The sequence below is a fragment of the Liolophura sinensis genome, chromosome 11 (genome assembly GCF_032854445.1).
Source record: "Liolophura sinensis isolate JHLJ2023 chromosome 11, CUHK_Ljap_v2, whole genome shotgun sequence".
In the NCBI taxonomy this organism is placed as follows: Eukaryota; Metazoa; Mollusca; class Polyplacophora; order Chitonida; family Chitonidae; genus Liolophura; species Liolophura sinensis.
The window spans coordinates 4181372-4318535 of NC_088305.1; the positions used below are offsets into that span (position 1 = coordinate 4181372).

Here is a 137164-nt window from a genome sequence, read left to right on the forward strand (position 1 = left end):
ATGATTTAGTTCCTAAGCTTGGTACAAAGGACATTTTATGCCTAAACCATGCCACAGTCAATGAGTACTAATGTTGTTTTAACTGGAAAGATGCTGCACGTAGTTTGTTACAACAAGAATCTCCCCAAAAGTATTGGAAATTTTGGTCGAATTTTTCAGTTCAAAATGTTAAAAATGACGGATGTTTCGCCAAACTTAAGGTTGTTAGAGAAATGCTCTTTGCAACCTAGCCAAACTATATTTGATTACCAAACTTGCAGAGAAACTCCTTAAAAATGTCAATGTGTTTTACGTGAAATATGATCATCTAATTAAATCATCAAGTATTAAAATTCTTACGTTGGAAAGGACAGGGGTCCGCGGAAAACTGTGTCCTTCAACAGTTATATCAAGGCGCCAAAAATAACTTGCGCTCATGAGTCCACAAAATGTCTTTATATGTTCAAAGTCTTCCAAAACATTCCACAAAAATTCTAATTTGATTTAACGATATCGCTAACCCATAAACATTCACATTCTACAGGTAAAACCTATGTCTGCGTTATGGACAAGGCAGTAAATTAACCCCTCACCTGCCATACAATTATATGAAATAATATACTTTCTCTAGCAAAATCGCCACACTATCATAGCTAGAACCAACATGAAATATGTCGCCTCATATGCCATATGTCGATTTCAGCTGTAACTTGGCGAGCATATCGATTTGACTCGACATATTTCATGATGGTCCACATGCTCTACATAAGTGTACGTCTACTATGTAACTATGGTACACTTAACATGATTAAAATTATTATAGGTGTAAAATTGGGAGCCGTAAAAGGATATCACGGGTGTCTTCTTTTTCTTTACTGTGCGATTTTTAAGCAGACAAAAAGAAAAACTTTTCTTCATTTCCTTTTTCTGCTTAAAAAAATGCAACCGGATGCCTTTTTCTCGGAGTTTTTCCTTTTTTTGAGGGCCCGCATAAAAATGATTAACTTAGAGTGCAAAAGAGCAAAAAATAATAAACGTACAAAAAAAGAAAATGTCCCTTTTAAGCCTTAAACCCTTAGTCATTAATTTATTCAAACCTATATGGAGCCGGGTTATTTCTTTACAGCCAACGATATCCCGGTCACACTTTGAATGGCATACTTTCCAACCAAGCCGCCCGTCAACATGGTGTCAGCTGTCCGTTCAGACCCCCAGGGAACTGCCGCAGACAGAAGTACAGAACTGTTGACGGGAGCTGTAATAACATACTTAACCCGCTCTGGGGAGCAGCCTTCACGCCTTTTACTCGGACCCTGCCTGCTGTATACGGTATGACACTGTTATGTGTTTAATCAAGCTTCTCCTTTTCTTACGTATTTGGTTTCTGGGCGTCTGTTCAGACAGTCACCGATGATCATGTTTCTTTTGCTTCTCCGTAGAGAAAAACCTTTTGTAGAGTGTCAAAAGGCAAAACGTTTGCACAACAAGTGGGAGAACCTCTTGGTCAAGGGTTATTCGTCACGAGGGAGAACCTACAGGCTAAGAGTTGGTAACCTTGTGGAAGAAACTGTTCGTCAACGGGTAACCGTCTTGTCAAAGAAGATGTTGAGCTTGCTTGTCGTCTGCTCTCCATTATAACATGATAACATCTTTAAATGTCCGGCCTTAACTCTAGCTATTACTGTGTTTCAGAACAACGTAATGATCGTGACGATCTCCCACGAAGTCGCTCGGTTACTGGTCAACAGCTGCCCAACCCCCGTGTCATCAGCACTCGGTTCCACGAGGGTGCCCCGATCGGCGACGATTCCATATATTCTATGCTCGTTACTATATATGGGCAGTTTCTGGCACATGACATCACTGACAGAGCTCCCACCAAAGGTCAGTATAAAACACCACAGAATAGGGAGTCAAACCAGAGCAGTGATGACAGTGGCAAATGATCAGACCTACTGCTGGTGATTATGGCCCTATGCATATTTACCTGAGTATTTATTCTAGACGTTCATTTAAATGTAGAATTCGGTAAAAAGAAAATGCATTGATGTTTATTGTAATATATCAATATTTTTCATAAAACCACAAATATTAAAAGCTAGAAAGGTGGGACTGCAGATATCATCCACCTCAAAACATAACGAAACCAATGTTATCACCACTCCTCAGTACTGATCTTTTTCGCCGCAGTCAATTTTACATGTAGTTTCACAACTAGCATTAAATTGTTACCATACTATGGGAGGCTGAGAAAAACCGCGTAGTCGAAGGTGGAGAAGGAATCTGTTTCACCAACTCAAATAAAAGTTATACAGAAAACATTTACATCTAATGTACAGGTATTCTTAACATGACTCGGTTGTTCAGCACTTGCTTGTGACCAACAGTTCACTCTGAAGTTCTTTACTGCATATCAGGCGATGCTCAGTCAATTGAACTGGATTATTTCTAGGTGAGGTAGGCAGCCGGGGCAGTCTAATGTATCAAGAATAATGTTCACAGGTTCAAGGAATTTCTAATTTATCAAGCATAATGGTTCACAGGTTCAAGGCATTTCTAATTTATCAAGCATAATGTTCATAGGCTCAAGACATTTCCAATTTATCGAGCATAATGGTTCACGGGTTCTGGGCATTTCTAATTTACCAAGCATAATGGTTCACAGGTTCAAGGCATTTCTAATTTATCAAGCATAATGGTTCACAGGTTCAAGGCATTTCTAATTTATCAAGCATAATGGTTCACAGGCTCAAGGCATTTCCAATTTATCAAGCTTAATGATTCACAGGTTCAAGGCATTTCTAATTTATCAAGCATAATAGTTACAAAACAGGGTATTAAATATTCCTTTCTTAGGTGACTGATAACGTATGATCTGATTGTGGACTGCGTCTACAGTTCCGGACCAGTCATGCCAGCCTAGAAAACCAACATTACCTTCTTGTTTGATATGTTTGTACGGGTGTGTCTATGCGTGTGTGTGTGTCAAAATCACAAAAATTTGCCGTCTGATTTCAGGCAGTAACCAGGCAGTGTTAAAATGCTGTAATCAACGAATTAAAACGTAAGTTTAAGACTATCTGCCAGTTGTTGTTGGTGTTACCACTTTAAAACTTCCAATGTATCTTTAAATGGCTTGCAATATAAAGTTTTCAGCATGGGGTATAAAAATAGCGACAATACTTGGATAGTTGGCAGATGGTAACACGTAACAATCCATATATAGCAAAGGCTGTGGAAGATATTTACTCACCTTTACTGGATTCAGAGGAAACCACTGACTCTCCAAAATGTACATTTCATCTGGATCTATCTTTGTACTAAAACCAAAACGGTTTCCTCTCCCACAGGCTTTAGGACAAGAGGGGTAGTTTCAATTTTGGCATTGTAATTTATCTTTACTTGGACAGCAATGTACCAAAGGATCCTGCATATGACGTGTACATCTCGTAGCATTTGTGAGGTCCTGCCTCGATTGTGCGAAGATTTCAATCAACATCATAAGTTGCTAGTGCAAAAACTAGTATGTCAAGTTTGTTTGTTAAGTTTTACGATGGGTACAATTCTCTTCTAAGTAAATATGAAGAGAATATCAGTCGGTTAGCGCGCTAGCGCAGCGTAATGACCCAGGAGTCTCTCACCAATGCGGTCGCTGTTAGTTCAAGTCCAGCTCATGCTGGCTTCCTCTCCGGCTGTACGTGAGAAGGTCTGCCAGCAACCTACGGGTGGTCGTGGGTTTCCCCCGGGCTCTGCCCAGTTTCCTCCCACCATAATGCTGATCGTTGTCGTATAAGTGAAATATTCTTGAGTACGGGCGTAAAACACCAATCAAATCAAATAAATAAATCCAGAATATCTGGCGCTCTGCCTTGTAATTGTATCTGATAGCGCTTAACCAGTGGCTGGGGCATTGTATTCGTCGTGTTGAATTAGACCGCCACATTTGCGCGAATCTGTTCTATTTCCTACTTTTTGTGCATTTACTTTCTTAGTTCTTTGGTGGTGTGTGTTATACCTCACGTTTTGGGAATTGGCCTTGCGATTATTTACCTGGAACGTCCTTACTGGTTGACGGCTGCAAGACGAATGTCTGTTTCGACGAATAGACTATTCTGATTTTCCATGTATCGCTTAAAGTAAAAGAAAGATAAAATATGAAGTACGGTTCATCATGCAACATCATACTATGCAAATATATGCATTTATTTATTGATTTTAGATTTTTGTGATGAGAGTTAGAGTCGTTTATACTTTTGAATTCTAAGGTGGGCTTTATGACCATATTGTCAGAGTTAGGAACTGTGACGTCACAGGCAGCTTTTTCCAGTTTTAATCACGACACTGAATGTTGTAATAACTCTTTTAACCCATGAGTAAAAGATAACTGAATAATGTTCTGAAAAAATTGCTTCCGTATAGATGAACATCAGGAATAAACGCGATGTTTATCGCGTAAATGAAAAAAAAAAGTAAATGAAAGCATTTTTACACATAATTTTCAGTTGTCTGTATGATGAACCTTACTTTCATTTTTAGCTTTTCTTTTGAAAAATTACTTATTATTTTGGTTCATTTTGGTTGATGGCTGACATATTCAACAATTCTGTCCATTGTGCAAATTTTCTCTGAAGAAGAAAAGATTATTCTGGATTTAACACCTTTTCATTTCTGTTGACTTCCAGGCCTCCTGGAAAGTGTGCAACTTTCAAGTTCCCACACGTGACTTTTTCCGGACTTTCAATAGAAACTGTATCGAATTTCCTCGCTCGTTGGAAGTAACGGATTTACACTGCACGCAGGGTAAGAAAACATTGTTGCTTCTCTTTTGCCTTCTCGTTAAACGATACGTGGATTGATACTCTTACTGGGTCAAATGCTAGTCTCTTTCTCTGTCGATTTTGTGTGCGTGGGGGGGGGGGGGGTCACTTCCGTATTCAAACGACGAATTTGCTTAACTGACAGACGAGAGGTACGCATATAAATGTGTAATTCTGGTTTCGTCTCCAAAGATGTGTACCAGAGCTTGTTGCACTTCCACCATTATTTTGGGTCATGTCACATAGGGTTTTCTTACAGCGGATATGCACTTACACTGACAGAGACGAATGCAGCTGCACTGTTAAACAACGGGCAAGAGGACTCACCCAGTCAGATAGTACGCTGACCCTGGTCAACCACTCCTTGGGTTATCGCTCTTATTTTGAGAAAGGATCACGTCATGTACAGCGATTACTGTTTCCTCTAAGGTATATGACCCAACTGGGCGTCTCGCCAACGAAATCAAATGCTTGAATTCAGCAACCCCTGCACTGGGCGCATTATAGGTCAAGAAGTAAGGCCAGGTATGTGAAATGCGAGGGTTTCCATCACTCATAAATACACCTGTCGCCAGAGTGTTCTTGACCCTGCTTCGGTGGCCTAATACAGCTAAAGTCTCAAAGTTGGGAGACCCGGCACAAAGCAAAGATCACGTCATACCGAAGAGTTTAAAAATGGTACTTGTTGCTGCCCCGCTTGGCTCTCAGCACTGAGAGAATAAAGCAACGAAATAGGACTGGTTGGCCAGGTGTCCGTATAATGTTGCTGGATGGGATATCACGTCTCGTGACTTTCTACATGATACTTCAGTGGCGGCAACACTATGGAGACATGGACTCGCCCTGCATACATACATGTATACATTAAGTTCTTGGGCATAACGTTGGACACAAATAGATCACTGTGGATGTGCTAACTGTTAAAATAAATCTTGCATACTGTTCAATACAGGGTCACGTGAACAATTGAACCAGGCTTCATCTTTCATTGACGGCGGTGCAGTGTACGGAGCCACGAAGAACAAGTCTGACAGCCTCAGGCGATTCAAGGGAGGTAAGTACATTTCTTTTAAATCTCCTCTTTAGGTACATCAGGACCACTACTCCTTTCCAGTGTGATACAAGAACCGTGAACAAGAATAGGGCTAAAAATGTCTACTAATGTATCATCTACACTTAAATCAACTACCTCCAATCAACGCATTGTGCTGATTATTTCTTTGATTATGGGATCAAACCGAAAGTGTCAAGTATCGTGATATTCTCTGAAGCCATGTCGTGTACAATAACAGTAACTACATATTTTCCTCATCTTCAGTTTGACGGTACATTGTCCCATGCTTGTCTATTTCAGGTTTACTGATGATGTCTGTTCCCCAGCAACTACCATAATACCTCACCCCAACGCCCATGCTACCATGCAGGGCTTTGCTTTCTACGCCGCAGGTTAGCTTGGCTTTCTTTTATCTTTACGTGACGTGTAATCATGCCAAGATTACAGAAAGTAACATTTTGATCCAAGGATAACTTTACGCCACCTATAACTTTCCATCAGCTAAAACTTTCCGTCAAAAAATCCAACATCAGTTTCGGGTTATTCGTCAGTTATATACAGAAATCAGATAGAAAGAATACTGGCGATACTGGTACAGAAAAAAGTGATGTAAAGGTTTGTGCCAAATATGACTGTAACTAGTACATTTTAGTATATCGATTTTTTCTGGCATGTTTAAGGAAGCCCCTTGTTATTTACCGGCAATCGTACTCTGAACGTCTGACGCACAGCAATTTTTGACAGGTGGGCTACCACGTTATATAACACAAGATAGCGCAACCCCCTCATGTGCACCCTCTACGGTTTATTGTTATCAAGTCTCGACGACCAACGAGAAGGCTGGTCTTAATTCTGACATATCTCTAATGTAGCAGCACTGTAAAGTCATGCCCAAGACACCCGGAACAGACACCTCGGCCAGTTGTAATTTCATGACACCAGCACAACTAGTACTTCAAGTATTGCTTTATGTCGCTTTCTAAAAGTCATCGGGCTTAATCGTCACGGAGTGTATTTAATACCATTCCTGCTTATATTATACCACAGGTGATAACCGGGTAAACGAGTTCATCGGATTAATAGCCATGGAGACAGTATGGATTAGAGAACATAATCGGATTGCGAAGGTTCTGGCGAGGAGGCACCGTAACTGGGATGACGAGAGATTGTATCAAGAGACCAGGAGAATCATCATCGCGATAATACAACATATCACATTCTCCGAGTATCTGCCAGCTATCCTAGGTCCTGACCTCATCCGCAAGTACGAACTGAGACATCTTATTAGTGGCACTACACGGGCTATGATGCCAACCATGACCCCAGTCTTGCCAACTCTTTCGCACGACAGCCATGAGATTCGGTCACAGTATGCTACAAACCACCTACCGTTGTTGAACCGACAAAACAATGACAATGGTTACACGCAATAGATCTGAAAGACACGTTCTTCAGACCACAGACGTTCCTTCTTCACGAAGATCCGTTAATGCGCGGCATGGCCGCCCATCCCAGCAAGAATGTGACCGTATCTTGTCCAGCAGCGTGATAAACAATCTGTACGAGACTGATGAAGGCACTGGGTCGGATTTGGCAGCCAGTAACATTCAGAGAGAGCGGGATCACGGACTGCAGTCATACGTTGAGTGGAGAAGACATTTCGGATTATCTGTGCCCAAGAGGTTTGACACGTCTTCAGAAGGGTTCTCTGACCACACAGATGACACAGTGAGGAGGCTGAGCAGATTATACAAGTAAGATTCTATGGGGATTGAAGAGATTAATCGTGGTACAACCGATAATTTTATTTTAATCGAAACTACTACCTGCAGGAGACCGAGGAGAACGTTCTTAGACAACCTATAAAGGTTTCTGCTAAGCCACCCAACAGGAGCGAGCTAGTCGGTAAGGGAAAGTTTAGGATATGCCAGTCACCAATAATATATATTCTCCTTTCGCTCGCTTTACATCACTGCCACCACTGGCAAATCTTGATATTCAAGCTTAGCCTCACCACTGGTGTTCTGGCGCGGAACACCGAGCACTTTAAGCGCTCTGCTGTATGGTCGTGGACTTCAGACGGGGCATGTGAAATGGTACAGGCAGCTACTCTCTTCTGTTTGAGGTCGACAAAATCAGATGGCCTTATCTAAACCTATTTCATTGGCTGCATGTTTGTATAATGCATTTCAGGAAGCAAGGTGCACACACATAAAAAATAATATTATTTTTAATATTTGTTGATTTGGAGTCTAAACCAGTCACGAAGATGTCTATTAGCTTTTGAGATTTATGAAATGTAAAAAAGACTAAATTAAGAAAATTCCTTGAATGCCACCGGTTCCAGGGTTTTTAAGCAACATGAGGGCTTCCGTGGCCGAGGGGTTAGCACACCAGCATGGCGCAATGAACCAGCGCCCGGTTTAACGCATTTTCCAAAGTCCAGTAAATTGCTTGAGTCGGAGTCTAGGATGAAGTGTTTTCTCGACAGAACTTAAGTCAAAAGCTTCATAAGCATAGTAATAATGTTGCTTAAGCAAAATAACTTAAGAAGTATCGTGAAACCGGGCCCAGGATCCTCTTACTAATGCGAGTGAGTTCAAGTCCAGATCATACTGGCTTCCCTCTCCGACCATAAGTTGAAAAATCTGACAGCGATATGCGGGTGGTCGTGGGTTTCCCCCCAGGTTCTGCCCTGTTTCCTCCACCATAATGCTCTTATCGTATAAGTGAAATATTCTTGAGTATGGCGTAAAAAACGAAACAAAAAATAAATGAATCTAAGCAATATATTTCAATGATTTTCAGCTGTTGCTTCAGTACCAACAGCACTGTGCGAAAAGCAGTTTGTATTATCTTGAGCAATAACAATAGGCCTTCCAGCTTTCAGTATAAAAAAAAATTCAGGGGAGGGACTTTCCCCATACTCTGGAAAAAGTTTGAATCAACTTAATAGAAGGGCATTTGCTGACAGAAAAGCTGGGGACGAGATTAGTGCAGATGCATAGTAAAATATGTTGTTTATTTGACCCGTGGTCCTATAACCATGTTTCTCATACAAATCCTACCAATTTGGGTCGGTTTAGATCCCAATCTATAAATGTTTTCATTAATAAAACAAATATATTGAGAGCAGCCACGCTTCATATAGGGATAATGGTACCCATTACATCCAGAAGTATATACACTCAGTTTTTCATCTTTTTAACTCTTCTGTATGATATATGTGGTATGTGTCGCTATGTTAATAACCTTTTGTAACAATCTAAACAAACAACTGTCAAAAATTGTCCACAGTGTTTACTTTTTTGCTACACATAAAAATCTCAGTCGTATGAGTAAAATATTCTTGAATATGGCGTAAAACACCAATCAAGTCAATAAATAAATTCTAATAAAAAAAAATCTGTTTGGGGGACTATTGTTAATATTTCATTTATGTTTTTAACCCGTTATGAATCACCAAAAATATAACTAAAACACAATATGTTCATCAAACGTAACCATATCTGAACTTGGGGCCCAAATCTTCAGTCTTCTACTTCGCGATATTTTTTGATCATTGATCCACAAAAGATATAATCAGCTGTGTATTTGCAGGGACGTGAGAGATGTGGATCTCTTTACGGCTGGGATATCCGAAATCCCTGTACATCACGGGCAGTGGGACCCACATTCGGCAACATTATAGGGAAACAGTTCAAGGCGTTGAAGAAGGGAGACAGATATTGGTACGAAACTAACGAAAAACCACAAGCATTTACTCTAGGTGAGTAAAATGTATGCTTTGTAGTGCTAACATGGGTTTAAATATACTTCTTCCTAGGTGTCATTGGGAGCCATTTTGGTATTATAGCAAGACCTTTCTTGCACTATATTTTCAGGCCTTTCTTGAGTCACGACATTTTGGTACCATAGACGGCGTTTTTTTTTTTTGTTTTTGTTTTTTTTTTTGGTATTATCTTAAGGGCTGTATTTATCTACGCTCACGCATAAAGGCTGGCTCAGCTCGAGTCAGGGCTTATCATATATTTTATTTATATCATTATGGCTGGCGGAAAACTGCAATGACTGCAATAAACATTTTTTGCAATTTTACACTTGTGACATATGTTTTATTCGAGAAAGGCGTCTGTGCATTGATTTAATTTTATTGAATTTTAAATGTGATGACAACACAGCATTTTGGTTAATTCTAGACCAGGGACATCACATTAAATGCAACCATTGTCGCTGTAATGTTTTGCCTAATTCTGCTTAAACCTTGGTGATAGCACTATAGGCGCTTAATTTGTTATTACTTAACCATTTATGAAAATTTAGAAGAAAACCCTGATGGTGTAAACTGACAAGAGGCTGTATTTTACCGGTTACATGTGATCATTTGCCGGTTATCACCATTTGCCGGTTATCATGTTTTACTCTCTATGATGAAGAATTTTTTGTGCCATTAACATTTGAAGCCAGTTGAACAAAGCCTTTCTTTCCTTTTACTGTTTAGCCCAGCTCCGTGAGATCAAGAAAGTGACGATTGCTTATCTTCTATGTAAGACATACAACTTCGAGAGAATCCAAAGCAGAGCATTTTTCAATCCAGTTAAGAATTCGTAAGTGGCTCTTTTTGAAATCTTATTGTCGCTTAAGTCGCAGATGATAAATGTGAGGCGTGATCGCCTAACTGACGGTGTGTTCAAATAACCTATAATCTCCGGACAACAGAAAGCATGGAGGACTACAGCAGTCGAGTTCGTATCAGTGATCTGGAAGCTCATTTCATACCCCAGCTACCAATCAAACTGCGTGAGGGCAGCAAGGAAATTGGTAGACCGAAGTGGCCAAGATAGTTAAAGGGATAGTGAATCGACGCTGATTGGCTGACAGTTAAGATATGCCTTCCTGGGTTAAGTTTTGCGGCCTTGGTCAAGGTTCAGTATGTGTACCAGAACTAAAATTCAGCTTAGACAAGGCATCGTCTAGGCCTATCTCATATCAGCCAATCAAGATTGATTTTCTTGACCCGAATCGGAGTATGATTAATTTATTAACTGATTTTATGTCACACAATATTAATCTCTGTATGACAACAATCGGTTTCATTTCCTAAGACGATCAGGAGATCATTGATTAAAACAATGTATAAAATCGCATGTGCTGAGACGGAGTCGAGCCTCGGAATGTTCAACTCCAAAATAAGACATTCTCATCCATTTATATTCCGGATACGGCAAATGTCACATCTGTGTATTTCTCACTCACCCACCACACGCTGCAGTTTGTATAATTTTTAGTTCGCATTATTCTAATCTTGTCCTTTGTATTGCCTTCAGAAACGAGCAAGTTCCCTGTTCATCGATACCGTCATTGAACCTCGATGAATTTTAGACGTTAAGAACACCCCCAGAAGGTAGTGAATGTCCATCTATCCACCTGGAAACTTTCTAGACTGTGAAATTTAAACTTAATAAATAAATAAAGGTGTTGTATGTATTAATGGCCACGCTGAGATTGGAGCATATAAGAACATTAGCCAGAAACGGCCCAAATGATTTATTTATACCTCTTTTTTTAAATTAACGCTGTACTAAACACTATTTCATTTATATACCATGGAGGTGGATGGAAGAAGTTGTAGTGCCCGGAGTAAGCCATATATTTGGCAACTTACTGACCAGCTTTCGGACGTGTATGCTACACCAATGCACAGCATTTTGGTGGAAAAACACGTTGTGCCTAACGAATGTAAGACCGAAACAGCCAATCGTTTAGTGACTCGATATCGGGCTCTTACACGGAACGTCTTTGTTATGGTACTGCTCTCTCAGTCAGTCCTTACCTTATTTCTCAGTTTTCTACATCATCACAATCGAAAGCCAACAGGTGATCGGTATCATCATTGGTGTAAAAACTTTTGTGAAATGGTACATAAGGACAATATGAAATGATAAATCATCTCCACTTCTGCAGCCAAAAAGCAAGTGCTGTTGTAATTTACGAATCCAGGAGGAAAAAAACAGGACAGATTTGTTCTTAATAATTTCGAGCCGCTGTAAACAGTTATATCGAGCAGTAGATCACAGTTTTATTAATCGCCCGTCAAAAATTGGCTGCTTAATGGTCGTTAATTTGGAAACCTGCATATGATCAACTTTTCTTTCTCATTGCTTACTATTTGGCTTTCTGTGCTTAGAGCTGATAAATTACGAACACATTCAAGCTAAACAAGCAAATATTATTTTAAGGTGTTTGTATTTGCTAATCATGTGCTTGTGTCAGCTGTCATTACACCGTGGTCTGTGGAGATATTTTCTGTATATGCCTGACTTAATTAAGTAGTAAGCAGTTTGTAAACGGGAAATGTGAAAAATTATGTTGTTAGACTTACTATGATTGAGGACAAAGAAAACAAAAAGTTAATAATGTTGCTTAAAATTCTATCTCTTTCATGACATATATTCCACGTAAGGTGTTAAGAGGATACATTGTCTTTAATTACAACGCAACTGGCCAAGAACAATTTGAAAACAATTTGATAACAGTATTCCCTGACACAGAAAAAAAAGCACATCTATTACATTCTGTAACAGTGTGTTACATTTTTGCACAAAGGAATTCTACCTGTTGAATCCTAACCTAAATAATGAATTTTTCTATATCAAAGTTTTCTTCAGATGGCTGTTCTTGATGACAAATCCTCTTTTCACTAAGGCTTGTTTCATTGTTTTATGTTTAACTGTACAGTTAACGGGGAAATTTATAGACTTAAAACAATATGGTTTCTTCGTGGTTGGCTATTTTAAAATTGACTTGTATTATTCGCTGTAAATTTTTAGTTTAATCTGCCATTGATACCCAAATTTATAACAGCTGTGCATTTTTTGTGCTAGTATGTGTGCTGGACCATCATCCACTTCACTGCCTTGTGTGAGACTTAGATGTTTTTGTCTAGATTTAAATTTGTTTATTTGCAAATATATTCACTTTCTTTTAACTGAATACTGCTTTTTATAATTACAATATATTTGTTACTGTAAAGTCTGTTATATTGTACTTTGGACGTGTCTTATAACAGGTTTCACATTTTGTTAAGAATGAAAAAAAAATTCTGCTTTAGCTTTTTTCTTTTTGTATGTATCCGATACTGGTCACTATCAATATATATGTTCTGTCTGGTGAAAGTAAAGCAAGGCTTACCTTTTGTGTATTATATGCAAAGTTATGCATCAGCTTTTTCTTTTATCTAAATGTTCATTTGAACACATTGTATTATTACAGGCTCCTGTGAAGCCCAGAATGTGGATGTGAGGTAAAATAAACGTATTTCATTTGCTACCCAATTTTGTCTTCATCAGTCATTCTTTCGCCGAGAGAGAGTCATAACGTGTGTTTAGGAATATTCCAAAAGACAAAACATCTTGAGAAGTACAAAGTATAAAGGATCTAAGCGCGTAAAAATAAATCTGTCCTTAGTTTTACATCTAGACTCTAAACGCCGTTTTTACAGTAAAGAGTTTTAGAACATCAAGGAAACGTTATTTGACGATAATTCCAACCGCCATCAGGCTAGTATTTACAAGACTGGTGTGCTCCTGAGAACGATATTACACCGGAAAATATCCCACCGTTATATTTTCCACTACATCGACAATTACGTACAGTAATCCGTGAAACAAGAAACTCTTTACGTCTTCAGGCTATTCAGGTTGGAATCCATGTTGTAATTGCTCCAATTCTATTTGTTATAATCAATATCATGAATTTGGTAGAGCTGAGACAATAGTTTCGCAAAACTCTGTATATTTGCACGCAACTGAATCATCTATTCACTCCTTAATCAAAAGTGCACGATTGTCCTGGTGGGCAAAATAATTTTAGACTTGTCTCTTCTTGAGACTCTGTAACCGCGAAACAAAAGTAAAGTAGTTCACTGTAGTTTGCTGAAAATGGTAAAGGAATATTTGTACAAGAAATTTGCCGCATACTGCAATTTGGATTTCATTAGCGGAAAATCATCGACTTGATCTGTAGACTTTTAATGTTTTTATTATACACTTTGACAATTTTCCACTAAACCTGAAAACTTTATGTAAGAATACATGAACTATATCTCTTGATCGACCCCTTAACAATAAACAGTCACGGAAAGCATTCTTTTATAAGTAAATAAATTAACTGCTATCGACAAGAGTTAACAGTATTTCAGAACACGGAGCTGGCTTTAGGGTTCGAATCCAGTTCATGTTTTATGAGTATTTTTTTTTTCACATTTTAACCCTTATTGCAGCAAGCAGACAATATTTAGTTTATAAATATGCCACAATCAACACAAGATGTAATCTTGAACCCGGCATCGTTGTCGACGAGTGATGTAGGTACATCGGCCACGTTCATTGATAGAGGCAACAAAATATGGACAATCACAGTGAGAGCCTTGGTATCTGAGAACCATTCTGACTTAAAAGAGCAGAAATCTCCCAAATAATTATAACATTCAAAAAATCCGATTTCTTCAAGGTTTCTCTTGATCGCATTTATGCTTAATTGACGACATTTATAAACGAGTAATGGTAGCTGAAACACAATATAAATAATAATACGGGGGCCTCCGCGGCTCAGTTGATTAGCGCGCTAGCTCAGCGTAATGACCCAGGGGCGGTCGCTGTGAGTTCAAGTCCAGCTCATGATGGGAAAGTGCTCGAGCAATATGCGGATGGTCGTGGGTTTCCCCCGGGTTCTGCCCAGTTTCCACCCACCATAATGCAGGCCGCCGTCGTATAAGTGAAATATTCTTGAGTACGGCGTAAAACACCAAGTAAATCAAGTAAATAAATAAATAAATAATAATAGGGGATCACAGCGTTCGCCTGACGCACAAGTTTTTGGACGAGAAGCTCTCCAGTGCACTGAGGTAACATTGTACAGTCCTCGACAGATTCTAGGACACGTATCACCATCCATATTCACTGCCACATGTCAGCCATAAAACGGGGCTGTCTGATTTTTGTGCACAGGCAAATCGGGGATTTTCCGGAATTCTGCATTCTCATTAGCTAATTACTAGTTTACAATCTGGTTACACTGAAAGAGGTAGACTTACAACATTAGCTTGTGTTTTTTTCTATCTTTAAAGTTTCTTGTAATTTCTTGTAAACACTCGCTAAAAATTAGTATTAAGGGAATACTGTATGAAAAAGTATACTGTATAATGGAGATGATACTTCGGGGTCGCTAGATCCAGGTTCAATACTGGGTTGGGTCACAGAGACCTTAAAAGAGAAAGTTGTAGCTTCCTCGCTTGGCGTTCAGCATTAAGGGGAAGTGCAATGACTGGTCAACACGTATCAGTATAATGGCTCGGGTGGGGGGTTTACTTGCCTTCGGTAAGTCGCCTCAGTGAAGCAGCACTAGATAAAAAAGCGGTGGAAATCCATCCTGCAACAAGGAGGCACATTACATGCACTGTAAGGACCCCTTCGTCGTCACATGACTGAAAAATTGTTGAGTACGACGTTAAACCCCAATAACTCACTCACTGCCTGTAAATGATATAACTTTCTTTTACAGCATTTAGTTATTTATTTCGATGATGTTTTACGCCGCACTCAAAAATATTTCACCTATACGACCACGGCCAGCATTATGGTGGGAGGAAGCCTGGGAGAAACCCACGATAATCCGCAGATTGCTGGAAGACCTCCTCACATACGGTCGGAGAGGATCTTTTCCAGTATAACTGATCTGGGCCTAACGTTTGAGGACCACTGACGAACCATGGAGAGCTCGATGCCAGCACGCGGTCTTCATGTTCAAAGGCTGTAATGTATGAGGGGCCAAGTTAACATTTAATTGAGAATTATCGATATCGATAAATGAATTATCGATATCGATAAATAGCCATATTTATCGATATCGATAAATCAGGGCATTAGTCGCATGATGAAATAACTCCCTTTTAACATCTCGCGAGATTTGGCGTTGTTTGAATTAGTTCAAATGGCGGGTGTTTCGGATGTGGAGAATGTTTTGCGTGTCCTTAACAGCACAATAACTCGAGTTGAAAGAACACTACAACAAAATATCGGTAAATTGGATAACTTAAACAATAGATTGTCCCAGGATTTATAAAACTTGATACGAATAAGCTCAGTGTTGTCAAAAGACACACTCCGCGATCTTCAAGGCGAGGTACAGGCCCGTACACATTGACGATCTGCACCATTATAATCAAATGTAGGCATTACAGAAACGGCCGGCGTGGAGACTGACCTTACCCAGACCACGTAGAAGTAATACTAGTAAATCTAGGCCAGTCAGCACCATTGCGCCAATATACACCTTTCTCAACAAAACTTTACTGGTAAAGTACGTGTAGTCCTTCGGCTAATATAGTGTAAATTATCAGTTTCTGGTTTACCAAGCGAAAGAGAAATAAACTGGAAGTGTGTTTTTAGCAGTAGAAAAGAATTTCCTCTTCGTGTAATTGTGTAATAATCCGTTGGTCGCATATGTAAATGTGAAATATTCTTGAGCAAATAAATAAATAAATAAATAAATAATATATCGATATCAGTTGAATCATAAATAAGCCCCTGTTTTATCTAGCGTAACAAAGTAGGGTGAGCAGTCATTTCCATTAAAACTACACCGGAAACACTATTTATCGATATCGCTAATTCATTATCGATAACGCTAATTCATTTATCAATATCGCCAATTCCTTTATCGATATCGATAAATGGCACACAATTATCGATATCGATAAATGAATTACTGATATCAATCATCATTTCATCAATATTGATAAATATTTAAGGACTTTCCTGGTCAACAATCGCACAGCCAAATCCAAAGAAACGACGTATAACACAAATAAAGTACGAAAATAAAACATAACCATTGAACAAGTGATTGAGTAAACTCTGTATTTAAATCGTGTACCATGCAAGAATATCAGTTTTCGATAAGAAAATATGCATCTCAGTTGTGCTGTGATCGTCACACAACATAATTATTTGTCACACAAACATTTTGTATATATACCCTACTATACCCTGACAGTGGATTGGGTTACTTCATGTGTTTAGTTCACTAGTTGCAGAGATAAGCCTAATGCGGAATGCAAATATTATTTGTCTCATTTATAACTGAATGCCGCTTTTAATATCTTAAAAGTCTTGTATTTACCTGGGTACAGAGCGTTAGCCCTGTGCAACGCTCAGAGCTGATTTATTTATGACGGAAATGTCTGTTAACTTTTCACCCTTGCCTGAACTTCCGAAGCTTTTTGACAAATTTAACACAGGATTTCCTCGTTTTTAAAGACAGTCTAAATAAGCGTTTGATTGGCTGATTAAAAGAATACATTTTCTTTTAATCTGGGATTAAGGCAAAACCTGGACTTCATGTTATAAAAATAGTCGTATTACTTTAAGACATGTTGAGTGCGTTTAGGGTAACAGAATTTGTGCAGAAATAAGTGAAATGCATTATATTCAGGAATGAATGAGGCCATTTACATGATATGATATGATTTGGCCTCAGGTAATAATATACACCACCACATACAAGAAACAAGAGAAAGCTCAGTTTATAAACGGAAGTCAATTGGCCAGAAGCTTGTGATTTGCAACAAGAGCTATGTCGGGGCATGTGTCAGGATTTGACACTCACGTTCAGAAATGGACTCCTCAAAACCTACACAGGGATGGGCCATATTTCATGGAGGTGAATTAGATCACCACTTTGGATAACTGATATATATATCAGGAGGCCCTAGCTCTTATATATATATATATATATATATATATATATATATATATATATATATATATATATATATATATATATGTACGGCTACATTTAGGCCTGTGTTTTTCTTTATTTATCAGTTCTTTATCAGTTATCCAAAGTGGTATAATATACTATCCAAAAAAAAGAAACGCATAGGTGTTTTGTTTTATTTTAAAATGAAATAAATACATTTTGTCTTCATTTCATGAGCAAAATGTGTTTTAATATTGTTAATAGTCACAGTTAGCACACATTTTATTCCTCAAAACATTTCTTGGTTGAAAATGTTGAGTTTGGAGGCCGTTTTTGGAAGAAGTAAAAAATACAGCACCACACTGCATCACGTGCAGTCTTACACGTCGAACTTACTCATGGAAAGCATGCAGTGTGTGACTATAAAACCGCAACTTCGGGCCGGGAAATCGGCGTCTTTCAAGTGGTTGTTTTCAAGCTGATTCAGCATGCCACGTCTTGACACTGTCACAAGAAATATTGCCATTGGAAGACTTCAAGCTGGAGAGTCCCAATGGTCCATTTCTAGGCGTCTACACGTCAGCCAGAGCACGATTTCACGGCTTGCTGCCCGCTACAACAATACTGGGACAACAAATGACCGTCGGCGTTCAGGTCGACCACGTGTCACTACAGCAGCCAAGATCGCTACATAAGGTCCTCCATTTGCTTGACCGTTGTGCTACAGCTGAAAGCACAGCAGCCAGCATACCGGGACTGAGGAGGGATATCAGGTCAGACAGTGCGGAACAGGCTGAGGGAACATGGACTGAGAGCCAGGAGGCCCTATGTTGGGATCGTGCTGCGTCCTCACCATCGCGCCAATCGCCTCCGATGGTGTAATCTACGCAACTGGCGACGCATTTGGTTCAGTGATGAGTCCAGATTCCTATTGCAGAGACGTGATGGTAGAAACCGGGTTTACAGACGTGCTCACGAACGTTATGCCCCTAACTGCGTACGCCAAGTGGACAGATTTGGTGGAGGAGTGTGATGATGTGGGCAGCAATATCGTATACTGGTCGTACAAATCTTGTCCACGTTCAGGGAAATCTTACGGCCGTACGCTACCGAGACACCATCCTGCACCCCACACCTCTTACCTGTCATTGACGTTCAGCGGGAGCTGTTCAGCAGGACAACGCCAGACCGCACATGGCACGTGTCACAAGGGACTTCCTCGCGAAAACAATGTAAATGTGCTACCCTGGCCGTCCCGTTCCCCGGATCTTAACCCAATTGAGCATCTGTGGGATGAACTTGATCGACGTCTTCGCCAACGTCAACCTCAACCCCAAACGCTTCGAGAGCAGGTTGCATGTTTGCAGGAGGAGTGGCAGAACATTCCCCAGGCCTCTATCCAGCGTCTCATCCAGTCCATGACAAGGCGTGTCAGAACTGTTATTCGTGCCCGTGGTGGTCACAACAGATACTGACATTCCACTCAAGTGGGAGACTCATTGTGAGTGTCTTACCTCAAGTTGATGGCCTTGTTGTCTAGATATTGACCCTTCCTTAATCTGTGTAAAAAAATATTTGCAGAATAGCAATTCTTATTTAGTTATGCATAATTGAAAAGACTGCATCGCCTCCGCAAAAAACCGGTTATGCGTTTCTTTTTTTGGATAGTATATATATATATTATCATCGACAACTTATATTCTAGCATGGTTCACTGCTTGAACACTGATTTCATCCTGACTAAAACATACCTTGCGTCTTCATTACTTCATTGTACTTCGCCTGATTTTCTTTTCGTAGTTAATATGGTGTCTTAGTTCTTTAGCATTGTGTTACACGTGGTTTTGGGAATTGAAGTTGCGATTATTGACCAGTCACGTTCACCTTGATTGACAGCCGGTATACGATTGTCTGTTTCCATGCATAAATTTAAAAAAATAAGTAATCTGGTGGAACCACGGCTTTCTCAGGGCATTATGTAGAAAACAACAGACGTGTTCGCATGATTTTGTATGGACAGCTTGCTCGTCGCATTTTCCCCTAAATGGGGAGCATCAAGCTGAACAGTTGAAATGTCGGCTCATGTTACAGTACAACTGTGGCTGCAGTTTGCTTCAGAGACCCGATTGAGGTAATGCAAATCCGCATTGGTCTTTCCCCAGTTCTGGTCCTTTTGCATGATTTTAATGTCATCGTGGGCTAAATGTGATGACAACACGGCATTATGAGTAATTCTAGACCAGTGACGTCCAATAAATTGCCATTAACATCACAGTATTTTTTATTTACGTGTTATTCGGCTTAAGCCGCGATGATAGGGGCTGTGTAAATTGTGACTGTTAATGCACTTACATGAACAGTTAGAATAAAGCCCTGACTGAGGTAAATTGACAATAGACCTGGTTTCAGCGGTTATACATGTGACCATTTACCAGCAATCACACTGTCGTCACGGCTCTGGTTTTACTTCTCTATGCTGCAATTCTTCACCACGCACATGACCAAACTACTGACGCCGAATGATAGAGAGCCCAGTTCAAACACACGACCTCACTGGTCAAAAACTTGCGACCCCGGTGAGAGCAGAGCCTACATATATGTCACTACAAATCTCGGCTAATGTCCACATATCGCATTTAACACCTACACTTAAATGTGGACGAGCGCCATGCATGTTGTGTATGAAGAATATCATGACAGTGTGTGATCCGCGATGATGTATCAACATCGAGTTGTCTGTCGTCAGACCGATCCCAGGCAACTGGTGATCTATTTATCATATACCTCTTTATTCATAGACAACGAAATCAACGAGAATGAAACTGCAAACTTACATATGCAACCATGGCGCTGAAGTACCTGATCATATCACTGGTAAACCCACGAGCAAACATAGTTCGTAATGATTATTTACTTTTCTTTTGAAATTACTGCACGGATAGTGATTGCAGATATTAAAACTAATTGAAACTTATTAGAAAATAATCCGAAATCTTTACTCGAGGATGCCTGACGAACAACCATAGTTTTAGACTATATCACCACTTTTTCGTTCGGTATCTCTGCGCTACGCGGCATTCCCAGAATCAGTGCTGAAGTCACCGTCTAACACTAAACTAACACTGGTACGCGATTTGAATATTGATTTCATTCAGTCGGGTAAACTATTCTTTGCCTCTTTCTAACATCGTTGACTGTTTCTCTTTGTATAAATGCGTTCTAATTTCATAACTTCGGTGCTTTCTTAATTCCTTCATGGTTTGTGATGAACGCATTTATTCTCTGAGAGAAATTGTGTACAAAGTACACAAGATTTGTCAGACAGGTACACAATAATTATAACTGAAACTGCACAGGAACATCAATGTATACCTTGGGTACATCATCTTTATGTACCTACATATTTAACGTGTACCAAATTGTGTACTTGTGATACACATCTTGTTTACATCGCGGGCTACACAGACACACGTGTACACATTTACCTTTTAGGAATATTACTATTATTGACACAGAACGTTCATTCTGGTTGACGTCTGGCATACACATACAAATGTCTATTTTGAGGCAAAGTTCGACATGATTGTTCATTGGGCTTTAAACACTAGTATCAGTAAGATTTTACCGAACCATCAATCTTTAGGAACACCAGAGATAATACCCAGTTCAGTCAAATTATACAAACACCATCTCAGTGCTTGTGTTGTTTTATTATTGAAGGATTGAGACACGACTAATCACACTTTTCAAGGTATGATGAAACATAAAAAAATCAGTTCTACAAATAATGCTTTACTTTGATTAACGAAAAATTCTAGGGGTAGGGCTTAAACGAAGGGTATTTGCTTGATTTATTTCGTTAATATAACTGTGTAACGCCATGCTGAAGAAGCTGTTCACGGTGTTCAGGTTTATGGGTGGTAGATACCAGGATAACCTGAGTAAACCACCGACACTTGGCGAGTATCTGACAAACCGGACTTCACGAAGGAATTTAAAACTAATAATTGTACATCTGTTGAGTTTCGAGGAAGCAAAGGGTGTCGCCATGTGGCTTCACATTAAGAAATGGTACAGCTATTTCTGTGTGAATTACATGATATAGCTGTTCCTTTCCGAATCAGACGGGCTTATTGTCCACACATATTGTCCTGGACGCCAAATCTCGAAAATGGCACACATTGCAATTATAGGTTATTGAATAAAAATAGGCTGATTCTTGCGTGACACCACAGCGTAAACGAGCTTGACGAATGGTGAAGATCTCAGCCAGGACATATCAGTTATTAAGCCTTGTGCTGTCATCTTTGTTGTTATGGCTGTTCGAGTTCGTTTTTCCGTTGTTCACTAAACGCCTAGGATATTTCGCACACCTGGTGCCCAAAACCATGAAAGCATTAAACATCGTCCTTGTACTCAATGGTTCTGAACACTTAGAAGACGTCAAGGTTTAACGATGTTATCGATGAACAGGGCACAAGATTGTTCCTGAAAGTAACACAAAGAACAAAATCAGAACAAACACATTCAAAAAAAAAAACACTGTTAATTTTCCTACCAGTTGGCACAAAAAGAAATAACCAATCTTCCAACAATCCTTCGGACTTAAGGTCTGATCTAGCCAGGAGCTTGACAAAAACTTAGATATTCAAAACATCAAAACAAGACACCTCGTAAACTTTCAGACAATTGCTCCGGAAAACAGAAGCTGGATTCTAACTCGCGACCTTCCAGTTCAAAAGTTTAGAATGTTCCCTTTGACTCAAGGCTACTCAAAGTGAGCTGTATCAGAAAATATTTTACTTTAATTATTTTTCTAGCTTTTGGTAATTTGTAGGATTTTTTAACGTGTTTTGCATTGTCGTCAATACTTTCAATAAGACTACGGTATGCGGATTTACATTTGTCTTTGTGTATGTGGATATTTTTGTGATTAGCTAAGAAATATACTGTAAACCAGAACAGCATGATGCTGATAATACTGTAAGAAGGATATATTAAAATACACCGATGGTACGACCACTGTCTAAAAGCTATTATTTCGTAATTATTATTATATAGTTATCTTCCCTTATTTAAATCTGGTTTTATTGAATTTTAACTCAGTTTTGTTGCAGTTTATAAACGACGTAAGTAGTAAGTGCACAAGAGCCGGGTGACTTAACATATGTGTGCACGGGTTAGGGTTCCTTTAATCCCACAGTGAGTGTTCTTAAGGCAATGTTAAAGGTTCTGATTTCCTCATGGCATTCGGTTAGTTTCCACAATACCCATACACTTACATGAAATATATACTTACGTATTCTGATCTGGATTAAAAAACGCTCGTCTTTGTATTCTATCAAAATTGTATGTCTTGCACAGCAAATAAGCAATCGTCACTTTCTTGATCTCACGGAGTTGAACTACAAAGTAAAAGACATATTTCTGATTGAAGTACGTTGAAATTATTAAGATAGTACATTATACAAGGACTTGACCACAACGGTTTGCTTTTACGTCAATTTTCTGACAAGGGAGACAATTTCACTTTCTACATGGTAAGTTATCCATACTTGGATATCAATATACCGAAGTGTCCTGCACCGAAGTGTACATAGCTGGCCTTCCTGAAGAACTTTCCCTTTCCCATTTTTGGTCTTCAACAAAGGTTAGATTGAGCAAACGGTTACTCGGGCATAAACCATCGATCATTGTCACAGTGACCCCCAGGAAAATTGAGTGAGTGAGTGATGTGAATGCTTGGCACACTAGTCTTTTTGAACACTGATAATTTGCGAGCTATCGACCTGTCGTCGCGGCTCTGGTTTTGCTCTCTGTGCTGTACGCCTTTAATTATTTTGAATCAAATACTCGGGAGTTAGATTAAAATCAAGGACATAGCGTATTATTGACTCACCTAGAGTAAATGCTTGTGGTCTTTCGCTAGTTTCATACCAATATCTGTCTCCTTCTTCAACGCCTTGAACTGTTTCCCTATAATGTTGCCGAATGTGGGTCCCACTGCCCCGTGATGTACAGGGATTTCTGACACCCCAAGCCGTAAAAGAGATCCACATCTCTCACGTCCCCTGCAAATACACAGCTGATTATATCTTTTGTGGATCAATGATCAAAAAATATCGCGAAGTAGAAGACTGAAGATTTGGGCCCCAAGTTCAGATATGGTTACGTTTGATGAACATATTGTGTTTTAGTTATATTTTTGGTGATTTATAACGGGTTAAAAAACATAAATGAAATATTAACAATAGTCCCCAAACAGATTTTTTTTATTAGAATTTATTTATTGACTTGATTGGTGTTTTACGCCATATTCAAGAATATTTTACTCATACGACTGAGATTTTTATGTGTAGCAAAAAAGTAAACACTGTGGACAATTTTTGACAGTTGTTTGTTTAGATTGTTACAAAAGGTTATTAACATAGCGACACATACCACATATATCATACAGAAGAGTTAAAAAGATGAAAAACTGAGTGTATATACTTCTGGATGTAATGGGTACCATTATCCCTATATGAAGCGTGGCTGCTCTCAATATATTTGTTTTATTAATGAAAACATTTATAGATTGGGATCTAAACCGACCCAAATTGGTAGGATTTGTATGAGAAACATGGTTATAGGACACGGGTCAAATAAACAACATATTTTACTATGCATCTGCACTAATCTCGTCCCCAGCTTTTCTGTCAACAAATGCCCTTCTATGAGGTTGATTCAAACTTTTTCCAGAGTATGGGGAAAGTCCCTCCCCTGAGTTTTTTTATACCTGAAAGCTGGAAGCCTATTGTTATTGCTCAAGATAATACAAACTGCTTTTCGCACAGTGCTGTTGGTACTGAAGCAACAGCTGAAAATCATTGAAATATATTGCTTAGATTCATTTATTTTTTTGTTTCGTTTTTTACGCCATACTCAAGAATATTTCACTTATACGATACGAGCATTATGGTGGGAGGAAACAGGGCAGAACCTGGGGGGAAACCCACGACCACCCGCATATCGCTGTCAGATTTTCCAACTTACGGTCGGGGAGGAAGCCAGAATGATCTGGACTTGAACTCAGTCGCATTAGTAAGAGGATCCTGGGCCCGGTTTCACGATACTTCTTAAGTTATTTTGCTTAAGCAACATTATACTATGCTTATGAAGCTTTTGACTTAAGTTCTGTCGAGAAACACTTCATCCTAGACTCCGACTCAAGCAATTTACTGGACTTTGGAAAATGCGTTAAACCGGGCGCTGGTTCATTGCGCCATGCTGGCGTGCTAACCCCTCGGCCACGGAAGCCCTCATGTTGCTTAAAAACCGTGGAACCGGTGGCATTCAAGGAATTTTCTTAATTTTAGTCTTTTTTTACATTTCATAAATCTCAAAAGCTAATAGACATCTTCGTGACTGGTTTAGACTCCAAATCAACAAATATTAAAAATAATATTATTTTTTATGTGTGTGCACCTTGCTTCCTAAAATGCATTATACAAACATGCAGCCAATGAAATAGGTTTAGATAAGGCCAACTGATTTTGTCGACCTCAAACAGAAGAGAGTAGCTGCCTGTACCATTTCACATGCCTCGTCTGAAGTCCACGACCATACAGCAGAGCGCTTAAAGTGCTCGGTGTTCCGCGCCAGAACACCAGTGGTGAGGCTAAGCTTGAATATCAAGATTTGCCCAGTGGTGGCAGTGATGTAAAGCGAGCGAAAGGAGAATATATATTATTGGTGACTGGCATATCCTAAACTTTCCCTTACCGACTAGCTCGCTCCTGTTGGGTGGCTTAGCAGAAACCTTTATAGGTTGTCTAAGAACGTTCTCCTCGGTCTCCTGCAGGTAGTAGTTTCGATTAAAATAAAATTATCGGTTGTACCACGATTAATCTCTTCAATCCCCATAGAATCTTACTTGTATAATCTGCTCAGCCTCCTCACTGTGTCTTCTGTGTGGTCAGAGAACCCTTCTGAAGACGTGTCAAACCTCTTGGGCACAGATAATCCGAAATGTCTTCTCCACTCAACGTATGACTGCAGTCCGTGATCCCGCTCTCTCTGAATGTTACTGGCTGCCAAATCCGACCCAGTGCCTTCATCAGTCTCGTACAGATTGTTTATCACGCTGCTGGACAAGATACGGTCACATTTCTTGCTGGGATGGGCGGTCATACCGCGCATTAACGGATCTTCGTGAAGAAGGAACGTCTGTGGTCTGAAAAACGTGTCTTTCAGATCTATTGGCGTGTAACCATTGTCATTGTTTTGTCGGTTCAACAACCGGTAGGTGGTTTGTAGCATACTGTGACCGAATCTCATGGCTGTCGTTGCGAAAGAGTTGGCAAGACTGGGGTCATGGTTGGCATCATAGCCCGTGTAGTGCCCACTAATAAGATGTCTCAGTTCGTACTTGCGGATGAGGTCAGGACCTAGGATAGCTGGCAGATACTCGGAGAATGTGATATGTTGTATTATCGCGATGATGATTCTCCTGGTCTCTTGATACAATCTCTCGTCATCCCAGTTACGGTGCCTCCTCGCCAGAACCTTCGCAATCCGATTATGTTCTCTAATCCATACTGTCTCCATGGCTATTAATCCGATGAACTCGTTTACCCGGTTATCACCTGTGGTATAATATAAGCAGGAATGGTATTAAATACACTCCGTGACGATTAAGCCCGATGACTTTTAGAAAGCGACATAAAGCAATACTTGAAGTACTAGTTGTGCTGGTGTCATGAAATTACAACTGGCCGAGGTGTCTGTTCCGGGTGTCTTGGGCATGACTTTACAGTGCTGCTACATTAGAGATACGTCAGAATTAAGACCAGCCTTCTCGTTGGTCGTCGAGACTTGATAACAATAAACCGTAGAGGGTGCACATGAGGGAGTTGCGCTATCTTGTGTTATATAACGTGGTAGCCCACCTGTCAAAAATTGCTGTGCGTCAGACGTTCAGAAGTACGATTGCCGGTAAATAACAAGGGCTTCCTTAAACATGCCAGAAAAAATCGATATACTAAAATGTACTAGTTACAGTCATATTTGGCACAAACCTTTATATCACTTTTTTTCTGTACCAGTATCGCCAGTATTCTTTCTATCTGATTTCTGTATATAAACTGACGAATAACCCGAAACTGATGTTGGATTTTTTGACGGAAAGTTTTAGCTGATGGAAAGTTATAGGTGGCGTAAAGTTATCCTTGGATCAAAATGTTACTTTCTGTAATCTTGGCATGATTACACGTCATGTAAAGATAAAAGAAAGCCAAGCTAACCTGCGGCGTAGAAAGCAAAGCCCTGCATGGTAGCATGGGCGTTAGGGTGAGGTATTATGGGTAGTTGCTGGGGAACAGACATCATCAGTAAACCTGAAATAGACAAGCATGGGACAATGTACCGTCAAACTGAAGATGAGGAAAATATGTAGTTACTGTTATTGTACAGGACATGGCTTCAGAGAATATCACGATACTTGACACTTTCGGTTTGATCCCATAATCAAAGAAATAATCAGCACAATGCGTTGATTGGATGTAGTTGATTTAAGTGTAGATGATACATTAGTAGACATTTTTAGCCCTATTCTTGTTCACGGTTCTTGTGTCACACTGGAAAGGAGTAGTGGTCCTGATGTACCTAAAGAGGAGATTTAAAAGAAATGTACTTACCTCCCTTGAATCGCCTGAGGCTGTCAGACTTGTTCTTCGTGGCTCCGTACACTGCACCGCCGTCAATGAAAGAGGAAGCCTGGTTCAGCTGCTCGCGTGACCCTACAGTCAATGAAAAGATGGTTTTGCTGGACAATTCTGTATACTATATCCACATTGACACAAATATCAAGTGTGCACATGTAAAACATGTATACGAGCCCGTCATTAGCCAGGTGCTGTGTCCAGTCCTATACCTTAGACTCAAAGTGACAGTATTTGTATGACTTACTCATCACTTTGGGCGATAGGCAAGCACTAACTGGGCTGTCGTTAGTTTACAGTATATTACTAGTATGCGACTAAAAGGACCTCTGCAATCTGTGTCTGCGGCAAAAAGCACTTTTTTCTCACCATGCGCGCAGTTTAAGTCCGTCACTTCCAATGAACGGGGAAATTCCATGCATTCTCTTTTGAAAGAACGGAAAAAGTCGTTTCCAGGAACTCGGAAGTTCGCGCACATTCCCTCAGGCCTGGCAATAAATAGAAAAGAAAACGTGTTACTTCCAGAATGACATATTTGGACTGGAGGAAGCTGGGGTTATTGGAAAGAAAAAAAAAAACGCTTGGAAGTGCCCCTAATTTTGACTAAACAAATCTTCAGGAATACTAAGCCAATAACTTTAAGTTAGTATCTGCCTAGTTTTCCTCACCCTGGAATCTTACAATGTGTCCAAAAAGAGAAATATATTTGAGTACGTCGTTAAAACCCAATCAGGGCATTGGGTCTATAGACCTGTATAGCAGCTAATATGTTCATGTGCGCTATGTTTCAGCATGACCACACCTGTCATCCTTTCCACGTAATTGCACATGTGCAACGGGTTCGTGTACGTAATGGCAATCTCCAGTAGAAGCCACAAAAAATCGTTTCTGGCTCACAGTTCAAATGTTAAATCGTTATCGAACAGCTTACCTTGTGTTTATGTTTCAATGTACAAACAGTTTCAACTACAAGCCAAATTTACCTATCAAGTCGGTATCGAACAGCTTACCTATAACCCAAATCATTAAGCACAGTTTCCACTGGAGGTCACGTCAGGAAATTGATTGTTTCTGGCTCAAAATTCACATGTCTATTAGCCATCGATCAGTTTACTTTAAACCCAAATTGTTATGTATATGCGATGTCCACTAAAAGCCACATCAGAAAATCGATCTTCTCTGGCTCAAAATTCACCTCTCGAGTCGCTAGCGAACGGCTTACTTTTAATCCCAAATGTTCTCCATTAAAACCACATCAGGAAATCGATCTTCTCTGGCTCAAACCTCACCTCTCAAGTCGCTATCGAACGGTTTACTGTTAATCCCAAATGTTTTACATTAAAACCACATCAGGAAATCGATCTTCTCTGGCTCAAAATTCACCTCTCAAGTCGCTAACGAACGGCTTACTTTTAATTCCAAATGTTTTACATTAAAACCACATCAGGAAATCGATCTTCTCTGGCTCAAAATTCACCTCTCAAGTCGCTAACGAACGGCTTACTTTTAATTCCAAATGTTTTTCATTAAAACCATATCAGGAAATTGATAATCTATGGTTTAACACTATCTCCACACGCCTCTACAGAACTACTTAGCATGGACGGAAACGTGTATGTAGAGGAAATAAATGAAACATTTCAAAGGCATTGTGGTAAGAACACGTTTAAAACTTGTACTCAGATATGCATTATTAGAGGAGTATAGTGTTTAGAATCAGAGCTGTTTACAAGAAAATAAGAAGTGTAGACAAATGTAATAGAGAACAGTTCCGCTTACGTTGGAGTTCGTTGATGACAACATTTCATCACTGATTGTTTACAGCCTGAAACGAGATTGGACATTTTATCAGTTGAATTAACTGTGTTCATTGTAGTAATACTTTCCATATCGTTCATCACCAATCAAATATATATTGTTGCTATTGTTCATTCTTGCAGCAAACAAAAGTGCAGCAGGATTGTGAAGATGGTTCGCTTGGATTTAGTCCACAAACGTCCACTGGTCTAAGGCCGCTTCGGTAGTCTAAGAACCATTCGGTGGCCCAATGATTAAAGTCGGGAAACCCGGTATGAAACCCATGACGGGTAATACCAAAGACTTTAAAAATGGTACTTGTTGGTGCCTGGCTTGGTGCTCACCACTGAGAGACTGGTTAGACCGGTGTCAGTATAATGTTACTGGGTATCTATATGTCTGATGCCTTCAGCATAATAGTGGCGGTGGCGCTTTGGCGGCATGAACTCGCCCTGCCACAAGAAGACACAGTATATGTACACACATGACTCTTCGTCGTCATATGACTGAAAAGTTGACTTCTTTCAGTGGAAGCCGAGTTGCAGAACAAACCAAATTTATGGATCATAACCTCTGTTTATTCAATGAGCGACTTTCCGGTATAGTTACTAATGCCATATATGCTTGATATATCGGTATGAGTTCTTATACCGAAACGTCCCTCACTGAATAAATAAAATTTGGGAGCCCTATATTCGTTTGTTGTGACTGAAAAATTGCTAAGTACGACGATATACCCCAAACAATCATTCATTCATTCATTCTACTGCTCTAAATATGTAAAGCACCACGCTATTAGAGAATTGCGTAACGCTCTCACTGGAAAAGTGGAAGAATAGCTTGTTTGATACATTAGAATGCTAGGTTATATCTGCTATTATTACACCTCACCTAGAAATCACCAAGACGCGTTTTTCAAAAAAGGTATAACGTGATGTGCAACGTTTTTTCACAGTAAACGCTTTCGCTTAAATGCTGCAAGTCCATGCAATGGTATCAATGCACGTCCACGAGTGGTTATCTCCCATTACCCCGCATTTTTCAACACATTGTCATCTCCGCCACATATCTCTGTTCGTCAGTTCTGTAATTCTGCCTGGTAAAATCAATGTAATCTTTTCTGCCAAGATGTGGATATTATAATGGATTAAACCGATAGCATGGATACTTAGAGACATCTGAATGCAATATGCTTTAGCCAATAATTAGTAAAATGAGAGACAATGACTAATGAGTTTGCACCTTCGACAATCAGGTATTGTCGATTGGCCTCGTTAAGCAATTTGACATCTTGGCGTCACTTGCTGAATAGGTGCTCCGATCAAGTGAGTGCCAACAAGAAGTTTCAAACGGTTGAGTGCTGTTAGTATTATCTTTTTACTATCTTAACTATAAAACGAATCTTTCATAATCCTAGTATGTTTCTATACTTACAAATGCCGTTTGCAGTTTCTTTATTTATTCATAAGATATTTTTTTAAACCGGTAAAAAAAGGATAATGCATTTCTTATGTGCAGAATATCACCATTTGGAAGCTGTGTTTAGGATGCATATTGCAATGTTCCACATTTAGGGGTCAAATATGGACACCTGGCAAAATCATTGCAAATGGACATCGAAAGGGTGAAATATTGTGAACAGCTTTTAAAGGGTGATACATGTTTGAAGTGGCACTGCTGAATTCTTCGTCAGTGTTTCGAGTAGCAGAACAGACAGATGTTAGCTAGTACTAGGGGCAACGCGAGACACTGACCTTTGCTGGGAGCTCTGTCGGTGATGTCATGTGCCAGGAACTGTCCATATATTGTAATAAGCATAGAGTATATGGAGTCATCGCCGATCGGGGCACCCTCGTGGAACCGAGTGCTGATGATACGGGGGTTGGGCAGCGGCTCACCAGTAACCGAGCGACTTCGTGGAAAATCATCACGCCCATTGCGATGTTCTAAAATATATACATGGGTTGCCGAGTTATGTGATCAGGATTAACAAGAGCTTTAACAAGAAGAAAGCATCACCGAGCAAGCAGTACAACGGGCTCTTCTAAGAGACCACTAGTCTTCGACATATGTTTCGTACTTTGACAATTGAATGTCTTAATATGGCTTTCACTATCACTATCTCCCTTTCTACCAGACACCTGAGCAGACTACAGGGTGGGGAGTAAAACACGTTATGGGTTGTAACTAATCTTTCGGCTTTGGTTTGTACCAAGTTGTTCTCAGCAACTCACTGATCGAGTCCTCCTGAGAGATGTTCTGAAGGAATCTGGTCTATACTTTCTCAATATGTAACCTTCTAGTCCACGTTTATATATTTATACCATGTTGGGTGGTATGACGCCAAAAGCAACTGTAAATTTATAACCACTATTTCCTGTAGTTGGTATATTTATCTACTTCAAAACAAATCTCTCCCTTGAATTTGATGATGTGATGTCACAAGGTGAAGGTTACTCTATCAAAGTAAAGTAAACATCAGCATTTTTGGTTATCACATGCTACCATTTTTATTATGTTCTCAGGGCAGCTCAAGCCCTGAAGATCTCATTTAATCGCTTCATTAATTTATTTCTTCGTCATATACTGCCATGGGCGTTACACCAGGTGTAAAGACCGGCTAGCCTCAGTGAACTAGTCTGGACTGCCGCCCTGAACGTCAACGAAACAAACATCTGACCACACTAAGACCCTACGTATAGCAAAAACAGGGTTAAAAACAGCCAACTGTCCCTCACCGTACACAGCAGGCAGGGTACGGGTAAAAGGCGTGAAGGCCGCTCCCCAGAGCGGGTTACGTAGGTTATTGCAGCTCCCGTCAACAGTTCTGTATCTCTGTCTAGAAGCACAGTTTTGTGGGGGTCTGAACGGGCAGCTGACTCCATGCCGATGGGCAACTGGGTGGGACATCACGTGATTCAGAGTATATCCGGGATACTGCTGCCTGTAAACAAACAGTGTAGCTCAATATCAATTTGAATGGACAATGTGATGGTGATTTCAGAGTCCTTATTTTGTGGCTTAAAACATGAAATTATGTCACAAGAGCTGTTGCCCATTCGGCCCAGTATTTTAAAGCTTACTGCTTCTTACTTGGATCTCACAAGTCTTTCTCTTCTAGAAAGCAACGAAAATCGCCGGAAAAAACAATAAACCAATCTATCGAGAAGTTTTTCTGGGAGACATATTTTTCCCATGGGTGTTGATCAGTTTCTCCCTAATAACGCTACATGCCAACGAAATTCGCTGAAGTCTTACTTGATTTTTCGTGAAATCCAGTTGATGACTCTGCTCGGCCTTGAGAATCCTTCGGCATTTTCCGGACTCTCCGAGAACAGCAATGGATCGGGATTGGTGAAGTGGTGGCCATATTTGTCATCACCTGTCATTTAATCAAAACCAAACAATTAAACATTAACCGGAGATTTCCCTACCCTACAACAGCCATATAAAAGTTATAAGCACAGCAAGTATATCCAGAGCAACGACGACGGTGTGATAGTTGGCAAATGGTCACGTGTAACCAACGACTTCTTGTCAACTTGCCTGATTAGGGATTGTATTCTAACTATTAGTGCAGGTGCGGCTTAGAGAGAAGCGATCGACAAGTCTTGTAACACGGTGGTTTCCATCATGTCTTGTTCCATTGTGAGTGTCATCTTTCCCTCTTTTATCTCTTATTATACAGTGTGACTGTCTTTCCTTGATATGCGCCCCTGGTGGGACGAAACCGAGCAGAGCATATGAGAAACCCACAACCATCCGCAGGTTCCCGGAAGACCTTCCCACGAGCTGGACTCGCAGCGACTGTATTAGTGAAAGGCGTCTGGGTCATTGTGAAGTGCTGGTACATGTATCGCCATCACGGAGTATCCCCCCCCAATCCCCCTCAAAAGATATTTTAAAACATGATACAACGCAATATTTGTTTAAGTTATGCTCCCACTTGCAATCTCCTAAAATTGGGGCGATCTTCTCTCTTCAACCACAAGTTTACGTGGTCATAAGAGTTTGTTTTCCCAAAGAAGAAATTTCGATGTAGAGTAAGTTTTGTGATTTGAATAGCGCGGCGTCAAGTATCTCTGGTAGAGTGCTTCAAAATTGTGTCTGATTTAGCTTAACCCGGAGCTATATGGGCTGTACAGTCATGTTCTCGAAAATATTCACCAGGCTGGATAGCTAAAAAGATGGAATCAAATCGGAACTGAGATACACTGTCATTATCGACAACTTATGACCTAGCAGGATACACGATTTGGAAACTGATATTATTTCCATTATCATGGAGAAATGTTGATCGGTTTTCTTTGCATGAATCCGTCCTAATTTTATACTTTGTATGTTTCTTTGTCCTGTTAAAGGTTTGTGCTGGCAATTGGTGTTGCAATTATTGACCTGGATCCTCAGTTTGGGTGGAAGGGTGTTATACGATTGCTTTCACGCCTAGTTACATCTGATCTGTCAGGCTCATACAGATTTCATGGAGAGTAAAACAAACTAAAAGAGCAGGGAAGAAACTGTGCAAATGGTCACATGTAACCGGTGAAATTCGGTCACTTCACAGCTTGTTCATGCAAATGCTCACATTGTAGCAACGTTCTCACCACGTAGCACCACGGCTTAACCGGAAATAGGTAAAACAACAGTATACAGTGATGAACATGGACACCATTAATCCGTAACTAATATATTAATTAATAATACGTAAAGACAATTTACGTAATGAAATGACCGCTGGATTGATGTATCTGTCAATGCAGATGGTAAAGGGCTTGAAAGTTTCTACGACCTCAGTTATGTGATAAACCAGTAGAACATTGCCGCCAAAAGAGCTCAAGCCTAGTCAGAAATGTGTTCGAATTTTTTTCCTTTTGTTTTGTGTATTTGAATTATGTCATGGGAATCGCTCCCCTGCTAAACGCTCACCTGTGTCTAATCGCCGCCTCATGGTAGCGTCCTCATCGTCTGTTCGTTTTATAGCCTCGTGAATAACAGCGTCCCAGTTGATAGGTGGCGGAGGTGGATTTGGTGGATAATAGGGTGGTGGAGGTGGATTTGGTGGATAATAGGGTGGCGGACGTGGAACTGGTGGATAATGAGGTGGATTTGGTGGATAATAGGGTGGTACTGGTACCGGCTGATAAACTGGTTGGTGGGCTGGGCCAGGTCGGACACCAGGTGGACTCCTTGTGTTAGTTGGAGGTTCCCTACGTCTATCGTCACTAGGGTCGTACACCGACTTCTCATTGACTACACGTGTCGCAATTAACCGAGAGGCCGGTACAACCCGAGGTCGCCCAGGGACAGGAGCAATCGGGTTATAAATCTGCTGATGTGACACCGCAATCTACAACAGACAGAAGGCATAACGTAAACATACGGTGTGTATTTTGTTTTGGATAATAATCTAGTAATAATCACGGGGACAGTAGATTACAGCATCACGACATACACGTATCTTGAGGCTAAGAAGATGTCTGATACTTTTGTTTTGATTTTTTAGTTTGATTTGAATTTTGTTTAACGCCATACAGATATGCACCTGGGATCACCTAGCGTCTTAGGTCAAAACTGTTCATCATTAAACCTTTCCGTTATTTCAGCTGGCATTTGTTTCACAATACCAGTAACTTACTCAGATTTACGTTGTCAAACATTATTTTGTAACCTAAGAAATAATGATTTACAGTGATATGAAGTTTTGACTCAAGTCTAAGATCGCTTCCTAATCCTGGGACCAGAGGTCTCCAACGAAAGTAAGGCTGCACAAACTCCCATACTAGCACCATCGAGGTAATGCCACCGTGGAACAATGAAAACGGTGGAATCAACAAATTGATTGCCCAGTGTGAGAGCTGAACCTGTACTCGTCAACCACGGACAAATTTGTCTTTTGTTTTGAGGTGGATCACTGAGCTGAAAGAATTTCATTCTGGTAAAGTGAAATTGACGGCTCAGCCATTATCGAGAAAATAGTGTTGCTTTTCAATTCATTTACGTTGCACGTATGTATGATTGGGGTTTTACATCGTACTTAGCTATTTTTCAGTGATATGGCGTCCAGGATTCATTAGGTGTGTATGCATATACTGTGTCCACTTGTGACAGGGCGAGTGCATGCCGCCAAAATAATGCCGCCACTGAAATATCGTATCAATAACACCGAACATGACACCCCACCTATTCACATTATACTGACATGAGGCCAACCAGTCCTATTTTCTTGCTCTAACCTCTCAATGCTGAGGTAAAAATTACAATTTTAAGGTATTTGATATAACAGGATCCAGATTTGATCCCTGGCCTCTAGACTTCAACGCGGGCGTTTTAACTATTAGACCACCAAAGCTGTCACATTTAGGTTGAGTATCACTTTATTGTACATATGTGTACATATTGCGACACCGGCTGCGGTCTGGTCGTTGGAGGCCAATCATCGGGACACACAAGGTGTGAGTTCAAACCAGGTACTGAACAGGGAATTTACACTTTACCCCTGTTCTTGTGAAGCCTCGGTTGAAATTAGCGGTACACGGTGCCTGTGAGGCCTCTTGAGAATTTGAATGTTCGTTGAAGATCACTTATCCAAATCTAATGTAGTGTGCATATGTGCATATCACATATGGCAAATTCGTCAGTAGCTTGCCTAAAATAGATGTTTTCCCGGGCACTGTGATTTCCTCCACGGGTAAAAACGATCGTCATCTTATAAGTGAAAGGATCAAACATGACATATGAATTCAAACAACAATTAAATAAATATATTCATGATGTTATTTCTGAGATATTGGTTTTTAACAACTTACCAACTGAATAAAGATGACACATGCCAGACAACTTGTAAGAAACCTGAAGTCAAAAATATACGAAATATCAGAGACCGTTGTATGAAAAGACAATATGTTCCGGGACAAGTGCCCCATGGACTAAATCGCCTGGATATAGCGACTGGCTGCGCCAGCATAGCCGACAAGTTAGCTAACGGTGTACACACAGTACCCTGGTCCAAAAAATAATTGATCTAAATTATTAGATTTTCAGTCATTATTGCATTTGCAAGAACTTTTTTTCCTTTCTCTAACCGGAAGACAATATCTGTAATATCTGAATAAGATATCTCGTACATTTATACTTCTATTTTTTAACCCCTCCCACTTACTCGTCTCGGGCATTCATGACTGTTTTAATCAATATGTGCTGTAAAATAGAATTAAAATTTGTCCATTTGTGTCTTTTCCCCGGAGATAGTTGTAATATAGTCTTCCACTTTAGAGTATTTTCGCAATTTATTAAGAAAACCAGTGATCTGTAGTGCCTCGTTTATTTTTCTACAATTAAAAAAATTCTTTGCCAGTATTGTTAATAAATTAGGGGCAGATTGACCCTTTCGCCAGCCTGAAAATTTTTTTCTCCCGTTAAAATAACGTTTAGTTTGGAACTGTCGTTTATCCAGAGCTCATTTTTTCCCCCAAAATTCTCCATAGTCGGACATTCCAGAAAAAATATGTTCAAGTGTTTCTTTGGTGGTTTTACATATTTCACTAACATCGTCATCTTTACAATTTATTTTATGGAGATACGATCTTGTTGGTATTATCGTATGTAATAGTTTGTATTGAAAATCACTCGGTTTTGTACACTGCGTACAATGAAAAATAGAAGAAAATATAATTGCCCAATTTATTTCGTTTAGTTTAAGGTTATATTCTCATTCCATTTATCATAAATATGCTGTTTTTCATAGGTGGGGTTCATCATGCCATAAAACAACGATTTATTTATTTCTTGCTTCATCAGAAGTTGAGAAGATATCGGTAAAGCGAGTAGTAATCCCCACTGATATCCTTTTCTATAGCCCGGGACCATGATTTAGGAATGTTTGTAATTAGATTGTTATAGTCAAGATATGCACGGTTAATTATAAACATTTTCTTGGAATGTGGAAATGGTAGAAAGTTGCCCTCCTTGTCTAGTAAATATTATTTATACAGTACTTTGTTATTTAACCAATTTCTGATAAAGAAATGTGGACATTTAAGGTTCGAATTATACCACAATTGTTCTACCATACGTACTGTTGTTCTTTCCTGCAATTTCTGGTGAAAAATGTCCTAAGCTCTTATTGTGTCTTTGCAAACATACAATTGATGTAACCACTCCCCATGTTGTTCAGTATTTGATAGTTTTTATTATTAATACATATTCTCTGCCAGTTCTGTTCACTAAAATTAATTTTCTAATCCGTTTTATATCTAGTTATGGTAAACGTGAATCATTTGTATACCTCGACTAGCATAATCATTTGTATACCTCGACTAGCATAATCATTTGTATACCTCAACTAGCATAATCATTAGCATAGTCAAAATCTGCCTTTTGACTCTGTAGCGCCCATCATTCAATAAAAATTTATAAAGTATCGATTTCATTTCGTTCAATGTGTAAATAGTGGGTTTGAGAGAGAAATAAATGTATCATCTTAGATAGGGCAAGGGTTTTAATCACAGTAATCTTTCCTAGTAAGGTTAAGTTCCAGATTTTCCACTTCCTTAATTCTATTTTAAGCTGTTCTGTTCTGTTCTTACTAAATAATTTATTTTCCACATGGTATTAAAGTAGACTGATGAATAATTAATATCTGATATATTTATTGGTGTTGCCCAGTTTAAATTCACTTTTATACATAATTTTAGATCAGCTCCAGACACACAGCCTATCCAGAATGCATAAGTTTTTGGTACATTTAGTTTTAGGTCAGAGTATTTATAAAACAATTAAAGACAGTTTAATGCTTCAGCAAGAGAATCTCCTGTACCACCGACAATCATATAGCCTAGTATTTCAGCACATAGAAGAAATATGTAGGGTGAAATAGAAATATGTAGGGTGAAATAGAAAAGTGTAGGGTGAAATTTATAAGAACATCTAAAGTAACTTTTACACTACATGTACATCATATAACATGGCGTTAACTTTAAAGCTTTAACTACCAGTCCAACACCCTACGATGAACTCGGGCTTTGTCTGTTTGAATCTCACAGTTGGAGGCTTTAGTAAGACATTCTTTACTCAAGTAAACAAATATTACAGTGTAGCTAACGTCGTATCAAACGCTGATTATGATTTGAATACGTTGTTTAAAACATGTACTTTTTTACCTATACCTTGGCGGTCAGAACGGTGGGTGGAAGAAGACCGGGTATGTATGCATACATCTGGATGGATAGTTAGATTTATAGATGGATAGTTTGTGGATAATATATATATATATCAACAGTGTAAGCGTGCATTTATAATGTATATGGACGTGTATGTTTAATGTGTGTGTGTATATGGACAATGTGTCTTCACAGGTATAATGTGTGAGTATGTAAACAATGCGTGTGTACAGTTATAATGTCGGTGTATGTGGACAATGTGTCTGTACAGGTATAATGTGTGTGTACAGGTATAATGTGGGTGTATGTGGACAATGTGTGTGTACAGGTATAATGTGTGTGTATATGGACAATGTGTATGTACAGGTATAATGTGTGTATATGGACATTGTGTGTGTACATGTATAATGTGTGTATTTGGACAATGTGTATGTACATGTATAATGTGTGTGTATATGGACAATGTATATGTACAGGTATAATGTGTGAGTATATGGACAATGTGTACGTACAAAAATAACGTGTGTATATATACACACAATGAGTGTGTACAGGTATAATGTGTGTGTATATGGACAGTGTGTATGTACAGGTATAATGTGTGTATATGGATAATGTGTGTGTACAGGTATAATGTGTGTATATGGACATTGTGTGTGTACAGGTATAATGTGTGTGTTTGGACAATGTGTATGTACAGGTATAATGTGTGTGTATATGGACAATGTATATGTACAGGTATAATGTGTGAGTATATGGACAATGTGTGTGTACAGGCACAATGTGTGTGTATATGGACAATATGTGTATGTACAGGCATAATGTGTGTGTATATGGACATTGTGTGTGTACAGGTATAATGTGTGTATATGGATAATGTGTACGTACATTTATAGTGAATGTATATAGAGAAGTCACGACTTTTAATGTTCCCTTTAGATGTATTCATATCGAGTGCAAAATCTTTATGCTTATACTGTAAACATTGCTTTTTACGGCGAGGATTTATGTGCTCAAAACACCGTCATGCATGTAATAGCTGCCTCAGGTAAATCAAAATGTCTGTAAGAATTAAAAAAGTAATATCTAGAGAAAAAGTAAAAACGCATTTGATCGCCTTAATGAGTGTTTATTCTGATGTACACTGGCAGCTGTCTCTGAAAATTTCAAAGCATGGCATGTATGTAAGACCTTGTTTCCCTTGGAATGCAAAGACCCTGACGTTGAGGCTTGCCTTAAATAAATGTATCAAATACTCAATCAACGAAACATTCTGTTTGGAATTTGTAACCATCAAAATTTTGTGCTGAACATTGTAGGTATAAGAACAGTTGCCAATGATTATGGCGCTGACTTAGACCGGAAACTAACTTGTAATTAGCATATTACCAAAATATGTATTAAAGCAGATATCTGCCCTCAAAAGGTTCTCCAGATGTTTGTTTTTACAAGCGGTTTGTCCAGTTAGAAATGTTTTATCCTATTAAATTTTTGTTTCTGTACATCTATTTGGACGACATGCTCTAAGGGTTACTCTCACGAACTCAACGAAAGAGCAATGTGCTTTGTTTTTTAAGATTATGAAACGAACTATAGCATATTACATTCTCAATCAAGAGTTGGAAGGTCTGTCAGCACTTCCGGATGGGTGTGGTTTATCCCGGAACCTGCCCAGTTTTCGCCCACCATAATGCCGTCGCCGCCGTGCAAATTAAACAATCTTAAATATGGTGTAAAATGCCAATGAAATAAATCAAATGAAAATGCCAAAACTCAGAAAATCGAAGCATTCAGTTTCATCAAATCAAATGAAAGTTATTTCCACTGTCACTTCACGCGAGTCTTTCTGCCATGTCATAGGGGGTAAGGTACGAGTGGGGTAACCTCGTGTTTCCGCTTTTTGGGGGAGTGACGCTACGTTTATAGGTACCGATTGTGGAAAAAGCGCAGTAAGTGATGGTTTATGGAGATCAAAAGTTTGTTTTAAATTATTTCATTGAAGAATACAGATAAGTTGTTGAAAAAGTTTTTTTTCACTCTTTAGACTTATTGGGAAAAAGACTTCTAATATTTATTTATATTCCATATACGCTGACATTATCAGCTAGCATAGTGTCCACAATACGGACTGTTAGAAGTCAGTCTCATAGACGATGTTATTGTTTTATGCATGTACAAACCGCGTTTACACAGTGGAATTGTGCAGTCTGTATGTCGAAATCGACTAGAACGGCAAGCCCTATCCCATACTGTAACATGTAACAAATAGCATCCTTTCAGTGGTTAATTTAAGAGTCGTGTTGCATATGACATTTACACCTTTGGCTGGTTGATAGAAGCGTTCTATTACATCAGGCATTTTTACCATGTGACATTTACACCTTTGCTGGTTGATAGAACAGTTGTATTGCATGTGACATTTTCAATTTTTACTGGTTGTTAGTAGAGTTCTATTGGATCTGACATTTTCACCTTCGACTGGTTGACAAATAAGGCGTATTGCATCTGGCATTTGCACCTTTCACTGGTTGATACAACAAATCTATTGCATCAGGCATATTCACATTTGACTCTGTAATAGAACGGTCACATTTAATGTGACATTTTCACCTTTGACTGGTTGATAGAACAGTCGTATTGCGTCCGACATTATCCCCTCAAATGTTCTATAGGTTAGAGTTTTCATTTGAGTGCCCTTTTAAGCAAGTTATTAAAACATAAAGTGACATTTATATGACTTAGCCGGAGGATTAAAAAACATTAGCATCCCAGGTCTGACTTTCTATTGGATGGTCGATAATTTTTATTATTTTAATGCTGACCTGACAGTATCTGGACGTTAGCATTGCATAAGAACAGTTTTTTATTGGCCCCATACTAATTTAGATTTTTTTGTATGTTTTTCATATGAACATGTTTGTACGTCAAGTATAAAATGAACTGGTCAGCATTTTATGTGATTTGTTTTTTAACCAGAAATCAGATCAGAAATATTTCAACCGTGGTGAAACATATCAACAGCAGGGCAAAATGTGTCAACCGCTGTGACAATACTTTTTTCTATAACGAAAACACATTCCCGATTTCAGAAAAATTAAACAACAATTTTCTTAATAGGACAGTATGTGTGAACTCTATGGCGGGGTTTTAAACTGATAAACCTGTACGAGTAGCACACCTCTATGACAGTCATAACTAGTCGATAAATATTTTGGAGCAAAAAGGATGGAAACAGCATGAAAATCGTTCAGTCAAACTAAGTAACAGAATTATTCAGGGTAGTGAATAACAACAGTGTTGGAACGACATTCTACACATGGCCTCAATCCATGGATTCGATTTAGCTTTGCCGGAGCCATGTTGCTACAGGGATTTTCCCACATGCTTTACTTGCTACTACTTAAATATCTACATAAGCATTTAGACTAAAATTAAAATATAAAGACCATGTATTTCACTGGTTTGCCAACTATCATAGTATCCTCGCTGTTTTGGTTTCACTGCCTACACTCTAAATCTTTTATATTGTGATTTACTGAATAAAGCACACTGATGCCCTTCAAAACTTGCAGTAAACGTGTATGCGCCCAAGAACCTGTGATCGGGTTATCTTCCGTCCGGACCGTGGAATTCGCCGTTCAGGGTTGTTGAAGCCAACAATATCAAAATGTATAAACTGGATTTCATTCCTGCGAAATAGAGTTAATCTACTTTTTGTTCAACTGGTGGAATTATATTTCTACATCGTCGAAAACTATTAACTGCTTCTATTTGTATGATCCTGTCCTATTTTCATATTTTATGTACTTTCTTAGTAGCTTGTGCTAGGGAATTGGCCTTGCGATTATTGACCCAGAACGCTCTAATTAGTTGACGCCTGGTATACGAGTGTCTGTTTCGACGAATAGGCTGATGGGAGAGCGTACACAGTAGCTGGCAGAGGCTTTACTGCTGCTCTGTTTTTGTTTACTGTGTTGTACCTTTGTATATTTCTACTCATCCAACCATAATTTGTGAAGGCTTATTGACGAAACGTAAGGTTATATTAGCGGTTTTGTGGTAGGTATGAAATGAATTTATCCTTCGTGTCCTCCGGGCAATAAATCTATCATAAATTTAATCGCTCAGCAAAAATTTATCATTAAATGGAGAATTTGTAAGATGAATTGTTTTGAGATGTGAAATAAGTTCTTTAATTGAAAATTCAAATCGTGTAGATTTTTATGAGCTCATTAAATTGTCACAGCACTCAAGTGTGATGTGCACTGCATCATGTTATAGCTGGAGTAAAATAGAGCAGGGGCCTCCGTGGCTCAGTTGGTTAGCGCGCTAGCGCACCGTAATGACCCTGGAGTCTCTCACCAATGCGGTCGCTGTGAGTTCAATTCCAGCTCTTGCTGGCTTCCTCTCCGGCCGTACGTGGGAAGGTCTTCCAGCAACCTGTGGATGGTCATGGGTTTCCCCCGGGCTGTACCCGGTTTCCAACCACTATAATGCTGGCCGCCGTCGTATAAGTGAAATATTCTTGAGTACGGCGTAAAACACCAATCAAATAAATGAATAAATAAAATAGATCAAAACCTGTTTCGTTCAACTGTAAAAGCAAACACTATATATCTGGGCCTCTTTTTAAAACCAAGCCTAGATTTAAAAATTGATGAAGCGTCTTCTAATTATTTCTATTTTTTTTTTGCGTGTCACAAACAATTATTCATTCGTGTTGAGCTGTCACATTCGGTGAACGTCATTTTACAAAAATGCATGGATACTTCTTTATGCTCTGGACCGTAAGTTCAAAGCGGTATCACGGATATACACTTCTGATACATGAAAAAAGCAGGTAAATAACAACTCCCATAGATTTATAGATGCTCCCTGATAATGATTGTAAAACATACTCGCTCTGATTCTAACACCGATCTGCAATGGTTTTAAAACTTGCCGACGATCATAGTTAAGCGTGTCAATGATCACGGCAAAAGATAACAGACCAATATTGTAACATGAAACCATAATCATTTTAACATATCCATCATTTTCGTAAAATAGAACTGTGTTGGCTGAATATCAAACTGATAATGATTGTAAAGCAGACCCTCAGTGGTTGTAAAGCAGACCCATTGTGACTGTAAAGCAGACCCATTGTGATTGTAAAGTAGACCTATAGTGATTATAAAACAAAACATTGTGATTGTAATGCAACCCATTGTGATTGTAAAGTAGACCTATAGTGATTATAAAGCAACACATCGTGATTTTAAAGTAACCCATTGTGATTGTAAAACAGACCAATAGTGATTGTAAAGCAGACCCATTGTGATTGTAAAGCAGACCCATTGTGATTGTAAAGTAAACATATAATGACTCTAAAACCTACACGTTATGGTTGTAACGTGCCTGTAGTTATATGCTTTTTGTAATAGTGATTCATGTTGAATGTAAAGCAAAGCCATGGTCAATCTTACAAAGACTGAGTGATTGAAGCTGTGTCATGGTGATTGCAAACTAAGAAAACAACTCACCACATGATGGACAAATAGTTGGGCCGATGCCGTAATCGTCGCACGTGAGATTTTGTATCGGACACGCCGTGGAATCCCTCGGGAGTGAACTGGATTACATCCCGGTGTATCCCAGTATTTAAAGGGTTGGGGTGAAAATGAATCGTTAATAAAAATGACAACGTTATGGTTCGGTGCATATGAGTAAACACGACAGCATGACCCACTTGATACCTAAAATAAAATTATTCTTAGTCTCAAGGTGTATAACTTGACAACGAGTTAAAGTTTGCAATAAATTTTTCGAAGAGCCTAAGGGTTGTACATCATAAAATCACAAAAATGTGGGGATTCATGAGGAGAAGGCAAGCGCTACACTTTATTTTTAAATCCATGGGCAATAACTGTAATAATGTGTTGTTTTTATACTTTATGATCATTAATAATCCATACATCTGCGGGAATAAAGGAAAAGAATTCTCCCATCTCTGAGACTTCTAGGAAAGTGTACTCTATATACATGCCTTTTTTAGCCTGTCCTGTGATAGCAATAAAAACGCAATGGCGGGAGAAAAAAACACATGTTCTCTGTGTGATTATAACGAATAATTACTTATGTCACAAAACCCATGTCTCCATTTAGAAGGACATTGGCAATACGTCAAATTGGCTAATGCTGCCTCACTAAAACATAAAGGCGATGACATCAGAAATCCATAAAGTACTGACAATGAAAAGAACAGTAATCAGCTTCTCTTCTAATTCCTAATTTTGAAGTCAGATGATATCAAAATCATCAACATTTCTTTTATCAGAATATGATCTAACACATCGAAGAATCGAAATGTAGTACTTCCCGATAAACCGACATATAACTTCAAACCATCTTAACTTGAAATGGAAATAAAAACTAAGCAAACCATACGTAGTCGTTAAAAATTCATATGCATTATTGCCACATTGTACAATAAAGAGAGCAGTATAGTAGTTTATTACATTTATTTATGTATAATATAATGAAATAAATGTAATTAACTACTATACTGATCTCTTTATTGGTGTTATTCGCCAAACTGACAAATATTTCTCTTATATGACGGTAGCTAGATGGGAGGAAACCGGACAGAGCCCGGTGGAAACCCACAACCACCCGCATGTTGATGGTAACCTTCACGTGTAGTTATTATAGTGTAGGCGAAATACCTGTTAGCCAGGCGTGGCTGTGTAGGCCTATTAGCTACTTGCCCAACTCTCAAGTAAAGTACCTGGTTTTCTAACGGGATGGTCTTACAGGATAGGTCACCTCATGACGTCCAACCCAGGGTGACAGGTCATTATTCATCCCTACCCAGATACCAGTCCGTGTAATGCAAGACTACCTCTCCCACACCAACGCTGTGTACTGAAGTATATAGTGAGTCTGCTTTGTGGAAGCCTCTGTTGGTGTTAAGGTTGACACCGGACACAAACAAAAAAGAGACTTTAGATGCTGCAGTTTCTTATTGGTCGATTTTGGCCATGGTGGGCTCGGTGTTTTCGAATATTCCATACATATTATGAAATTCCATTTGAAAGAGCTTACCAAGGCTAATGTAAATGTGATGTGTGAGACAAATATGATGTAGCGCCAAGTTTAATATGAAGAAAAGTTCCCAATTGTACGTGTAAAAGTACAGGCTCAAATACAAGGTACATGTTGACCGTCGTAGTAGAAGTTAAATATCCTTGGCCACAACGTAAGAAACCAATGAGATATACAAATAAATCTGAAGAAAAGATGATACTTTGTGTCTTGTTCAATGAGTGTGGTATACACGATTGGTTCATACCTTCATAATATTATGATATCTTGTAACATTCAGTAGCAATCTACTTCGATTTTAATTTTCCTCACAGGTTACATAGCTAGTTATGCATCACTTAAGACGATCAAACTAGGCTAGAATGAGATTAAATAAAGGTGAATTCAAGAGAACATCAACGGAAAGCATCTGAGCAGAAAAGTTCATCATGTTTTTGCGTAAATAAAAATATTACGTAGAGTTCTGATTGGTTAAGATTCAAACAGTCCTGGATAGTCCGAGGACTCGAGGTAACCCCTTCGGTAACTTTTTGCATACTTTTTTAAGATATTTCGCCTTCAAAGAATTAAAATCACTAAGGCGAGCTTCGGGGCAGGGGTGCGACAACATAAGTATTTATTTATTTACTTCATCGTTGTTATACAGGGTACTCAAGAACAATTTATTTCTACGACGGCGGTAAACATAATGCTGACAGGAATCCGGGCAGGGCTTGGTGCAAATTCATGATCGTCAGCAGGTTACTTCCCACGTACAACCTGAGAGGAGGGCAACATGAGCTGGACATGAACTTACAGTGACAGCGATCAGTTCAGTTTCAAGGGATAACAGTTATGGAAAATGCGGGGAACATGGGGTAATTCCCTCAGGAATTTTTGCCTATTTTCACGCACATTTTTTCAGACATTTGCCATTCAGAGCAATTCAAATGGCTAGCGGGCTGGGGTGCGACATTATTATTTAAGCATTTATTAATAAAGGAGTGGCCACATGATGGCTGTTTGTTTCTTTACCTGCTTCAGGGTTCAATTAGCATCGTTCATTATAACTTCCCTCGGCGAGGCCTCCGTGGCTGAGTTGATTAGCGCGCTAGCGCAGCGTAATGACCAATCGTTATTATCGTCAACTTATAAACTAGCATGGCACAGGGTTTGTATTGACTGGCCCAGAACATCCCGTGCGCTTATCCCATCATGGATGAACACTGTTAGCCACTTCTGTATGCAAGAATCCGTCCCAGTTTTGTACTTTCAAAGACCTTACGTGGTTTGTGTTGCCATGTTGGTTCACGTGTGGTACACAAATCTCTGCTTTGACGCAAAAATTCAAAGTTTACATACTTTAGTGCTGTTTTTTCATGAGCGCTATGCCAGAGTCACAGGACCATTAGAACTTCATACATAGCTTTATTAACGTCAAACAATGAATCTAGGAGTCAAAACAGACATTGGTTCACCAGCCATCAACCAAAGTTCAACGTGAATAATCGCATGATCAGTTTCCAAAACAACATTCAACACAAACGACAAAGGAAGCACGAAAGCATAAACGTAAGAAATTAAGAAGGCTTCATGCAAAGAAAACAGTCAATAGTTATCATTGATTATTGTAAGATGGAAAGCTCTGATCAATGCCCAAATCGTGTATCACGGTAGCTGCAAAATTCGATAATCAGATTGTGTATCTCTGTTGCGCTTTGATTGCAACTGTTTGCATATCCAGCATGATTGGAGCTCCAATAAAACTCCAACACAATAAATATACAGTTCATCCATCTGTGTTAAACGGAATTAGAGACAAATATGAAGTAGAGTGCCAGGCATCTTGGCCACTTCGTTCACATTTACACGTACTTACAGGCCGACTGTACTGCACAAGGGCGCAAACTAGACAGTGTTATACACGACAAGATTTGGCCTCGGACCCTGGCTGATCTCTAACCTTGTGGCCAGGCTGTGCTGTTTCAATAACCTTTGCCGACATTTCATTAGTCCAACAAAGACGTAGTCACACCAATCACCTCTAAGGGCAAAATCTCCGATCACTAAACAGGGGGAACTTTAAAAATAGGTTGAGTCCCTGAGGTCAACTGTTGATTGAAAACAAGGGGTTGTCAAAGTAGCAACAAAAAAAGTGGTGTGACCATATAGCTTTTGAGCTAAAACAAAAGGCCATAGTGACATTATCGACATGATAGTGAGCAATGTCCTAAGACTATACCATGGTCAACTGTTTGAGTCTGTCTAAACGAAACGAACAACACGGAAATCGTTTATGTCCAATTTGATTGGACAACCGTAGAAATGTTGAAAATTGTCGAATATCCTTTAAAGAAAAGGCCCCTTGGGCCCAAGAGAACTACCAGGTGAATGTAACCTGGGGTCATCTTTGCGTTTTCTTTGAAATCCCCTCTTGAACACTGTTTTAACTGGTAGAACATCGCAGCAAAGCACGTTTCACCCTGATAATTTCCATAACTACAACTCTATCTCTATAGCACGTCACGGTGTATTCCTACAGGCATCAGGAAACGTTTTTGTATGAAGTTACTGAAGTAAATAAGAACGGTCGTTTCCGCCTTGAATTCTTTGGCGAAAAACTGCTGATTGGTTGATAATCTGTATGTTTGTGTCTCACTATGTGTGTGTGTCAAAAAGGTTAGTAAGGTCAACTTATATTAGGGCATAGCTCGAGACCCCCTCTGGGTAAATGCTAAATTATACACAACTCCTATACGAGTGTACTTTAGCTTAATTGGATATGGTTTATGGGTAAGAAGACCAGTTGCAGTGTTGTAGCCCGAAAAGCCAAACTTTATTGAAGACAAACAAATATGTAGAACGTTACAAGCTGGCTATATACTGTGAATGGGCCTACATATTTGGGAAGAACTAATGCAGAAAACTTATTTACGTCAAGCCGGTCGAACATGGGAAGATCTGGCAGCAACTTACGGATGGGTTTTCTGGGGGGCTCTGTTCTGTTCCTCCCGCCATAAATCTGTCGTGTAAGTTAATTATTCTTGAGCCTGGCGTAAAACACTAATCAAATAAATATAAATTTATGTCGGATAACCATTCGTTACCCGCTCGGATCAGTGGACATGTTACCTGTAAACAAAGACGTCAATTAGAGCTGGTTTCGTCGGTGGAAATGCGGCGCACAAGATTTATTCTGATCTGTGAATTCACATAAAAATCAGTTCCCAGGTAGCCAATCAAATGAGCGGCAACACGGTCACAGAGCTGGGCAAGTCATTCCAGTCCATTCCATTATAAGTCATTCAAGACACTTGTTACATACAACAGTTGACGTATAAAAACGTAATAATTATTATTTTAGTACCCTAACGTAATCCTCATTTGTCTAATTAATTTCATATTCACCGACTCTGAATGTTGACATCCCTTCCGCTGGAGTCAACAGACAGCTCCCCAGTAAATAAAGATGTTATTTACAACATCTGGTCACTAATAGAAATGCCTTTTATATAAATACACATGCAGATCGGTGGATTTTAAGGTCAGTGAATTCCTAGCTGACAAATGAGCTTCCAACACGGTCAAGGGACCGATCCTGTAATCATACGATCATTACAACCATGTCACATGATACACAAAACTTTCTTCACATAAATCAGTGTCAGCTATTATAATACTGTGCGACAATCGGACTACATTGAACTCATTTACATGTCACTGATTTGGAATGCGGAGCTCGCTCCACCTTATGATGTGGCGTTGGAATTCTCCTACACACGAACATATATAGGACAGGAGGAGTGTACTATACTTAGCGTTTGGCTCTTCGGATTTACTCTGGTCTAGTAGTGGTATATTCCCCCAACCCAAGACCGTCATACTTCACAGTCCAAAATCAGCGTACAGTAATCTAAGCGTCAAGTCAGACATTCGCATACGTCTTGTAAACCGTAAAGATACCTTGCAAATCAATAATGTCGCCCTATAACTCCAGCTCCAAATACGTAAGTGATAACATGTACATAGTAAACAAAGCTGGTAACCTACAATGTGTTCAATTTAAAATCTGATCTGTGATTGCCTATAGCCCATGAGGTGATTCTTCAACCGTGAAATAAATATGTCATTGATTCTTAGCCCTTATTATATAATAGCAGTATTCTTTCATTGGTATCTTGGCGGGGGACCGTTTTCTTTCTGCCCAGAGCTGTGTGGCTTATCTTACGTATATTTTAATACACCCACTCGCTAAATTGAATATGGAGAAGAAAAAATATTAGATTGCCTAAAGGTCCTTAGACATCATTTGTCACAACGCGGCTTGGTGTTTGAAAAAATGAAATATAACCTGAGTGAAGCAGTTGACAAAACTAGGACACACTGACAAAGGGTGTAATAACATGAATTATGTTAAAAAATTTTAATGACAAAAGCTGCTATTAATTAAACAGTTTACATAAAATAGTTTGAAAAATGACATAGTTAAACAACACAGGCTGTTTATATATTGCCTGAATAGGGCATGGGAAAGATAAGAAAAGTTATCAGAAATATTTAAAGAGGAATTTGTTTATAAATTTAATCTCATTTAATTCCGTGATTTGTTCATCAATTTAATCTCATTAAATCCCGTAATTTGTTCGTCACTTTATTCTCATTAAATCTCGTGATTTGTTCATCGCTATAATGTTATTAAATCCCATAATTTGTTCATAACTTTAATCTCATTAAATCCCGCAATTCGTTGTTCATCACTGTAATTTCAATAAATTCCGTGATTCGTTCGTCACTTTAATCTCATTAAATCTCGTGATTTGTTCATCACTGTAATCTCATTAAATCTCGTGAATTGTTCATCGCTATAATCTCATTAAATCCCATAATTTGTTCATCACTTTAATCTCATTAAATCCCGTGATTTGTTCATCGCTAAAATCTCATTAAATCCCGCGATTGTACTTACATTACAGTTCATGTGGATTTGGGGTGGGTGTTTTGATCATTAGTTCAGGGAACTCATTTTAAAAACAAAAACAGACGATTGGGCGTAACACATATTTACCACACATTTCGGAAGGCGCGGTTTTAATTTTGGGTCCACTTATTAATTTATTTAGCTCGATAAGAAGCCAGCAAAAGCTCGACTTGAACTCACAGCGAGTTGTGAGAGGCTCGTGGGTCATTGCGCCGGACTGGTGTGCGTAACCCCTCGGCCATGAAAGCCCAGGATCTACTTGGTGCGTTCTATGTTTTTGTTTGATAAATGTGACCAGATGGTCGTGGGTAACCCCGGGCTCTGCCCGGTTTCCTCTTACCATGATACTGGCCACCGTCGTACACGTGAAATATTGTTGGGTACGGCGCAAAACACAAATCCAAAATCAATAAATCAATAAATCAAATAAATGAATGTAACAACACAAGCATTTTAAGTAGTTTTACATCAGTTTTTAACATCACTATTTTCTTTGCCTAATTCTGCGGAGGTTACCATGCTAGGGGGCCTGTAATTTGCTACTGTTTAGACATTTATACGAAGAAAAGAAAGAACCAGATATTTGAGGGGTCTTGTTAAGATAGGGAATGATTGACCTCTGCAACATCTACATTTTCGGCACCGGCCCGGATAGCACAGTTAGTAGAACGTCAGCTTCGGGAACGGTAGATCCAGGATCAATCCTTGATCGAGTCGCACCTAAGACTTTAAAAGAGGAAGATGTAACTTGGCATTCAACATGAAGCGGATAATGCAACGACTGTTTGACCCGTATTAGTAAAATGGCTCGGGCGGGGCGGCTTACTTGCCTTCGGTAGGGCGTCTCAATGAAGCAGCACTAGATAAAAGTGCGGTGGAAATCCGTTCTGCGACAAGGAATTACATTACATACACCCTAAGGATTCCTTCGTCGTCATATGACTGAAAAATTGTTGAGTATGACGTTAAACCCCAAGCACTCACTCTACGTTTTCGGAAATGGTTATCTCCCCTACCCTGAAATATGCTAAGGAGAAAGCTGCTTGATGGATTCATGAATGTTAACGTATGCACAGAGCAGTATAGCGATAAGTGATTGGGTTATTGGCAAGCGATTTTCTGAGCAAGCGATTTTCTGATGAATACGCTTTATGTCCTGAATTAACTTACTGACTAGAAAATCTGATGCATAATCAGTATTGGTTTGCAATTTATAGTGGTAAGAAATGACCGATAGATTAAATCGGCAAAGATGTTTGCAGAAGTCAGAAAGTGAACTCCTCTAAATGGTGTATAAGCACAAATTCACGAAGAACATGCATAACCTTACAAGACTGTTTGGAAGTTTGTTTGTTCAAACCAGAACCTGATTGTCGATTTTCTTATTTGATAGTCTAAGAAACCAAATGATGACAGATAAAACAACAGGGATAAGTTCCAAAAACGTTGTATCATATAATATGCCCAATTATGTGTTTTCTTCTTCATTGCCAAGCTGTATATATACCACGTGACATTATTGCCACTTTGCAGTTTGTCACTACGCCTCGTGATGGGTGCAGTCTCTTAAGAAAGCTTGTGGAGAAGTCATTATGCACAAAGTGCTTTTGTCGTTTTGTTCATCACTAGCATTGGAGCCCATTCTCCTTGAAAACATGCCACACAACCCAGATCACCCTGGCGTCCACTGTCTACAGAGTTTCAGTTCTGAGCTTGACCACTGAATTCCTTCAGGGAAGCACCAAACTGACTGAGAAATCGTAACCACGTTCTCAATTCAAATCAGCTTATTTGTACCATCAAACTGCCCGAGAAATCGTAACCACGCTTTCAAATCGGGGGGCATTAATTGTTCATGTGAATATAATAGTGGGGCTTATTTACCTTACACGTAGCCCCGTTACAACGCCTCAGAAAGACACCCACTGGTATAACAGCTCTACAATAGAAACTCACTTTTCCGACTTATGTTTTTAACTTCAATAGCGTTACCTTTTCCGCCTCAAACTTTACTATTGTGCTATGGAGGTATTCAGATTTATTCGCGGGTATCCAAGTAACCATGGCTATACTGTCTAGCTCAAAACCAAGAAATCTCAGGGCCGTAGACGGTCCTACAAATTTATCTGAGGCCATTCAAACGCCTATTTTAGCACATACATCATCACAAGTCCTCATAGGACTTGCACAAATGTGCATAAAATCATCAGTGTAGTTTTTTTATAGTGTGGATTGGTGAGTGGCAGACAGTTAACCGTTTATGGCAAATGGATATCGTCTCAAGTACATGTAAGTGTCATGGTAGAGCACCGTAGGTATTTATCTATGTAATAAAAACCTTAGTATTTGATGCCTAAGAGTTCAAAATCACCAGGATATACTGGTAACAACCTGAACGCAAACTTAATATCCAGCTTGCCAATAAGACCTCCTGGGTAAAGATCAGCTATCGTGAATTAAAGTTTTAAATGAGGTGTAATTCATAGCACACCTACACGTTAGTTAGATTCATTAGTGTGATTATTGGCGCTATTACCATCTGGGTGACAAGGACGATTAATAAGTCACCACCCTCTGTATGCATTTGGAACAATACCTATACGGGAAATCATCAAACTGTCGATGGAGAGGTGGGGAAATGGACCAAGAAATGCAAAAAACGTAACTAAATCCTTGAATTCGACTGCATGCCCTGATGTAGAGATAAGATTTCTGCATACTGTGTGTTGCTGACAACAGGTATCATAGAGATGATAACCGTATGAAAGTAATTTGGCTGCCCCATTGGCTCGATGCCCTTTTAAGTTTCTGACTAAAACTTCTGGGCTTTTGCCAAGGCCCTCTGTCTAGTTCTCTATCTGTTAGGCGCGGGTGGTATGAATGTCTTGGCTCACCACAGCATGGCCTAAGCTATGCAAAGATGTATGGAAAAGTTACTGGGTGGCAGTTTAACGCAGTGGACACGGACATGGTATAGTCAAAGTTTCTGCCTTTAAAATTAAGTGCATAACATCTCGCCGAAGCTTGACAAGACACACTGAGCCACAAAATTCGTCCTTATTACTTTCCGCCACAACGATATGCATCAACATTACTGAATTCCAAAAATGCAAAGATCCTCATGCACAGCTCGGTTTATTGCAAGGTCAAGAAGCAGTAACACCAAAGTGATCACTTTAGCTCGTAACAAATGTAATAATACTTTCAGTATAGAGAGTAAACCCAGATCGACAACTGTGATAGTTTGCAAATCGTCACAGGGACTTCTATACTCTTTACACCACAATCTTCACATGGATTTACCGACATGTTACACCAACGAAATCCTGTCAATTTAACAAATTCAAACCGGCCAACGCTACATTGATACCGTCAGTTACGCCAGATACAGGGGTTACCATTCATGAGATCTGTCGTTCTTCACTGAGTGGCTTGATTTTCCCATACATAAAAGTTTTGCGAAATTTAGGGAAACATAACAAAATCAGAACAAAAATAAATGAAACATCGCACAACCTAATGAAAACCTATCACTCATAGCATCAGTACCTCTGAGTTTATGTCATAACATCTAGCGTACCTATGCTTGACATTTGCAGTTGAATGTAATAAGTGTAATAGTTTTATGACTATAAGCAGAAGTTACCAAAGGGTAATCATTGGCTTAGCCTTTTTCCTTCACTGGAGGTTATATTTCTATGAAAAGCTTTACATAACTCATTACAGACTTTGACCACCATTTCATAACATCTGACTTCAAGGCTTGGCGCTAGAGAAGGCTGAGGCCGCTCTTTGCATATACCCGTTAAAAACTCCAAGTTCGTCCCACTCTTGGTGTGGGTATTAATCGGATTTCAGAAAAGACACCAGCGAAGACCGTCTAGTCGGAGACAAGATGTTACGTGTGCTGATTGCAGGTTTTCCACCCTTTTTATTTACCTGGAACAAGTGGCACGTTCTTGTTTGACAGTTCATATCAGCATTTTTATCGGAAATAACTTTTTATTTACGTGCTACAAGTGGCACGTTCTTTCTGTTTTGACAGTTCATATCAGCATTTTTATCGGAAATAACTTTTTATTTACGTGCTACAAGTGGCACGTTCTTTCTGTTTTGACAGTTCATATCAGCATTTTTATCGGAAATAACTTTTTATTTACCTGCTACAAGTAGCACGTTCTTTCTGTTTTGACAGTTCATATCAGCATTTTTATCGGAAATAACTTTTTATTTACCTGCTACAAGTGGCACGTTCTTTCTGTTTTGACAGTTCATATCAACATTTTTATCGGAAATAACTTTGAGATATCAACTCACGTACAAAGCAGGATGCCTCATTTGACCTCTTCCCAAAACAAGTGACAACTTATTTCTTCCGAAATGGGTATGTTGGAATAACTACCAAATATAACATGATACTTGGCTTGACCCTGATAAGGTAAGGTTCTCCTGAACAGAAATTCACACTGTTGTTTGCGTGAGAAAGCTACTGTCCTCAAATACATGAAATGGATAATAATTTCTACATTATGTGTAGAAAACGATGGGAAGTTAATATATGTCCACATTCATATTCACCTCGATTTAAACTAAACTGCCGAATCTCCAGTACATCTTACCTGGAATAGGGTTGAAACCGAGATGGAAAGGATTTCATATCACCATTACTTTACGCCAAAAGTTTCAATTTTGACATTGTAAATTATCTTTCTCGGATAGCAGTATTCTTATATTGCATTGTATCATGTCTTAAATCATGTGTGTTGCCTGAAGGTTTCAGCCAGAGTCACAATTTATTAATACAAAAAAATACACTTTTATGAAGCGCCTTCACTCTTACTTTCTTAAATTTTATTGATTTAAAATTACTTTAATTTTTTTTCTTAAATTTTATTGATTTAATCTACGTCACTACTAAAAATAGACTGGCAAATAGAATCCTTCACAGTAAGATCCTTAAATTTTGCAGTGAGTACAATTCCTTTGTAATTAAATATTTACAGATTGTCCAGGATATCTGGCTCTCTGCTTCATAATTGTGCCTCATTGCCATTAGTCCGGGTTAATCCGTCGTGTGAAATTGTATCCCCATTTTGAATATATGTTCAGGTACACGCAAAGCGAAACTGAGATACATATTTAAAATAACGAAAACTGTGAACTAGCATAATTCTCGATTTGTCTGCTCATTAAATTATTTCCCTGAATATTGTCGACTTATTTGAACAACAATCCGCCTTAATTGTTTTACTTTATATACTTTTATGTTATCTGTTTCGACGTGTAGATTAAAGAAATTATAAAGTGGAAATGGCAGCCTTGTGTCCTGGACATAGCCATTATGATCTTTGTAGAGCGATCTGTGTCAGAGTTGTATTTATTTCCACGTGACTCGGAGTTGAGGCACTATCAGCCATCTATATTACATCGTCCTGAAGCCTGTACAAGGAGTTCCATCCAAAACGTGACTGAGACAACTACATTTTGAATCCAAGACAAAGCGCCAGCGCACAGAGAACCCGCACACAAAAGCCTTGTCGTCTTCATTAACCAACAAAACATACCTGACACTCTACCTAACAAACATAATGATAAATATTTGTTGGCGGGAATTCATATAGTCTGACATCGAAAAAATTGTCTGCTAAACGCATCTCAGCACTTGGTTTCACCAGCTTTCCTCTCAAAACATATATGGCAAAAACTGACTTTCTCTGATGTCAAAGCAATACTATTTTTCTCAACCAAATAAAAGTTTGCTCTCCGAGGCATCTACTGCTATACTCAGTTTGATGAATTTCAGCATGTCATATGATTCATATCACCTGCCTTTGATTCACAATATCACCTCACGTCTGCCGTAACGTATGAATTTTGAACTCGTTTACAGGCATTGTATGCAAGTTGATATGCTCACTAAATTAGATGTATCTGGGAATATAGGCTATTTAGAAATTTAAACCAAATCATATCATAGTTCACACAAAAACTACTATTTTTGGATACTCTTGAAAAAAGAACAAAAAAAAACCCCCAAAAACAAAAAAAGTTCGGTTTTATAGCTTTCTGCGTGTGTCATTGTTTTCTAAGTAGAGCATGGGTGTATATGATCTAATACAAATTATTCGGAATAATAAATTTGCCGAAAAATAATTAAAGTGAAAGGTTAGACGAAAAAATACGTCTAAACAACCGACATTGTCCTTAGATTAACGTCTCTTGTACGCTGGGAGATTTTCATGAAAAGACAGAGATTTCAATTTTGATGTCGTCGATTACTTACTTGGACAGCAATATATTATCATATAGGCTGTGAAAGATATTTACCCACCTTCGCTTGATTTAAAGGAAACCACAGACACCTTTGCTGGATTTGAAAGGAAACCACAGGCTCTCCAGGTGTTACATCTTATCTGGGCATATATTTGAACAAACTAAAACAGTGCCCGGAAATTCCTTATCGGTTGACGGCTAATATACGAATGTCTATTTCAACGCCCACATTACTCTCTCGCAGGCTTTAAGACAAGAGGAATAGTTTAAATTTTGTCGTTGTAAATTATCCTTAATTCTGCATATGGCGTATACATATCTCGCCTTGTTGCATTTGATACATCCTGCGTGTTGTGTGACAATTTCAATCAACGTCACAAGTTATTATTGCAAGAGCTAGTGTGTCAAGGTTATTCTATCAAACACCTTCACTCCAAGTTTCTTAAGTTTTACAACGAGTATAATTCTGTTGTAAGTAAATAAGAACAGGGCGTCCAGAATCCCTGGCCGCCTGCGTCAGGATTATGTCTAATTTCGCTTAGCGCGGGGTGGGGGGATGTATATTCATCGTGTTGGATTACATCGTCAGGTTGGATACATAAATAACTGCAATCAAAGCGCATGCAACTGAGATACAGATTTTGTTGTCGATAGCTGATATTCTAATATGGCACACGACTTAAACACTGATTTCATCTAGCCTCCCAGAACATACCTTGCGTTGTGTTATACGCTGTTTGGGAAATTGGCCTTGCGGCTATTGGCCGGGAACGACCTTATTGGTTGACGGCTGGTATGCAAATGTCTGTTTCATATAAAAATGACCTCTTACACAGGTCAATTGATAACTATACCTATTCCATAGTAGTAAAATTCCTCTCTATAAAGCTGATCACGAACGTCATCAATTCAGAGAGTATACAAAACCTGTGTATAAATCCATTTTGTGGGTAATGTATTTTTTTGTAAAATCGACATCAATCTCAAATTCATTTTTATAAAATGAAAGACAGGTTTGCAAGTGCAACATCCATATTCAATAAAATGTTTCACGCTTATGCTAGATATTGTATGTATATATTTAGTGAAATATTTCAATCATATTTATATATATGTGAAAACATCAATCACATATGTTATATATAGTATACATTGCATTTTACTTTAAAGAATCCAGAAACCAGAATTTTAACAAATTGAATAAAAATATCATTTACATAACTTCTTTCTGACGTGTCAAGTAGTTATATAAGGGTTCCGTGCATTTAGTGATCTATATATTTCATCACTTAAACTATGTATTTTTATTTTTTTAAACTGTGTATTCTTACGTAAAATATATGAGGTTCCTGTTGGATAGCAATCAAAAATATTCTAATTTCTCTAAATAAAACATATGTAATAAAATCCGTGTTTGAATTACTTTTTTATGGTTCTAGATTCATTTCAGGGTACAAAAAGTGGCACAGTTTCAAAGGAATGTCGGCACGCGGTTTTCCCCTCTTGTTCCCTTAAATGGTTCTTTTTTTAAATGCACACATGTAGGTACATGTTTTTCTTTAGAGTAAAAAGTTTTAAAAGAAATTTAAAAATTTTACCGAAAAAAAGTTGCACCTAAGAACGGATGTAAATTAAAATATTCAACTTCAGTTATATTAAATGGACGAATTAATTTTGATAATAATATCAGTGCTACAGTATGTAAAGTTGTACAGCGTATATAAAATGCGGGCTTTTTTTTTTCGAGCGGCAAAATTATTTTAGTGAATGCCCTGAGGGGGTTAGATGCATTCCCCGTGAAAATACGCGTCAATATGTCTGACCTAATTGAACTATTTTTTTATCTTTCGGTTAGCTAGAGGTTGCACTTCGAATCCAGCTCTCGATGTTTCGGGTGTGACAAAGTTAAGTCAGTTTGTCAGGTAGCTGTATTGCCAACACCCATCATTCAATCACTCGATTTACCATCTGCCTCTCGCACACGGTGCCTTGTGGTTTTATTCTTAGGCGGCATAATTTCGTTAAGCTTTACAACGTGTCTGGTGCAATCTACATGGTGAGTCATCGTAAAAATTTGCTTTCTTTCGGCTTATAATAGCTTCAACGTATTGCACTAGTTGACAGATTTCACATCACAGTTCATGACGGTCATGGTGATTTGCTTGTAAACATATAATGCTATAAAAGGTCCGACACCATGGAGGCAAGACACCTTTTAACTAGAAAGACACTTTGTTAGGATGAATAAAAACGGTCATCCTAGCACAAGCCTGAACACCTTTATAAACCCAAGAAGTTAGTTTGCGATGGGTACAGAATCCACACAGTGATTCGGTCAGTGAAGCGGTCGTATGTTCGAATCACAGTGTCGCTGTTTTGAATTGGTTGAAGGCAGAAGGCTATAAAGTTAAATCGGGGTTATACTCTGCTTAACCCATACATCTGACCTTCAATTGCAACTTTTCAAAATTTCTTCCGCACGATTTAAAACTCTAGTGAAATAATAATAGGGTAAATAAGAATAACTTTTTTGAGCTGAGAGAAAGTAGTATCAAAATCGGATTTATTTGCTTATTTATCTGGTTGGTGTATTACGTCGTACTGTATAATATTTCACTTATATGACAGCCACCAGCGTTATAGTAGAAGAAAACTTAGCAGTCCTGCGAAAACCCAAGACCATGTGTCAGATAAGAAAAATGAAATTAACTGTTTTTATATACATTAGTGTAACGAAGCACTTTTGACAGTGTTTGCGTATTACTTTAAGTAGCCTTTAAATTTTTTGATCTAAATTTTCATTTATCTGACACCGTTAAAAGAGTTAACGTTTGTTTAATTTTAATTACATAATGCCTTGTCAAATGTTTATCAATCGTCTGTGTCCCCTTTAAACAGATACTAGCTTTTTAAGTTTCATTTTTTAAAAATTAAATAGTCATTGTACTCTGTGAGTCGTTTCATTCTTTTTACTTAGATACTAACTTTGAACTTTGAAGTGAACTCTATCAGTCGTCTGTTATATACTGTTAAATATAGCATTCGTAAAAAGCTCTGGAATATAACTATTGTCCCAAAACCACATTCTCGGAATTTTTTAAGAAGATTCTTCCCCGTATATTTATATAGTCCGTGTTGCGTCTATAGGAGAAATCTCCATAAAAGCTTATAGAAATTGCTCCGAGAACCCACGAGTCGCGGGCTCAAAACCGATCTTAGTATTTGTAGATCCTTTCGTTCTCACTGCTTGTTGGGCCTTGGTGACAATAAGCGATCGACACCGCTCGGTAGGCCGATTCGGCAGTCTTTAACGATCGTTAAGCACTACTTACAGTTTGCATAACTGTATGTCACAAATAAAAAAGTTTGTCAGTAGCTTGCCCAAGAACGGTGGTTTACTCCGGACACAGTGATTTCCTCTTTCACAAAACTGAGTGCCATCTTATAAGGAACAAGTTTTTTTTCTGTATTGCGTTAACATCAATCAAAAAGTAAATAAATAAAATCCACTGGTTCAATGTAATTTTCCTATACATCAAGAGTTTTACACGCTCGGATTGGTCCTAATAATGGCAGGACATCAGTGATATTTTTATCGAATTTCGCCAAATATGCTCTTGCTATCATCATGGAAGTAGGCAAAGATTTCTCTCGTACACCTTTTCTGCCTCATTACACGTATTTGCTTTGTATGGCTCTTCCTTACATTTGGTTTTGTGCGTTCTTTTTTCCGGGTGAGTGAACTGGTATGTAACTGTGCAATAAAACACGTATAGTACCAAACCGCAGGGGATAATGGACGATATATTTTTGATTATCGACAAGGGTGTATACCCAATACAGCATTTTTGGCATCTACGAGTGGAACAGACCGTTTCATTCCAATCGCCAACCATAACAATCAGCGGCTTATTTTTTAGAAAGGGGTCAACCCAAAACACCAGTTGAACTAAAAATTATGGAAAGTAAACAATCAGGACGAAATCATGTAAATAACCTGTAAACACTATTCAGTCATGACGAAATGATGCACGGAATATTCCGAGCCGGTGAATTTCGTCAGTATCAAAATCGATGCTGGGATAGAACCTGTCTTGCGTGGGTACGTATACCTCTCTTATAACCCAATAGCAACGGGTGAAGCTGAATTGAACAAAGCTATGAAACAGAGCGCCAGAGATTCTGGGCTTTTTCACCATACTTAATCAAAAGAGAGAGTCATTATCAATTTTAAGAACCGTAAATTGAAGGAGTTTTATGGAATATCCTTCCACAATAAATTTTTTTTATAGAAAACCATGTAAATTAAAGGACTGGCGTTATCGTGCGCGGCGTTGATTGAAATCGTCACAGATCAGAACGAATATAAGGCAGGCAATATGGCTTTTGGTGAAGAACAAACTTCTTAAACTCTTGTGAGTGGCATTCAGAATGTGGAGCGATAACAACAATAAACCTGTACAAAATGATTAAATAATTACAGGATAGAGAGTGAAATCAGAGCAGCAACGACAGTGTGATAGACATACAGCATAGAGAGTAAAACCAGAGCAGTGACGACAGTGTGATAGACGTAGGGCATAGAGAGTGAAATCAGAGCAGCGACGACAGTGTGATAGTCATACAGCATAGAGAGTAAAACCAGAGCAGTGACGACAGTGTGATAGACGTAGGGCATAGAGAGTAAAATCAGAACAGCGACGACAGTGTGATAGACATACAGCTTAGAGAGTAAAACCAGAGCAGCAACCACATTGTGATAACTAACAAATGGTGATTTGTAACTCGTGAAATGCGATTTACCTCAACTGTTAATGAAAATGCATAAATACTAGCAATTTGCACGCCTCTTAGCACCATGGCTTAAGCAGAACTAGGTAAAAAAAAATGCAGTGATGTTAGACGTCGCTTATACTTACTCAAAATGCGGTGTTGTCATCACATTTAACATACAATCACAGTAAAACAAATGTAAATACAAAGTGGTATTTTATGGCCTGGCACTGTTTTCCGTGCCGGTATTACCTCCTGCCGCGTCTCCTTTGCTTTACAAAGGCGTGTTGGTACTGACACCAAAATGTAGCAAACTGTCTGTAACACTGACATGTTATGTTTATGAAGTCGGTTTGACTATGTCCGCACCACATCCCTATCTACGTAAAATTAAATGCAGCCCAAAGGGTTTGGTTCTTGATCCATCGTCACAAAGAGTGAGTGAGTGCTTGGGGTTTAATGTCGTGCTCAACAATTTTTCAGTCATATGACGACGAAGGAATCATTAGGGTGCATGTACGTGTAATGTGCCTCCTTGTTGCAGGACGGATTTCCACCGCTCTTTTATTTAGTGCTGCTTCACTGAGACGACCGAAGGCAAGTAAGCAGCCCCGCCAGAACCATTATACTGATACGGGTCAACCAGTCGTTGCACTATCCCCTTCATGCTGAACGCCAAGCGAGTCTTAGGTGTGACTCGATCATGGATTGACCCTGGATCTACCGGTCCCGAACTGTGCTATCCGGGCCGGTTGACAAAGAGTATATATATATATATATATATATATATATATATATATATATATATATATATATATATGTGTGTGTGTGTGTGTGTGTTAAAATACACGTAAATAGAATAAGTGCAGTCACCCCGAGGCTGGAGTTGTATAAACCAAGACATTATTACATCGTCTGTTCTTGCACTTTGAGTGTGTAAACTAGGCGAGAAGTGCACTAAATTCGCTTGGTTATATAACCTGAAGGAAATAAAAAAATAAGTCGTACTTAACTGTTTTTCAGTCATATGACGATAAAGGAGACCTTCGAGTGCATGTAATGTGCCTTCTTGTTGCAGGACGGATTTCCGCCGGTCTTTTTATTTAATGCTGCTTCACTGAGATGACTTACCGAAGACAAGTAAGCCGCCAGCCCGAGCAATTTTACTGATACGGGTCAACTAGTCGTTGCACCGTTAATGATAAACGCCAAACCTGGAAGTTTTCAGGTCTTAGGTGTGACCCGACACAGGATTGACCCAGGATCTACCGCCTTAGAAATGGACGCTCTACAAACTGAGCTATCGCGGATAGTCCTCACTGCTTTAAGAGCAACGCGTTCTGTTATGACAGACTGTAATGATCCGTCATCTCTGTCAGGCAACGTAATATGCTCAACTCCACCTGGAAATCAACTATAATTGAGGCCAAAGCCGGAATTGAACTCATATCCATTGTGTCCTAAGGCTATTAGCCAATCAGTCACGACTCGCGACTAGCTTTTTAAAGGATCGCTTTCTTATATAACCGTTGTAGTTTTTAATTATCTTTTCACTGCAATATAAGATCAGGTGTTTACATTTTTTATCTAATTATAAAAAACAGATGTTTACCCACACGCGTATATTTCCCCGTTAAACACGTGATAAACATATTTTTGCCTTGTGCTTAATGTTTAATTGTAACATACTAAAAGATGTTTATCCAACATTAGACCGCTTTATAATGTTGATCATATACAGCGGAAATTTTAAATCACTCCATTTAAGCAGTAAATCCGTTCAATTCACTGAACATGCATTACATTTATAAAATGCATGTAACTGTATATTAAATACTGCATGTATTTGTAAAATAAATCCATGTATTTATCAAACAAACTCGTGTGTTTAAAAGCTAAACACATAATAAGCATGATAAACGCTAGCAGTTATAACAGTGTAAACGCTATCAAAAGTGCCTTATCAAAAGTGGTGACATTTCAAATGCACCTTACGAGATTATGCAACACAGACAGAAAAAGACTGCAGTGATTTTTTAGACGTCGTCAGTCATTAAACTTGATCACATGTTGTTTTTGTGCAGTATAAGAAATGACAAACGTTCGTTCATCCGTATCGGATGTAGGCCCCCCTATGTAGCATTCACCCCGTACTCATAAAACTGAAGCATCCTGTTGTAAAGTTTAACGAAGCAGTTCGTAATTAAGCTTTCATCTGTTATGTGAAAAGCTTACATGACGTGTGCAGAAGATAAAGTTTTAAATATAAAAACGTGAGTCAATATGATTAAGCTGTTCAAAAAATGATCAAAGCGGCTTGCATGCCACGTAGTTTAAAACACTTTGAGTGCGTTTTTAAATGTGATCAGAAGCTGAGAAAATAGGCCTGACGACCACTTTATATATAGTGTTATAACAACTTTATATATAGTGTTATAATAAACAGTTTGCGTCATTAATTTCACTAAACAATTTTTTTCACCCGCGTTGCTATTCACGCCAACAAAAACTCACACGCACACACACAAAGGACGGATTCGTCAAGCGCACGAAAATATCCCATGTATGCTTGCCCTGGGGTTCTCATGCAGAGTGATTTCAATATCGACCCTTCACACGAAGTTGTCGTTAACTCGTATGCGTGTGTGTGTGTACATTGTCGCTTGATATTGTGCCAGATTAAAAAAACATGAAGCCCCTGATAATGCATGAATTGCTACACACAGATATATATATATACTATATAATATATATATATATATATATATATATTCAACTCTGACACTTTCCCTGTTCCTGAAGCCTGGGTGCATGGAACAATACCCTCGTGTGGACGGTTTGGATTAATTACAATTTAGTAGACGTCACTGGTCTAGAAATACGCAAAATGCTTTGTTGGCATCACATTTAAGACACTCTTTTCATATTGCCCGAGACAATCTGTGTAAACTGGAACGTAGTGCTTAGAACGTAAATACCTTACATTTTGACGCTTTCACAGTTTGTGATGGTTCTCTGTGACGTCACCCAAGGCAAAGAAGTCTTCGTCTCGAAAACAAACTTGTGTAGTTTAATTTGATGGATTATAAAACGTATCTTAAATGCACTTACTCGCTGTGAGTTCAAGCCCAGGTCATGCTGGCTTCCTCTCCGGCCGTACGTGGAAAGGTCCGCAAAAGACCTGCAGATGGTCGTTGGATTTCCCCCGGACTCAGCTTGGTTTCCATCGCATCATAATGCTGACCGCCGTCGTATAAGTGAAACATTCTTGGGTACGGCGTAAAACACCTATCAAATCAAATTAAACTGTAGTTACATGTCACTGACATAAAGCGATTGTGGAAGTGGGTATGAGTGGTTGTACAGAGGTGAATACAGACGACAAGCTAAATATAATACAAGACAACATGGAGTTTAAATCTAGAGCAGCTACGAGAGTGTGGTAACTGGCAAATGGGTACAGGTAAACGATGAAATACGGCCTCAATTTACCTCCGTTAGGTTTTTATTCCAAGTCTTCATGTAAATGTCCCCATGCTCCATGGCTCAAGCAAAATTAGGTTAAAAAAATAGTGATGTTAACTGCAATTTATTAGACGCCATTGGCTATTTTACTGATTTATACATGACGGCATAAGATTACGCTTCACCACCTACACACAAGATTTCAGTAACAAGATTTCCTGGTGTGTTTTTTTTCTTTTCTTTTTAAAGACACTCTGTGTAGGCAATTTATTGGGTAATGTACATGTTGCCCTTTCAATGATCTGGCACAATGTGGGGCTGTAACACAGACGAGACGAGACAAATTATTTAGATGGCGTAGAACTTTTAATGGAAGATGGCGGACAAACAGTCTCAATACAACGTATACAATGATATCACATCATAATTCCGGACAGAGTATTTCCCCCTGAATTAGAATGTCATTGAGAGTTGCCTCCCCTGAATCGCTACAATCACTAGCGGGTTTATGTACACCCGTTCGAACATTGACTGAATTAAGTCACTTTGTTACACACGTAACTACACTGAGCTCTTAGGGCTACTTGTGTCATGAATACAAATGCATCGAAGCTATGAACTCTGCCATACTAGTGTAGCATTATATGTCAGACTAATTCTAACAAGGATTTAACGCTTTTGGGCTTGTAACAACAACAACACCTTGATAAACAGTAAGCGAACATGTACTTTTAGAGTTATGAACTATTCTTCCCAAAATATCTTCAAAGCTAACCGCATTATGTCAGTTTTTATAGATCAGCTTGGAACTACAACACAACAAGAACTAAATGGCGTGTTACCGAGGAGCAGATGGCTTCTTAATCTTACCTGTAACACAGACGAGATGAGACAAATTATTCAGATGGCATAGAACTTTTAACGGAAGATGGCGGACAACCAGTGTCATCCTCCCGATCAACCAATCAGAACGATCGTTTCACTTAGCGTCAACGCACATGTTGGGGATTCCTCTCCTGTGTAACACTTAAGAGTTATGTCCCTTAGAACAACATTGCTAGTTACCTACGATCGCTACATACACATTTCTTCTTTTTAAACTGGGATAAGGCCAAATTTGTCTGCAGGCTATAAAGCATTGGCGTACAATTAAGCAATGATGGATGGATTGAAGAAATAAAGAGCAGGGTTAATGCGGTAAAGTCACTTTACCTACCATGTGAAGGATATGAGAAAGGGTTGGTTTAATTTATATGGTATTAACTTAGCTTAACTTGCATTAATGTCAACATTCATTAACAGCAGCTGGAGATCAGACAAGGTTGTAATTTAACACTCTAGATTGTTAATCATAGCCAAAACATTTTGGCTTAACTTGCGTTAATGTCAACATTCATTAACAGCAGCTGGAGATCAGACAAGGTTGTAATTTAACACTCTAGATTGTTAATCATAGCCAAAACATTTTTCTTTTACTATATTTACTTTTTCATATCTGACAAAGCATGTGAATGAACGCCTACCTTTGTTTTTACAGTGCCAACCCTATATGTTCACCCCAGTTGAAATTTATGTGCCGCTTATTGGATGAATCTTTGTCCTGTAATATTAGTCTTCCTCCATTGCTTCTTGCATCAGTCTACACTACATTTTGATGCAGGGCGGGCAGGGAAATTAAAAGGAAAACTTCTTAAGTATAGCAGAAAGCTGGACATTGAAAAAAATTCTTGAGTATACCTTAAATATCCTTTTTTATTGCATTTCTTGCAAAGAATGATTTTCAACAAACATCTACCGGTATTAAATATGCTTCACATAAACTCCTTTGTTAACGTCACCATATGTATTACTTTATCTGACCAAACATCACAAGAGACAAGGTTACAAAAGTAAACTCGAACTAAAAAGTTGTATGCAAACCTACGAGTGTTAAGAAATGGGTAACCTGCACATTGTTTACAGTTGAAAGAGGTTTTATACTCACAGACACACTTGCAGCACGCACAAAACTCATAAACACAATATGCAGCACGCAGAAAACTCACAAACACAATGTGCAGAACGCACAAAACTCAATATGTTTACTCTCTTTCTCTGCCTTGCAACCTTCTCTTTCTCTACAGTTTTGAAGTACTGAAAGTCCATTTCTGGAAGTTCAGTTTCAGAGGTAATGCCCTTAATCAGCTCCCTCGTGTTCTCTTCTTTTCCTGGTGTCATTGCGCGAACAGCAAAGAGTTGTCAGTGTGCTTCTCGGTTCTCTCGTCCCGCATGGGCAACTTCCTGCCAGTAGTCAAGGACTGTATTTGGGCCCCCCAATGGATGATGTCAAAAGCACCACCGAATATTTCCCTTTATATATGTCTAAAAATGTAACATAAAATATTATTCATTATCATTTTATATTTACTTTTTTGTGTGTTTGAAAACTATTAATAATAAAAACAAAAATAAAGCCATTTTTTTATATAATATGTAACAAGAAGCTGAATTGAAGTGAAACTTAAAGGAGAAGAAAACGTTAAAAAATGACACTATAGGCTGAAAAGAGCACATTTGTTTCTATCTGGTGTTGCCTGCTGCATAGTTTGCGATTTTTGCTCATCATACACGTAAAGCCTGAAAACGGCATAGCTGTAAATCGCTGAGTCCATCGCGTCCTAATTGTCCTCCTAACACAGAAGACTTTAGGACTAGTTCTTAGGCAAAATGGAGTCGCCCACAACGGCTTTTGGCGCTGACTTTATTTATAATTTATCACCATGATCGAGTCACACCTAAGACTCGCTTGGCGTTCAGCATGAAGGGGATAGTGCAACGACTGGTTGACCCGTATCAGTATAATGGTTCTGGCGGGGCTGCTTACTTGCCTTCGGTCGTCTCAGTGAAGCAGCACTAATTTATCAAAAATTTTAGAATTTTTTGGCATGTACCTGTGAGGAAATGCATACTCTTTTCATTGGTATTTGTTTGATATTTACATTTTCTTCTCCTTTAATATGAACATTTGTATCGACGGTGCTGTACTTTACCATATTCAAAACGGCTGACTACCTTGCTAATTCCTGTTGACAGCATTCTTTTAGACTGTTAAATGCTACTTATGTTTTTCTGTGGAATATTTTCCCTGATGGACTTCCACCTGCGGTGTCAGAGGGCAAACAACCAAAGCAATGTGGTTCCCACTTGACATGAGTTTCTGTAGGTCCATCACAAGAGGGATAGGGCTATAGACGTCCGACATTCCAAATCCTGTAGCAGCAACAACAACAACGTTTTCATCGCCCAGAAAGAGCATTAACGTCTTTATATGCTCGTATTTTTATGGGAAGTTTATCCTCTTCAGCAAGCTCCAAACTCATTTTCTAGCCACAGTCTAATTTTACACTTCACTTCACCGCTCTCTCTCGCAAGTGATCGAAACCGCGGCAAACTGGCAGCCGACATAGTGGAAGTAGTGTCAAAAAAGTATTTAGTTTGTGAATTTGTGTTGTTATTACGGATAGTAGTTGGTTCGGTGAGGAACAGAAGAGATTTGTTGATGGTGATCATTCGATTGACATCGACGCTAGGGAAGATTTAATACGCGTATGAAAATGCAATAATAATTCCTTTCCGTCGATCTGACACACTAGAAGCAGTTTCACTCCCAACACCTGGCGTTGCCGCAACTAATCGGAAATCCTGTTCACCTGTTCAGATATCATACGCGTTTTTATAAATTTTGCAGTTTATTAGAGTTTCATTTTCATTTTTATGTGATAAAAAAGATCAGAACATGGAGAACATAAAAAGGTGAAATGGCCAAATTTTATCTCGGACTTTCTAATTGCATTGAAACAACAATCATATAAATATAATTCGCATGCAAGCTGTCAGGCTAAATGGACAATTCAGGTCAATAATCGCAAGACTGTTGACAACTTTTTTTTTACCATAACCTCCCCCCTCCCCCTCCCAACAGCTTTACAATGTATGGGATGAGGTAGGACAGTTACAGACATAAGAGGGAGAGGGGGAACTGGTTATTATTTGTGTCGCTTTATTTGTGTCAATCGGATGACGACCAAACCACAACAGCTCTTACCAGAGATTTGTCAGCTATGTCTGGCTCGATGTCAACCACAGGGTCGTCGGTCTGAGATGGCTAGGACTGTCCTAGTAATATATTTCTAGCCCCTTGGGGATATACTCATATCATGTGGGTCAATACCCCCTGGTAGAACACACCTAAGACAATTTGAGCACATTTTGGCACATATGTGTTGAAGCCGAACACGACCAGTACATCAAGTACAAGGCTATTATTACGCAATAGAACCCTACATACAGACCAGGAGCAGATTCCACAAAGACATTTCTGACATAAGCCAAAATGTGGAGTACGAAAAAATGGATCGTAAAGAATTTTTGAATTTTGACGTAAGAAGGTAACGGCTTTGTGGAATCGGCCCCAGGGCCTAGTTGTCTGCTAAATTGGCCTTCAGTAGGTACCGAAGCCTAACTGGAAGCTAACGGATATTTATTTTTTTATTTGATTGGTGTTTTACGCCGTACTCAGGAATATTTCACTTATACGACGGCGGCCACCATTATGGTGGGTGGAAACCAGGCAGAGCCCGGGGGCAAACGCACGGCCACGGTTGCTGACAGACCTTCTCATGTACCGAGGTGATAAGCAGGATCGTTTTGGAAGCGATTAATGACAGAGACAGCGGTCTGGTTTGCAAAGTCTGAAACGGCCGTAGAGAGAGTTCTAAACTCTGAAAGATCGACACGGAGAGTTCCAAACACTGAAAAGGTAGAGGGGAATGTTACAAGGCCTGCAACAGTATAGGAACGAGTTTTAAACTGTTCGTTGCTACAGTCTTTTACTTTGCACAATGGCATAGATAACATCTTGGGCCACACAACTGACGAACCCTTAGGACATGCATACATGCCCTTAGGTTTGAGTATATCAACACATACGGCAAAATGACAGACAAGATCCGACGATCTGACAAAGCAATGTTTGTGCTAACAGTATTATCGGTATTAAAATGACACCTGTACCTATCCGAATGTTTTTGCTGTTGCCACCTCCGGACACAGTCAATTCATTGTTTATCCAGTGCCATAGGTAGTTGCAAGGCGACTTTTAAGACACAACTGTCCATAGCGCTTTGCCGATCTTACTACAGTCCCGTGCTTGTGGCCGGTGTGGTCTACAGGAACATCCATTGATTCATGTGCACCATGCATATGCACTATTGATTAAGTAATTTATTAGATCTGGACACTCTTTATTTATGTGACATTTTAATTCTGTAAAAGCCTTATTGTCAAACGCATTAAAGGTTATAACACCAACGTCTAATGTTACATTTCTGTGATGTTGGCAGAAGACTTCCTTTCGCCGACAAGACTGACATGCCAGACGATTAATACATCTGTGCGGAGAACAATTGAGTACAGCGTTAAACCCCAAACACTCACTCTTTCACTCAGAGAACAACTGTTGATACCATAAAATCTAACCTGGTATCTCATTTGAAAATCTTAAGAACCCGTATTGGAATGGAACAGTATAATATTTCTGAGCTAAAACATGAAGCTCTGTTGGGGTGGAGGTCGCAATCTTGGAAGATCTTCCTGATGAAGCTGTCTCTTCCGTCAATATTGTGATTTCCTCTGTTAATTTCGAGTGCCAGTTTCTAACTGGTAAGTTACGATTAAAACGGAAACAAAATGAATGGAAATACTCGGGAGCCCACGGATTGGTCAGATTTTCACAACAGGTGGCTCAACCAATGGAGGCTCAAGATCATTCCAGCACTTCAGATGTATTATACCTATTAGTTCATTTCCGGTTGCCTTCACTCACCTCTTGGAGATGAAGTAAGTCGAATTTTTATATGTCCAGATCATTCCAATATATACAAATAATTCCGAAGAGAAGACCCGAAATTATTTCAAATATGCGGATATTTATAATGACGATTAAACGAATCTATGTTTATGCCACTTACGTTGACTTAGCACGAAGTATATGCTCAACACAGGAAAATTTAATTGAATTAAACATGTGTAATTCTGTTGTTTGTCAGTATGTGGTAGAGAAAGGTATTAGAAAGCGGTTAAACAAAATGGAATACATGACACAATCTATACAAACAATAATTTGCCTTAATAGTCATTAACTTTTTTACACCTTACAATTATGATACATTAACTTTAAAAAATGATTTCTAGGCCTGTCAGGCAATATCTAGGACATACGGGTTATGGGTTCAATACCGATCTCAGGCAGGGTAATTGTGGATTCCTCTCACTGACCGTAGAGTTTTGGAAACCTTAAGCAGTTGACCACGTCGTTTGTTCCGTCTAACGTTTGGTGAAGACAACGTATCTTCCACGAATATGGTTTATATGTTTGTGCGTCACGTGAGAATGAATGAATGAATGAATGAATGAATGGATTATGATTCTAGCGCCATTTTGGTAATATTTGAACCATATCGTGGTGAAAACGTGTTTTAACTAGGAAACAGTGAATGGTTTTCAATATCACAAAGAGAACATTCAAAGTTAAATAAAACGGACGGAAAAGTTTAAAATCAACGAATAAACCTCAGTTATGTTTCGAAATCACAATTTTTTATAACATTGTAATCACAAGAATAAACGAGAATGACCGATACGGCACCTCTTTAAAACCAGGTGGTCCCAATAGACTTGTGCATCCCATTCACCTTGCCAATGGCGACGAATGTACTTTACATCTGCTAACTATCTTGCTTTGAATGGCTAAAATTCATGAGCGGATTTTTAAATTTATTATTTTCTGTTGTCTAAAGGCACGACAGTCATGCTGCAAAGATTCATATATCAAGGCCAGGAGTACAGTCTATTCTTGAGTACGGCGTAAAACGGCAATCAAATAAATAAATAAATATATAAGAAGTGTGGTCCTTGACTCGACCGAAAAGACTGAAATTGAAGATAGAAGAAAATGAGGAGTGGTTAGCTACTCCAAGACAAACACAAACGCACCTCTGTCTCTATCTGTCGACCCATCACTATTCTCTATTGCGAGAGCGAGTCACTATACAGAGTAACTGCAAAGAAGCATATGTCAAGGCCAGGAGAATAGCCTATTCTTGAGTATGGCGTAAAACGCCAATCAAATCAGTAAGGAGTATAGCCTCTGACGAAAAAGCTGAAGCTGATGATAGAAGAAAATGAGAAGTGACCAGTTGGCAAGCCAGAGAAGGAGGATAGTCGTGAAAAGACATATAGATAAAGATTAATAGAACTGTATGCTATCACACAGCTTTAGATATATTTTTTGTCCATGATAATAATAGTATATGTACTAATAATTTGTGCTGTTAACGTTGCTTGGATCCACGCTGTTATATGCAGCGTTTTCGTGCCATTCCATCCAAGGGAAGCTGTTTCCATCAATCTAGAATCTGTAGAAAATAATCTGAGCGGCCAGTTCATGCCACAGGTCGCATCATTCTAGACTTTTAGTTTTCATCCTACTAGGCAGAGTGATTTCTCCAAAATGTCTTTTTTTTGTTAAAAGGTTTTTAGTAAAATGTGAAATGGAAACGAAATCAGGTGACCCGTTAAAAAGCTCAAAGTAATAAAAGATATGTCTTGTGTTCAACACTGTTACTGCTGGTTCCACAGTCTTTATCACAACTGGAGAAATTGAAGCCTGAAATTAGCGAATAATAACAATAGTCCTGACAATTTAAATACCTATAATAAAAGACGACGACTGTGTGATAATTGTCAAATAGTCATACGCAAAATGTTTTTTTTTTTTTTTTTCTATTCGTGTAAATGATTTCTAAATATTAACTTAGACCTCCTAGCACTATGGTTTTGGAGTGAGTGAGTGTTTTGGGTTTAGCGTCGTACTTAACAATTTTTCAGTCATATGACGACGAAGGAATCCTTAGCGTGCATGTAATGTGCTTCCTTGTTGCAGGACGGATTTCCACCGCTTTTTTACCTAGTGCTGCTTCACTGAGACGCCTTACCAAAGTCTTAGGTGTGACTCGACCCAGGATTGACCCTGGATCTACCGCCCCCGAAGTTATCGGGGCCTACGCACCATGGTTTCAGCAGGATTAGGTAAAAACGCAACGATTATGATTGACGTCACTAACCAATATGTACTCACAGTGTTGTGTGGTCTTCACATTTAACACAAAGATTACACGAAAACAACAAGGCCTTGAAGAACGTCGTTATATGATTGAAGAACGTCGGTGTATGATTGAAGAACGTCGTTATATGATTAAAGGACGTCGGTACATGATTGAAGAACGTCGGTATATTTATAGGTTAATGGATTGTATGGTCCTGTATGGACGAGTCCTGGGCGCCCAGGACGAGTAATGTGCTTCTCGTCCTGGGCGCCGGAAAGGGACTCGCAAGCTCGTCCCTTTCCTGGGCGCCCAGGACTCGTCCATACAGGACCATACAATCCATTAACCTATTTATTATACACCCACTTTACCTACGTCAAAAACGTAAGTAAATAAACTCGAACGCTAAACAAGTTGGGTAAAACCGTGCTAATTATTTCATATCGCGTAACAATAGCGCATAGCGGGTTGCGGGTGAATATGGAATACTGAATACAGCACTTTCACTGGCTGACGGAAAACTGGGTCAGGCGCACGTGGCCAAAGCGGTATTTTACAAAAAGAGGTGTAAAGAAAAGGAATGCAGAAGTTTCAGGGAAAATTAAAAGTGCAGTTATTGAAAACTGCGCCACCGAACAGACTAGTGTAATCTTTACGGGATGGGGACGAAAGAGAAGTAGAGTTTGCTGACAAAGTTAGCTGATTATCCTTGGGATTCTGAAGTTGATGGCATCGGAGTAGGGAAAACTTCGTTTCTGTGCACTTGAACTGACCGGCCGGGGGAGTGGAAGCGCGGGAGATGGTTGACTGAAGGCGCGATTGCCCTGAAGTAAACTCGACATTTTCTTCTGCTCTACGTGATCTAATTTAGAATCATACTCCTGGATGCTAGCAAGGGATTTGTGTCCGGTGACCTGCATAATTTTATGTGGAGCGAAGCCAGATTTTACAAGGGTTTGGACGGTTGTTTTTCGGACCGAGTGATTAGTTTTCCGGCCTTTCGGTCCATCAGCCTCGGCTGCCCTCTGCATTAGCTCTCCCAAACGATGCTCTCCCATTGGAGTGGAGTAATACCACACAGCTGCATCAGCTTTGAGGCGACATTCGTGAATTGGTGTGAGGTAGAAAGGACTGTCTGGAGACACAGATTTTTCAGGACGAGCTCGGGCGAACATCGGGTTGTGTCGTCTGCTTGTTGACAAACAAAAAGTAGTCCGTACATTTGACGTCACAGTTACAACTGTCCAGTATATTAAAAATATTGGACAGTTGTGTTTACTACATAATATAGTAGGCGCTGGACACTTAGGTGTATAATAAGATTGAATACAATATAACATACTACAAGATAAAGGGTCAAACAGAGCGGCATATTACAATTTAATTACCTTGGCAAGAAAGGAATTGTAGCTTTATTGCTGTTTCCTTTTGTGGCTTTATTGGGTGATTTTGCTCTTTCCTTTTGTGGTTTTATTAGGTGATTTTGCTGTTTCTTTTGTGGTTTTATTGGGTGGTTTTGCTCTTTCCTTTTGTGGCTTTATTTGGTAATTTTGCTGTTCCTTTTGTGGCTTCATTAGGTGATTTTGCTGTTTTTTTGTGGCTTTCTTGGGTGATTTTGCTCGTTCCTTTTGTGGCTTTATTTGGTGATTTTGCTCTTTCATTTTGTGGCTTTATTTGGTGATTTTGGTGTTTCCTTTTGTGAATTTATTGGGTGGTTTTGCTCTTTCATTTTGTGGCTTTATTGGGTGATTTTGCTGTTTCCTTTGTGGTTTGAATTGATGATAAAGAAATACAAACAAGTTCCTAGCCAAGAGGAACAACTATGGCAAATGCAGATTATAGCAATAATTACAAATAAATAAATAAATCAAATGGCACTGAAGAGTTAACGAAGATTTAATGTTTAAATAGATTTATTTCAACAAGGTGTTATATCAAGAACACAGATATAATATAACAATAAATAATATTATATGTACATCACATGCATATAGAAAACGTGAGGAGCAATTCTTATCGTTTTCAATTGCCCGGCGCGCTTAAGTATTTACTAAAAGTTTTTACTGACACATAACATAGCACCCTCAGCACAAACCAAACATGATCAACGTCGTTGACTTCAGAATGCCACAAATTATGATACTGGCACACTTACGTCAAATGTAGTTATCTCCCCTTATCTCCTGAGCATGACTGGAATTTAATCTGGACAGTTAAAGCTGGACATATAAACCCAGGTTATCTCCCTTTATTGTTACATCATCCTAAGCATTACGAGTAGCATTCTATGACATGTGTTTTCTATGAAAAGAGCTAACAAGAAATTATTTTTTTGGTAACATAAACAGATACCTGTGTACCAGGTAAAATATTATGTCAGAATGCATTAAAACGGTATGGATAGAATCTTGTTTGCTTTCGTTAACAGATAGCAGACGAAATAACAGATAGCAGATGCAGTGTCCAAGCAGACATTGAAATAAATACGTAAATTAAAGGTGCCAGACGTCCAAGTACAAGCCCAATATCCACGGCAGTCTGTGTGTGATATGATACCGAGGCTCAACTCGATCATTGCTCTTTCCAGTGGATGAGATTCAGGTCTTTTAACAACGAACAGGATATACGTGAATTGCTGCAAAAGAAATAAACAAACCAGCATTAGGGTATGAACTGTTGGTAAAATACTTATTGTGCAAGAACGTGGATAAATTTATTTACTTTGCAACAGCTCATATAACCTATTTACAAATTATTTATATTTAACCTATTTACAAGCAGAAATTATTAAAATGCAATGACAAACTGAATTAACAACAACAACGACATCCAACTTCTATAGCTTCTCCAGCCTTCGCCGCTAATATATATTATGCTGAAGGCCCTCAATATATGCCTCCACTTGTGTTCTAAATTTATCTATGCACCATAATGGGTGTCAGCGATTATAAAGCTCCCAGCTGAGAGCAATCAGAAATTTTTTTTAACATTGAAATCTATATCAGAAGGTGTGGAATGTCCAGTTTTATCAAATGCCAGATTTTCTGATAGGCTAAATATTAAATAAAAATTCGATATTGGAACTGTTCACATTACAAAGATTTTAGACTTATTTAATCTTAATTTTCAAAGATTAAAAAAGCCGTGACTTCACCATAATAATTCCATGTCTAATCAAAGTTGTGGAATATTTTGACCATTTAAATCCGTATTTCATTTAGAAATTAAAATTTTAATTTAATTTTAAACTTACCCAGGCACGGTGTCAACCAAGAAGGCGTTGGGCTGTATTGTGTCAAACAACATCGTATTGCAAAGGATTTTCGAAAATCGGACATCTCTTATGGCGTTGAGTTGAGCTAGAAAGAAACCAAAATAATAATAAACTTAAAACGAACTTAAATAAAATAAAACTTACAGCATTGAGACAACCAACAGAAGGTCAACGACAGAGTGATAGTTGGCAAATCGTCAAATCACAACCGGTGAAATACGGCCTCTTGTCAATTTACCTCAGTTATGCTTTCTTTGTAACTGTTCACGTTAATGCTTCAGTATCAGTAAATTAAACGTCCATACCACAATGGTCGAGGGAGAATTGGGATTTTAATTTCATTTTAATATCGTTATGTATGGAAATTTTCATATGTCGGTAACTAAGATTTAAAAGTTTGCACTTTGACATTCATCTGATTCATCGCTGGCTCAGTGGCCAAAGTGCTGATTCTCTGTAGCCAAAGAGGATGCCAGTTCGAATCCAGCTTTCGCTGTTTTCGCTTCAAGACAAGAGGGTTGACAGCCACCTGGCAGCGTTTGGAGGTTTTCTCTGGTTACTTCGATCACTCCGAGCATTTCGGATACCTCCAGTTATAAATTGAACGCCGTCATGTACGTGGAAAATTCTTCAGCAAGGCTTTAGGCGACAAGTAATACATTCTTGGATCAAATTAGTCCGGGATTCTAACGACATGTTATCACAATTAACAGCAATTCATCGGCATGAAATCCCTTACCTGGTGTAAATCTCAACAGGGGGTCATTAGTTTCGAAGTAGAACCTATCCCCACGTTTAAGCTCCCTGAACTGTCTAGCGATCATCTTGGCAAACAGAGGTCCTACGGCAATGTCCGGAGCTTCCGGCACTTCAGAGAGGCCAGCTGTCCACAGCTCCACATCGTCCGGCGTCCTGGTGTGACGACGAAAAGATTCATTATATTACATATACATATATTTTTATATGCTTTGTGTTTTGCGTCGTGCTCTAGAATATTTCACTTATGGGACGGCGACCAAAATTATGGTGGCAGCAAACTCACGACTATCCGCTTGTAGACCTTCTCACGCACGAGAGAAAGACAGAATGAGATGGGCTTAAACTCACAACGACAGCAATGGTGAGATCTTTTGGATCATTGCGCCGCTCTAACCACTTCGGCCACGAAAGCCCTCAATCAAGAATATGACAGGAAATTAGCTCACCTAGTTTAACTCAAATATTAGTTCGCAAGTAACTTTCTGTACACGGTGTGTATGGCCGATTTGAATGAACATAAAATGTTTGGCTGGAGTACGCCGCACTCGACAATATTTCACGTACAAGATAAAGATAAAGATAAAGGGATGTTAAATCTATGCAAAGCTAGCAACACAAACAATACTAACGTGTATGTCAATTTGAAGAGGTTGACGGTTTCGGCAGTCTGGTCCTTAAAACCCCGTGTCGGAGAGGTGTCAAACTGTTTAGCTGGCGTGAGTCCGTACAGTAGCCTGTAGGTATTGTAAGATGGTATACCGTGCTCCCTGTTCCTCTGAATGTTGATAGCAGCCAAGTCTCCGCCGTTACCTTCTGTCGTCTGGTGGAGATGGTTGACCAAGCTGTCGGACATGATGCGGTCACACTTAGTGCTGGCGTCAGCCACGAAGCCTCTCATCAACGGATCTTCCTCTTTCAAGAACACAGAAGAACGGAAGAAAATGTCCTTGAGGTTCAGCGCCGGACTTCCGTCCGAGACGTACTTCCGGTCTCTTTTGCTGAAGCTGTTTCTGATCATGCTGTGGCCGAATCGCATGGCGGAAGTGACGAAAGCGTTAGACAGAGACGGATCGGCGTCGTTCTTGTAACCAGTGAAATAGCCGTCCTTCTCTGGGTTCAAACCAAACGCCACCATGTTGTCGTTGCCAACAACGCCCTGCAGGTAATCCGTGTAGGTGATGTGCTGAACGAGAGCGACGATGATCCGTCTGGTTTCTTGGAACAGTTTTTCATCGTTCCATGTTGGGTTAAGGGTCGCCAGCTCAGAGGCGACCTTATTATGCTCCCTCATCCAGACCGTCTCAATGGCAATCAGCCCAGCGTACACATTAGCTCTGTCGTCTCCTAAAACGCAGAGGAAAATCACCCATGTTAAGGTTAGCGAAGTACCGTTTCGTCTCAAGATCGAGAATAAAATATTCCTTGTCGTGATACGGGCCATTTATTTCAAGAACGAAAGTCATTGGGAAACGCCGTTGTAACTTTGACGAAAAAAAGTATAAATAACAACAGAGGAAACAGTTTAGTTTTAATTTCTTTTCGGTTTGTTGTGCTCGGAATGCGGAGTTCAAAATACTAAAAGCTTTTGGATTAAAATGTGTACGTAAATTAAGACAGCTCCTAGAATAGACAAGATTCACCATAAACTAGAAATATACATACCTGACCCAAAATAGGAGAAGCCATGTAAGGTGGCCTGGACATTTGCGTGGGGCATTATGGGTAATTCATTCGGTTCAGATACAGCCAAAAGACCTGAGAATATACAATCGGTGCTATGCTATAAGCAAACGCTCTCAGAGTGACAAGTGTTTTTTTTTTTTTTGGGGGGGGGGAGCAGTTTGTATGAGGTCAACAAAATAACAGTCCAAACATTAGCTTTGCTCAATCTCAATTCTTTAATGGAACATGTCCACGAGAGGGGATTCAGTTCTAACCCGTTAAGACCTGCTAATTTTAAAATCTGAGACAGGATTCGCGAAGTCTTCCTAACGTCATGAGCATGTAACCACCATGGTGACGTAATGCCTACAACGGTGGTTGTCATGGTTCAAGTGTTTTGTGGATCCCACACCAGACTTAAAATCACACGCTTTTTTGCAAGAGTCATGTCCCTTGTAGCTCGCCAGATCATTAATCATAATGACGTTAAGCCACTTGTATGTTGTTAAAAATAATGTCTGGAATAAACTCTATGTTTGTGGACGTGCTGGTTGTTTACCTTTTACGCCAGCACGAAGACGTCTTGCTCGCGCTTCCGATATCCCATAGATGGCGCTACCATCCACGTAAGATGACGCTTGGTTCAACTGCTCTCTTTTTCCTAAAAAAATGATTAAATAGAACAAATTGTGAGGAATATTTTTTTTGCCTGGGGTCTTCTTCAACGCCCCAGCTCTCCATTCAAACACGTGAGTTTAAAAGTCAGTAAGATCTGTTAGTAATACACTGATTTTCCATGTAATTTATGCTATAGTGGGATAAGGCATGAACTGATATCATTACTCTCCAAAATTAGTAATGTACCTTTTAAATAATTTAAGTAGTATATACAGGTGCCCACCTAGTCGGCAGTTGATATCAGTAACTTCCAACGATCTTGACAAACCAAGACAGGGATTGTTGAACCTTCGGAAAATATCGCCTGGCTGAGTCTCTATGTTAACACACACATCCCTCGGCCTGAAAAATTTAACGGAATACAGATCAACTATAGTCGAGAAACCTTGGGATCAATTCCGGGTCGGGTCGTACCAAAGACTTAAAAATCATATATGATGCCGCCTCGCTGTCCGCTCAGCACTGATAGATTGGAGCAAGGAAACTGGACTGTTTGGACCAGCGTCAGTATAAAGTGACTGGGTGGGCTGTCATGTCTGTAGTCTCCGGCATAATACTTTAGTGACGGCAGCACTTTGGTGGCATGGACCCGCCCTGCCACAAGAGGACATGTTATTTGTAAACACATCTCATGACTCCTCGTCCTCCTAAGACTAAACATTGTTAAGTAAGACGTTAAACCCCCAATAATACATACATACGTACTATTCGGGCTTGTTGTTGGTTGAAAAATTCCAGGAATTTGTCCACTTCCAAGCTTGGTTTGTTACTGAACCATAACGAAGTTCACAAAAAAAGATATTTCTTTTTCGTTGCAAAATTGAAATAAGAAAAGGTATGCTAGTCTCCGGAAAAAAGTTAATAATTCCCATGTTACGTTTATCGACTGTTTTACCAATATATACTGGGTTGATTTAAGAGCCGACAAATCTCTAAAGGGAGAAAAACAGACAGAGCTTGAAAAAAATCACCGCACCTGGCTAAACATCCGACAAATCTATTACATGTAGGTGTCAAAACTAACATTCGACTATCAGACCTCAACCAAACAAAGGCAATCCAAGAGCGGCTAGGGAAGGTAGAAACCTGACCAGCAGAAGTCGGCTACCATGAAGGCGACGCAATGCATCAATGTGCCAGTGCCTCTAACACCACTCAATTTGCCTTGTGTGAATATTTCATGCATTACACTACAATGTCTGAAGGGACATAACTCTGTAAGACAATGCATATGTAGCCTATAAAGTTGTCAGTTTTTTCATTCAAATCAGTTAAGAGAACTGGAGGACTTTTCACTTCAAGCAGTTCTATAGGATCCACCAGTTTCATTAAAACATATACCGGTATCCGGAAACAAGTGCTTGTGTTACGCTGACAAAGCTTATGTCTTCAAAATTTCAGAGGCGTTTTTTTTAAAGTGATTTAGCACACTCTCCTCAGTACAATAATCAGAAAGGCCCCGAATCTTCTGAACTGTTCCATGGATGTTATGCTTGTCTAACTTATGGGGAAGGGACCATCTGAATCGTTTTAAGTACATATTATTACTAAAAAGTGTCCAGGATACTTACGTTGGGTGTGACTGCTCGCAGCATTTCAATATAGAATTGTTGTATCCTGAAAAAAAAAGCGAAGTCAAAATACAGCCATTTATAATTATTGATCACTGCTGCATGTTTAGAAACCTTGTGACCCTAAGCAATCAGTCGATGGACCATGGGTGTCATGGGGTGAATCTTTACTGTAACGGCATGCACCCAATTGTTCCATGGTGTATATCTAGTCCTACTAGATGTATTACCGATCCTACTCTGACGTCAAAATGCGCTCTTAAAACTAATCTGTTAAACCGAACATAAAATTACATTGTGTAATCGAAGCAAACACTGACATACATGAAATATTACATCATAGGCAAAATGCTACCCCGTCACATTAACATAAGTATTATGTTGTTTTATGGGGAAACCTGTGTCAAAAAAAAAAACAATCAAAAAAATAAATAAATCAACACATATTTCATAAGAAAATATGGGCTTCTGTCAATGCATGTAACAAACTTCTTTATGTGCAACGTGGTCCTAGTACAGACTAAATTCTGTAGCGGGCTTCATTTCACAAAAGCCCTTAAATCTGAACAATTTTGGGAGTCTTGACTAACAAACCATGACCTTCTACAACCAGTCTATCACCATTCCACAAACCTGCCTCAAGCAAACGCACGTTTGACGAGTACTGTATATGTTATATATGTTTGCCTTGTGCTTGGCGTATGTATACCTTTAATGGGAGCTCTATCGGCAATATCGTGGGACAGGAATTGTCCCCACAAACTGAACTCCATGGACCAGATCGAGTCTTCGTTCTTGGACTCGGGGCCTTGGTGAACCGTCTGGCTGATGTCCCGGGGGCTCTTCAGCTGTCCGCTAACTCCCTGTGTCTTCGGCAGGTCGTCACGCTTTGTGATCGGGTCTGGATGGTAGTAAATGAAAATAAAAATATTATGGATACGGACGAAGTCATTTCATGTTGTTGCTGTTTTTATAATACTCTGTAAAAATTTGTGGATCTTTTTGAGGTCGAAATCTATCTTTCAAATATTAACAGTTCTCTTGATCGACGTTGTCCACACAGATGCTTTGTTCACTACACTACCACAGACAATAATATTACGGGGCATTGGCCTTGTGTGAACTCATATGCAGGAATGATAAATGTCATAAAGGTACAATATGAGAAATAATTACAGTTATTTGTTGATTAACTGTAGAATCCATCGGGTTAACAAAGAAATCCTTTGGACTTATTTCTCCACGCTGCACGAAATTTAGTTTCTGACACGTCATCAAATGAAGTAGTCATTTCAAAGTTTCGTTTCAATTTTGGACATAACACAGTGTGACAGTGTTGAAATAGAGATATCAAGAAACACGGGACTGTTTTTTATCGGATCCTGGGCTACATAGGTTGACCTGCCTACACATACAGCTCATGTAACTTCATGTAACGCAATATACCGCTTATCAGCGTGAATTTTCTTCAACATGATAGACCTGATACGTGAAAACAAGTCTATTTAATAATGTGGGAATCTCGGTACAAAGCTTCCTTTGCACGCATTTCACGCCTACCTGTTGTATACTCGGCGCCAACCTCTCGCGTGAATGGTGTGAAGGCGGATCCTAAAAGGGGATTCCCCAGGTTATTGCATGTACCATCAAACGTCCTGTACTTGGCGTTTCGGTCACACACAGGCCGGGTGTAGGGACAGCTGATGCCTAATTTGGCAGCCTCGGGGTGAGATAAGACTTGAGCAAGGGGGACACGACTTCCTCTGAAATGAAACAATTAGCAGGTAAGTATGTTACGTTCAGGAGCCTTCCAGGTGATTTTTGGTACTTTTCATTTTTTCATATAAGAACTTGTCTACAGTTTAGAGGGCTAGTTAACCGTATGGCATAAAAGTCTAAACTATGAGCAATCCACGTGTTATGAAAGGAAAACTCGTACCTTGTACACAGCTTTCACTATTTAGTAGCTATTTGTATAGGGTGGTATTTACATACACTTTGCTCGAACGCCTTTGTTGCTAATGGTAAAAATATTCCAACTGTATCAAGTGACTTGGCCAAACGTTTATGTAAATTTTGTTTACATTAATTAGCCGATCGTCTCATCATGTTTTGTTTACATAAATGGCACCGCTTTCCTTCAGGAACTTCAGTAAATGTAATTAAAAATAGTTGCCTAATATTTCTGAAAGATCACATGTAGGGCGTGTTTTACCTTCATTGAAAAAAAGAGTACGAACTCAAAACTCCCTTATTCCCCCTTCTCTCAGGACTCCAACACTTTAACGAGATTGTATTTGTAATTTTTCCTTCATTTGCACAGTTTCAAGGTTATTGGCTAACTTACTTGATCAGTCTAGCAATCCAGTTAATGATTCTGCTGTTTTTAGAAACGGTAGAAGCATCCAGCGGGCTCTCCGAGAACAACAGGGGTTCCACGTGACTGGACGTCTCTAGGGGACTGTCGATTCCTGGAGACAAACAAGAGAAATTAAGACATCATGTGTGAATGCTTAGAATAATCAATTGTAAACATCTGAGTCTTTGTTTGACAACTGGTTTTCCGACGTCGCAATTGACACACAGTGTTACGCAAACTTTTATGAATAATTGAAGCGAAGGTCTGACTGAAGTTTCATGTCCTGTATGCACCCGTGATGTATGGGGCGTGATGTATGGGGCGTGATGCTTTGGGCGCAGCTTTAGTCATTCGTGCTGTGACAAAATATGGCTGTCATGCGGACTTAAAATACGGCTGGTTAAAGTGCAAATCTGTCTGTGTGTCAGCAGCTTTACGCGCAAGACCAAGCACCATTATGTGTTAGTTGTGATCATGATCTCAATTCGCACCGTTTTGAAATGATTGTACAGTATTACCGGGTAGGACAAATATTCAGTGCATTTTGTCTGTGGTGAGGCACTGTACATTAAGCTATGGGGAAGGTTTGCGCTCGCTGAATATCTTTTAGTTTATCATAATATTGACTTCTTATACAGACATCTATGCGTCGAAACAGACATTCGTCAACCAAGATGAACGTTCCTGGATAATAAATGCAAGCCCAGTTCCCTATAACGACATTTAGCAATACCAAAAAACTTCGTAAGTACAAAAAGTAAGGAATTTGAACGCAATCATGAAAAGAGAAACAGCTAACAGTTTTCAATGACGATAGAGGGCGCAAGATATGTTGTAGCTGTGTCCATATTTACTTACAACAGAATTATCCTCATCGGAAAACTCAAGAAACCTAGAGCGAAGGACTGGTGTTTCATATCATAACCACAACAGGTTGGTTTTTGCAGTAATAACTTGTGACGTAAAGGAACCATATGAACACATTTTTGTTCATAGCCAGTGGACAGTTCCAAATACATTTTCGAATTCCAAGATTTCTCTCTACCCACCCTGTCGTAACCTGCTTATCATGAGCTCGTCTTCGGTCTTGACGTTTTCTACTGCCTCACGGATCACAGCGTCCAGGGGTCTGCTTGGGGCCAGCCGTGGCAAAGGCACTGGGGGTCTCATACGAGGAGGTGCGCGATCGCGGAATGCGCTACCACCAGGAATGATAACCGTTCCCCCTTCAATGATTCTCCTGTCACTTGGGGGTCGGGATTCACCGGGCTTTGGTCGAGGCAGCCTGGGTAAGGATGAACGTGCGTTCAGAGCTAGGTGTTTTCGCATGAGTGGACTAAGGCGATTTGGAAAGATCATTGCCCTTGGTTTAGGGGGAGTTTGTGTCAGCACATGAATAAACTGAAAAATAGAACAACAAAGACACAAACTTAAATCAGAAATACAGCATCTTTCCACTTGCTTGATGCTTTAATAAAGAATACCTTCCTCTCTATTTATTGATGAAACATAAATATACCCTTTAAACCCAGTTTAGATTGAAATGAAATTTTTTTAAATTTTCTATTTGGTTTTTTCATATGTTTACTCGCCACGATATGACTGAAATATTGCCGATGTGGCGCTAAGCCATAATCATTCACTCCTATAAGTTTCAGCAAACTACCGATTCTTTAATTTTTTTCAATTCTCTTTTCACAAAACACAGGCGACGTCCTGTCTCCAAATTAAACAGATTGCTGATATGGAATAAATTGAGGAACATCATCATAATGTGAATATTTTAAAAATAACTTGCCTGGATAAATCCAAGTATTAGAAACGTCGATAAAATCGATGCCCTGCAAGAATAAGTAATCACATTCAGAGGAATAGTCAGTAGAAAATATCTTGTCTTTTTTGTTGTACTGGATTTCGACGCAGACATTTATTTATTCATAGCATTGCTGGTTTACGCAGTACTCAATAATATTTCACTTCTACGTTGGCGACCAGCATTATGGTAGAAGGAAACCGGGAAGAGACCGTCGGGGACCAAAGAGTATCCGCGGGTTGCTGGAAAAACTTCGCGGGAGCGACCGGAAAGGGAACCGGCATGAACTGATCCGCATTTGTTGGAGGCTTCTCAGTTATTGTTGTGCTTGGCTGTGCTAAAACATGGGTCACGTTCACTTAGCACATACCCCACAGTCGTGTATCAAGAGCTAAATATTGTTGGGCGTGTAACAAACATTACTGCTGGTATAAAGCCGCATCTATGTCATCCAGATTCAAACGGTCAAATGAACAAGCATTGGGTGAAGCAAAATTGCTTATGTTGTCACAGGACAAAAACTTATGGAATTCATAATCCTTTCTTAGATTGCTAAAGTTTTTGTAGTGAACTCTGCTGGTCGACTAAGCATCCCCAAGGCCTGGTCATGAACAGTTAGGATAAAACCCCGAGGTAAGTTGACAAAAGGCCGTATTTCACCGGTTACCTGTGACCATATGCCAGCTATCACACTGTCGTTCCTGCTCTGGTTTTACTCTCTATGCTGTACGTCTATAGTTATCCCAGTTCGTCTGAGGTAACAATGATCATTACACGCCTACATAAACCTTAATGCGTTTTGCTCTATTCTTCCTTGGACAGTCATATTTGCGTTTTCTTATTTTGTTTGCTTTTATTTACCTTTTCATCATTTACTCTGTTTAACGGTGTGGGCCAGCTGCCTGCGTTATAATTTAGTGTTATTTTAATGTATATTTCATAATTCCGTATAGGTATATCTGTGCTACAAAATGTTTAATTTAATATTTGTTTGTTTGATAAGTGTTTTACGTGCTGCTGAAAAATATTTCACTGATACGATAGCAATCAGCATTATGGTGGTGGTGGGCGGGAGGGGGGGAACCGAGCAGTACCCAGAGGAAGTCCACAACTGGAGAGCCCAGCTTCATGGTATGAGGGAACTGGGCCGAGCCCCAGGAATCACTACAAAGAAATACATACATATTGCTGTACACTTTATTCGAGTGTAGGCGTTATTATAAAATTGTTGGTTCTTTAATGAGCTGTCTTAATTGTTCATTGGGGGTAACAACAGCATACAGAGTTTTCACTGTCATATTTGATATTGACCAGAATAGAAACACATCGCATTTCACAGGAAAACTTTCAACTATTTAATTACTTTCGCAAATAGCTACAGGAAGAAATATAACCCCTCAACGCCCTAATGCCCGTAAGGGAATTTGTATCTGATAGATACAATTTACGCATTTCTAAGAGCTGTCAACATTAACAGCTGTGAGGTTTGTTTACTTAAGAACTCTAAGAACGCTAAGAACTCTCACAATTTTAGCACGAAATTAGCTCTATTTAGCGCTTGTCGCTCAAGGCTTAACACTATATGGTCCAACTGTTGTTTAACACCATATTCTAGAATTATGCACATTTTTAGTAAAGGTCATTTTATGGGTGGAGGAAACCGTAGTGCCTGGGGTGAAAAACTGATCTTTACAAAACTAACTAAAAAAGTACTTTTTTCGCGCGAAAATTTGTCGAGAGCTATTAAGACATATTTAGCACCTATAGGGAATAACGGTTAACTGAGGGTGAAATAAGGGAGGGATAATTAGTTCGCATTTTTTTTCGTAGGTCAGATATCTTTAGTATGTGATTATCGGGTAAATATAGATCAAGTGTTTTGTGCATGATTATCGGTAAACATAATGACAATAATCTAAATAATACACAAATAGAACAACAAAGATCTACTCCGTCTTTACGATGTGATTGGTCTGCATTTTACCATACGCTTTTCTTTCATAACTAAGAGCGATGTTAATGATACAAGAATAACACGAGATTTTGTTATCGGAGCTAAACTTTGATTAAATCAAATCAAATGTTGTTACTTTATTTAATGCTTCACTTGAACGATAATCATGCCCTCCACGTTTACGACTGCTTCTGTAGTTTCATCAGTTTGTGCGAACAGCGCAGCTTTTGTTGTAGAGAACACCTTGGAGGGGGTTGATAGTGTGAGGGTGGTGGGGAAGACGGTGGTAGTGGGTCATTCGCTATCTTTTAATCATCTACACATGCATCTGCAAACTGTCATTATCAAGTGATTCTAAGGCACACCCTGGAGCCGGGCGTATCACAATTTTCGCTATTTCCTTGTTTATATTGGTTGATTTATCAATTACATAATTTTCATAGAGATCTATAGATGTAGTGTAAACGCTGGCCTCCGATATAAGGCCCAGTCTACACAAAAAGATATAGTGATTTTTTAGAATCTTTGGCAATGATATAAAAAAAATTTGAGCATGATAAGTTAAATAGTATTAAAATATTAATTAAATTTAAAAGTCATTGCATGAAATGTACGATATCAGAGAATACCATCAAGTGTCTATTCACCTTTTGAAATAGAAGCTGTTTTCATACTGTCACACTGGCGTTACTTATTTCTTTATTTTATTTCATTGGTGTTTTACGCGATAGTGGCTCAAGAATATATCACTTATAGGACGGCGGTCAGTATTATGGTGGGAGGAAATCAATGACCATCCGCAGGTTGCTGGAGATCTTCCCATGTACGGCCGGAGAGGAAGCCAGCATGAGTTGGACTTGAACTCACAGCGACCGCATCGGTGAGAGGCATCCGACTCATTGCGCCGCGATGGCACGCTACTCCGCTCCGTCACGGAAGCCCCCATCACATATCAAGGTTATCAAAAAATGATAATATATCACCTGTGATGATGAAAGTTTCATGAAAAGTGTCAGTATATTACCTGATGATAATGTGAAATATATAAATCTTACGTTTAAAACTTTTAGAACAGTCGACAATTTATTTGTGTTTATGCTGATTAGTTTTCTTGCGGATGATCTGATAAGCCATTGTATTACAATGACAGGTTTATGTTATTGGGCTTCCATATACCTGAAATTCTAAATGCTTATAAATTTTTGTAACTAATCAAATCATTGTCATTGTAATTTCCCTTTGCAGATTGGGAATTTGCATCATCTGGTGATAGCATTTTACCAGAATATCAAAATAAGATTAAAATATGATTAAAGACCACAGCATAAAGAGTAAAATCATAACAGTGACGACTTTGTGATAGTTGTCATAAGGCTACACGTTTTACTAGCGACATCTACTCTCTTGTCGGTTTACCTCAGAGAAGGCTATGTTCTAACTGTTCACGTAAATGACTAAATAGTAGCAAGTTACAAGTCATCTAATTATTTCATAACCGTTATGATACAGATACCTACCTCATGATCTGGCGGTTTCTATATTCAGTTTCCTGTGTAAGTCCTCGCTGTCAAGTCGATGTTTAACGTTGGACTTATTTTCGTTTAAAATATATAGTAGGTGGTGCTCTGTCAATCAGCCAATAAATGTACCGATCGACAGTCCAAACAAGAGCAAACTACAAAGAAAAGAAAAAAAAAAACAGCCTGATTAACAGACCGTGAATAAATCATTGTTGTGTCCTACACACGATAATTCCCCTTAGGCTAGAATACTTTTTCTCACTTTTTTACATTTAGAAAAAAAGTGTGAAAAAATATAAAAAAGAACACTAAAAATGCTATACAGCCCTTTACTAAAGAGAGAAAGGGATTTTTTTTTTACATGCACGCGAATGAGATCTGATTGCGAGAGGCCTGATTCGAGAATAAATATGTGACGTGTCCATAATTTATGTGTGGAAAGGCAAAGACTTAAACGAACGAAGAATTATTGTTTCAGTTCATCTCCACTTAGAAGAATGTTTGAACATAACCATTGACCGTAAATAATTACAAGTGGGAAGAACTGTAAGAGGAAGTTTTCTGTTAAAACACTAACATAAACAATCCGAGAAACACCATCAGAAATAATGTCTCCATTATCAGGGATAATTTCTATAGTATTTAATATTACCATGGATTTAAGACAAAAATAAGAATATATCTTTTTACGCCTTCGCTTGTCAAATTGTGTTGATTGTTTTAAAAAGAAATTTTCCGGATGAGCTCGTGCTATTTTAGTCACACACATGTCATGAGATAATCCCTGAGTACTTCACTGGGAGGCATTTCCTATCCTACTTGTACGTGCATATTTACGTGCGACAGCACGTAGACTATTGCGCCGTAAGATTTTAATTATACGATTGTGCCTTTAATTCGCCATAACTCGCCATTAAACTTGCATACTGCATAGCGTTGTTAATGGTAGCCTACATGCACCAACACCTGTGAATAATAGGTCTCGAAACATAACAAATCATGATCTATTTTCGTGGAAATCTAAATATTCAAATGATTTCAAACATTAATAACTTTTGTGTACAGCAATATGTAATTAACGGAGGGATAATATCTACAGTCCGGTAAGAGATACCTTTCATTCATTCTATATTCATAAAATATGGATTTGTTGGCATAATAAGTAATTATTACCTTTACTAAATTTACTAAATATAAACATATTCAGAATAAAAAAAACAAAAAAAAAAACAAGACAAATGAGAATTTTCAAATTTCTACATTTTTGTATTCCCTATAAGCGTTAATAGAGTTGTATTATATGGTGTAGACGTGATTAACTGAATGGCCGAATGGTTGTCAGGGCTGTATTGGTTAAGAAAACATATAGCAGGAAAGCGTAAAAATTAGATCTAATTAAAAATTAGTTCCGTTAACTCAACAAAACAAACACAAAAATTGAAAGTATGGCGAGTAGGTTTAAATCGAAGCCTCTAGGCTGGCTTTCTGTATAAAGGGTGAATTAAAAACGTATGTTTAGATGGATCCGGGTGTGAACTCTTTTCATATTTTCATAAACTTTTACTTCTATCACGTCTGCTTTTTTCAGTTTTTCATGAAATATATGTTTACCGAATGACTAATTTCCAGTATAAATCTTTAAGTGGTGTTGTATCCAATGAAGGTTCTAGTTACGGACTACAGTTTTGGTTTATTTTTTTTATTTTATTATTACTTTTTTATGAATAAATTTTTATTTATTTAATAAACGTCGCAATAACTTACTTCCCTTCTACGCTGGTAGGTTATGGGGGTGTAGGAATCAAATAAAGTGGATGAATTTTTTTGAAACAATACCACCTCTTAAAATCCCTGAAAAAAATCCTGCACACAAGGCTTCCTGGTGAACCAGCGGTTGCATGATGGATTTGAACTCTGCACCTCAGTTTTAAAAAGCTGATTGTAGGTGTCGAAAGAGACATTCCTTTTACCAGCCGTCAATCATAATGGACATTAACAGTCACAAGGCCGTTTTCCAATACAACTTTAACCACAAGACACAGTAGAACAAAGAAAGCATTTAAAGTACAAAATAAATAGACCGCACCCGTCGATAGAGAAGCAGTGAACAGTTGTTTCAATGAAATGGTGTAAGTTCACATTTCCAAACATCCTCGCTTGGCGTTCAGCATGAAGGGGATGTAACGACTGAAGACCTCCACCATCTGCAGTAAATCAGACCTAAGCTGTGTCGTCTATTGTTCATTTTAGCCGTGGTGATAACGTTCTCTTGGTAAACAGATAAGGAATTATTCATGTATTCAAAATACAAAGCAGTTATCAGTCCACTATGGACCCGAATCTCCATTATGCTGAACAATGTACCACATTGTTTTGTAATACATTTTGTTCCATATTGAGTCTAAAATATTGCCCCATATTGACATTTTAATAAAACTTTCTATTAAGGTAAATAAATGAAAGATCATCTACCTCGCATACAGTGCATGTTATTTAAAGTTTCAACCATTCGCCAGTTTGCAATATTCCAACATATTGTAAAAGGACATTATAAAATCACTGTCAGCAAGAATTTTGCTATTTTCCTTATAATATTGTCAGCAGTTTAAACCGTTGACAATTTTGTTGGTGGAAAAAGTGTTGTTTTACAAAACACACCACCAGCGTATTTTCTGTGTAAATGTCGTATAAAATGAAGTTATCAAAAGGTCGACGTGTGAAAGTGTGGTGTTTTGTTTTCTCTGCGTTATAATTAATTGTAACTACAGAGATTAAATTACAGTTATCTTAATGGACTCCGCTATTCAATATGTTCGCCCAGCTGTGAATCTGATAAGGTCGCTTTACCACTCTTTATGAACCAAGCTGAGAAATGTCCTTCCGTAATCAAATGTAAATGAAAACACGTGACCTCATTTGACTAAATGCCTTCACGGAATGGCTGACCTGTACTATCCCTTATACTTACGTTGCATTGTTTTCATCATTAAGGTGATGAAGAATTCCATTAAACTTGTGCTTATGCAGCTTCCAGATTCTCTGCTGACATTCGAGTTTCTCTCACTACTTAGATTTTGATTGGAATTTAACATCTTACCCAAGGGTATTTTACAAGGGTCGATTGCGGTCAGCACCATGGTTGGAGAAAATCCCGGCAGATCCCAGGGGAAACCCTCCACCATCCGCAGGCTGCTGACAAACCTTCCGCAGGTTGCTGAAAGACCTTCCCACGTACGGCCGGAGATGGAAGAATTAAAAGCCGGTTATTAACGAGTGTATATGTACACTTTAAGATATATGTCTGCTGAAATTTATCTGAGGGACAACCAAGCGTGTTGAAGATGCATGTATAACGTTTGAGAATTGATTTATTTATTTATTATTTTTTTTTATTTATTTATAGTATTCTATGCCACACATGGTGCACTGCAAGTAATATTCCGCTTTATTTATTTATTTATTTGATGTTTGATGCGTGTTTTACGCCATGCTCAAGAATATTTCACTTATACGACGGCGGCCAGCATTATGGTGGGTGGAAACCGGGCACAGCGCGGGGGAAACCCACGGCCATCCGCAGGTAGCTGGAAGACCTTCCCACGTACGGCTGGAGAGGAAGCCAGCATGAGCTGGACTTGAACTCACAGCGACCGCATTGGTGAGTGACTCCTGGGTCATTACTCTGCGCTAGCGCGCTAACCAACTGAGCCACGGAGGCCCCCCTATTCCACTTTAAAGATGCCGGGGTGAGGGGAGGGGTCGTGGTCGAGGTGGTTAGCATACCAGCGCGGCGCAATACCCAGAAGCCTGTCACCATTGCGGTCGCCCTGAGTTCAAGTCTAGCTCATGCTGCCTTCCTCTCCGGCTTTACGTGTCTGTCAGAAACCTATGAATGATCGTAGGTTTCCCCCAGACTCTGCTCGGTTTCTTCTCACCATAATGGTGCAAGCTATCGTATAAGTGAAATATTCTTGAGTATGGGGTAAAACATCCATCAAGTAAATAAATAAATAAATAAAAACGGAGGTCAGGTGAATAAAACTGCATAAAACCCATAAAAGCAACCTCGGTTGGCTTCAAACCCAGCGATCTCTTAAAAAAAATCAGGTAAATATAATTGAAAGTCTGTTGTTTGACTAACGCTAAAATGTGCATATTATTCAATTCAGTATGGAACGCATACTCTATTAATTTTTTGATTTGATTGGTGTTTTACGCCGTACTCAAGAATATACATACTCTATTAAATCATAATGCTACATAAAATATACATTAGATTAACAGTCTATGGTACGTTGAATATGACACAGTATTTTGTGGGGGGCCTCCGTGGCTCAGTTGGTTAGCCCGCCAGCGCAGCGCAATGACCCAGGAGTCTCTCACCAATGCGATCACTGTGAGCTCATGTCCAGCTCATGCTGGCTTCCTCTCTGACCGTACGTGGGAAGGTCTTCCAGCAACCTGCGGATGGTCGTGGGTTTCCCCTGGGCTGTGCCCGGTTTCCACCCACCCTAATGCTGGCCGCCGTCGTATAAGTGAAATATTCTTGAGTACCGCGTAAAACACCAATCAAAAAAATAAATAAATAAATCAGTTTTATGTGTGATTATATTACAGAATAAATTCTAGGATCGCTCAGATGACAGACATTTGTCTGTTACTTTGTTTTTTGTTTGTTAGTTTGTTTTTTTAATGTTTGTTTGTTTGAGTGCAATAGAAAGCATTAAGATGGCGATGCATTCTTTTATTAGATGCGTACAGAATATATTAGCCACATTTTCATGACATTGTCAAGTAGACAAATGTTTATTGTCAAACCGTGACAGTAGCCTGTGGTTACACGTTGTTTGAATGTTTCATTCTTTAAATAACTTTTAATTACTTCAGATGTTGTTTTTTTATTATGAAATCTTTTTGTCAAGATTTTCGACACCGCACTGTCTGTCATCAAACAAAATATGACAATGGTTACGTTTATCATGCGAGAAGAGGCTTATCTTAGTACAGGCGAAATAAAGCTAACGTTTTGATACTAATACTTTCTCCAGAACATCTCAGTGTGATGCATTACACTGCCATAATAACCCCCATTCATTCAGTCTTACGCTCGCGTGAGTCGGACAAGTAAGCAGTTCAGACATTTCAAGCTGTACAGCCTTAGCCAACTGACCAGCGCGATGAAAGTCTCGTTTTCAGCTCTCGAGGAGGTCCATCTCATGCTTGCTTCCTCTCGGGTCGTACGTGGGAAGGTCTGGCAGCAACCTGCTGATGGCTGTGGGTTTCACCCGGGCTCTGCCCGGTTTTCTCGCACCATAATGCTGGCCGCTCTCGTATAAGTGAAATATTCTTGAGAACGGCGTAAAACACCAATCAGATAAATAAATAGATAAATAAAGGCCAATCAATCCATCAATCATTTATTTTAGCAGTGTTGTATATCATCTACGCTTCACATTATATTTTATGGTTCTTGTAGTGTTTTTGTACAGGTTTAACAGCCTCTGCACCTGCCTGCCTTTCTTCCAGTACTACTTTTAATGTATCTGTAGATAAAGCATGAGCTGAATGTCTTAAACTTGCCTTCTCACTTTTGGACCGTAATTTTAATTTTGACAAATCTTGTACGCATTGATCAATAAACTTGTACAACATCATCTATGATTTTTCTCTCGATGTTGGCGCTGTTAAGGTGATGGAAATATAAACTATATCCAGACTTGAAAATTCTTGTACGCACTGATACAATATAAGTTTATGCTACCTCATCTGTACTTTTGAGAATGCCACAAATACAGATACCAGAATATAGGCTATATCTTGACTTCAATATTCATGAGTTACTTTCATTTCATAATTGGGCTACTTCATTATTTAGCAATTGCACCTTCGGTTTGTGATTTTTCCACATTGAATGAAGGTACGGCTTACAAGGAAGACATACTAGCCACCACGCCAAAGCAGTTAGAGTGTTTGTTATCTTTTTATTTTCACATGGAGTTGCACACTATTTAATTGGATCTCTTCAAGTCAGAGCATTTTATCGATTTTATAATGTGCACGACTCATGATTGAACGGATGTACGGCTGACAAGGCAGATGTACTACTCACCACGCCAAAGTAGACAGACTGAGATTGTACGATGATGATATGTCAGTTTATTTCCACGCAAAGCTGTAAACTGCGTGAGTGAATCACTTCAAACCAGTTGATTTGTGTGTATGTCATTACAGTGAGACAGTATTTAACATGTCTCGACATTATGACAGGTCGTCTTAATGAATCAAGTTTAGTCAAGTAAAACATACAAACTTTTGAACTTGTTTTATCCTCCATGCTTAATCACATACTGCCACCTGAAATACAGGATCAGAACAACTTAGACAGAACACAAATATTAGACAGTGATGAATAGTTAAAGTATTTAATGTCACAATATCAAAATCACGAAGTCTTAATAAGGTTTCTAAAACATAAGTTTTTTCCAGAATGATAATGCAACGCCATTTTCACATTTGACTAGAGAATTCAGAGCTAAAAATGGTGTATTCTTAATCTCACAGTTGTATAATGCGCACCTGTCCACGAGTGTCATTTACTAAGTATAGTTCGGATATAAAATACACAGAGTACGGAGTTAAAACTTTGCCATTACATTTAATTTTTACACTTCAACGCATTCTTAGGTTGAAATGCCATCTATATATAGAGAGTGATGTCACAAAAGGAACGTAATGCTTGCATTCCGAGGCTGAAATGCGATCTCTAGACAGAGCGTCATAAAAGGAATGTGATGCTCGTTCTCTCAGGTTGAAAGGCGATCTCAAGACAGAGCGTCATGAAAGGAATGTTATGCTCGTTTTTCTAGATTGAAATGCGATCTCTAGACAGAGAGTGTCACACAAGGAACGTAATGCTCGTTTTCTCAGGTTGAAATGCGATCTCTATTTAGAGACGATCACAAAAGGAACACAATGCTTGCATTCCGAGGCTGAAATGCGATCTCTAGACAGAGAGTGTCATAAAAGCAACGTGATGCTCGTTTTCGCAGGTTGAAATGCGATCTCTAGACAGAGAGTGTCACACAAGGAACGTAATGCTCGTTTTCTCAGGTTGAAATGCGATCTCTATTTAGAGACGATCAAAAAAGGAACACAATGCTTGCATTCCGAGGTTGAAATGCGATCTCCAGACAGAGAGTGTCATACAAGTAAAATGATTTTAAATCGTTCATTAATGAAACATCTACAGAGTAGTGCGGGTCACTTTGGACTATATGAATCTCCACGAAATAATTGCAGTTTGCAGTCTTGCTAACTATAAGCGTTTTTAGTTCAATGTAATGAATGGCACAACAGTAGGTTTCATTACAGGTCACCTTTTGCTCCATGTTATACTAACAGCAAAATCAAACTTAAATGTCACTCAAAACATCAAACTATGAAAGAAAATGAATTTGTGTGCGAAAATGATTTTAGGACGACAGGATGTACAGTGTGTCGAGTATTCAAAACTGCATATTGCGTATCGCAAATAAGGCATTGGTGACGTAACAAATCTGGAACTTTCACATGCATGGTTTCCTGAGCTCTGGAATGAATACTGCATATGATGAATATTACATGTCATGCAGAGTAATCTCATTTCCACTGTGTGAAAGATCTAAATTATTTTCCCCGTGCACTGCACTATTGGGAACTATTCGGAACTTCAGAAATGTTGACTGGTGTTCAATAGCCTGTACCTAGGCGTCTTGGCAAAAACTTTACATTCACTAATCAAAGTTTTCTACATTTACCAAGAATAGTTACAGTATTAAAGTGATTTTAAACTTTAGTAAATGTTTTATACGAACGCAATACCAAGGAGATTTGGCTTAAATTTCACATTTACTAATCAAATTTCCTTCATTTACCAAAAATACCTAAAATTATTGCCTTGCAGAAAATATTACAATCCCTCCTCTAAAAGTTATAGTGCTGAAGTGATTTTAAAATTTTCAGAGTGTGTAAAACGAACGGCTATACCCTAGAGATATGGTGAAAATTTCACATTCAGTAATCAAATCGTCTCCATTTACCATGAATAGCTAAAATTATTGCCTTACACAAAATATCAGACTCGTATCTGTAACAGTTATAATGTTAAAGTGACTTTAAAGATTTTAAAGAAATGTATGAAACGAACCACCTTAGTACCCATTTCAAACAATAACACTTGCACACACGAGGATGATATTTCTTTTGATTTGGGCTATTCTAAAATATTACCGAAGTCACTGAGGTTTACGCTCATCGATTTTTACCAAATATTCAATAGTCTTCTAACAGCAATTAATCAAAATGACCTGATAAACTTATCAAGCAAGAAACAGTTGATACTCTTTACCCCAAAACTTTATCTCACACCGCAAAATGCACTGACTGGCAAAATGTCCTCACCTTACTAGTTTCGGACATTAAAACATTAAAAGTTCACCGGACATGAGTAACGATATACAAATAATAAAATACTAGTTTGTGCCTTCCGACTGGCAATGGTGGTGTGTGTTAAATACCATTCAGTGACTGTTTCCATTTGCGGCTCCTCTCTCTTAAATGGTTATGAATATCACAGTAGCTTTCTTTACTCCAATTGTATGAGACAGAAATGAAACAAATCCCGTGAAGTCTCTCATCCCTTTAGGCATGGGCCTTTAGTACTTGTTTCGCATAGACGCCCCTCTAATGATCCACTAGTATTTCAAGCTGCTGTCTTGACTTTTGTCACGCTAATGTACTTTCCCAGTCTCCCTTGCCAGACGTCAAAGGCTGAAAATAAATATTCATCTTCAAAGTTGACAGCAGGATTTTCAGCGTCCATGGCTTCTCCCTATTTTGAGACGATTCTAGGTCAGGATGGTTGGCACTTTAGTTGTATCAATCCGTTTTCCAATAATTTATATTCCAGAGAGAAGTTACAGGAGTTTGTCGCTAGAGTTCCTGCCATTTCAATAAATCGATGCCTTGAATGTTGGAACATGGGATCTTAGCGTTACTGAAAATAGACAAAAACAGCAATAATAACACTATATTGTACAGGTATTAAACGAGAAAAACGCAATATAATGTGATTAATGTTGACGTAACAAAGTATAGATGACATTACAAAAGCTTCGTGAGCTTATTATAAAATAATTTACTTGATGTAAATATTTGCCTCATTGATTTAAGTATCTGGATGAAAATGTATATAGGGAAAAACTATGATAAATTACATCGATTTGATACATATATTTAAGAGCTTAATTTGGGTTGCAATTGAAGACTAAGGCTCGGAATAGAGCTGTGTGCAACGTGCCTCAGAGGTGAAGACTATATCTGTTATAATCCCAACTCTCTCTGATCGTAGTATCATTAAGCTGGTTTGGATTTAGCACAGACGTTGTAATAACTTCCCAACGAAATTGATCGGATGAATGTAAAAGGTTAAGATCAAACCTAAGATGACGAATAAAGCCATATTCTAGGGATAAGTTTGTGTTAAGCTCAAAGGAGATTTAGTCAGCCACATCCAAAAAAAAACTTGCCATTCACATCACTGCATTTTTACCTAATATCTGGTTAAGTCATGAGGCTAGGGGGGCATGTAATTTGTTAGTATTTAAGTATTTCCATGAACAATTGGAATTTATTTATTTATTTATTTATTTGATTGGTGTTTACGTCGTACTCCAGATTATTTCACTTATATGACAGCGGTCAGCAGTATGGTGGAAGGAAACCGGGTAGAGCGCGTGGAAAATAATTAGAATAAAGCCCTAACTGAGGTATATTCACAGCAGGTCGTATTTAACAGATTACGTGTGACCATTTGCCAATAATCACGCTCTCATATGCTCTGGTTTTACTGTCTAATGTGAACGTCTTCATTATACTGCGGTTCTGGGAGCCAGCATCTTTTGCCTTTGAAAACTATAGTCTATTTCTTACGCGTTGTTACGTGTCACAGGCTAAAGACAATTCTGGTAACAACTATGACTGATTTTACAGAAAGCTGAATGTAGGCTATAAACAGACTAGAAAACTAGGTAGAAACAGACTATAATACATGTACTTAGAAAATCGTAAGCACTGAACTGAGAAAAAACAAAAGTTATCGATATTTTATTAACTTCAGCCATATATTCACCCAGTCTCTGAAGACAATATACCAGGTCTGTGATGTTAACAGGAATGCTTCAGGCTGTATTGTACATGTAATACTGTGATTTTGGAAGCCAGAAATCTCAGCCGTTAGAGACTAATTCTTAGAAATATTCAAACTGACACAGAGCTAAGAGAAAATGTTACTGGTATTTTATACAGCTCGGGAAACTCTTTCAGTTACACATTTGCCTGGTGTTTGACGACAACATACCTGGTCTGTGTTGTTAAAAGGAATGCCTCGGGCTGTATCGTTCTGAAAGGCTGGTTGTTACACAGAACACTGGCGTATGTCACTTTTCGTATTTCCCGTAACTGTTCTGTAGATCAAAATAAAAAAGCAAATCCGTGGGGTGTTATGGGACCCATTTATTTTGCCAGTAGATATTTTTGATCGAGTTTAAAGGATACAGAATCGTTTGTGACCGGCTGTTGTGAGAGTTAGGCAAGTCACTGCACAGCCTTAAAACTGAATTTAAACTGAATTGCAGATTTATTCAATCGTGATCACAGCTGTTTACCTCAGATAACCCACTGTCTGCTAATCAGCGTCGATTCCGTATCCATTTAAGGGTAATTTATGCTCCGGAACATACATTAATATCCCAGACACGCTGTGGTAATTTGACTGCACTGATAATATGTACCAGGTCAAGGTGCACATAATAAAAAGTCCACTAACCGCCATATGTTAATTTGGAACATCGTACTGCTGGTGAACTGTTAAAGAGTCCTGATCCCTTTGTAATATTTGCATGTTGCTGTTCTCCAAACTCTGATAACGCACAGTTCTAGACCAGCGACGTCTAATAAACATGCGGTGTAACTGATTTATCATATATCCGATTCAGCCGCCTACTAGGTTGTTACTATTTAAGCAGTCACGTATTTCAGTTAGAATAAAACCCTGAGGTAAACTGACAAGAGGCCATATTTCACCGGTCACGTGTGACCATTAGCCAACTGTCACACTGTCGTTGCTGCTCTGGTTTTACTCTCCTTAATTATTTATATTTATTTATTTATTTATATCATTGGAGTTTTACGTTGCACTCAAGAATATTTTATTTTTCCGACGTTGGCCAGTATTATGGTGTCCGGAAACCCGACAAAACGTGGATAAACCCTGAGATCATCCATAGGTTCCTGGTAGACCCTCTCATGTGCGACATAGGAGGAGCTAGCATGAACTGGATTTGAACTCACAGCGATCGCGTTGTTTCCTGGGTTATTGTGCTGTGATAGCACACTAAGCAGTACGTCTCATAAACTCGTTTTCGTGAATGCTAAAAATAGCAAATATTACACTTTTTTAAAAATATATTACCTGGAGTGAATGGAACGGGCTGTGAGTCTGATTCATAGAAATATCTGTCACCATACTTAAGCCTCTTGAACTGGTTTCCGATGATGTTAGCGAACAGCGGCCCCACTGCGGCATCCTCTACCGGTACTTCAGAAATGCCACCTGTCCACACATCTACGTCATCTGGGGATCTACAGTAAGAAGGAACGTGGAGCATTAGGGATTGCAGAGCTTTCAAACACAGTTTACAACATTCAACTTATAGGTACATTTGAATATATAGCGTTACGCCAACAGAGCATGAGGTCCATTTGCGGCGTGATATCGTCATTTTGGGGCATAGATGGGCAGTTTGCCAGTTATAAGAAAGGAATGTAGAAAACTAATTTAAATGGATTAAATAAATCGAATGAGCTTTGGTGCTGAATATTGTAAAAAGAATTATATTCACTTGGTTTTGTCTGCCTTGTTAAAAATAGGCAAGGGGAGCAAAGGAATGTTACTTCTTGTCTTTAATCCAGGCAGACATGACACAAGTTATGCAAAACACTTCTCAGAGGAAGTTATTTATATTCTTTGAAAAGAATACGTGTAGAAACATTCTTGCAACTCCATTTTACTGTATTAATGTATATCTTGAGTTTGTCATCGACATACCGGATTAGTTCTGGCTAAAGAACAACGCACTTGTAAACTGTAACCTCTTATGGTCCGAGAAAAAAACCCTACTAACCAGAATTATATACCAGATAAAATCCGATTACAAAAGATATTGTTAGAAAACATGGCGCTATTAATACCCACTTTGTCGCAAAATACATAATTATAGAATCCAATATTTCAAATTCATTTTACTATGTTGAAATTATCCTAAAACATTAATCACAAACTGTCGTCCTGGACAGTGTATTTAATGGTTTTACATGTCAAATGGTTTATTTTAGTGTTTTGGTTGCCTTTGAGAACGAGCACAATTCGGCATACACGGGAATTTAAAACCTAACTCAGTCCAACTCAACCCGACTGCTATCTTGGGCCAAAAGCGACAGTGTTTACAATACGATGCAACCGCTGAGGTGAGTTTAAGTCCTAAGATCCCGTGTGTGCTTAATTCTTCGTATATAAACATATACAGTAGAAGGTAAGTAGCTCACATGTATACTCGCTCAAGGAGCTCCACTGTCTCCATGGGATGATCCTCAAATCCGCCAGTGGTGTTCGTGAAGTTTCTGATCTCTGGGAAGCCATAAAACTTCCTCCAGGCAGTGTACGAGGCCAACGCGTGATCGCGGCCTCTCTGAATATTGAAAGCCGCAAGGTCGCCGCCGTTGCCTTCTCGGGTTTGATGAAGCTTATTCAGGAGGTCCCCGCTAATCATTCGGTCGCAGGGCTCGCTTTGATCCATCATGGTACCGCGCATCATGGCGTGCTCAGTCTCCAGAAACGTAATCGACGTAAAGAATGTGTCCTTCAACGGAAGAATCGGTTCGTCCGTCGAGTTGAAGCTCATGTCCATGAGACTGAAGGTTGACCGTATCATACTGTGCCCGAAGCGGGCCGCCGCCGTCGTGAAGACGTTAGACGCCGATGGGTTCACGGAAGAGTCATACCCTTTAAAGTAGCCTTCTGTCAAAGGCCAGAGACCATAATGCGTCATACTGGCTGTGCCTATAACTTGAGGTAGGTATTCGTTGTACGTAATGTGCTGCACCATGGCAGACACTATTCTACGAGTCTCCTGGAACAAGGTCTCATCGTCCCAGCCTGGGTTGATCGCTCCCAATGTTTTGGCTATACGGTTGTGTTCCCTGACCCATACAGTCTCCACCCCCATCAACCCCGTGTGCTCATTGACACGGTCATCTCCTACAGCAGGACAATAGTAAACCGTTAGGACAGAAACATCTTTTCAAAGACATAAACTATTTTGCTGATAATAGTAAAGCAAGCAATTCGCCCATCTGCAACTGTCAAGAGAATTACGTTACAAACAGGAATTAAGCGTTCGAGTTTATGCCAACAAAGTATAGCATCTCCATTCATGACCTGTTCTGAAAATACTTATGTTTTACTTGATTGGTTTTTACATGTAATTTCTTTCTAATGTATGAACGGTGTTCAGATTTATAAGTGGAGAAAAGCGGAGCTCACGGAGTAAACGATCGCCCATTGTGAAGTATCTGACAAACCTCCCGGCTGAAAGCCGCAGTCAATCTTACTTTCATTTGCATTGGTGAAAGCAACACAAGTGTTTTTATGTATGGGGGGGGGGGGGGCCCTCCGAACTATATGGTTTGCCTACCAAACGCTGGATTTAAAGCACAGAGCTGTAGCTTACCTGCAGCGAAAAATGAGTAGCCCTGGAAGGAGGCTTGTCTGTTAGGGTGAGGGACAATGGGTAAGTGATCATTCAGAGATGTGGCCAGCAACCCTAATGAAGAAGAAAAATGAATCTCTAGGTCATTCAGGTTTAATGGAAACAAGTTACTTAAATATGTTGACATGAACTATGATATGAAGTGCAGCTTTTATAAAAGACTACAAAAATGGCGGTGTCGAAGAATTACAATCATATGATCAAAACACATCAACATGGCTTGTCAGAAGCCGGACAAATAACAAATAAAGCACGACACAAAGTCGGCGGTAATATAAAAGAATTCAGCATACAGAATGAAACCAGAGCCGTTCACAAGTACATGCTGAAGTGTAAAGGCTTTTCAGGTAAAATGAGTGGGTACACCGGAAGTTTACCTCCTTGTCTCGTGCGCAGTCTCCGTATCTTTGACCTCGTGACACCATAGATGAACCCAGCATCGATGAATGACGAGGCTTGATTCAACTGTTCCCGCCTTCCTGTACACGAAAGGGATAATGAAATGCAAGTTGTTGGGGGGATATGGGTCAAAGAACATAACTGATCAGCAACGCTCGATTGTCTGTGTTTGCAAACTAAACTTTTTTGAAGACCACTTCTCTTTTTTAGTGTGATAATAAAAAACATTCATATAGAGTAGGGAACGCCAAAATTGTATGTAAATCCTATATATCAAATAAATGAATTTTATTATGAGCGACTTAAACCATTATTCAAGCTTAGTTTTGCAGTAGTTGCAACTGTAGTCTACAGCTGAACTGTGTTCGTTGTAATTAAATGTGTTCATATTTCCTGCAAAATAACACGGTTGTAGGAAACGAAAGAAATGAAGAATAGCTTACCTAATTTACAGTCCAGGTCCGTTACTTCAACAGATCTGGCAAAATCCAGGCAGGATCTGCCAGAGTCTCTCAGCTTGTCTCCTTGGGGCAATGGAATACCGAAACAGGCCGGGCTGTAACCATATACATGTAACATGCATGAGGTCATTAACACGTAAAGTTAATTATATTTAAAATTTCTCGGTGAAGCCCCTTTATATATACTCTCCGAAATGAAGAACGATCGGTGGTCTTTTGGCGAGTCATAAGTATTTAAAGCCTGGGTTTCAGGAGATGAATGCTTAAACCCTGTTATATATAAACAGGGAATTTGTAGTCACCTCTTCACCAGCGATATCAGCTGAGATTTGGGACCGTTTGCGCAATCTCATGTGGCATGTAGTCAAAGACCACATGCCCTCTGAAGAATGCTTCAAGCTGATTATATAGAAGTTTTCGTCAATTAAACATACTTATGTCACAACTGTCATTTTTATATCCAACGTGGCGATTCTATTCCACATGATTAATGTACATGAACATGAAAACTTAACATGAATCAAGGGTTAAGTTTAATAAGAACAAATTTCGAAATACATATTTCCAAGCCTTTTTCAACTTTAAATCCGGAATATCCCAAATTCGTCTATAAGTTAAACGTCTGCGTATGCCGCATGGAGGAAAATGTGACAGTAAATTACTCAAGTGGTTTACGATACACAGCCCGTTTTCTTAACTCATGCAACTGACAGCTTAGTATATGTGAGAAGTTCTACAAAAACAACGTTAAACAAGAATCAAATTAGTAAGTTATATTCCATGAGCCCAGCTTTCGTTTGTATACTTACGTCGGAATTCTTTGGTTGCAACAAGACATCACAGATTCAGCAAATCCTGACGGAAGAAACACAACAGTTTTAATGTGAGAAAATATATCAATGACCATATTACTATCGATGTATGTTCTTCTGGTAATATTTTAACCAAATATTGACAATCTTGGTGTCATATCAAACATTCTGGATGAATCTGGTCAGTCATCGCTATGTCAATTTCCAAAACAAGGATTAACACAAACCTCAACAGAAACCAGGAGATCGTCTTGTAAAGGAAAGCAGGTAACAGATTTTTTTCAGTCCAGCCAGAAAGAAGTAAACGTGTGTACATTTAATCAGTACCCAAACTGTGTACCTTGTTGATTTTTAAGTTGTCGTCATACATCCTCTATTCCCGAGTTAAGACAGATTTTTTTTGAGAGAAAAGCACGCATTTAATTCGTGCCTAAACTGTGACAAAATCACTGGACTATTTCTTTTAAAGTCATCTCAAGGTTAATACAGTTATGTGATGTTAAGTAAATCTCAAGCCGTTCCCCAGTAGCACCGAGTTTAACTGTGGATATAATTTCAAGCCCTATCATAGCTTTTTATAAAAATGTTGTGTTATCACAAGCCATTAAGTGATTTCTCAATGGCAGTTCAGGTTCTCCTTGTCACACATAAATCTAAGCTAATTCACTTCGTTTGTGAAGTGAATAGATTAGTTTATACTCGGCTTTATGACAGATTCATGACTTTCGAAGTATTTCTAGTCTATGTATCACATCTGAGCTGCTGTTATTTTCACCGAAAGTTCAATCTGAATGAAAATGAAAATGAATAAATAGATGACATCAGTGTCCAAATCGTGTACCAAAAATAAACTTTAGGATTATATTTCAAATTTTTCAAACTCAAGTCAGAAATGGATTTGTGGAATCTGATGTTTAAGTTATGCAGTCTCACCTTTACCCGGAGCCCGGTCCGTCAGATCATGCGCTATCATCTGTCCCCAGAGGGTCAACTGCATGCTCCATCGTGTCGCTCTCTCCTGGGAGCCTCGATCTGAGTGAACCACAGAGCTTACCTCTCGTGCCGAGGGCAACGGACCAAACCTACCGTTAGTCCGAGGCAGATCGATCTTACCCCTCCGGTCTGCAACAGTAGGTAGTTATTGTTTGATTGAGTTAGATGAAATCTTTAAACTAAATACATTTTATTTAGTTGAGGAATGAAATCTACAAAACTATACAGGTTTGAATCAGTTGATGAAAATATATAAAACCATTTACAGTTCATTGAGCGGAAGAAGAAATATAAAACTACAAACATTTGATTTAGTTGAAGAAAAATATAAACCTATATAAAGTTAACATACTCTGCCTGTGAATCTTCACGGACAAAAATGAATAATTTTAGCCATGAACAGGTTAAAATCTTCGATTATTTAGGCGAAGCCTGCAACATGAAAACTGACGAGGTCACTTGCACTAATTTTTTTCGCAGGCATCGCGGCTGATATACAACAGGGGAGTTCAGCTGGGATTGCAGCTGTGTTGTGGCTTGTCACAAAATGTATCAGGTGCCATCTCAGGGTTAATTACCTGTTTTAAAGGTTTTAAAACGACAACAGTTGGCTCACACAGAATATAGGAGAGAACAGCTTCTGCCCATGGCAAGTTAGGGTTTTTCACGCTTCTAAGCCACAATGTTGAACGATTCAGTCAGTAATGTGAAAACGTTCAAAGCACGCGGATATGCAAAATCATTTATGCGGTGACGCCCTAGATGGTTTGACGCAATATAGCTGAATTAGAGGCAATTATGAGTTGTAGATGAGGTTTAATCATCCTAAACTGGGAGGGGAAAAAAACCTAAATTAATGACGAGCCTTCTCATACGTTGATACATTCATATCTAGCAAAATAAATTTGTATAGGTGGGGCCTCCGTGGCTCAGTTGGTTAGCGCGCTAGCGCAGTGCAATGACCCAGGAGTCTCTCACCAATGCGGTGGCTGTGAGCTCAAGTCTTCCTCTCCGGCCGTACGTGGGAAGGAATACTAGCAACCTGTGGATGGTCGTGGGTTTTTCCACCCACCATTATGCTGGCCGCCGTCGTATTATAAGTGAAATATTCTTGAGTACGGCGGAAAACACCAATCAAAAATAAATAAATCAAATTGGTATAAGTGAAAGTAATTACATAAATGAATAAACAAATAAATAAATAACAGTGGCGCAGGATAAGTCACAAAGCAGACTATTAATGTAAAATGCGCTGTCCTTAATTAAAAACTAGTATATCAGACATATGAACGAGCCATTTGGGTCGTACGCAATTATTTAACATGGAAATTATTTCGCTAACAAATTTTAAAACTTATGTTGGTATTTTTTTTTATTGAAGTGCGTTTATGTAAACTTTGCACCGGAGTTATGAGCCTTGAATGATACAGTGACATAGGTGGATCTTGACTCATTTCGTAATTTGTTTGTGGTCGTTGTAATTAAAATATCTAATTATTTTAGCACTGAACTGTGTTTTTGAATAACATGTTTGCTTTTTTGAGCATGTCATTATATCATGTATAATAAGGGGACTGATACACATTTACCAGTGTTCAACTGTACGTGGATAGCCTAAGAAAAAGAATATATCAGTTTAAAAAGTAACCATATATAGTTAACATACCGACATCATGTAAGTATAAAATTAGCACGTGGAAAATTTGTAAAAGTAATGTTCCTTTAAAAACTTTAAAAAGCAGACCAACAAATTGACATATCTGCCTCCTGGTATGTGGTTACGCTCGAGCAAAGCCCGTACGTTGTCCACATAACCCAGAATGTTTAGCTACGTTAGATACAAGCTCAAACGAAAGGGGCTCGTGTAGAGTTTGCAATATTCATGATTTCTTAAATGCTCTAATAGAGTACATGTACTTCGTTTTACGTGTAAGCTACTTAGAATCACTGAAAATACCTTGTGTACTGTCGACCTTTTACATTTCAGTTCAAATTATATGTGGATACCAAAGCTAGAACAGTACCAAAGAAACTAATTGAAGTAAAATGAAAAATTTAGGTTAATCCAACCAACAAAAGTCTACTCACCGTTTTCATAAACCGGTGCCAGCTCTCTAGCCATTGGTGTAAAGGCTGCACCAATCAGCGGTCTCCGTATGTTATTGCACGAGCCGTCAATCGTGCGGTATTTTTCATCAGAATTACACACGGGATTTCGGAAGGGACAAAATATCCTCCGTAACACGGCCTCCGGGTGGGTCAACACTTGCGGGATGGTCAGGGGTACTTTAAAATCACTGTAACAGAATGGAGCAATTAAAATCATTTATTGAACTATTATTTATTTATTACATTGATGTTTAACGCAGTGCTCAAGAATTATTATTTGGGTGGCTTATGGTGGGAAGGTGGCTTATGGTGGGTGAGTGGTTTATAGTGGGTGGGTGTCCTTTGGTAGGTGGGTGGCTTATGGTGGGTGGGTGGTTTATAGTGGGTGGGTGTCCTTTGGTAGGTGGGTGGCTTATGGTGGGTGGGTGGATTATTTGGTGGTTGAATCGGAGTAAACCTGGCATTTAAACCCACTGACAGGAACCCTGTTTTTTATTTAAACAAAAGAAAACATTTCAGCTCTCAAATAAAAGTTTTAAAAATATACGGAATATTTGTAAGATGTGAAGCGTGACCGTTTCTTGAAAACTTGCACGTTGGCACGGTATGTCAGGGACAGTAAATTATCTGTCTCACTTTAATCCGTGTCTCGTCAACTTCTAAACTGTGCATTTATAGACGATGAATCAGATTAGCTTTTCACCATGACAGAAGTGAGAACATGAGTCCTGCTGGCGAAATGGTAGATCACGTTGTCACTGAGCACAACCAGTATATGGTCGTTCAGTTAATTTTGTTTTCAAATTCTGTTTCATTGAAGCTGGTGACCAGGAAACATGCCACAGGTGCAAGTGCACCTTCAGGGCACAAACATCATCGTCCTCTTTTTAATAAACATTGTTGTTTTATTGTATGAAAAGCAAAGAAAAAAATTAAAAAAGACAAGAAAATATTAAGAGAAAAGCATTACTTTTTCAACGCAATTACACAGGAAACCCAGCTTATAATTAAAGAAGAATGGACGGGGTACGGCGGGCACCTTTGTTGGGTACAAAGTTTCCGACGTAAACTTTGATAACTTACTTGAACTTAATGACGATTAGCGCAAGTTAGCTAAGAAAATACTAACGTATTGCTTAGCTTCCGTCCAACCTGCCTTCACGTGGACAATTTCACTAACGTTAAAAACTCAGATTTGGTCTGCACTGATTCCTTACGTCGTCCAAAGTGTAGATCAGTCAATGCCAGCATAGACAAACCATCTCTTATGGGTATAATCCAGTCCTTGAAGTTTTGAATCGATTAAATCGAATCAAGGTCCGCGATGATTTGAATTGGAACGATCGCCGAGCTCCGGAAAGGATGTTGGCAGTGATGGCTGGTTTTCTTCCAAATGAACTTTTAGTTGGGAATTTTTGGGGTTTTTTTTGACTGCCTTCAAATATAACGGTACTCTATACATTGGATTTCGTTGCCAGCAACTTGCTATCAAGCGACCTTTGTTAGTATTGCCTCAGCTAGCCCAGGTTAAGTGCCCATCCACGTTACCAGTGCTTAGTATGCTACTCTACCATAGTGCCAATTCAGTTAATGACGCGATATGTGTACAACTTATACACTAAGAACCTTTGCCTGGTAACTTACTTGAGCATAATGCCTATCCAGTTAATGACGCGTCATGAGTATAACATACACTAAGAACCTATGTCTGGTAACTTACTTGAGCATAGTGCCAATCCAGTTAATGACGCGACATGTCCGAGACAAAGGTGAGACGTTCAGAGGACTTTCCGAGAAGATACTGGGTTCCGGGGTCTCGAACTGAGTGATACTTTTATCTATGCCTGCGAACAACAATAAGAGGTCGGCAATGAATCATTACTTTGCTGGAAGGTATCTGGAATTCCTTTAGCCCGAACATAGACCTTTCCGATGGCTTTACATAACTGATTTTTACATGAAACCTTTCTATACGGTTCTCATCTACTACGACATTCAATATTTTCAGTAGCATTGCTGTTGTTGGCCATTTTAAAGTGTTTTTGTCTTAGAAGATCAATATTTACATGAAATTTCGTTCCATGTAAATCGAATGTTTACAGAAGAAAACCTGATGCGTTTTTATTGACTAACAGGACAGTTTCCTGCATTTTTATTGATCTTGTAGGACACTTTGTTGCATTTTTATTGATTTTACTGGACAAAGTCTGGCGCATTTTTATTGATTTTACAGGACAGCGTTGGATCTCTTATTGATCTCAGAGGACAGCCTGGTGCGTATTTTATTTTCTTATCTCAAAGGGCAAACTCTGCTGCATTTGCACTGATCTTACCTAACCTCAACCTTTGTTCTAGCGTCTGTTCCTCCGTTTGCACGTTCGTAATAGCCTGAAGAATTATGTTCCTAACTAGCACGCCATCCACACGTGCGCGACTTGGTCGTGAACTTGCTGGGGGGGAGTTTCGCGGGGAGAGAGGATTTCTCGTGGTTGAAGGGGGAATCACCGTACCCACGCGGTTAGTGCTGCTTTGATCGTTCTGTGAACCATTCGGTATAACGTTTGTCTGAATAGACTGATTATCTCCACTGCCGTCGCTCGCGGAGTTGTCCTGTCGTTCTGCGCCGGTAAGTGGCCTTGGTGGTATTTCATTGAGAATCACGTTGAACACATTCGAATCGTACTGAGTTCGACTACCAGCAGTGGGAGACACTCTCTCACGTGGAACAGAACTCCGTCCTCCATTTTCTTGGCTCCCCTCCGCACTTCGCTCTGCACGTAGGATTAGGTCACTCCAGCTTTTGGTATCTGCCGTGCATACCTGTAACACAAGTTTTCATTAACGCTGCATAGTTTTTTATTTATATGTTATGTTTTTATGTTGTTGTTTAGTCCGTTGTTTTATATATTTCTTTACTTCATCTTTGTCAAACGCCTTGCTCAATAATTTTCCGTAAATACAAAGGCAGTCTGTTTTACTAGAGGAGAAAACCGGGATGCCCGGAGTAAACCTGATCTGGGGAAGTTACTGTTTGACATTCGGCTGATCTGCGGCCCCTCGAGCTCTGTCGAACAGTTATTGTCACGAAACCTGCATAAACAGTGAGTACGTGGGCAATCTATACCTTCCCTGGGGAACTGAGCATGCACGTGGGCATGTCTTGTAGCTGAAGTAACATGCCTGGATACAACCCAGCCACGTTGACTCCCAAAAGTATTTGCAATATTAGGAACTACCGATCGTGGTACAACCCGGCACTTTATGAACAGTAAACCATCATACACACTTATGATCATAGAACATATAGGGAAAAACCAGGGCAGCGACGACAATGTTATAGGTGGCAAATGGTCACACACGTAACCAGTGATCTACGGCCACTTGCTAATTTACCTCAGTCAAGGTTTTATTCTAACTGTTCATGTAAACGCATAAATAATAGAAAAAAAATTACACGCCTAGCAGCACTATGGCTAAGCACAACTAGTTTTAATTGCAATTTTTTAGACGTCGCTGGCTACATCGAAGGTAATTGTAATACCGACAAAGTATAAGGAAGTTTTATGTAATAGAGAGATATATGTAATAGTTATTACAACAACAGCACTTATTGTAATGTAATACAAACACAAAAATATCCATCGACCAGTAATTCAACGTCGGCATGTAAAATGACGTCAACAGATTAGTTTTGAAATGTTTATATAGTGCCAATTACATTTCATAATATTTTTATTCACTTGTATAGGCCGTACATGGGAAGGTCTGTTAGCAATCTGCGGATGGCGCTGGGTATTTTAATGACTCTGCCCGGTTTCCTCAAACTATAACGCTGACTGACATCGTATAAGTGAAATATTCTTGAGTACGGCGTAAAACATCAATCAAATAAATTAATACAATTTGTGGCCTTTTAGACCAGTGATTCCTGTTACACTGTTATTCCTGCGATGTGGGAGAAAATAAAATTCAGGCAACAAGAAACGGTCAGCTACATACCACACTGGTTAGGACAAGGAAAGCAGCAAAAACCTCCCGATACCTGTGAAGAAAAATTAGAAATTTGATTGATAGATTTTACTCATTTTGAATAGAACATATGTGTATACATTGCGACCTCACCTAAGACGTGTTGGCAGGGAAGATGAAGCAACAGTTCATTGGGCTACTTATTTCTCCTTCATCAGAGCAATACATAGAAAAATAGAATTTGATATTAAATATGTGAGATTAGGGAGCTACTATGATATAAATGGGGTAGATTAATATTTTGCATTAGGAGTGGATATGGTGCTATAAAATATCTGCAGATCTGACGTGCAATTTGTACGAGGGATACACATGGTATAACGAACCCCGTCTTTAAACATTGTTTTATATTTTTTTATTTCTTCCCCGGTCATTGTCTGACATTGTCTACATTTTCCGATTTGTTTACGTTATAGCCTGCACTGTAATTCAGCCCGACGTTCTCGGGGCTTCGGTGTATATGAATTCAGTGTCATTGTACATGGCGTATACACTCTGGAAATATGTATAGGTGTTGTAAACATGTTTACGATCAAACCATTGAGAATTTAAGGGCAGTCATTTATTCAAGTCCACGTGTGAGCAGTCATTCATTCAAGTCCACTTGTGAGCAATTATTTACTCAAGTCCATTTGAGAGCAGTCATATTTACTCTCATTCACTGTGAAGGATTCGGCTGGGTTTGGCGATATCGGCTTTCACGCCATTCGACATTCGTCATTTCTACTCTATTTTCTACACAGAACACGTTGTGAGCTTGTGATTCGCCACATGCTATTTTTTGGAGACGTTATTTTGGAGCTTGCATCGCTCATTGTCTTTCTGTGCTATTAGGTACATTTCATTTCAGTTTCCCTGAAAGTGACTTTTTGTACGTTTCCAAGGAAACATGCATCGACAATAATCGCTAGAGGTAATATATGAATATAATGCACAAGGTCCACCACAATAAAATACTGGTACATAACATGCGCGTTGAGGGACCTGTGGCCGAGATGACTAGCGTGCCAGCTCGACCCATTGACCTAGCAGCCACTCACCAATGTGGTCGCTGTGAGTTCAAGCCCAGCTCATGCTGACTTCTTCTCCGACCGCACGTTGGAAGGTCTTTCAGCAGTCTGCAGGTAGTCGTGGGTTTCCCCCGGGATCTGTACGATTTCCCCTTACCGTAATGCTGCAGTCCGTCGAACAAGTGAAATATTCTTCACTACGGCGTTAAAAAAAAATACAATCAAATAAAATGTCGTGTATTCAACAACACGTTATGGCCGACAAACACCCAAGACCCACCCACCCATCCCCCTCCATTCCCACCCATCCCCCTCCATTCCCAGTTAACGGCTTTGTCACCGTGACTGTTACGTTCCTTCTTCATTTGCATTTCACGCTGTGTCCAAGGGTAACTCTCTCTTATAAAGAGGTGTGCCAAAATATAGTATGCACATGTAACAGCCAACATTCCTACAACAAGTGTGTTGGAAGTTTGGGTTATACGATGTTTTATTATGTGTATTTACAGCTGTGTTGAGTACAAATTTACAGTCAATTTCGCTGAAACATAAGCAAGGTGCTGTAATACCACTCGAACGGGTTAATTTTTTTCGCAGTCAATGAGCTGGATTGTACAAGCAAGAATAAACTCGTGCACGATGTAAAGTTACATGTAAAATCAGTGTACGTAAAAGGAGAATTTGTCCATACTGTAATTCTACAGCAGGTAGCCTACCTATATTTTGTTATTTTTTTTTAATTTATCATTTATATATCTATTCCATTTGTTTTTGTGCAGTACTTATAGTATGTTTATGTGTCGTAAAAATGCATGAAAATAGTGTTAATATATACAAATAATTTATATAGCGCCTAACAATTCTGTTTAAAGAGAGTATCGTAAACCTTAACGAGCCATTTACATATGCTGAAAATTTATCATGATATTTTGTATACACAGTGACATAATATGCTCTGATTACTCGAAATCCCGCGGCTGTGCGTGGATACACGTGAGTGGGTGTTTTACTGTGTACAATGCACGGTTAGCGCAACACGAGTAAAAAAAAATATATATAAAAATATTTAAATTCACTACGGTCTAGCAATCGCGGTAAACATAACCAGTGTGGGAAATCTCATGCTGGTACCATCTAAACCTTTAAAAACAGTAAAAATAAATTGAAAGTTTCAGAATTGAATTGGTCCGATTTTTTTGTATTTGCAACAGGAAAGGCTTTGAAAAGTATGAATGCAATGTTCAGAAATTCGACGTATTTCTCTGTTAAAAGACGTCATGTTTGAGGTGTACCACAGCGTTTCCGTCATCCATGCATGTGCAATTGCCGTTATAACTACGTGATATGTGTAACTGTGGTCGTCGTATTGGGCACATGAGGTCATGTGGTGCTAGAATCGTGGTGCTATGTCGTCAGTTAGTATAATAAAAGTTAACAGTGAAGATTTATTTACTTTTTTGATTGTTGTTAATTGCCATACTCAAGATTATGGTTAAGTACGACGTTAAACCCCAAGCGCTCACTTACTCACTCACTCATTCGTTTGTCACAGCGATTAACACAAAAGCGCCGTTAACTACTGGACCACGGCCCTCTCCCCTAGCATGTTGGAGGTTACAGTCATTAGGGTTGGTTATTCTGAACATCGCTACAAGACAACTAATTCTGCCCCGTTCTGTTTTACGTACGAGGCCACGTGCATAATCCTTAACGTATATTTTTACTGCCTGTTTTGACGTGTCCTGTTTCAAAACCTGTGCAGCCCTAAGCGGATTACGTGTCACGGATGTAGCTAGGTCTTAAAGTATTTTTAAAATTTCGAAATAAGTTCTCAGAAACAGTAACACACTCGCGAAACGGGTCAAACAAGTAATTCCAACAGACATCGCTGATACAGATGTAAGCCTTCCCGCGCAGGAAAATGTGACCAATGATCATGAGTGAGCCGATTTATTTTAGAATTTTAGGAAAAGCGTTCCAGTAAACGATCCCTGAGATCACGACAATTTTTGGTGTGTAATATTTGTAACATTATAATGTTCTGTAGCGCAAATACCTAAGATGGCGACAAGTATATAATGGATAGAGGAAACAGAAATGCACGGATTAAACCAGCGAACCTTTGGCCAGTTTTTCTGACGAATTTTTTTCCTCTTTCGCACATGATATGTTGGTGTAAGGCAAATTGTCTGCAGAGAAGTTTTATCTAACACTACAAAAGAGAGTGTATTCGACCTCTAAATTGCTAATTTAACTGTTTTCATCAAGACACATTCCCGTGCTCCAGTGAACTATGCATACACGCAAACAGGTTGAATGGACAGTAGCCAGTTTTACGCTATATGACAGTAGCAAGACGGTTTATTATGTCAGCTGCCATACGGTCGATTTGTTATTGTAGTGTAAGATGTACACATGATTTTCTCTTTATAGACACTGCTTTATTGTAAAATACTGATGTTAAATGTGTAAGATAATTTAATAACTGTGTAGAACCATATGCCTCTGGCGTTTAGATTGGCCACCCAGAATAGTCCACAAGTACCGTTATAACGAGAGATAAAGTTGTGTAGGGGAAACCATAACTTTTTATGTACAAGGGAACCGCTAATCACTTCATCCATCAAAATACATACCAGGCAGCTGTGTCTCATGACCTACTACACACTGACCTGAAACATTCACTAAGCGAATGAAATCGATATAAACCGATAAATGAGGAAATGCCGGTTTTCAGAGAAGCTTATGCGCGAAATTGAATTTACGAAGTTTTGTCAAAATGATACGAAGTGCTCTGAGCTCTCGACAACCTTGAACAACATTACCAGTATGCTCTGTCAACATATCTTGGTGTAAATACAGCGACTTCCACTTTATTTGAATATTTCTGGGGAAAGTACAAGTAATCTGCTCACGTGCTACAAAGCGACCGCCATTTTTATTTAAATATATCTGGAGAATACCAGAACGGATGCTTGCCTTGATTCTAATTTTCCTATTAACACATGAGAGAGTCTAGCCTGAAAATTTCCACAAAACTTTGTAAATCAAATTTCCCATAACTTTTTCCTTAAATGTTATTGTCTGGGTTACAGCACAACAAATTTACTCCAATGTAGTCTAATTTACTCCAATGTAGTCTAATTTACTCGAAAAGGTACGAAAAACCGATTGACGAAGTTTTGCGAAAATGCGTCTTGAGTTCAAAGATAAGATTTATGGGCCATATGCACAGTGTTGTGCGTTCATGCATAAGTTTTTCATTTCTGCTATAAAGTATCCATTCAACAGAATATAGCCTTTTGTACGTTGGTCTGCTCTTTCCATAAGGCACTTTTCAATCAGTTTGTTTTTTTGTTCGATAAAAAAATTGTAACCACTATTAGTGAAAATTTGACATAAAGTACATAATCACCCTAAAATCTCATAAACGCACAACGAAAATTGCAATTCAGTAGCCTTTATTGGGTGGTGAAATAAAAAAAATATCTTCCCACAATAATACTGGCCGTCGTATAAGTGAAATATTCTTGACTATGGCGTAAAACACAAATCAAATTTCTTTTAGAAATCTATCATGTGGGAGGAGTGTGCTTAGCTCTATTAAAGGGGAGTTACTCTTATCGACAAATGCTTGAGGGCGAACAATCCGCTTTTGTGAACAGCACGTTTTGGGTGTTACATCGGTTACAACATTTGCTTCCCCTTTGCAGAGGGCTGGTGAAGCGCATTGTCTTACTCAGGTAGTCAAGCTAAATTAAGCACTGATCTAGCGAATAACGTGAGAACAACAAATATGTGACCCCATTTTATCAATTAGCCCTTCCCAGATCTTATCTTTTACCTTCAGGCACGTAGACCTATATATTTTTTCGGCATGCTACATGGAGAAAAAACAAGGAGAATTCTGGTGAGAATACACAAACAAATGTTAAGAAAATATGCAAACTAAACACTGATTGGCTCTCTGGTTAACGTGTATTTACTCACGTCAGCATTCGCTGTGTTGTACAATGACCCCCAAATCTGTGTACATATACTGGTTTTTGTTGTTGCTGTTGTTATGATATATGGCGCGTAAACACTTGTACGCATGTTTTCGCGAGAGTTGGGGCGGTAACATACATGCGACCTACACCTGAACTCTACTGAGCACTAGACCAGTAAGACTGACCATGTGTGTAATATGTTTCTAACGGTATCAAAAGACCCTGGTAATGGTAATATGTTACAAATAACAAGCTATGATGGGCGTCCCTCAATGTGTTCAGACCTACTCATAATATTAATAATAGATTACATCATCAGAAACAAAATATCTCGCTTGTTGTAGCGAAATCCAAACCGGCTTCCGTAAGCTCATTTATACATAACAGGTAAAATCTGTTTGACAACACGTATGCTGGCTCCGTCTCCGGTCGTACATGGAAATGTCAGGCGGCAAACCTGCAGATGGTCATCGGCATCTCCTGGGTTCTGCTTGGTTTCCTCCTAGATGTACTATTGTCTGTGGTGCAAGTGAAATATTGTTGAATACGGTGTAAAACTCAAATCCACTGACAATTAGAAAAAATATATTTACAGATATTTCTACCATCCGTTTGTGATTGACAATGTGAAGATTCATGCACGTGAAGTTAATGAGTAACATAAAATGAACAATACAAAGTGCATTGCATTGCATTGCGTTAACTATAAAACTAGGCAGCTAATTTTGTCGCAGTTTTTTTTTCACCTTATGTTGACCTGCTTCTCATTTGCATGATGTTTCGTTTTGGGGTCTACTTTTCCATAACTTACATAGGGTTTTGCTCACAGGGACAGATATGTCCGAAATTCTGATTTACAAACAAAGTTGTATCAGGTTTAGCCCACATCACTGTCACGTGAGGCAAGTTAACACAGTTTACAGACTTCAAGCGAGACCTTATTCAGATGTGTCTAAGTTTGCTTATCACAAGGGCTCGGGGCAGTTCTAAATAAATCTTACCGAAGTGACTAAGGCGGTATCTTTGTGTGTGATTTGTGTTCAACAAAGCGAGAATGAGCGACACACTTTCGCTTAAATACAATCTAGATCTGCGGCTTTAAGATATATCGCTCTCTGATCAGGGTTGAAATTTGTCATCTTCCAGATAGGTGTAGCTTAGACGTGTCTAATTTCTTTAAGTTGTCAATTGCTTTACCACGTTCTTGGTTAATTCGGAATAAGGCTTGATGGTACTATGACATTATCGCTTAGAGTTAGAACGTAATTTGTGTTAATGTTTTTACAATTTAGCTAAAATACCAAACATATTTACTTATTTTATTTATTTGATTGGTGTTTTACGCCGTGTTCAAGAATATTTCACTTACACGACGGTAGCCACCATTATGGTGGGAGGAAACCGGGCAGAGCCCGGGGGAAACCCAATACCATCTGCAGCCTGCTGACAGACCCTTACCAAACATAATCCACGACCATAAGTTTTTCATGCAGTAGGTTATTATTTTGTTCAAAGTCTCTGTACAAGCAGAGGAATAAAACAGGTCAGCACACTTTATCGACTGTTTATGCCAGAGCAGCACCTTGGACCTCACATAATGTTCTTTAACTTGTTTGTGCTACACTTATCTGGTGAACAAATGAAGTGCATAAAAAATATGACTGACCGTTCAACGTAACCTGTTGAGATGCTTTATTATTGTAACCAGTTGCATGAAACTACCAGACTGCATATAAATTCATGAAGATGGAAATATCATCAATAGCTCATGTTGTTGTTTGGGGTTTGATTTTAGTCAATCATGGGGATGCGTTTTAGAAAAGAGAAGGGATATAACATAGCCATTTTTTGTCAGTTTCCAAAATAACGAAAGAAAAATACTAAAATAGCAGTCACACTATGGCTATCTGTCTGGTTGTGCTATTGTCAATTGCGGTCCATTCATTACATTTTTACCTGATGTGATATACATAGGCTCAGATGGTAATAATACTATGAGATACTATTAACGGTAATGCAATCAAACTATAACTGTCCAAGCTTGATAATATCTATATCTGCTTCCCGCATCTGTGGAGGCACGTGTATTTTCAGTAGAAAATGGGTTTCGAGAAAATCTCCTTTATAAACAAAAATGTGCATGAACAATCGTTGGCTATGCCAGTTAGGACTTGCGCGCATGATAAAGCTTTTCACCTGAATAGGTCCACTGAGCATTGAGGCACTGTTAATACTGAATCGTATTTAGTCCACAAGGCATTTGTAAAACTCAAAACACAACAGAATTAGATCTAAACATAGGACTTAGAGATAAAGAACAAATGTTCTATCGAATGTGTAATGTACTAGTATATTCACTACTAAAAGTCTACATTTTCTTCGTAAATTTATAGGGAGAAAGAGAAAGGACCAAAAATGATACCGTGATGATTCATGATATTAACAGTTAATGTAAGGAAGTACAATAAGCAGTCATGTTATTTCAGAGAGAAATATCAATATTGCGTGCTATTAATGGGTTATTTAGATCGGTCGGTTCCTAGAATACACGTGGGTACAAAGGTTCTTTCAATTTGGTGTTGGACTAAACTGACTTACATATAGATGATCTGATGTGATTGATCCCCCGCAATCTTTCAAATCCCTTCCGGAACATTTTTAACACTAGAAAAATTGTAATGTTAAGACCGTTATACAATACTATTGCATCGGAAATTATCAACGGTTTCAAGCAGTTATCAGCTGAGTAACAGATAATGATACTTATTCTTTAGTGTGCCTTAGTGGATTCCTCCTGCTACCTAACCCCCTCCACCCCAACACACACACACAAAAAGTTACCGGCGTAAGGGCGCATGCAGTTCAATGAACAGGGAGTGGTTTCGAGCACTGCGCCTCTCGCTCAAGGAGTAACCTAGACAGTCTAGTTGGACGTAGGTTCCGAGTTTACACGAACAAGCCGGCAGTTTTAACGACTCTCATTGGTTGAGAGGCAACACACCCCCAGCATTAATTACAGGTTGTTTAAGATGGAGGACGCCATGGACTCGGCGATTTATGCCAGTTTTGCCGTTTTCAGGCTTTAAGTGTATGGCGAGGGAAAATCGCAAAACTATGCAACATGCACAATCAGATAGAAAACAAATGTGCTCTTTTCAGCCCATAGTGTCATGTTTTTAAGTTTTCTTCTCCTTTAAGCAAATCTGTTTGTTTTTTCAGATATCTTCATTATTTATCGCGTCTCTGCAAAAGCCCTAATTATACAGTATTTATTTCTAAATTAACTAGCCTGTCTGACTGATGGTCTGTCTACGCGGACATTTGTTTCAGTCTATACTTTGCAGAAGTTTATAACACGAGGTTATAGCTGCTTCCGCGGAGCATTTAGATAATCTCATTTGATAATCTAACCATAAATGTCAAACAAATGTGCCGCCTAAATTGCAAGCTGAATACAAATGTGTCTGAAAGCTGAGAGGGCTGACACCGTATAAAAGTTTCCTTCGCCCCGGGGGTAGGGATTGAGACAAAGGGACAGGAATTAGGACTGTCACATGGCGAATCAATCATTAACATGTAATTCAACCAAACCAACAGGTAACATTATTTTTTTAAGTATTTCAGAACAAACATGGGAGCTCGGGCGTCTGTTTTTCACGTTCACGGAAGTACTGGGAGAATTTCGATTCAGACTGGTCTGAAACGTCCCGAGTTCGAATCCAGATCCCGCCGGATGATCCTTGAATATATTTTTAAAATTTGGTCTTGACTTTGATCAGTGGTTCTTCAATAGAATACGTCCACATCGGTCAAAATGTCATTTTGTTCTTCATTCAGGCTCCAGTCCCATGGAAATGTGTTCCGTGTAACATTTGACTCCTGATGGCGTTGTACTCCAATATTTAAAATATATTTTAACATTATTGTATCAGAATTATATTTAATGATATTTTAAAATTATTGTAGTGAGTGAGTGCTTGGGGTTTAACGTCGTACTCAACAATTTTTCAGTCATATGACGACGAAGGAATCATTAGGGTGCATGCACGTGTAATGTGCCTCCTTGTTGCAGGACGGATTTCCACCGCTCTTTTATTTAGTGCTGCATCACTGAGACGACTTACCGAAGGCAAGTAAGCCGCCCCGCCCGAGCCATTATACTGATACGGGTCAACAAGTCGTTGCACTATCCCCTTCATGCTGAACGCCAAGCGAGGAAGTTACAACTTCCTCTTTTAAAGTCTTAGGTGTGACTCGACCAAGGATTGATCCTGGATCTACCGGTCCCGAAGCGGACGCTCTACCAACTGTGCTATCCGGGCCGGTAAAATTATTGTATTAGATCTGTATATTTAATACAACTTCAATATTCTTGAGTGCAGCGTAAAACACCAGTGAAATGAAGTGAAATTAACACAGTTTTAGAGTTTTAACTTTTTTTGTTATTTTAACTGAACGGTTAAAATGTGATTGTTTTGTATTTGTTCTGTTTCATGGATGTTATCCTCTTCACATCTCACGATATGAGTGAAAAACCGTCTGGTATTTAAACCTAGTAAATCATTCCTTCGGCTAATGACACCTATACTTTAAGCAATCCATGAAAGATACAGTCTGTGTCCATGTTTTTAAATATGCTTCATACGCCGTGCTCATCCCATCGACTTCACACTGGCCGGGTGCATTGTTTTTTTTGCGTAGGCCTCGGGGAATTGTTAGCAGTGTCGACGATTCGAGAAGTTCCCTATTATATATGCAAAAAAATGCCACAGATCTTTCGCTTTTGAGCAAATTTTCCTTAACTGTGGAATGATTTCTATGCAAAAAAAAGAAGCATGTCATTTACAGCGACTGGCAGATATATTTTTTAGTTTCAACGCACAGAGCAGCAGTATTTCAAAACTAGTATATTTAAAAGTTAGACATGTTTTTAAGGCGCATTTCTCACTACAGAAGATATTGAAGTGATGTCATGTGAGATCCTACCTCAACATAAACCGTCCGAAGACAAATTTTCAATCGTTCAATCGGTAACACCTAATAACTAATTCCTCAACAATTCTTTGCGGATTTAACCATCTGTTGTCTCGTGCTGACAGACAAATTAGTTTGTGGAAATCCATTGTGCTATGTCCATCTAATCACTTATTAGACGGCAAGAGCATAAATCGGAACGAACACAAACGAAACACGATTCAAATGGACATCTGAAACAATTTTATTGATTGAATACTGATTAAAGATTCGCGCGATTGCAAGAGTGATAAGGCTAAGCCTACGGAAGGATACATGATCCGCTCGTGTTCCGAGGGTGAAGCTAGTCCAGTTGTGGTTGTGATCTAAAGCGAGCGTTGGGAGCGGTCCAAGGACTTTAAGGACTGTGGTCAAAGATTATTTCATAAAATTTGTACAATTCGATTTGTCGTGAGAGCGCAGCTTAAGCCTAAACAATCCTACGTGTGTCTCATGGGGTCGACAGGTCAAAATATTTTTATGGAAGTGGAAGTGATATAAAACGCACATATGTAAGGCTGAATGTGCTGTTTCTGAAGACCAAGAGCTGCATGATGTCTGTCGCAATGCGGCACATAAGCCGGGATAATGAGAGAGACTTTTCAAAAGTATCGCGGTCATTTGTAAACTGCTTTGTGTTAAATATGTCGATTGACCTGATAACGTATATCAGGTGTCAAACAAGTCTGTGTTAGAAACTTATCAACTTGAGAAAGTTTAGTCTGACAATATGATACCTTAGAACGAATGCCCCCTGGCAGAGTTTTATTTCTCTAGACATATATACAAGGCGAGATATGGACGTGAGATTAAGTAAAATTTCATTCAGCCGTGCAATTTTGTTTTCTCGTTGCAAAATATATATATGTGTGAAATCTCTCAGAGGTCGTTTGTCCACTGGTATTATCCTATCATGTTGTTCTCGTTTCTATACAAGAAAAATCTTTAAAAACCTTGTTAACCGTGTGTAGTGTGACTAATTACATAGATTGTGTTTTACCTGTTACAGCCTCCCTGATATTTCCACTTCCCCTTGACTGGGTTAGATTACTTTGGTGAGTATTCCAGTAATAAGGCTGGAGACAACTGTGGCTGATTTATCCTAATATATAGCCGAAACAGGTATTTGTGATATCATCTATTTACAGATCACAGAATTAGTGTCTCGTGATATCTCGTGTATTTTGACCTTGATATCTCGTTTGTATTAACCTTGATATCTCGTGTATTTTGACCTCGATATGTGGTGAAATTTGACCTTGATATCTCATGCGTATTAACATTGATACCTTGTGTATTTTTACCTTGATATGTCGTGTTTTTAAATCCTGGCATAATGTGCATGTTAGCCTTGATAATTTGTGTATTTAACCTTGATGATTGAATCGTGTGTATTTTAACCTTAAGTCATGTGTTTGGTGTGTTTTTGACCTTAACATCTCGTGTATTCAGATCTTGATTGCTTGTGTATTTTAATCTTACAATTTAACGTTTCATTCCACAGTTTTGATAAATGTTTCAAAACTACATAAAATGTCCTTGCAACAAAAAAAAACCTCTTTGTGAAAAGTTGCCTGTCGTTCAATCATAAATAGAAACAGAAATATCCTGTTTTCGTTTCAACGACTTTTCATTTACAATTGAGATATTCTGAACTTAGTGATGCTATTACAGGCTGTAATCAACACAGTAAACAATGGGGGAAAGTGCAAGAGAAAAGATCAGTGAGAACATCAAAAAACATGCTCGGTTTTCCAAATATTGATCTTTTAACTTTTCAAAGTACTCACCTCATAATTTCTCCACGTTAAATCCTCCTCTCGCTGGCAACGTACACCTCCTAATGATTTACCTGCTCCTTGGCGTACCCAGCTTTTCGCTGCAGCTTCCTATTTCGTTTTTACGCCCGCCTTTGTCCTCGTCTTCTTTTTAATACGACCCGCGACGCGTTATCTCTTGGCAATATCAAGATTTTAGAGTTAAGCCGCCGTGTGTTATTTTTTCTCACATGTAAATAGATTACACAGAGATGGGTTGAGCAGGGGAGATGCCAGATAAGGGAATTGTCTATACATCCACAGGCTACGCGAATCTGACTGTCGTAATGAATATATAGTTGACGATGAGGAGTCATCATAACGTGATGCCTCTTGGGAAATCTATAGCGATTACGAAATTAGCGACTATAGCGACACTTGAGAGTTCGAGTCCACCTAGCACTCCTTGTTTCTCTGTTGTTATATGACGTCATGCGTGTGAAATCCAGATATTCTCTGCCGGGACATTTATCGAATCTCGTGTACATCTATATCTAAACCCTACATTGGAAGTCGCACCAATAAATATAAGCTTGATTTGCTGAATTTGGTGAAATGACTTACCGATTTTTACAAAAATTTAGTATTACTTCAGTAGACTTTTTGGTTTTGAGGACAACATTTTTCGTTAAAAACGTAATTATTATATGAGACTACTGATGGACGAAAACAAATAATATAACGACGAATATTTAATTAACTTGAACCAGTTGCTTAAGCAGTAGCTTAGTGAGGCGTCACCGTGACGTCTTATTGCCTAAGGGATGTAAGACATGAAAAACAATGTCTTGAATTGGGGGTGGTCGCGAGGTTTATTAATTCTGTAATTCATCGAGGTTTTATAATCCTGTAATAAGGCATCCCGAGGGAACACGTCGTGTTACATGCAGAACCAGTCAAGCCTTGACTCATGCCATGCAGTTTTCATTGCAGCTTGACCGAAAAGGGAACTTGATTATCTGTCGGCTTCAACCTTTGAAAAAAAACATGTCGTTCCGTAATGTTTTATCCTGCACTTCCTGTGAACTATAACTTCTTTGCTTTATGAACAAAGCTGTACAGAAACAGTATTAAGGTATACAGAGTGAACACGACGAAAGGGTACCCACTAGGACCGACTTGATTTAGGCGCTTCGTGTTCCTTATTGTGTTTATTGAAAACCTTCATATCGTCTTTACCCACAAAATCGGCCTGACATGGAAAGGTTGCGTGTTTTTTAGGAACGCTTTCCGACACAGTTGTGTTTCCGTGTCATGTCAAGGCTGGTGTTGTTCCTTATAGCTTGATGCCTGAAGAGAAGTGCAAACGTTGTACTTAGCCAGACAAGCAACATATTCAAAATTAGAACCTCATGAAAGCCATTAACTTTACACTGTGGAATGAGTGAGTGAGTGCGTGGGGTTTAAGGTCGTACTTAACAATTTTTCAGTCATATGACGACGAAGGAATCCTTAGAGTGCATGTAATGTGCCTCCTTGTTGCAGGACAGATTTCCACCGCTCTTTTATCAAGTGCTGCTTAACTGAGACGCCTTACCGAAGGCAAGTAAGCCACTCCGCCCCAGCCATTATACTGATACGGGCCAACCAGTCGTTGCACTATCCCCTTCATGCTGAACGCCAAGCGAGCAAGTTACAGCTTCTCTTTTTAAGGTCTTAGGTGTGACTCGACCCAGGATTTACCTTGGATCTACCGCTCCCGAAGTGGTCTTTACACTGTAGAGCTATGGTAGAAAAATATTTGTATGTATGTATGTATGTATGTATGTATGTATGCTAGGGGTTTAACATAGTACTTACTTTTTTCAGTCAAATGACGTGATTAGGTGTGTGTACATATATTGTGCCAGGGCGAGTCCAGGCTGCCATGGCGCTGCCGTCACCGAAGTATCATGTCGAAAGCAGCAGACATGACACCCCAGGCCAACCAGCCCTGTTTTCTAGTTCTAACCTTATTAAAACTCATATAAATCGAAAGCAAGATATTCAAGATTTGTAGAAAGTATCAAACTTTTTTTTATTTTAATGAGATTTCACCGGATAACACGTAAAACAAAATGACAATACTGCACAAATGACTGGTGTGAATCGAAACATCCATCTTGAGAATTTTATCCTATCAAACACGTTGCTATCAGAGTGCGCTGCTTCAGCTGTGATATGGCCTTTACCCATTCACCTCAGGAAGGCATATATGATAACATCGAACTACTGCATAAGGCATCATTTTGAAATCGTTCACAACAAATTATTTAGGTGCAGCCGAATAGCCATTTCACATGGTGTTGTGGTACAGGGGTGCATCATTTACGGACCACCACACAGACGTAAAATTAGTTGATTTACAAGCCATGTAGTATTCAACGACGATAACACATATTATATCAGACAGCAGCATACCGCCTCGGTCCAAACCGCATTCATCTCCCAGCAGGCCTTAGGCCTACTTAGACACGCTGTTCAACTTATACAAATACATTTTTGGTCGTTTATGTTAGCGTTTAGGCAGCATGCAGTTACTAAATAACAAATATCATTGAATAGTCATTGAAAAATTCATTACCGATGGCGAAGGTTTATGGGAATGAGACGAAGGCATCCCATCAGACAATTCTTAACACTAATTGAATGTTATGATATTTTTTTCTCAGAATTTTTTAGAACTGAAGAATTTAAATTTTGCCCTTTGTCTTTGTCGCATACAAGGGATGTTTTCTTTTATAAAATACAGTAAAATGATTGAAACGCCGTGATTAAAACCAATGTGTTCTCTCTGATGTCCGCGATAACTAGGTCAGCACTGCTTTCATCTTACAAGCCACTACTACAAAACTGAAGTACGTAATCCCAGGACAGTCGAATGCTTAGATCAGCCTCAGTGGTGCTTTATTTCCATTTGTGTCAGAATTGAGCATGAATCTAGTTGTACAACAATCCTACTGTAATTTTATAAACATTTAATAGGGGTTAAAATTATTGGTACCAGCACATCCCCTCCAGAGGCCACGACCTGAATGAGAAATACCCCGGCCGTGTATCTGCAGGCTACTCATAAACCTTAAATGAAATAGTAGGCTTACTGTATGAACAGTTCAAAGCAGTGGAAGAAATATCCTCCCAGTATGTCCAATTTCCGAGACAGCTATTTATCACTCGGTCCTTCATCACCCAGGTCCACAACGTTAATCTGCCATAGGCTACTGCTTAGACTATTATACGAGAAATACCTTCAGCGTTAGAGAACTAGAGTAAACGTGACGTCACCTTGCTCTCGATAATGGAAAGGCGCTGAAGCTGTGGCAAGACGAAGTTTGACTAAACATTTACTGGATTGGAAAAATGTAAAAAAAAAAAAAGTTAATACCGATTTAAGATACTTTAAATGGTAGTCTTTGAATGGACATTAAGATTAGTCAGTTGCTGTCTTTCCCTCTAAGGTATTCTTTAGCAACGAAGTGGTGTAAAGAAGCATACGATATATCATATACCACGTGACCATTACGTTGGCGATGATGCACATCAGATATTTATTGATCCAATACAAAAAAAAACTTAAGAAACCAGTCCAGAAACCTAGATTAGCGCATACCGTACTACAGTATCGTATTTGAGATAAGCAGTCATCAATTTCTGACAATGTCAGTTCAGCGAAAAAATAAGTAACAGCTGGGTGTTTTCCCCTTATGCAGATCTAGTCATGCTTCATTAACGCTGAGGCATCTATGAATGAGTATTAATAACGATGCTCTTGGTGCTTTATCTGATCCTAGTTCTATTTTAAGGGTACTGTTATATCCCTGTTCTATTCCCATTCAGACAACGCTGAGTTTCACACAACATACAATAAATGCTTACGCCGACTTGAAACAGGCAGTGATCACCTGAGTAAATAAACTTTAAAACTTCATTTTACTTTTTGTAAATCCCAGTATCGCCGTGGACATTCACATTTGATGTTATGTTACACGTATTAATTGTGTACTATTTTTTTTTTCTGCTGAGAATCTTAAGAATACTCAAATACCGTTATAAAGTTTAGCATTTACAAAGGACAAACGGGTATATGTGGATACCTCTCTGTCATATTATATGGCTATTTACACACTTGGGTGGTAATCGGAATCAGTATTTGTAGACGTTTTCATTTTACCTGAGGGAAATGGCTACGGATAGATATATGCTAGAAGCAAGCAGAAATATACCTGTAGACTGAAGAAAATGTGTTTGCAAAAAAACTTTCCCAATTCAGAAGAGTACGTTTTTCACCAAAATCGGTGTCATTAACCGAAACATTTAAAATTTATTTCATTGCTTTGAATGTTCCACATCAACGCGTCATGTACGACTTTCGTACACCACTATAGGGGGACTCTCCAACGTTGACAATGGAAAGACACACTTTAACAATAACCTAAGACTCATGTCCCCAAAGAAATATATCAGAGATAAAATGCTGGTGTCAAATGAAGGTTGTAAGACTAAACCCGCGGCCAGATCTCAGTGAATCGGGGAAATAAACATTCGATATTCTGGGCATGATTTCAACTTCGAACTTTTAACTTGTGTATAGTGAGTGAATACTCTCCAGGTTCAATCCAAGACTATCTCACTTAGGTCGCGCATATGCGGCTGTCGAATTTAAGAATTGTCGAAACCAAGTTAAGCTTAAACGATACGACCGCTATGCGACCTGCAGGCGACCTACAAACCTTCTCCCGGACCATAAGTGGCTCATTCGCCTAAGGCGTTACTCTCGATTGTGGCTGCCGATGATTACACCTATAGTTTTGTTTACCAAAAAAAAAAAACATGAATACAATGGAGAAGACCAATATTAAGGAATGGGAAGATGCGAGATATATACACCAGTGCAGTTTATTTACTGGTCTCTGAAGTTCAGCACAATTACATCAAGACATCTTCTTGACCATGGAGTTAGGTTATGAATTATTTCTTCGCTTTACATGAGTATAGGTGTGCCAAGGACAAAGGCCACTCTAAAATGAGGTATGCATCAAATAAAACTTTGGTATGAGGCAGCTTCACTAAATTTACTACGTAAAAAGAACGACCACTGAGCACTGTTCTATGTGCAAAGACCTGCCGTAAGCTGCATATGAAACAATACAAGGTGAGTATCAGGAAGTATAATGGTTTTCACGGTGAACAGTTTTTTTCACGGTGAACAGTTTTAGTGGGACGGAATCCACATTGTTGTTTAGGTTTGGCCTTGTCTTGTAGGTATACAAGGACTCTTTCACTTGCAGTAAAAGGACAGAAGTCATTTATCTTGTGTCTGAACGACACACAGCTTGTCCATTTCGTATATAGGCATGTAGTAGTAATGTTTCGGTAGATGTTAGTTTTCATGCGATTATCAGTCTTTGTAATTTGTGTGTCTGGGAAGGCAAGGTATTATTCATGTTCCTCTTGGTAGATACAACTTTGTGAAGATATGCATTGCGCAGAACTATTCTATGCATAAACTTTAAATAAAACTCTTTCAGTTTAGTATAGGGATAGCAGTGTAAAGCGGTAATACATCACGTCACTCCCATTTTATGGCATTCCATCACAATGTTTTCCAAAAAAAAACTTGGTTTGAAATAAGACGTAAATTGTTATGTGTAGGAATGACTCATCACTGGCAGATTGTGCTGCCAGACGCTTCCACACATGATGCCTTGTTAAGATTAAGCAATATAGGACATGCCTCGGTCAAAATTATGTAACGTTTTAGCCTTAGTCCCACTTTCACACTTTATGACAGTTTTTTGACTAGATTTCAATGTCATCACAACACCGAAACACATAAGAATATATTAACACAAATGTGAGTTGCTGTTTATTCAGGCTCAACAGAGCATAAAGGCTTGAAATACTGTACACTGCCGACCGTTTGAATGTAAAACCCTCGACCACAAGTGCACAGAGATATTGACAGTGTGAACGTTCTATATTCGTTGGAATAAGCACGTGTGTTAATATACACTTTTAAAAGAAAAAGCGGAGCTAAAGGGAGAGAACATCGGAGGAAAGACCAAACTGTAACAGAAATTATTTTTTTATAATTTTTTTTTTATTGGTTTCAATTGTCAGATGTACCAATAATGCATGAGATCATGGGCGTCATGCAACTTTTCCTACACATTCATATCATTGTGTGTATCCATGGGGTGTCATAGCCTACATATGGAGATAGTATGAGAGCTGTTTATTTGTCTTATGATGTATGTTTATAAACTTTCCATGATACACACAAAAAGACCCCGTCATGCTTACGTGAATAGTTTCACAAACAAGCGTAGGCGTGTGCCCTGGCGATCTAGATACAATCGTCTGGCGTAAGATGTTAAATTACGTTTCGTGAAAGACATCGATGTGATCAGAGATTGTCTCAGTAATCTCAAAATACATATGAATCACATCTTCTTTATTTTTAAACATATTTTTAGTTATACTGTTTTTCGCATATAACTGGAGTCTTGCCTAATGAGATCACGCGTTCGAATCCAGCGCTCGCCGTTTTGGCTGCGGCTTTAAGTCTGTTTTTTTGTCAGGCAACCGCCGAAGAACAAAAGGTTCCTGTAGTCAAGTTTCTTCCATCTATAATCCTTACAGTGTTAATATCAGTAATAAATTCTTGAGCATGAATCAGTCATTGAATCAGTTGGATATTATTTATACCCGGCATTTGTTAACATAGATGACGATGATCACATCCAAATGTGAATGGTGTCAAAAGTCATTAAAACACTAATTTATCATTGACTTTTATTTCTATCTCTGTGGTCATCAATCTTTGATCAAAAAATTTTAACACTAACATAATATTGTGAATCAAACTAGAACTCAAATATTCATTTGCTTTGACAGTCTAGATTTTTTACAAGCAAATATTTCTGTAAATAGGCATAGATTTGTTCGCACGAATTCGCCTCTTTACCATGACAACCTACAATGAAATGGTTGATCAAGGGGGATTTGTCACAGTTTTAAAACCTGATTTTCATGCTAAGAAATTTCGTTGAACATTTCTTTTTTACGTTGTTTGTACAAAGCATATAAACAAAAAGGTTTGCATTACAGACGATTAATGATGCACTGTGATGAAAATGACGTCAAGAAAGAGTCAATGACAAAACAGTATAAACAAAAATTTGTACAGGGGTGAACGCCGGTCTGAACGTAGCTCAAAGCAAAAAAAAGCAAAACGAACAACTTACCGTGCTTGGTCACGAATACCACAAATTATCACACGCCGTAGGTGATACCTCAGCAATCCACTTAGCATCCTGGTTAAGAGGCATACGTCTAATCTGAGTAATAAAAATATGTGTAGGTGGGTGGGGGGACGGGGGGGGGGGGGGCGTAGGAGGAGGAAGGGTTATTGTCATAACCCCAGAATTTTGCGCACAAACGATCACCTGGACTGTCCGAAATTTAACCGTCGAGAAACAATGAAAACAAAACATAGACGAAACAGTCTTGACTTAAAACACCTTGTGATGTTTGAATAATTTAGCATTTGTTTTTGTTGTTGAATACAGTGTTAATGAGTCAGTTTTTAGTCATTTCAGACACTGTAGTGTGATTAGATGTAAATACACTGTTGACCATAAAGTTGGAATAAAAAATTTTAGCCACAATCCCAGAAGTTTAATATTATTTTTCGCCTCAAAAATAATATAAAGCCGACACGAACTGATGAATAATCTCTCTCTACTACGTGTACAAAAATGTTGTATTCTATGCTAATATGAGAATTACATAAGAGGCTCTGATGGTAGTGATAAAAAGCCCTGTGCTTGGTGCTTCTCCAGTGATCTTCATTCAGAGAGAGGTCAAATTACCTCGCGCATAATGGAGTTCTCGGTTTCGCATGGAACAAAAAGTAGTGTAGAGGGTATTCCGGCTATGCCTCGTGCTACTCCATGCCAATACGCCGGAGAGTGATTGCCCTCCATCAAGAAGGCTACAAACAGTCCGATGTTGCCGATTTTGTGGGCATATCGCAAAGTACAGTCAGCAAAATCATCAGACGTCATCGAGGACGTGGGTCATTTGCGGCCACGTCAAACTCCAGGACGACCACGAGACGGGATGACCGCCGACTGCTCAATCTCTCTCGCACAAACCGGAAAATGTCTTCGAACCATCTTCGCCGTTTGTGGCGGAGGCATTACGGAATCAATGTTTCCCGAACAACGGTGAATCGCAGATTACTTCAGCATGGTTATCGAGCAAGACGTATGACCAAATGTCCCCGCCTAACCGCCCAACATAGAGTCCAAAGGCTTCGCTGGGCTAGGGAACACAGACAATTGCAGTTAGGGCATTGGCGACATGTGCTCTTCACGGATGAGAGTCGCTTCTTCCTGAAACCTGTGGACGGAAGGCAAAGGGTTCGTCGTTTGCGAGGAGAAAGCCTTCGAGATAACTGTGTGCAGGAAAACAATCAAGGGGGTGGCGGTTCAGTAATGGTTTGGGCCGGTATTCACTATGGTAGAAAAACGCCGTTGGTGGTGCCCGACGAAAACGTCAACGCCGTCGTGTACATTGATATCCTTGAAAACCATTGCCTTCCATACGCACGAAAGGTTTATGGAGACAATTTTCGTTTGCAAGACGACAACGCTACACCACACAGGGCCGCTGCAACACGAGAATTTCTTGGGGCACAAGGGGTGGAGCAGTTACCTTGGCCGTCGTGTTCCCCTGATATGAACCCAATAGAACATGCCTGGGACAAGTTAGGGCGAGCCATCAACGCACGTGACAATATTGCTGAAAATCTGCAAGAACTGGCACAGGCTCTGATCAATGAGTGGAACGTTCTGCCCATTGAATTCATTAACAATCTGGTCGACAGCATGCAACGACGTCTTGACGCATTGATTCGTGTCAGGGGTGGTCATACGAGATGTTAATGACTGTTTCTCTTACAAACTGTATTGTCTGTAACTTATAATACGAAGGGAACAAATACGTTTATGTTTGTGATATGGAGACATTGCAGTAAAGCCTTCAATCCTTTCGTCTTGAAATGCCAGTTTTTGTTTTTACGCCGTTCTACAGCCTATAATCGATCCATTAAAGATTACAATAGGCTCATATGTGTAGAAAAGACCAACATTTGGTGTTATGCTGATATCTACGCCATAATCAAGCATTCAATACCGCGTACAATTAGAATAACTCCGAATTCAGTCGTCGAATTAATTTATTCCAACTTTATGGTCAACAGTGTATGACAATTCCAAACGAGTTTGCTCCGCGAATATTTCTGACAATCATCCCTTAAACCGCTCTTTTTTAAAATTCAGTTGCAAAGGTTTGCATTCCATGTAAAATCTGAAACTAATCTTTTCGGACACAGTGGTATTTATTAACCCCAAACACCTAGCTTTGAATGATATCTAGTTAAGAACAACTGTATCATTTAGATTTACCCCATTTGGCAAGAGATTTCACAAGAATTATTTGAGTCTTTTTTTAAGTCTTCTTTCATAACTTATTCAGGGACATGCTATAATGAGTTTCTGTTATATTCATTTCTTTATTTGACTAGTGTTTTACACCATGCTCAAAAATGCTATGGCGTATTCTTTATACCTTGTCCATTTTCATATAACGGTATGCACATCGCGTTTAAATGTCCCTGAAATCAACATTGCTATTTCGCAATGATCTAAGTTGAGCATGTTTTCCTAGACATCATGGTTCGGGCAACAAATTGGAGCTGTTGGTTCGTATTAAACTGATGTGCAAAGCTCTGGATAATACATAAAGAACGCTTTGTCATGTGGCTTACGCGATCATTTGCAATTTAGGAAGAAAAAAATGAATATTCGTAGTAGTGCCGGATATAGTTACCGATATGCCCTATTACAACACCAACGCGGTCGTTGTGAGTTCAAGTCCAGCTCCTGCTGGCTTCCTCTACGGCCGTATTTGGGGAGGCCTTGCAACAACCTGCGGATGGTCATGGCTTCCCCCCGGTTTCCTCCCATCATAATGCTGGCCGCCGTCGTATAAGTGAACTATTCTTGAGTACGACGTAAAACATCAATCAAATAAATAAATAAATAAATTATACAACATTATTTTGCTTACATCAACGGTTAATTATATCAACTTTCGGACTTTATGTTTGGGACACTGTGAAAAGCTTGCCAATGTGCCATGATGTGTCCATCCATTCAACTTGATTTTCACCTTATCTTGAAGTTAAGATTATTCATTATCTCTAGATAATCGACTTTACTCTGGGCATTTAATAACCTGGTTGGCGTCGGATAAGTGAAAACTGCAAACGTCACCAAACACTAATCAAATAAATAATTATATAAATAGATAACACGGTTTGGTTTCTATACTTCTGATCGTTTTCTTGAATCCGGAGAGAGCGAATGTCGTAACATTAATAGTATACTCCGTCTGTGAATTATGAGACCAGAATCATCACAGCCTCAATATCGGCATAAAAACAACACGCTGGTTTGTTGATCTAAAGTCTCACTCTCTCTGCGGTCGACCGACCTGTCCATGGCCAAGTATATCGCAAGTTCGAATCCAGCTCTCGCTAGACGGGTTCCATTGCAGCTTTAAGTCAGCTAGTTTATCAGTGTTGTGACTCAAGGTGCACCGGTTTCGACCACCCATAAACATAACAGCCGTTGTATTAGTGTTAGTTAGATTTGCGTCGTTAATCACAAATCAATATGTTTTAGTGAACAAAATGATCAGCCCAAAGGTAAACTGAATGGGGGGGGGGGAATATTTTGAAATTTTTATTAATTAACACTCTTAATTTAAATAACATATTTTTTACAAGTGTAAAAAGTGTAAAGTGTAAAAGTCTTATTTTTAAAGCAGCGTGTCCGTAGTTTCTAAACCCACGACAACATTTTCATTCACGATATACTTCGCTTTATCCGATCCTGTCACAAGATAATCATACAGATTATAACGTTTTTTCGGAAATTCCACAGCTGATCGTGATGGCAATGAAAATGTGCATTTTGAGTCCCCGGGTAATTATGAGTAACAACTGACCCTCGTCTCGTTCAGAACACTAGCAGGTGGTGTCCATAATAAATGACGTTATTTTTTATTGACTTTCACGATTTCTTTTTCAGTACACCATCAGCGGCGTGAATCAGCATTTTCTTTTCAATCAAAGGATGAAATCTGCGGGTTATCACCCGACATCTCATCACCGGTGTTAGTTGAATTATAAGTTCTTCTGTAGTTGCACTCCCTGCATAAAGATTTCTCCCTGTCCATTTTTTTTCTTTTTTTTGTTCTAGGGCGCTATTTATATCCAGATTTAGATTCAGGCTAATAATTGATTCTTTGATAACCTTACGTGTCTATTTTCAGCTGTCTGTAAAATCAGTCATACTCCGCACTAAAATTGCCTTTAGTCAGTAACACATAACAACACGAGCTCTACACATTGATATATTAAACTCCATAATCTCGGTTTTAACGGCAAGAACCCACTGCCTCGAGTGAGTTCATAATTATTCGAAAATAGTGGCATGCTGGGTATTGGCGGAGTTGAACATGTTTTGACAGAGGGCGACACCAGTTACCAAAACTCCTGTTAATGTTACTGTAAGCCCTGTTTCTGACATTGCCATATTTGAAATTGTTTGCATGCTTTTATTATAATATGACCTTGATAAATGAATTTAATTTTATCTGTTCTAGTATATGATCTCACTGCAGTATGGCTTTAAAGCTGCATATTAGGAAATTGTGTTTATAACAAAGTAGCTTGTTTGATGAGAGTGTGGTGTATGTGTGTTACTGCGTGAAGTTATGTTGGTGCAGCTATTGTAAAACAAATTACTCTCCACACCCATTCTCCAGCATGCCACTGGTTTGTGAATAATTATGACGTCACAGTATGCAATGAGGTTTTGGCGTCGAAACTGAGCTTATGGAGTTAAACAATATGAATTAGAAAAAGTGTTCTGTTATAATTTTCTTATGGAAGAATATGGACATCCACCATATCCATGCGTAGAGCTTGTGTTGTTACGTGTCACTGGCTAAAGACAGTTTTGGTAGCGAGTATGACTCATTTTACCTGTAAGATAAAATGTTTTTTGCCTTGGCACACATCTTTCTTTGTAGATGTGAATGGACTCCATGCATGACGGCTGAAGACTCGTTTAAGTACATTTCTATTAAAATATACAGATAAGTATTTAACCTACTCGCCCGTAATTTATTCGTGCACCTGGAAGTGTGTCTTGTCGATACCACTTGATCAATTATTAGTTGTATTATCACATTTGTGCGTCAAGTAATGGTTTTGAAATGGACGACTTGTAAATAATAATTTGCTCTGATATTTTGACATTTGTGGATGTTCCCGCCTTCACCACCATGCGACTTTCGCGACAATAAACAGTCAATGACACCCGTTTGGCCGTTTGTGCAGTCTTCCTTCGTTGAAGATCACTAATTCACTATATCACAGAGTATGGAGGTGGGGCAAACAACCCCAGTAACCTGTCAAGGGTACATGGCTTAATCCGGGCACTCAGTTTTTCTCCACCCTTAAAACCGACCACCATCGGACAAGTTTGCTTCAGTATAATTGATGCAAAGCAGGAATCAAATAAACAAAAAATACGTCAAAAAATATAAAACATGATGAGTTACAATTTTATGTCTTGTGCTCGGCTGAAGATAGCTGTTGAGGATATGGGTAGGATTGTTGCGTAGGAGCAAAGTAAGTCGTTGACCTGAACTTATCTTAAAATAACACCCTTATCGGTAAATGTGATCTAAGTGTATCTGAATGTAATTCCACATAACCCGAGAGAATGTAAGGAGGCAGGCATATGGGTCAATATTTGGTAATGTCGCGCATTCATCTCCCTCAATTTTGATATCACATTTATTTTTGATTTTGTCGATTTGGGACTATTTTTTTAACTTGATCAACACGCTAATACATCTATGAGACTAAATACATACTTACACGTTGCAATATCACTGCAGTAATTATTTTCTTATACCTCGAAAGTCACTTGAGTATGTCAAAATAGCATGTCCCAGCATATACCCCGAAAAGCTTGAGCAATGATATAATTCTGATTATGCTCATTCTATGCTCCCCCCCCCCCCAAAAAAAATCCGCTTTTTGGACAAAACTGTGATAAAAACTTTATTTCTATACTCAAAAAACATCCACTATATTTATACTTTTGAAAAAAGCTGCCTTGTTTTCACAATTTGCTGTCCCTAAATTTTCGGTCATCTCCGTCACGGATCGCGGAACTGCCTTATTATAGTTCGGAAAAGGCTCGTGGCTGACCACGTGGCTCCCAAACGTTGACAGCAGCTATAATTTTTTTAAACCTACTGAAAAGTGAAAAGTTCTTCGTAATTTGTTTCTACTTCTCTACCCAGATGTAGTTTTTTTTTCACATTTCTTTGTCATCCACCCACGCCCAAACGCGTGTAATTATTAAATGCTTAATCCAAAATTTTGGCTGTTAAGTGACTAAATGTATTGACCTCTGTAGCATGACGTAAAAGTACTGTGTGCGACGGTATCAACCAGACTCACAAGCCTGTGTCACGGTCATTTACGTCACGCAAAAATGTGACGTAGATGACAATTCCCGTTACGGAGATGACAACTACTGTTACATAATGGCTCGTCTGTTATAAGAGAGACCAGCACAAACGCACATACAAATGATTTATTTATTTATTTGATTGGTGTTTTACGCCGGACTCAAGAATATTTCACTTATACGACGGCGGCCAGCATTATGGTGGGTGGAAGCCGGGCACAGCCCGGGGGAAACCCACGACCATCCGCACGTTGCTGGCAGACCTTCCCACTTACGGAGGCCCCCATACAAATGATGCCGCGTTCGAAGATATATATAGCCTATATACAACACTGTATACTGAATTCACGCCGTACACAAATTTTAAGAAAAAATCGATCAGCGAAAATCTTATATCTTTCAGTTAGAATACCGGTAGCCTAAATAATTACCTTGCACAAAATATCAGCCTCGTCATTGCACATGTTACAGTTCCAAAGTGGTAACATTTACGTGCCTAACCTTTATAAAGC

The 137164-nt window shown here is 39.0% G+C and overlaps 3 protein-coding genes across 3 annotated transcripts; all 3 read right to left on the minus strand.

Moving 5' to 3' along the window:
* Positions 1 to 21805: 21805 nt before the first annotated feature.
* On the minus strand, positions 21806 to 67034 carry LOC135477770 (peroxidasin homolog pxn-1-like). The gene is given in 12 exon segments (XM_064757973.1): positions 21806 to 22098; positions 22910 to 23015; positions 23510 to 23563; positions 23566 to 23681; positions 25526 to 26237; positions 26895 to 26987; positions 27288 to 27389; positions 30863 to 31054; positions 31847 to 32052; positions 32367 to 32490; positions 34035 to 34455; positions 66903 to 67034. Coding segments are annotated over 12 exon segments (2313 nt in total). The 3' UTR covers positions 21806 to 22043.
* An 8498-nt stretch (positions 67035 to 75532) lies between these two features.
* LOC135477773 (myeloperoxidase-like) lies at positions 75533 to 88553 on the minus strand. The gene is made up of 13 exons (XM_064757975.1): positions 88549 to 88553; positions 86172 to 86241; positions 84314 to 84665; positions 83253 to 83376; positions 82466 to 82668; positions 81615 to 81806; positions 80906 to 80951; positions 79558 to 79676; positions 79216 to 79317; positions 77624 to 78338; positions 76975 to 77147; positions 76215 to 76320; positions 75533 to 75596 (listed from the first exon to the last, which is right to left on the minus strand). The coding sequence occupies exons 1-13, from the start codon at positions 88551 to 88553 to the stop codon at positions 75533 to 75535; spliced, it is 2271 nt and encodes a 756-aa protein (XP_064614045.1).
* An 8968-nt stretch (positions 88554 to 97521) lies between these two features.
* On the minus strand, positions 97522 to 110368 carry LOC135477774 (chorion peroxidase-like). Its single transcript, XM_064757976.1, has 13 exons — positions 110315 to 110368; positions 109524 to 110010; positions 108911 to 109034; positions 107170 to 107378; positions 105022 to 105210; positions 104086 to 104131; positions 103259 to 103371; positions 102794 to 102895; positions 102378 to 102470; positions 101194 to 101905; positions 100061 to 100230; positions 98948 to 99053; positions 97522 to 97585 (listed from the first exon to the last, which is right to left on the minus strand). The coding sequence occupies exons 1-13, from the start codon at positions 110366 to 110368 to the stop codon at positions 97522 to 97524; spliced, it is 2469 nt and encodes an 822-aa protein (XP_064614046.1).
* Between the last annotated feature and the right edge of the window lie 26796 nt (positions 110369 to 137164).

Coding starts and splice junctions, on each gene's coding strand:
- LOC135477774 (XM_064757976.1), bottom strand. CDS start 110,368: ATGTTACTTCAGCTACAAGACATGCCCACGTGCATGCTCAGTTCCCCA. Junction 103,372..104,085: donor TGCAACCAAAGAATTCCGAC/GTAAGTATACAA, acceptor ATATGGTTACAG/CCCGGCCTGTTTCGGTATTC. Junction 97,586..98,947: donor CTTTTAACAACACAGACCAG/GTATGTTGTCGT, acceptor GTCTATTTTCAG/TAACGCTAAGATCCCATGTT.
- LOC135477773 (XM_064757975.1), bottom strand. Junction 80,952..81,614: donor CGATAGAGCTCCCATTAAAG/GTATACATACGC, acceptor TTTTTTTTTCAG/GATACAACAATTCTATATTG. Junction 75,597..76,214: donor TTGGTTGACACCGTGCCTGG/GTAAGTTTAAAA, acceptor TTTCTTTTGCAG/CAATTCACGTATATCCTGTT.